Genomic DNA, 110879 nt, shown 5'->3' on the forward strand with positions numbered 1-110879 from the left:
ACAAAACTGATCCCAACCTAAAAAAGGAATCAGCATAAACACTGTATTTCACAAACATGATAGATTTAAATATTATCTGAATATATATTTAAATACAAATATAAAGTCAGAGAAATTCATGTTTGAAAAAAAAGCATGTGCCCAGTCAAATCATTCAACTTTTCCAAAAAATGTTTACTCAATCAATTTTGACAATTTTTAAAAGAATGTTCAATGTGATTCTATAAAAAGATTTAGAGTAAGTAAGAAAATTATACACTAACCTGATGCTTCTTAAATGACACGTTAGTCACTTAGACTCGCAGGATCTATCGGCAAGACGGGACTAACCTTTCTTGCATTCAGAACTACAGTACATGGTATTATAGTTACTGTCCAAAGGGTTTGATTAATTCATAGTCAGTAATAATAATTAGTAAATAGAATGCTTTAGGATAAATAATAAAGGTTTAAGACTAATGCAAAAAAAAAAAGAAATTATTTTGTTATTATTAGTTGTAGTAGTAGTAGAAGTTGTTGCAGTAATAGTGTTATTGATACTTTTTATTATTGTTGTTGTATTACATGCGTTTATTATTGTATTAACAAACATTTATATTTAGGCTATAGATCCAGGTTTATGGTAGTGGTAATGGTAGCTGTAGAACAAGTAGTAACAATGCTATTATTATTATTATTATTATTATTATATTGTTCTTAAAGGTTATAAAAAAATAGCTGAAATATTTAATCTAGTACCCCCCAATGCCACTAGTTATTGTACAGACAGTGTGTGTATGGATTACAGCATGGTTTCTGCCTGAAGGTTTTAATGCTTGCTCAGCACAAGTCTCCTGAATCCTTCACCATCTTACTGCTTAATCAAATACTCCGACCGGCCTGCAGAATGACGTAATGCCCTGAGGCATAGCAGGGATTATTATTATTTTTTTTGTAATGGACAAATAGAAATGACACCAGTGCTTTGAAATACAATTGATAAAGCACCCTAAGTGTTATTTGGGAACAGAATGCGTTCCGGTTCCTCCGTTCGTTCAGGACGTGTGCAGTGCAGCAGAGGCGCTTGAGCTCCATGGGACATGAAACTAACGATAACGGGGTACGAAAACCGTGCGCCGGTCTCTCGTCGGACCACACTTCAGTACTGTCAGATGCCCACAGGAACCTGAAGTCCTCTTCCTCTCACTCACACACACACACACACACAGGCGTGCGCGCAGCCCTAAACGCGAACTCCGGTGCTGCACAGCAAGTGTTTTACAGACGGAGTCGAGACGCGCACCAAGCCAGAGAGAAAGAGAAAAAGCGCTCAGGAGAACTTCTAAACCTGATCACACACACACAAAAGCTCAGAAACCTGTTACACATTGTTGACTTCTACATACAGATCCAACAGGCACCGTTTACTCAAAACCCGCCGCTCTGTAGGTGAACAGAAAGCACGATGCAGCGCTGCAACGCGTTCCGTTACACCAGAAACTTCAGCCGCGTTGTCCAGCACCGCACAGCGACTTGTCACTTCAGCCCACACGGGAGAACAGCCATTGTAACCGGGGCCCGAGTTCTCCCCCCTCTCCCGCCTGCAAGCCCCGAGCTCTCCGTGCCTGTAACCAAAAAGCTCTCCAAACTACTTACCGCAGAAGTGTAGAGAAGATGCAGCGCCCTTTCTGAAGGAACCACGTTGGACTGAGCAAAGATTACAATACGATCTATTTAGAGCAGCATTACGTCACCCTCCGGTGACGTCGCGTGGGATTCCTGAACTTCTAAATCACTGCGGTTCGCTTGGAGGCGGGGCGGCGCGGGCTGGGGGCGGGGCTAACTGGGATATAAACCCCAAACCGCACACTACCCTACTGAAGAGTGTCTCAGTACTGTTTTCCACTACATCCAGGGTTCACTGCAGAATCTTTAATTTACTGTTATAGTAAAAAAAATCTGTTCTGGATTTGGCTTGCTTCAAAGTGTGCGTGATGATGATCCAAGATGTCTGGTGCGCTCTTATGTGGGATGACAAACATGTTCAAATCTCTTTTAAACAATGCTGTACAGTAGATCTTGATGAGAGAATATTTTAGGGGTAGCTTGTGTCTGTTTTTGCTTCGTTACAGTTTCAATAAAGTATAGTTGATAAACAAACAAATTACACACACATGTGCACACCAGAATACCTGGTCCCAATCACTAAACTAAAATTAATCCCAATATGGGTTGATGTTGTCACAACATGTGAGAAATATTATTACACAATGATTACACTGATTACCGGCTGACATCAAATTTAATTTTAAACCATATTTCTGTTCGTGTAGTTTTTATTTGAAATATATTTCTTTTATACCGCTTTATGTAATAAATATATTGTTAAAATATATGAACTCCATGTTTTATATATATATATATATATATATATATATATATATATATATATATATATATATATATATATATATATATATATATATATATATATATATATATATATATATATATATATATATATATATATATATATATATATATATATATAGTGTACATTTTGAAATTTTGATGACCTAACTTCATTGCTAGTCGAATATGTGAAGGTGAGAAGATGGAAGTGATGTTATTAGTTCTAAAATGTTAAGGAAACCCAAAATTTGTTTGATTAATGTTAACTCTAAGAACTCATACTAATGTAAGAGGGTATTTTATTTGTTATACTATTCTTAGAAAAAAATTTATTTGTTATTATAGCGAGCCAACTTCATCTTAAATATCATTATATATACTATTTATACATATATATATATATATAGATATTTTACACTTGCAACTGAGATCATTTGGTTTATTTCTAGTAACGGCTCTCTAAATGTATCAAGGAGAATCTTTAAAAAAAAATGTGCGTGTTGTCGTTCAGGTCCAATATGCTGACTTCCCCTTTATCAACCCAATTTGGGTTATGGCTACTTAATTACTTGATCCAACAAACTAAACCCAGCAAATGAATAGTAAAGATTGCACCTTTTATGGTTATTCAATGGCCAGTTTGATTTACAGTCAGCTGGCTACAGCACAGTAAAGTTTCTATCTAATGTTAAAACAATGCTTTTATTTAATGAACACAGACTAATTTCCCAAAAGCATCGTAAAGTTAAGATTTAGGAGTGAGTGTTCAATCTGATGCTTGTGCTATCATTCAACAATGATCTTGTGCTGTGGTGCTTTTGTAATAAAGGCAAGCACACACACACACACACACACACACACACACACACATATACACACACACAATTACAATCTGAACACTTGTTGGATTTATCCCTAATCAGCGGGCCGGTAATACTAATTGTATCAGGCTCACCAGTGTCTCAGCATGTACTAAATAATGGAAGTAGCAGGGGTAAATAAATTATTGGCAGGATTATATCTGTCTGCCAGTGATGTATTCAGAAGATGGTGTTACAGAATCAAAGCTCTGACTCCTTTATCCGGAGATAATTGCTCAGTAAACGTAATGTGATGCAGGTAAAGCCTTAACACCACACAAATCTTTATTGTTAGAATGTTGCTTTAAGCAGAACCTTTTTTTTGCTTTATTTCATGTGTGTCTTGTTGTGTGTTGCAATAACTGACTGTGAAAGAATCTCTAAAGAAAATGCATTATGTGCTTAACGAATTCTCCAAGAAAAGACATAATGTGTCTAATAACTCTTATCCTAATACAGAACCTATAAGCTAGGATAATAGACATAGATAATGAGTATAGCTCGGATTTAGAAACGAATGAAGTGTCAGGTTTAAGTGATAGATATTGATAAATGCAATGGAATTCATGTATTATTTATATTTCACAACGATCTAAATACCAACAGTGTAGCGAGGTAAAGTAATATCACAGCCGGTTTTGATACTGATCTGGAAGGTCATGGAAATACTGATACTCTTGTAACTTGATAATTTTAAAAACAGTCTGTGGCACTTTTCACTGGCATAAGTACCCATGGTTTTGCACAAGGTTAAAGAGTGAGGACGGGAGTGGAGTCATTGTTGAATGGCTGAGAAATGTGCAGCAATCTTCAGCATTCAAAGTCATAACAATGAATTAATGGTGCCACTAAAGCTGTTTAAGAACCTGTTAATCTTACATGTTCTTCTTTCGTTTGAGCAGAATCTCTACAATGTGCCATAGCAGAGACAATGGTGATATGGCTCATCATAACCATTAAATTGACACATTAGCCATTTATAGGCTGAGAATGAAAAAAGTGGCCCACCCAGCAAGCAGCAGACAGAGTCATGGCCCTTAGTGCTTTAGTGACTCTGCTGGTGGCAGTGCAGTGATTTCTGAGGCTGGAGGCTAATAAGAGGAGTCTGAGATGGCTGCACAATTAATGACTGTCTGATCCTCAGAGAAGGGGCTGTTTACGATGAGCAATCCGTGCTAAGAGCCTCGTCACTGGAACAGTAACACTGGCCCCATCCACAGCTATAACTCAGCCTCTCCCTCTGCCTCTGTCTTTTAACCCGAGGCTTAATCAAAGCTTTATGACAGTCTTTTGTGCCTTTATGGACTATATATTTCCCCCACCAATCCAAATATCATCCCATGGGAGAGCTGCACAGTAAGTGGCATAAGTGCACAACCAGGGGTGGGTCGCTGACCCCAAGCTTTAGAGAATTTTGCCTCTAATGCACCAAACAGTGTGTGCAGCTCACAGGTTTGAATGAAATAAAGATCACGGACCATCTTCATGAGGCTGGAGCTAAAGACAAGTAATCCTTATTTATATAGAAAAATGAAAGACACCACATATCAGCCAAAATGCTGTACAATAACAATCTATTTATTTTAAACAGCAATTGAAAAAAACTGATCACTAAAAGGATTAAACAATAATAAACAATTAAAGACAAAACCACGGTAAGACAGTACAAACATTTCACACACTGTAGCACATTTTTCCCCTTCCAAACCACTTAAGCAGTAATTACAGCATTATATACTCTTCATTAAGACTGCTTAGAAGTCAAATAGCTTTAGTTTTGCAATATTGAATGTTTCCATTAGAGGGTGTGATCCATACAGAGCTGCTGACTGCCTGTCTGTGTTTGATCTTGTTAACGGAATGTTCCACTCTCACTCCGTCAATTTATTTCAATGGCTTGAAATGCCTGAGGAAATGGAAATATTATAGCATAAGCCTTCGAATAATGTTACATGACTTTTTTTTTTGGAGATGTCTAAATCATCAAAAGTCTGTTTAGACATGATAGTGGTTTAATAACACGATTTTTTAGCATGCACCAAATTAAATTCATGGTGAACACACAAGAAGTAGAATGTTTGTTTTGTTTTGTTTTGTTTTGTTTTGTTTTGTTTTGTTTTACGGAAAATTCTCAACCTCTACTACATAAAGTGTCATATAACAGTCAAATGTTCTTCTACACGCTTTGTCATATGTATTCACTTTAAGTAACCACCAACTGTATCTGAATAAGCTCTAATTCTATGCAGCTTCAGATTTCATAAGTAAACCCAAATTAGCCAAAACAAAACCCACATGCTATTTTCTTTTCCAAGGTAAACATGATCTTAAATTTATATTATATGGTGGCTCATTAAAAGGCTTATGTCCCTCTAAACTTCCACATTGTTACCTTGTGAAAGGTTATGAAGTGTTGAACAATTATTACACAGACTCACTTGAAACAGACTTAAAAAAAAAGTGATGCTTGGCCAGAGAGTTCAAGAAACGCGTTTACCATTGTGGCGCATGAAGCATTCGGGCTGCCAGTGTTCATAATGGCTGTATGCAGGGATATTATGGTGTCGTTTAAGTCCTTAATGGGGTCTGAAAGTTTGCATTTGGCCATGTTGAGGGATTAAAGTGAGCCTGTGGACCTTTTTAACGTGTCCGGGATTTAAACCCAACATCTTTCTGCTATTACTCATCCTGTGCAGATCGGCTAAAAAGAATTCAGAGATTAGGGTTAGGGTTAGGGTTAGGGTTAGGGTAACTGTTATTACTCAGGCGTTTTATTAGGCTACTAAAAGTGACACTTCTATTCAACTTCATTTGTATACCTTGTGGAACAGGAGAAAAAATATAAATACAGGTCTGCAATTTGTGGCGTAAAATAATCTGGTTTGTGCTAAAGCATATTGTGAATTGTAAAGAGATTTTCACTGCAGATGTAAAATCAATGGAACATTTTGCACAAAACAGAGCATTTTACTGCGTTGTATGAATTATTATTTTTTTAATCCAAATCATGTGCTATATTCACAAACATGGTCAATGTGCTGTGAATTTCTGCAGCATTGAAAATATGTTTATTTGGAATATTTTGGTAAAACCTAAGTGCCAAAATTACTTTAAAAAACCATGTGGCTCTATAAAAAAATAACTACAATGCAGTTTTGTACAAAAGCACACACGCACAAGTAAACAACATTACATAGTCTGTGGCCTTATCTTCGTTTTTCTAGTTGTAAAGGAACTGAAGGAGAACTTTAGTGTGATCAGAGGCAGCATTTTGCTTTACTCAGATCAGTAAGGCTGAAATGGAACTGGAGGCTGCCACACAGCTCTGGAGCTCCTCAAAGCCATGAGTGAGTCAGTGAGGTAATGCTTTCATAGGCACGTCCCGTAACATGCTCTGGTGCTGCTGGAAAAAGCAGGTCGATCAGAGGGAAGGCCGGTCGCACAACACCGCTCTGAGCTGAGGCTGAATGAGGCCCAACCCAGCACAGTCCACATTACATACCCGGGGCACAAAACCAGTACTGACAACCTTGGCCAACAAACATGAAAAGGAATTCATGGAAAAACAGAGACGTTTGGGGGTGACAGTAAAGAGTAAACATTGAATTGTATGAATGTTAAATAAAATAAAATTAGGTTTCCTGGGATTGATATTGCAACTACACTGTCAAATGCTCTTTTGACACTGTAGCTGCTGTCTGACCAGGGGTGTGTGTGTGTGTAGTTATAGGACTATAAGCTCTTCTTTCAACAGGGAACATTTTATATACATTTAATCAATTATGAAAAAATTGTTTTATGTTTTTTTCATTGTTTCTTTCTTTTGTAAGTGAATCTGCAAATGGCCTACATGTTATTATTATCACAAATCTTACCTGTAAAACTCTACACACTTTTGAACTCTTAACACTTTGTGTGATTTGGTATTTCAGAACACAAGAGCAATTGTATTAGAGATGCAAATAATATGAGAACACTTTCTTTTCCGATATGAACACTGAAACATTGATTCACTTTTACTACTATTAAGCTTTAATTTATTTTAACTGAAGCACATCATTGGTTACATTCTTGTACTCACAAAAACTTTGCAAATAATAAATATAGTAATGTATAAAATGCTAACAAAAGAAAATAAAAAATTATTTTGTATGTAAACAATTCCAGTTTTAAAAAGAAATGTACTTTTCAATTCAAATTATTTTTGAGTCATTTACAGGATCAACATCACAAATGTTTATTTCAGTATCCAACATAACAAACAACATCAGCCCAAGCTGTATTGAAGATGAAGCATTATTGCATAAAATACTTGATTGGCACTGGAATAGAATCTGAATGCATATAAGATGAACTTATGATTGTTACATTTATAATACCCAACAACACCATGATTATCTATATTTATTTAAATAACAGAAAGACTACACTACACTACCATGTGGACACATATTTTTGGACACCTGACATGTGCCTTTTGAACATCTTATTTCAGTTTTACTCCCACCTTTGCTGTTATAATAACCTCGAAAAATCGTTGATCGTTATTACAGATTTTGGTGTATGGCTGTGGGATTTGTGCTCATTTAGCTACAAGGGCATTAGTGAGATCAGACAATGATGTCAGGTGAGGAAGCCTGGGCACAGTGCACGTTCCAGTTCATCCTGAAAGTGTTCATTGTTGAGGTCAGGGCTCTGTGCAGGCCACTAGAGCTCTGCCATACTAATTTAATCAAACCATGTCTCATGCTGGAACATGTTTGGACCCCTTAGTCCCAGTGACAGGAGATTACAATGCATACAAAAGACATTCCAGGCAATTGCAATTTGTAGCAACAGTTGTTGCTGGTTGTGACAATCACATGTCCACAAAGGTTTGTCAATATAGTGTATCTTCAGGATCTATTAGTTTGGTCTTTGTCAAGGGTACTTGCTAGTACTGTTTTTTGAGGCTTCCGAGCTAAACACTGATAGAGAGACTTGGTGTCGCCCAAGAGCCCTGATTTAAAGTCACATACTGCCTCCTGGTGGATAAAAAGCAAAACTGCATCTTAACCTCTTCTGCGTCTCAGAAGAAATAAGCAGTAAGTCTATTCTGAAGAATAAAAGCCTAACTAATAGAATGCACAACACTTTACCACCTGCTAATGTCTGTTTGTAGGATTATCAATGAATCACATTCTACCTTCGTATTTATATAACAGACATGTGCATGTCTCTGTCTAATGCCTACAGAACATTTCCTTTGCTGAAAAGAGTTTTGGGATGCTAGGACTACGACTATAATTACTTTCCCCTGATATCCTGCAGGCAGTTTATTAGATCCAGCCTGTGGAAGAGAGTCGGAAACTGTCGAAAATGAATATTCATACATTTAGTAATATCGACGGTGGGAAAATAAGTATCCAATCATTTGGTGGTATTTTCAGCATCCCAGCCTGAGATTGGATGCTGGTGTATGATCGATCTAAACCTGAACCAAAGCTTCTAAATCACATTCTTCAATCAAGCACCAAAAAACAACCAGCCACCACCACCCCATTCCGATAGTGTTACAGTTGACTTGGTTGTGTGAAATCAAGTAAGTGTGAACAACATTAAGTGCGCACAAACTCCGATCGTCAACAGGTCCGGTAGTAGTGACGTCACGACGGGGCGCGATGATGGCCCATCCCCCCTCATCCTCGTGCAGCTGCTCCAGCTGTGTGCGCGTGTACGTGTGAGTGTGTGTGCCGCCGGTGTGCGTGCCTACGTGCCGCTTCCTTTCCGCTCGCCCTTGCGCTCGATGCTGCAACCACCATGACAGGCATCGCCGCTGCCTCCTTCTTCTCCAACGCGTGCCATTTCGGAGGCTGCGGGCTGCACTTCGACTCCCTGGCGGAGCTGATCGTCCACATCGAGGACAACCACATCGGTGAGCTCCGATCCACAAACACACACACACACACACACACACACACACACTACACACTGCACACACACGCATACAGCGAGGGAGCCGGGGAGCGCCAATCCGCAATGGCCGGACTCGGCGAGCTACTTCCTGCGTCCGCGGGCTGCTGTTGCTAGGTGTGGTAGCGATGAACCTGGGGGTTTCTGATCGCCTCACTCTGCATCTCTACAGCCTCATTGCCACACTAGAAATGTTAAGCAGGTCGTTTTGCTGAAAAAAATGATGTTCACCGGAAACGACGTTCAATCTGTAACTTTTTTTTCCGCCCGGTCGATGCAATCCGCCCAGCGCCTGCTGTAGCTGTAGCTGTGCTTAGGCCTCCGCTTCACACGCCGCAGCCTCACCTCACCTCATATCACTTCACATACACACACACACAGCCAGCCAGCGCTTCGCAGGCTACGTGCATAGAAATATATACAAATATAGTTATACATTTATATACTCGACATGACTAACGATATTGAAGCGCTTCCCTTATAAGAAATGAGCTCCAGGGTAGCGCCCGTTAGCTCTGTGGCTAAGAGGTAACGGATTCTTCCGCGTCGCTGCTTCGGTAACAGTCGCGCGCTCGTTACATTACATTACATTAGCTGGGTGGATATGACCACAAAACCCAAAGCTGAGAAATGATATTTATGTCTATAAGGAGCTACCTGGTACTATATTAAACCAGTTTGTTTGTTTGGGCCAGTTTACCATTTTGGCACCACTATTTGATTCACACATGCATGACATCATACATTGTAAAATCCGATACAGACACTGTGAAGAGACTCAGTCAGATGTTACTTTCTTTAAATTGTCACAACATGTCATTTTGATAAGCCCTCAGCCCTCCCAATTATCCCAGTCATCCCAGTCCTGCTCCTGCACAAGTTAGTGTTTACTCTGGATGTGTTACAACATGGAAACCTGTAAAAAAACAGAATGTAGTACATGGGGTACATCACTACCATGGTTGAAAATGTGTGTTCTTTCCCCTTACAGTTGTGTTTACTCCTGTGTCCTTTCCTGTTTCCAATCTGCACTTGTTGTTGTTGTTTGGCTCGAATGCAGATGGTTAAGCAGCTGCACTGTTTTCCTGTTTGTTCTGCAGCTGTGTTTGAGTTAATCAGGGTCAGTCAGTCTCTCTGTCTCACTCTTTTGAGGAATATGTTGCCTAATGCGGGTTGTGAGTCCTGCAAACAGTATCTGATTTTTAGAAAGCAATGCCTAGAGTAACTCCTGCACACAAACTAGAACCTGTTAATGTGTTTGCATTGTGTCACGCAAACAGCAAAACCTTTCTTTTCATTTGTTTGCTTTTGTTCTACTGGGGAAGTTGTGAGTGTGTAAAGCCAACAGTGTTGTGTGTGTTTGTTTTTTTGCAAATTGTTGCATAACGAGCCAATTTGTTTCAGCTAGTATTAACAATAACTGAGATGCTTTTTACCTTTACATTACATAAAGAGCTAAACACTCGTCCAATGCGAAGCCTATCTAATGCTCCAGTCCTTTAGGAATTCTCTTGTGAAGACAGATCATTCTTTCACTGTAATCACTCTTTCATTATGTCAATTACCGGCACCGAAACCGCTGTGCTGGTTTGATACGTGAGCTGAAGTGTCTGTCTAATCTCTGCTCTCGTAACATGACTCCTGTCTGCTGGAGAATTTGCCTGGTGGCTGAGTGTGAAAGGATCTGTAAAGAGAAACCCACCTGCAGGGGGGAATCTACCCTTTTTTGCCTGGTTGGCATGTCTCTCAGCCAATCAGAAAAGACCCAGTGCGGCGCAGTCTTTTAGTCGTCTTCTACTGTTCTTCGTCACGCTCATCCAGCTCAGCTTGAGGCAGGTAGTGTGGCACACAAGAAATTCTGGTCTACAGTAGAGTCACGTCCTGTGTTATTTTTTTATTTAGAACTTGGACACGTATGATTTCTGGATTTTTATATGCAGTTGTTTTATGTGTTTCTTAATTTAGTACTTCAGAAGTATTGACCTTTTTCATAACAATGTTTGATCTGTGTGTGAGGAACTCAGCACTAATGGTTTCAGCGATGCATTTTAAGACCATGAGTCGTATGCTGATGTAGAGTTTTTCGAAGATGTTGTCCATCTGTTGCATCTGAAAGCCTGTGCTATAATGTAAGTAATAAATAATGTAACGACGTACTGAAGAATCACTTATTTTAACAGGCCTTGTTTGTGTCCCTGATGTTTACCAACATTCTAATCGATGTTGTCTAGACTTGCACTGTTACTCATCACTACCTCATCTATTAACAAACAATAGCCATAACGTTGACGTGTGTGTGTGTGTGTGTGTGTGTGTGTGTGTGTGTGTGTGTGTGTGTGTGTGTGTGTGTGTGTGTGTGTGTGTGTGTGTGTGAGCGATGGCAGGGTTAGTGTTGTTGCACTGACAAGCTTTTGACCAACAGAGGGGGATGTCTGTTAAAGTATACGCCTCCAATGCTTCCATGTATGCACAAATTAAAGTCAAAAGAAATGGCGTTATAATTTTTACAATTAAAAGAGAGCTGTTGAAAAATACAAGTTGAATACGGGTCATAAATGGTGGCAATAACACCTCAGGTCTTGGGTTAAAATCTTTTTTGTCAGTATAATTTTAATACTTTTTGTTTAATTGAGCACATTTTAATTACTATGCTTATTGTACTAACTTCTAGTATGATTTTGGATTGATGAAACTGAACTATTTGTACTACAGTGAGAACATGGAGATTACAAAGCATTTCAGTAAGTTACACAGGATAGGTGAGAGTGTAATATATTCTAAATGTTATTTATTAGCCAATAATCATGAAACTGGTCAGTTTATGGAAACAATAAATTGGTGAATATTGGGAATTATTTGTGTCAGTGAGTTGACTGTTGATTCCGGTTTTCATCATGTGTTTTACCCGCCTTTTATACACACACACACCCTGTAGATGTCTTATCAGTCTTTTGAAGAGATCATAAAAGGAAATGCAGAGTGGGTGAATTTACAGATAAACAAGTAAAACATGCACAATGTCTTTATTTAACAACAATGATCACAAAAATCATCCATCACATTTAACTCAAGATCTAATTAAGTTCGATTGGTAAACTTTGAAGTAGCCATTCAGCCCATGTTAATGACAAAAGGCTTTACTGTGGGTAAATGTAAACAATTAAAATGAAAATTGATTTAATTGCAAATGTTCCATTATTGGTGCAATATATATATATATATATATATATATATATATATATATATATATATATATATATATATATATATATACTGTAGAATTGTTTCCTTTTTCTGGAAGTCTGTATGCTGTGAATGTATACATTTTTAATATGCAGTTTTTTAGTTGAAAACAAAAGGTGCATTCTCTTTCAGGCTTACATTAATTTTGGACACAAATGAAAAGCTTATTTGTTTAAGTTACTCTGGTGCAACTCTCCATGCAGCTTAAGTGTATTGTAAAAAAGAATGTTAACCTTAGAGCGATCAGTTGTCTTGTTTTGTCCAGTGATTTTCGTGTTTCTGCTTCGCTTTATTCTACTACTTACTCGTCTGATTAGCCGACCGTGGCTCTAGTTCAAACTAGGCCAAATGAACATTATTTGCATTTTGTAGTACAAAAGGGATATTATTGTACTAGTTAAGTATATAAGAAACTTCTGAGCCTAGTATCAGATGAACTTGATCCTACACCAGTCTAATTATACAGGGTTTGCTTCAGGTTCTTTAGTGCAGCCAGTTTTTTTAAATAATACATTTCTAGTCTCTTTCCTAGATGCTGTCATAATAATGAATGGACTTTCCTCGTTTGGGTTCTGTGTTACCACTTACCACACACTGCCACACACTTTCACTGTTAAAAAAACCCGAAGTGCAGGTCATTTAGTAATGGCTTTAGAGCAAAGGTCAGTTTTCAGTATTTGACAGACATTAGTGAGCTCTAGAAAGAAATTTCTGCATCTCTCTCTGCTGGCACCCATTAGCTTCTTCGAGTAATTTCAGATGGATTTAGCTCACCTGTGCATTTTATTGCACACTCCCATATTTGTTATAACAGCACATTGTACTGTGTTTCTGTTTGATGTGCTGAAAGCCACTTAGGCCTCTCCTATTCTTATTCTCAAGGTTCTTAGTTAGTTATTAGTTGCTTTGTATGGATGATGTGAGCCGTATGGATTGTAGGTGTGAGTTGAAAGTGTGATCGGTCTTATTGGTCAGTAATGAGGTAATTAGTGGTCTCTGGAGTTAAAAAAAAAAAAAATCTCTGAACCATTCCTTCCTCCCGCCTCGCTCTCAGCAAAGTGCAAAATCTGGCACTCTCAGCAAAGGGGCGAGGAAGCCTAATTACAGGGTGCGCTGGCAGATTCTGGCCTCTCTTCCTCCTCATCTGGGGACCTGCTGCTCAAACACATTCTCTGCTTTAATTAGTACCAGGCTAAATGAAGGGCCACGTCCATGTACAGATGTTGAGGTGAAGCTTCATCACTAGGTGGCGCTGGCACACTCTGTGTTTTGAGTGTTTGTTAGAAGGCTATGGCACTGCTGCTTTATTTCTTTTCCTCGGTTTAAGTAAAGCAATAGTGTGAAGAGGTGCAAGGGGCTGAAAAACAAACATCATAATGTTTCTGTATGCCAGTATATAAACTTTGTTCTATTGGTGAAAACAGTTCATCTATGTGATTATGGTTAAAATCTTACATATACTGTTTTTTTGTGTGTTACACTCCAGCGGGTGATGTAGCAGGTTTCTTTATGAGTGTTACACTTCAACGGGTGGCCAATACAACATTTCTGCTGGTAAAAGTGGAAGTACAGCATTTTTTTAGTAATTACGAAAGAAAAAATGTCTGGGCTCCTATCTTTACATTGTGATTTTTTGTTTCACTTGACAGAAGCCATGTATGGAAAAAATGCAACTAATCATATTATTTTTGTCTCTGAAAGTCAGTAATACGGAGTAGAAAAATGTTTAAATCTAAAAATACAGGGCTTCATTCCGCTCAATTAGCTGAGTGGTGATTTTCTTTTAAAAAAATATATATACTTTTGCACTTCTTTAGTCTTTGGATAATAAAGAGTTGCTTGATTTCAGTTCTGCATAATAATAGAAATTCTCTGCTGCTCTTTGTAAGATTTTAAAGAGCCAACATTTGTGTAACATTTGTGACATTTTCACAATTTGTATCAGAGCAAATGTGAGCCTTCACAAAAGGAAATTGTTACATCTCTCTGACAGCCAGTAGCTCCTCGTGCCATTTCATGTCGACTTTTTCACCTATATGTTTTACTGCATTTGCCCAAATTTGTTATATAAGAGCACATGGTACTGTGTTTGTATTGAACGTGTTAAAATCCTCTTAGGCCTCTCCCTTTTGTTTTTCTGAAGGTCCTCAGTTGTTTATTACTTGCTTTCCATGACTGTTGCGCAAGAGGCACGGCTTTCACTGATAATCTTAAATAGATAGTCTGATAAGGTTACGGATGAAGCGTATCCTGTGACACAATTGCTCCTTTGTTTATATTGTCTGTTTTATGACTGGTTGAATCTTTGTAATTCATATTACAGTATTTTAAAACCAAGAGGAGATTTCTATCACATTGTTGATTTTTGGTGAGAGACACTACACTTGTATTGTTGTTTATATTTTTTTATTTTTTTTATTTAGAGAGTAAACTGGAGGTAGAATTATAGGAATGGGAACCAAGTTGAACTCCAGAGCACTACAGCTATATATATATATATATATATATATATATATACACACACATTGGTTCCTTTTTAAGAAATGTGAAGCATACAAACTGCTGCTCATGCCACACTTTGTGGCCAAAAGTATGTGGACACCGAAAGCTCATACTCGTTTTTGTGAATTTTTCCAGAATTTTCTAGAATGTTTTTGCATGTTTAGCACCAATAGTTGTTTTTTTTTTTACTGGAATTAAAGGCCCCAAACATGTTCCAGCTTGTTCTCATGTGCACAAAGTTGTAGTTTGCTGAGATTGATGTATAAGAACTGGAGTGGCCAGTGCAGCAGACCTATCCACCCAACACCAACACCAAACGGCTGAATGCTCACAGCCATGCTTCAAAGTCTAGTGGAGAGCCTTCCCAGAAGAATGGAGGCTGCTCTGTTGGATTTCAACTTTTATCCCGATTTTATAGGGTTTGTTTTTGGTGGCACCATTTGAGAATCATGAATAATTCTTTCTATTTTCTATATATATCTCACATCATCTTCAGCACTGACCAGATAACATTTGAGATTAATAACATCTTGCCCTGTCACAGTTGCATCTTCAGTCATCTGGAACAGTGAGACTTTTCTGGCCTCTCTGAACCAGTGGCTCATTTAGGGCACCTGGAATGCATCCCCAAAAGCTCAGCGGAAATAATAAATTTGAGGAGCAGTTAGTGGTCCTTCCATAGCTGCACCTGGCTGAGCTAATTACCTCTACCCCACAGCAGCCCCTCCAGTTCCATTGGGCTCCAGCAGGAGTGAAGGCATCTAAGAATAAGCTCAGCCCCAGTACTGCCTCTTACTAATCAGGGCTAACGATAGGATTTTATCAAAGTGCCATGAGGGAGCTTGCTGCTGATGTGATGCGTTGCAGAAATGTCGTCTTGCCTGATGAATAAATATAGTGGCCACGGACGTAGTCGATGCGAGACGTCGTTGGTTTGCCATTTCTGGCTGCAAGCCTGTGCTCCCACACATAGGGGCCTTTGCCGTAAACATGTCACCGTGACGAGGGCCACATGAAGGCATCCCACAGTGCACTGGGAGAACAGAGGAGGGAGGATGCTGGGAGACAGTCATGTCTGAACAGTTAAGACTGTTTATGCTGGCTGAAAAGGTAGAGTGAGAAAAACAGGATGAGGTACATAAAGAGCCAATGAGGCGAACATGCCTGCGTTTATGGCTTCGTTCTAATGAATGCATTCGGTGTGCTGCTTCAGCTTCTTCCACACGCTCGCATGTTCACACCGTGATACCTAGCCTTCGTTTCCATAGCAGGATTGGTTCTGGTTTTATGATGAGGTGTAGGAGGAGGAAAGAAGGAATTCTGTCTCACTCATTCCTTCCTGTGTCTGTGATTGGCTACGGTTCTTCTCTCCGGCTGTCCTTTTCACTCATCAGGTCCTGCTTTCCTAACCATAATAAGCATTTTACTTGAACTTTGGCTTTGTCTCAGTGGACAAAGTGTGTGTGTGTGTGTGTGTGTGTGTGTGCACGTGTGTGAGATAAAAAGGAGAAGGGACCACCACGGTGGACCACCTGCCTGTGTGCTGGACCACCTCTCTCCCTTTCCCGAGCTGGGATCGGTTAGGCTACTGCACCAGGTCCCTGATTGGCCTCCGGATGCCAGCATGTGATTTACAGAGTGTGTTGGGGGATTGATCTATGGCTAATTGTGTGGCTGCTTAAGGTGTGTGTGTGTGTGTGTGTGTGTGTGTGTGTGTGTGTGTGTGTGTGTGTGTGTGTGTGTTTCCCACCCTCTGTCCAAGCTCACAAGAATAATGTTGAACTTAATGTGTCTTTGTGTGTGTGCAGGACTGCAAAGTGTCAAATCTCTTACACAGTGCTTCCAGACTAATGAAACACTTCAGTTAGAGTGCCGCGTGTCAGCGTTGCGGTTCCAGTGAGTCACAACACACACCACTACCTGGACCAGCGATCCAGTCGAGTACAGAGTCCTTAAAGCTGCTGTCTAAAGAGCACTCTGCCCCTTTGGCGCTGTGGCTCGGGCGAATACCAGGTGGTACCGTCTGCATGCCTGTGTAATTATGAGGTGCTGGTGAGTGTGTGATGCCACGCTGGCCGGAATTGCTCTGCAGATTCACACGCACACACACTCTTTGGCTTGCTCTTTCTCTTCAGGGAAGTAGTGTGGTTTCTGAAGAACGGAGACAAATATGGTTCGGTTTAAACAGAGAGAAAATGTGTTTACTCACAGCAGAAGGATAAAGAGAGGCATTAAGATGCATTGTAGTGTGTATTTTGTGTGCGTGTGTGTCTGGGTTTAGGCCATGATTAGCTAAAGTTCTTTTTGTCTTAATGGTGTTAGAGAATGCCTGCAGAGGTGGGCATCTGAAAACAATTACCCTGGCAGGGCAGTGAAACTGTGGGCAAAGTTAAACACAGAGTGGACATGAAGCTCTGGGACCTGTGGATTCTCTTGTAATAAAAGCTTCCCAAAAATGCAGGGCTGCATTGCTTTTTAGGTTTGAAAGCAGACCGTTTTAAGGGTGTTTTACATCTTTTTCACACTAGGGGGCAGCAGAACTTTAACATTTAGCCTTCTCGGGTCAGGCTGAAGAGCACCAAGGACAAAAGCTTCCTTGGGGTAACTGATTCAGGAGCAGTGTTTTGTTCTCGCAGTGTGAGGTTTGGCCAGGTCCGACTGATTTTCTGAAGGTTCGTGTTCCTTGCCGTATCTTGCAGACTAGGCCAGAGTGCTGGATAGCTGGATAGGCTTCTGAACACAGAGCGTGCTGATGTCGGCCAGCAGACCAGATGTCTGGAACATGCTGTATGAAGTTGCACAAATGTGTCTAATGTGGTCTAACATGTACCCAACTGTGAGTGTGTGCATGTGTATTCGTGTGTGTGAGAGAGAGATTTCAGTGAAGTTAATATGAAACCAGAATGCCTGGAAAGACCAACTCCACTTTCCGCATATTTAGTTAGGACCTCTGACTAATTCTGCTGCTCATTTACATTTAATGGCAGAAAGTTTATTAATGAAGTTAACTGGCATCTGGGAGTGATTGGAAGGTTGGTGAGTGGCAGTAATCTTAGAGAACCACTGGGTAAGACAATGAAATGAGTAATGGATATATTTTATATACGCTTTGGGGATAGTCCACGCTCGAAATGAGTGCCTTCATGGAAAAAGTTGTTACCACGTAATTAGCTCCTCACACTCTCACGCAACGTTTGCGCTGTGCTCTGCTAGTTATTTCCCATTTACAATTGAGTTCATTTTTCCTCAGGAAACCTGCAACTATATGCTGTCCTACTGACAGGTGTTTAAAAAAAAAAAAAAAAGTTAGTGGTTGTTCAGGACACCTCGTTCTCACAGTGTTCTTTGAAGGGTTTCATGCCAGTCCATGAAAACTTCTCTTTCTCTTGACTCCCTTTTTCTCTTTTTTTGTGTCTCAGATACGGACCCTCGCGTGCTTGAGAAACAGGAGTTGCAGCAGCCCACATACGTCGCTCTCAGCTACATAAACAGGTGACACACATCACTACACATGGCGTTGCCAATAGTATGTGGTGTATAAACACATTTCATCATCCTATTAAGGGTCTGTCTTTCTAATTCTTTATCCATAACAATACATTTGGCAGTAAGAATTTATTTATAATTTAATTTTTTTTTTTTTTACATTGAGCATTTCAAGAGTCTTGATATTCGTATAATTTATATCGAATGTATTTGTTTGAAATTTCAAACCGTGTAAAATGTGCGTACACTCAACTATTATCAGCTGCCTTTTTTATCTTTATAGTTCTCTAGGCTTCATCGTCGCTGTGCATGGCAGTGTTTTCGATTTCCGTGAATGGCTCCAGTCCCTTTATGGCTCTATTAGAGACTTCAAACCGACATCTGAGCCTCCATATGCTCCTCATACCGAAGACACTTGTGTTCTGACATTCTTTGTATAGCGTGGTTTTTCAGAATGAATCCTCCATGCTGCGAGAGCGCGCTGGCTTCTTGAATGCCGTTTCACTGCTGCTAGAAAGACGAGTCTCCACTTGATGTGGTCTCCAACTGTAGTCTGTTAATTCCACACCAGCTTTAACAATGTTTGTGCGAACGTTTTATTCTTGCTGCACGCATTTTATAAAAGCGTTTACGGCGTAACAAAACAACTCGGGCCCAATCGTTTGATAATGAAAGAATCCGCAGCAGATCAACCGACTCAGGAGTGATCACATCTGTCTCTCTTTGATGGGGATTTCTGAGTCTGATGGTCATATTTCTTCATTTGTCTCCGTAGGTTCATGACCGATGCGGCGAGGAGAGAGCATGAGACCCTGAAGAAGAAAGTGCAGCCAAAGCTGTCCCTCTCTCTGACAGGAAGCCTGTCACGGAACAGTGTGTCCACTCCGCCCAGACACACCAGCGGCAACCTCACCCCACCTGTGACACCGCCAATTACTCCCTCATCATCGTTCAGGAGCAGCACTCCTACAGGTACTAAACACACACACACACACACTGGTTCCTGAAGTGTTTCAGTCCTGTGTTGGAGCATAGTAGAGCTGCGTGTTTCCAACTAACCTATAATGCTAACCTTTACACTATCGCAAGTTATAGTAAAGATCTTATACTGCTCTTATTGTGAACGATGTTCTTTGGTCCAGTTTTTTTTTTTTTGTCCAGTAACGAACAAACTACACATACATTCTAACAGAAACTTAACAATGCTTGAGAACAGTGGTGTTACTGTGGGGACTGGAACAGTTGAAACATAAACATGTATTTTAGTGTCATTTTAAAGGATTGTTTATCAGGAGGCCTCCAGGCAAACAGCCAGTTTAATTAATATGCAAGAAAAAATGGCGAAAAAGAGGCCTTGCGATTGGACACTTTCAAAATGATTTGAAAAGTGGGTGGAGATTAGAAAGAGAGCACAGGCCTGCATTAGTTGTTTAGCGCACTGCCACTGTGGACAACTGAATTACCATGGGCTCTTGTTTTCTCAGACTGATGCATTATAGCATGCGTATAATAATCCATAATGAGGTGATGTGGCCTGCTGCAAATAACTGCACATTATATTCCTTGTATATTTGTGTTTGTTTTCCTCTTATACCACAGCAATGACTTTTTTTTATGTATTCAAGAATAAAAATACATTTCAGTAGTTACATTTATGGTTATGACACTGACAAAATTCCTGACAGGAAAAGACAGGAAAAAGACTTGATGGTCAGGAATGTGCAAAGTCCTCCTGAAGATTTCAGTGCTGTGCAAATCTATACAGAAGACTTCATCATCATCATCATCAAGTATTGAGATTTTTCAAATGTATTTCTTTTAATATTTTGTATTATTAGAAGTAATGGTAGTTGTAGTAGTATTATAATACTAATTTCAATGTCAGGCTCAAATTCCATGGAACAGCCACCATACAATTCCCTTTCTAATGAAACGAGAACTAAATAAAAGCAAGTGATGATGGTTCATGCTGTTATACGGGAATAATCGTTGAGAGGGAGGCGTGAGGCGACGCAACCTGCTATAAAGCTACAAAAATGTATTGGAACGGTTATCACTTCCGTGCTGGTAATGACGACTAATCAGCACATTCGGACTGATCAGAATTGAGTATACGGATGGTCCCTGAGTTACGATGGTTCGACTTTTTCGATCTTACGAATGACGAATGCGCTAAGACAAAATTGTAAAAATATTGAACATTTTGCACAACAGGCAGCAGCGTACGATGTACGATACACGATACGTCGGACGTGCATCTGGGAAGAGCGTAACTCTCGCCCTGTGAGATGCTCCACTCTCACTAGCGGTCGACGGAGTGAAGTTGTCTGTGTTAGTGTACTTTTTCTGTTTCAAACAGCAATTTTAGTGATAAAAGCTCGTCTTCTAAGCGCCCAAGAAAGCCATCAGTTAAGAGCAGGAAATTATAAATCAGCATGAAGCAGGAAAGGCTGTCGCAGTCATAGTACCATCTTCAGCTTACGATATATTACGATGGGGTCGTCGTTACATATCTCCATCGTAAGTAGAGGACTACCTGTATACCAGTGCTGGAGTGTAAACACTTCTGTAGAAAATGCAGTGAAAATGGACGTTCACTGCAACCATAGCTTTATTATTTCCCACGATCCTTATTAGTGGGTCATTTCTTCTCTTTCCACCACAATTAGAATCCAGGGCAATTTATTTGTGAGGGTTTGTGGGGAAATGCTGGTTCCTGGCACGATCCTTTTCCTGTGCATTGACCCATAACCCTTTGACAACATGTTTACATTCTTTTCCATAAAAGTACAATGGCAGCGTGTCAGCACTTTCGTAATGGCATGAATGTCCATGAGAAATTCATGCGGATGTAAAAAAAAAATCTCCATAGTTACAGGAGCCATGGGAAACAGTTGTTTTGCTTTTTGTATTTTGCAGGTAGTGAGTATGACGAGGAGGAAGCAGACTATGAGGAGTCCGACAGCGACGAGTCTTGGACCACCGAAAGTGCCATTAGCTCCGAGTCTATCCTTAGCTCCATGTGCATGAACGGAGGAGACGAGAAACCGTTCGCCTGCCCTGTGCCTGGCTGTAAAAAGAGATACAAGGTAAGAAAGATTGGCTTTCTCCATTATTTCGAAGTTGGATCTAAGGCGTTTCGAGGTGCCGAATGATCAGCCGTTCATACAATGGACAACAGAGCGAAGCTGTCCGTGTCTTAGTACTCCTTAAATACAATAGTGCTTTAGACTGTGAGACACAGCTATTGACGGAACACACTGAAGAGCGATGAAAGCTCTCAGAACATGGAGCATGGAGAGCAGACTTCTACAGTCCACTTCAAGGCTTCCACTGGTTTTATGGCATTTTCCGCTGGCATCTGGCACATGCTCCCGTGATGAATTATGTACAGCTTGAGAGAGCCTTGTTCATTAAGAGGCACAGGAAGCGGCTGGTGACAGGCACAAAGGAGATTTTCCATGTTCTTGCCATTTCTTTTTTTCCATGGCGTTAGATGTGGATTAGATTTGGACTGAAATGTGGGTCTCTGTGTACCTGCATTTGACATCAGATGAGTTTTATGTACTTTGCTGTGCAACAATTCTCCTTGTTTGAATTGTCATTATGTGACTTATATCAAAAAAATCATCCGTTTCGGTTTAACTTTCCGTTAAAGTTTTTAACAAGTGTACGACTTCAGATCAGAGTTAAAATCCCAGCACAACCAAGCTGCCACTCCTGGGCCCTTGAGCAAGTCCTTTAACCCTCAACTGCATAGTTATAGAACTGAAATAATTGTAAGTTGCTCTGGATAAGGCTTTCTACCTATTTTCATGAATGTAAATGTATGTATAAAGCCAGAGACTGTAGCACAGAGCAGAGAAAGGGGAACTGAGGAACCGATCCTCTTCGCCTGTTAATGACAGCGGATAGTAAATCATTAGTGTAGAGGACAGAGTAAAGACAAACAGTACTGAGTTTCCTGAAAGTTTATTCAGCATCAAAATATTGTAAATAAGTGTCCTTGTATGAGTACATTCTCTTTTTTTTTTTTTTCCTTCTTTTTTCTTTCCTAATACAACCGAAATGAACTGAAGTGACTTCATGTTTCATGGGTGTGTCAAGTAAGCTGGATTTAACTGCTAAATTCATTTAGATTAAGCTTCATAGTGTATAACTGAAGACTTGTGCTGTTTTTCTTGCAACAGAAATCCGCATGCACACTGCAGAACTCTACATTACACTTGTTTACAGAATACCTGGTTGTCTCCAAATCCCGAACGTTTCTCAATTGTGTTTTGCAGAACGTGAACGGCATCAAGTATCACGCCAAGAACGGACACCGCACTCAAATCCGCGTGCGCAAGCCGTTTAAATGCCGCTGTGGGAAAAGCTACAAGAGCTCACAGGGCCTGCGCCACCACACCATCAACTTCCACCCGCCCGTCTCGGCCGACATCATCCGCAAGATGCAGCAGTAGAGCAGGCCTCCGTGCCAACCAGATCCATCACACACACACCTAGTCATTCGAAGCTGTTGCTGCATTTGATACCTTTCCCGCTTTGTTACTCTTTATTCCTCCTTGTCCTCCACGAGGAAGACTCTGTCCCCTCATTTCACCTCTCCAGGAGGAACCTTGTTACCCCTTCATTTTAATCTTCCATAAGGAAGAATCTTTCTATCTTGCAATCATTTTCATACCTCATTTAGGAGGTTCTATCCCACCCCCTCTCTTTTTTTTTCATTCCATGTCTTTGTGAAGCATAAACTTCAAAATTCAAGGAGCTCCTATGTTCCCTTTACACTACGCTTTGAAATGCATGCCTATTTTTTTGTATCCTGTTCTCTGTTCTGTGTCTATTCGAGATGGTGTATCATAGTAGAGTTTGCAGTTTTGTACTTTTGCACATTCAAATATTATTCTTTTTATTTTTCTTCTGTCTTGTATTACTATTGAAATAAGGTGCTTATTGTATTTTTGGGATTTGTCTAGACAAGATAAGGCTTGGTATCGCCGTGGGATGAGTTTCCAACAGTTGTTGTCACCACTCGGGGCACTGTGTGATGCGTGTCGAAGCCACAACATCAGAATTCAACCAGCATGACTTTTCATTTTTGTTTGGCTTCTGACAAGAGAAAAGGGCAAAAAAGAAAAAAGAAAGGCAGAACGTTTTCTGACAGTTTGTACTACCCAATGAGAATAGAACCAATGTTTTTAGTTAATTAGATTATAATAAATGCATATAGACTTTCATAATCAAGATATAAAAAATATATCCTTTTATTCCCACATTTTATTTTGCATTTAAAAAATGATTATTATTCCAGGCTAAAGATTAAGTTTGGGAGTTTACTTTGGGTAAATTGTAATCCCATATTGTTTTTTTTTCCATCCTTGGACAAATCGTGTTTTACACCTATTAACAGTCTCAGGTGACAGATTGCCAGCATTTCAGACACATTATCTTGCCCATGTGGTTCTAATGGTATTTTTATACAGCTGTTACAGGGGTCCCAGGCCAGCTGTGGCCGGCGTGTTCTAGAACCTCTGGAGCATTCTAGAACTCCACTGCTGAATCCAATGCCTGCTAAAGGACCTAAAGCACTTTGTAGCACCTAGTTGCCAACCTAGTTAGGAAGTTTCCATTGCCAACACGTCAGGGACAGCAGTCATACCTGTGAGTCACTGAGTCAAATCTACACACTGACACACTGCTTTGGGGTTAGAGTACATGTACTCTTTTTTTTCTTTTTTTTTTCTTTTTTTTAAACTCTAGCTGATTTTTTTTTTTTTTTAAAGCAGAGCCCCAAAGTGTGTTAGTTTAAGATTATTTTAACTAATTGCCTTTAAACAGTGTAGACCATAGCATTCCATAGCTTTGGTGTAACAAATTCGATACGGCTTGTGTGTTTATGCTTTGACACTGGCTGAGCTCTTCCATTATGAGCCGCCTTTCAGATGGACGGATGACGGTTATTGTACTTTCCAATATTTAAGCTACAACAGAGCAGGTGCCCATCGCCTGTCTTTGGTGGCCTTCTGCACCAACAGTGTTGTTTTGCTAATGTGGCAGTAGGATAACTCAGGGATGTCCTGTCCTAGAGTTAGAGCTTAATTTTTTTGCCTTTTCTGCTTGAGTGGTGGTCAGACAGGAGCATATGTCTGAGTACCAGCAGTAATCTTGCGTCAGATTTCCATTTAAACGAATAGAATAATTATATAGAAAGAGCTGTTCTATTCCAAAATCGATGACCCTACTCTGGGAGAAATCAGAGAAGAAAAAAAAAAAAGTTGGCAGAGAAAAGGCCTACTTAAAAGTCAAAGCTGCCAATCACCTGCAAACATGACATTCTAACTGTGTGGACGTCAATGTTGTAATGGAATTATCTGTTTAAATAAACATTGTGACAGTATTATACTGCCAGTTTAGAGGGAAGTATTGGACATGTTGTGCATAGTTTTATGTATTATGTATCTGTGTAAGTGCATTAAATTATATTTTCATACATTTTTTGGGGGGTAAAAAATAATTCCTACATGTAACGCCATTGACACCAGGGGTTGTTTTTACACCGGTGTCTTTCTTCAACAAAAATGAAAAAAAAGGAAAAACTGACAAAAAAGCTGCTTCATAAATGTAAACCTGGTTACAAGTTCAATATTAAATGGCCTCTGATGTGTTTCGTTAACTTTGTGTGTGAAATGTTTCATTCTTTTTATAACCATGTCGGGACATGTGGTTTTCACTTCCAAGAGTGGTTTTTTTAAGCTTAAACCAAGTAGTACTTATCTAACCACACCGGCAATTCAGCAGAACCAGCTATTGTTCCAAACAAAACTTTATTGGTGAATATCAGAGTAAGAAGACACACAAGAGGAAAAAAATGGTAACTAGAAGACATTATTAACTTAAATCAAAGTAAACATAGTAGTTTGGTTAACTGAGACAGAGTCTAGCGCTGGCTGATGTTCAGTAGTGCAGTGCTGTGTACAGGTTTGAGTAATAAATGCAGTATCTTTCTGTGCTGGATGATTATTAAAGGTCTCTCTCGCTTCATTTTTCGGACATCAAACTGTTTTGAACATTACCTTGAACTAAAACATTTATATATGAGCTTCCTTCAAAAATGTATTTTAGTCTGAAACCAGGCTTGTCAAAACAAAAAAACAGATCAAGAGGTTTTGAATTCAGTGCACAGTGAGAGGACAAGCATGCAACTAAAATATAATGGCTAAAGAATCAGTTGAATTAAATAGAGAAAAAGAAATATCTTGCTCCTTATAGCCTGTACTTGTAATGAGATATTTAAAAGCATTTTCTAAAATAGATTTTATGACTATATGATCAGCTTGTTGTGTATAAACTAGTATTTTGCCCTGACAGTACAGAACTGTGCTAGATCAGCACAGAGGGAAATTATTTCATACCTGACATATTTAGTTCAGAGAAGTGTGGCGAGTGCTTGCACTTACGTGTGTTGTTAAGATGTTACGCTGGCTACTCGATAATGCGTTTGACAACGTGACGGTGAAGTTAGTCTGTAAAGCCTTCTTCGAACAAACCCATACTAATAAATAGCACCCCGGAAAAAAAAATCCTGTACTGTCAATTCTGCAGTAGCTTTAATCGATTGTGTTCTAGTGACCCCACCCACCTTATGATCTTGCGATCTTAAAAACAATTCCTTAGCAAAGAGAAAGTCGATGAGCTTATTAACCGATTGCTTCGAAGTAAATGCTCACAGCGTAACATGCGGCTACGAGTTAATGGCTGAAGTTATGAAGTGATCTAAATGAATTAATATAAATGCGGTAAAGATTTTCTCTCCGGCTGGTCTAATCGAAGTTGAGTATGTTGCCATCGAAATGGGTGAGCACGTGCTTCTCGAACAGCTGCTGATCGCAGTCTAGAGGGAACTGCTCACTGCACATGGGACACACCTTCCAGTGGCTCTCCACATGCTCCTCGAACTTGGACTGGTCGTAATTCGGTGGGAAGATGACCTCACAGAGCGGACAGCGCTTCTGTAACTCCTCGCTGCGGGAGAGCAGGAGAATGTTGATGCATGGGAAAATGGTAAATACAAACGAGTGAGAGGGAGGGGTGTAGGGGAAAACAACTGAAGCTATCCAAGGCGAATAAAAGACAGTGCATGTGAGCGATTGTGTGTAATAAGCTGTTTTGATGATGCGGGAGAAGCAAGGGAGCGAGGCAGTAAAACAGCATCTGTGTGCTGGGCGATGTGGGTGGGCCGTACAGCTAATTCAGCCACAAACACAACTCCTGCCGAGCTCAACAACAGGACACATGACAGCACTTTCTGTGTGGTACTTTCTCAGGGTGTCTGTGCGTTTTTACCTGGTTTCAAAGCAGAATGGCATTTGTCCATCGTTGAGGAAGTGGGTGGGCGGCTCACTGACAGCGGCCTGGTCGTTAGTTTGCTGTAGAGAGAGCACACAGGTCAGAGAGTGCTCGTTAATGTTACTACCTTTGTCAGCATTAGCGTTAACATCTACCCTCTGATGTGTACCACAATTCCTCTCTGAGCTGAATTACTTAATTAGCTGCAGTGTTTGGAGGCAAGCTGCAGAGGTCTTTAATGAGCTTCCATAAGTTCTGGCAAGCTCAGCTAATCCCCGATCAGCATAGCAGAAAGGGCACAACGCAAACCCTAAGTAGCTTTTCCCACCAGATAGCGTAGCTCGGCACAGATACCAGTGCAAATCTAAAACGATCTGTTTTTAATCGTGTTACTGTGTGTGCGTGTCTAAAAGAAACACGGGCGCCCCTGTGAATTTGGTAAATCTGGAAATGCCGATCAGTTCATATCCTGAGCTCAAGCGCTCTCTTGTTTTTGCTTCTCCAAATAGCGATGTGGGTTTGCATACAGTTTTCCATTGCATTTGATAAGAAAAAAGTCCAACACTACTATTGAAAAAAACGTGCGAAATGCAGACTGGTAGAAAGGCAATTCTAGCTAGTAGTGTTTCTTAAGGCTAGTAACTGACAAATATATAGACAATTTTGTTTACTGTCCAATCAATGGTCTATCTGCTCTATCCCTAGCTCCACCCATTAATTCCTGCACAGTTCGCTTGGCTCCGTGGCAAGAAGGCTAACCGAATAAAGCACAGGTTACTTGACAATGGAAAAATAAATCTTTCCTTTATGCGCACTTTATTGGGGGAAATATACATTTATTGATATGGCCTACATTTTAAAAATTTGATCTTTCGGGCATAATTTTAATTAGCATCTTCCCTGGTTTTCCCTCGTTATAGTAGAGCCGAGTGAATAAAAACACTTTTTTAAAGATTTTCAGCACTGTATCTGTTTGAATTATTTAGTAATTACTGTCATGAATACGATCCATTAGTAACTTAGGAATGTGAAAAACTGAGCACATGAGTAAACAATGTGGATGTTCTTGATGTGTGGAAGCGTGATCTACTCACGGTGTTTGCCTGCTCCTCTGGTTCCTCCAGACCATCGGGACGGCTCAGGTTGCGGGCAGGCTGGCTGCACACCACGTTACTGTCCCAAGATGGAGGTCCTACAGGAGGAAGCCTAGGCATCTGATCATCTGAGAACTCTCCATCTGCACTGTCTAAACCAAGAGACACAAAAGAGCATAGACTCTACATCCTTATCTTAAATTGTAACCAAAGCTATTTAAATGTAACTTATCTATAGTTGTTTCATTGTGTGTTGCAAGTGGAAAACTGACCCCTGCTTTCAGAGGTGTATGGGTTTCCAAACATCAGCTCTGTAGGACGCTGGGCCACCAGTAAAGGAGAGGGGACATCTGGCTGATATGGCAGGGGATACTGCAGAAACACTGGTGGCACATCCAAACTAGGATCCCCCTCTTCCTCCTCTTCCTCATGGCTAGCACTTCTCTGCAGCTCCTGCTGTCAAAGAAGTCTTTGTTAAAGTTCAGCTAGTGAATGACTGGAAACAAAAGTAATACTAGGTAACTCTAAATGGCAACTTCATGATTTAAATGCCCTAGATGGAAGCTGCATTTAAATTTTACTGTTACTATATGTAGCTGTGCTGCCAAACAGAGGCAAAAAAAAAGTCCTTGAAGCAGCAAACAATTTATTGACGGCTATTCAGATTTCCATCAGTTTTCCTTTTCCTCCAACTTTAACTCCAGACAATACATCATCCACCACAGTATTTTAGCTGCAGCACTGTGGACGCACTAGCCACCCTCGTGCACAAACAGTTTAATTAGCTCCTTAATTAAAAACTCCTCTGCCTGTTCAAAGGGATTCAGAGCTTCGCATTTTACTGAAGTTTTCTGCAGGCGCCAATTTAATTTACAGTCTCAGCCTCAAATTGGGCCATTTTGCTAGATGTAGCATCAGGCTCTGTGCTCTAGCTACCTCTCTCAGCAGTGCTTTCTGTTTTTTGGATATTTTTTTGGGGGGGTGCTGCTGTGCATCCCTTTCTGTGGTCCAGAGTAATTGAATGGAAAATGAGGCCTTGCTGGCTCTACTGCCCCAATTAGAGAGATACGTTAAACCTAAACCAGATCCTGGAAGAGGGAGGAAAAAAAAAAAAAAAAAAAAGGAAAGAAAAAAAAAAAAGCACTCTGCGGGCATTTTTAGATTGGCACAAATCTTTGAAGAAAAAAAAAATAATTCAAAACCGCACCCCTTCAAGTTTCTCCTTCTCTTTGGATAAAGCAGCGAAGCTGTCCTTCAGCTCCTTCAGTTCACGACCCTTGGCTGCTACCTGGCTCTGTGCAATGAAGAGAACAGTAGAACAACATTTGTTAAGAGCATACGGTGTGTATAACAATGTAGACTGAGGGTATAAATATCCAGAGGGAAACGATGAAAATTCTTCAGTCTGGATGTTTAGCAAATTAGTAAGAATGAGATACGACAAATCTTTTCCTTAACAATAACTTGCAGCCACTTCCCTCACTGCTGAGAAGGACCGAGTCGCTCTACCATCCTTTAACAGTGTCATTTGCTGTGCTTAAATGAAAACACAGCGAGTGAACCGTCACATTCAGCTGCCTTGCATCGAATATCTCTGCCTATCCTGCTCCGGTCTCGTGTCTCGTGTATACAGCACTAAAATACTGTCTCCACTCGGTGCTCTTATAAACCTGCCCTGTCTGTGCAAACATACTAACAAATTATATTTGCCAGAAAAAAAAACGAGTCAACGCATGACTCACAGACAGAAGAGAAACATTGTAAAGGAAAGTGATCAAGAGCTCAAACTGTCTTTACTTACAAAGCAGCTCACAGCAGCAGGTATGAGCTCTAGTCAGGTTAGCACGAATAAGTTACAATAGCACAAGAGAGACTTTTAATGAATTGTGAGACTAAAGCTAATCTGATTTCGTTCTAAAAGAAGCAGAGTAATGTAATATATATATAGTTTCTAGCACAGCACCTATTGATTGTTTACTATAAAGTTTTTTATAGTGAAGTGAATGTTTGCTTTCAAAAAAATCTAATTAAATAAATAAATATTGAAACAATAACTGACATTCATGTTAGATATTGATATGTTCCACCATAACCCTTACAGCAACATCAATTGAATATGCATAACATGCATTGTGTGTGTGTGTGTGTGTGTGTGTGTGTGTGTGTGTGGGCCACCAGAAAGTGGAAGAAAACATTACTAGCACTAGAACTACTCAGTAGGTAAAAATATGCTTAATTGAGTTACAGTAAGGTGACTGAAAATGTTATTAAAAAATCTTTAGATTTGTGTTGTGTTTTATATATATATATATATATATATATATATATATATATATATATATATATATATATATATCTGTACAATGAAGCACGGTCATATTGTACTAGAATAATGCGCTAAATTGGAGTAGAATGTATACGTCTGTGTATATCGGAATTCATCCTGCTACTTCTAGCAGCAGTCTCATCGTCAAAAAACACCAATGACCCAGTTCCATTGGCAGCTATTTATGAAAACACCATCTCCATGCCAGATAGATGATGTAGTATGTGGTATTCTTCGAATCACTCTAGCTCTTTCATACTCTTCTCAAGGCAATCTTTTGGCTAAAAGTACTTTGTTCCAGGACTTTGCTTAAAAGAAAATTACCAACAAAAATTTTGCAAAGTCTAATCTTGCTTTTCTGTCCTTGAAGTACTGCCGGTGTTTTGCATCATGAGTTAAACCCTCTGTATTTACATTCATGAAGGCATCTCCTGTAGACTTTGACAATGATATGACTACTTCCTCCAGAGTGTCAACTTGACTTGATGTTATGAAAAGGTTTTTCTTCACGAAGTGAGGAATTCTGCATCATGCACTCCAGTTGACTTTTGTGGTCTTCCAGGCCTACTGGTATTGTTGAGCTTTGCCAGTGCATTCCTACTTTTTAAGAATATACCAAACTATTGATTTGGCCACTCTGAAAGTTTCTGCTATTTCTATAAAGTCTGGGTTTTTTTTCCCCAGCCAAATGATAGCTTCCTTCACTTGCACTGACATCTCTTTGGACTGCACATAGAGAATTCAAATGAAAATCAACCAAATGCAAAATCAACACTTTTGAATCAACTCCAAGCTTTTTATCTCTTTAATTGTTTTTTTAATTACAAAGAAAACAGCCCACACCTGGCCAATAGACTGGTTTAAAAATAATATTTTTGGAGCCTAAAAATTATCTTTAAATCCAGATTGCATTTTATTTACTTCCCTTTAAAACCGTTATGCTGGTATGCAGACAGAAAAATTTTAAATTGTGTCCCAATACGTTTTGTCCCAGCTGTATGTAATTCATAGTAATAATATGAGCAGTTATTTTGTGCAGTGTAATGCAGTCTAAACAAATATACAGAAATATATATTCTATAAGCAAACTTATAAAATCTCCACAGTGAAAACGAGAATGCCTTCAAAAGGAGAAAGAACTGACTTCACAGGTAATACATTGGAACAGTAGGGGGCGCTGACCTTGTAGCGGTCCTCCTCAGCGGCCAGCTGCAGCTTTAGGCTGTCGTTGATTTTCACCTGCTCTTTCCACTTCAGCTCAAGTTTAGCCAGCTCATCCATGAGCATGCCATTGCGGCCTTTCTCCTCCTACAGTACACGTGACGTTTACAACATGTCTTCGATACTAGAATGATTTAACTGTAGCATGTGGCAGAAAGCTACCACATACACTCACTTAAAAGGCGGCTGTAACTAGATGCACATGTTGATGCACTAGGCGCACATGTCACGTCTGCCGTGAAGATAAAAAAAATAAAAGAAATGATAATTAATACTAAAGAAGCAAAGTGACTTACACACAACATCTGTTTGCACTTCTTGTATTTGTCGCTTTTATCAAACACATCCTTACTGACACCCTTCAGCTTGCCCTGGATAATAGCATCCAGCACATTGTCTGATGAGCCTGGGCTTCCTGTCATAGAAACAAAAGCTTACTGACACCTTTATCAATGAAGCTTTACTGAAAACTGCATTTAACTACAGAATCTGTCTTCTGAAATACAGTCGAAAGGTCGTCTAAATGGTTAGTACACGGATTAAATGCCATTAAGCTCGGGTACAAAAAGACTTACCTGGAACAGATGCCTCAGGGCTGGCAGACAAGGGGCCAGTCGTTGCATCTAAACCAGGACTTCTCTTTGCCTAAAAAAGTAACAATAACTTTTCATTTAGTATCTGCTCTAAGTATAAACTGATGTATGATTATTGAAAACTGGATGGGGGATGGGTGTCTTCTCTCCAGATGGGTTAAGACTGTTGTTTTGGCCAATACTTTGTTTCCTTTTAAAACATTTTGTTAATGCAGAACCCAAGTATTATAATGGTACATTCCAAAAATTGAGCCTCCTGTTAATCCAAAAGTTCACGGTTTCTGCTGAATTCACTAAGACACATTTAAGACTTTTTAAGACCACTAAGAATTAAATTTAAGACCTAGATCACAACATCAAATAAACACAAATACGTTGTTAGCAACTGGCCCTAAATTCATTTTTCTAAACTTTCACTTCCCTGAAAAATAAAATCCGTTTTATGCCTGTGGTACAATCCAAGAGAGATTCCTGCCAATAACAGTAAGCCGATTGGCTGTTGCATGTTGGTTCCATTTGTAGTCGTAATATATTTGGACTAGCAAAAGAAAGAACTACAACACCACCGAAACAAAAAAACATTCTAAAGTGCTGCTGGAGCATTTCAACGAGCAGTAGAGGTACCGTTACATGGACAAAATTAAGACCTGTTTAAAATTATTTTGGTAAATTATTACCTAAAAATATTATTTTTTTTTATTTTAGACTTTTTAAGACCCTGCAAAAACCCTGTGGGGAATGAAAATCTGATATTTAAACAGCAGTATTTAAACAACTGAACTATGAACTGCTGAGAGCTGTGTTCCATACTCTTTTTAGGAAACAGCTTCGAAAATTCACAATAAATGAATCACTTTTCTTTCGATTTAAAGAAGAAGTGAGCACTGTTGATCAGTGTTCGGATTTTTTGGAACAGAAACTTTCACAAGCGTAAGTCAGTCAGCCTTGAATAGACTGAACCTGCTCGCTCACCTCGTATATACTCAGCAGCTGGAATATAATGTCTTATATATTCAGCAGCCGTATCGAGTTCAGGACAATTGCTAATCTCTTTTTGGGATAAAGTGGTGAAGAAAGTCAGGAAGTTGTTAAGCTGGCGACATTGCTAAGGTGTTGAACGGGGCATTAGACTATACGGAGGCGTGTTTACTCACCCTTGCTGCTCAGAGAGTTTGACCACCTGTTTCTGCAGTCTCTGGCATTCCTTGTATTTCTCCTTATAATGTTCGGCAGCCATCTGCAACCTGAGCTTCAAGTCTTCCACTTCCCTCTGCAGCTCTGCCACAGCCAAATCCTCAGACTCTTTACGCTGCTAAGAAACACACATTCACTTTAAACTACTTGATACCTAAAGATGTTTGCTCAAATGTAGAATAGGAATTCTGGGAGTGACACTAAACACTACAACTCACTGCTTCCTGTGTGGCTGAAGTCTTCATTTCCTCCACTTGTTTTTCCAGATGACTGCACTCAGCCCGTGCCTCAGCCTGGCCCTGTCTGAGCGTGTCAGCCTCCAGCTTGACACGATAGAGCTCAGCCATGCTGCGATCTCGTGAGCTGGATGAGTCCGCAGCTCTGCAGAAAGCATATTAGCCTGTTGCTGAGTGGCCTGCAACTGTTCCTCTTTCTGCCTCAGGGCTGGCAGACAAGGGCCAGTCGTTGCATCTAAACCAGGACTTCTCTTTGCCTAAAAAGTAACAATAACTTTTCATTTAGTATCTGCTCTAAGTATAAACTGATGTATGATTATTGAAAACTGGATGGGGGATGGGTGTCTTCTCTCCAGATGGGTTAAGACTGTTGTTTTGGCCAATACTTTGTTTCCTTTTAAAACATTTTGTTAATGCAGAACCCAAGTATTATAATGGTACATTCCAAAAATTGAGCCTCCTGTTAATCCAAAAGTTCACGGTTTCTGCTGAATACACTAAGACACATTTAAGACTTTTTAAGACCACTAAGAATTAAATTTAAGACCTAGATCACAACATCAAATAAACACAAATACGTTGTTAGCAACTGGCCCTAAATTCATTTTTCTAAACTTTCACTTCCCTGAAAAATAAAATCCGTTTTATGCCTGTGGTACAATCCAAGAGAGATTCCTGCCAATAACAGTAAGCCGATTGGCTGTTGCATGTTGGTCCCATTTGTAGTCGTAATATATTTGGACTAGCAAAAGAAAGAACTACAACACCACCGAAACAAAAAAACATTCTAAAGTGCTGCTGGAGCATTTCAACGAGCAGTAGAGGTACCGTTACATGGACAAAATTAAGACCTGTTTAAAATTATTTTGGTAAATTATTACCTAAAAATATTATTTTTTTTTTATTTTAGACTTTTTAAGACCCTGCAAAAACCCTGTGGGGAATGAAAATCTGATATTTAAACAGCAGTATTTAAACAACTGAACTATGAACTGCTGAGAGCTGTGTTCCATACTCTTTTTAGGAAACAGCTTCGAAAATTCACAATAAATGAATCACTTTTCTTTCGATTTAAAGAAGAAGTGAGCACTGTTGATCAGCGTTCGGATTTTTTGGAACAGAAACTTTCACAAGCGTAAGTCAGTCAGCCTTGAATAGACTGAACCTGCTCGCTCACCTCGTATATACTCAGCAGCTGGAATATAATGTCTTATATATTCAGCAGCCGTATCGAGTTCAGGACAATTGCTAATCTCTTTTTGGGATAAAGTGGTGAAGAAAGTCAGGAAGTTGTTAAGCTGGCGACATTGCTAAGGTGTTGAACGGGGCATTAGACTATACGGAGGCGTGTTTACTCACCCCTTGCTGCTCAGAGAGTTTGACCACCTGTTTCTGCAGTCTCTGGCATTCCTTGTATTTCTCCTTATAATGTTCGGCAGCCATCTGCAACCTGAGCTTCAAGTCTTCCACTTCCCTCTGCAGCTCTGCCACAGCCAAATCCTCAGACTCTTTACGCTGCTAAGAAACACACATTCACTTTAAACTACTTGATACCTAAAGATGTTTGCTCAAATGTAGAATAGGAATTCTGGGAGTGACACTAAACACTACAACTCACTGCTTCCTGTGTGGCTGAAGTCTTCATTTCCTCCACTTGTTTTTCCAGATGACTGCACTCAGCCCGTGCCTCAGCCTGGCCCTGTCTGAGCGTGTCAGCCTCCAGCTTGACACGATAGAGCTCAGCCATGCTGCGATCTCGTGAGCTGGATGAGTCCCGCAGCTCTGCAGAAAGCATATTAGCCTGTTGCTGAGTGGCCTGCAACTGTTCCTCTTTCTGCCTCAACTGTTCCCGCAGGGCCTTGCTCTCCCCCTGAGAACATAAACACCAACTTCAATTTACTTGCATGCAAGCACACAAACTTTCAAAATACTCTACTACGTCATCATTTTTGCAGTAATGATTGAGCTTTATATTAGTCAAACTTTCAAACTATTTTACTGTATTTTGCTCAACAATAAGCACATCCTAGATATTTATTTTATGCTGTTCTCTGCATTAAAGACCACAGGGGTCAGGGGACTGGAGTTGACAACTACTATAGCAGAGTATGGAAGTCTAGTGGCTAGTTCATGTCTAGCAGTCAAACTTATTGGATTATGCATTATAAAAAAAAAAAAAGAGAATGTTTTGCCAACTTCATGCTGTTTTTCCCGCTCAATAACTGCAGTTGCCTCTGCTCTGCCCTTCCTCACTTTCTGCTTTGCGTCCCCATCTCTTGTCTTCTCCCTGACCCTGAGCTGTGTTCATGTCACCACCGAATTGAAAACAAGGCAAGGTGATTTCTTGGAACGGATTAAAAAATAAAGTGTGTGTGTTTTTTTTATGGGCCGAAATATACTCAGCTGCTTGTAAATGTATCTGGGCGTAACGCCAAAGTAAAACCTATGTGTGGGAAACACTGAGCTTAAGCCTAATACAACAGGCACCCAGAAACTTTTTAGGTGTCAGTTTCCAAAATCTGCCAAAATCTCCAAACAGCTTTTGATACGCCACAGAATCGACGGATAGCCTGGAATGGAATGGGCTGTGTTGAGTTATATTACCGAGGAAGAACTGTTAGCCAGTAGCTGGCGATGCTGCTTGTCTTTCTCTGCCAGGCAGGCTTTGGCTCGGGCCAGCTCCTCCTTCAGCTGCGCAATGGTGTTCTCCTTATTCACATCCACTGATCTCAGCATCTGCAGCTCAGCACTTAACTTAGTGTTCTCTAGCTCTCGGTTTTTCAGGTGAATCTGGCTCACACACACACACACACACACACACACACACACACACACACACACACACACACACACACACACACACACACACACAAAAAAGAACTTAGCGGCCTCATTTGTCTAAGACTCTGAGACACTGGCTTTTGAGCACAAACGCTCCATAATTATCACCAGGCTGCATTTCCGCTCTGCGCGGAAATGCGCTGCCTAACTCTAATTATAAAAGCAATAAGGAAGCACCGGCAGCACTGGGCTAACCCACACAGCCAGGGGCAACAGCAATGAGGTGTGGGCCTTGCTGTGTTTCCACAGCTACAACTCCAGGTCACACCTAGTTCCTGTGCCCACCACAAAAAAAAGCAGCAGAGATGTGTAGATCTTCCTGTGTGAACAGAACCAGACCTGTTCCCAGAGAGCAGGTAAACTGAAGCAGAGATGGGGGTAGGTGTTGTGCACTATGGGGCACAACCTAATTAAGCTCTGCTTTAGGAATAGCAGCTAGACTAATTGACTCTGGCTAGGGTCGGCCACCAGCGTTCCTTCTCTCCTGACACCTGAATATCGCAGCAAATCGCCTTATCGCACAGTCATTCAAACATCGGTAAAGATGCATGCCATTTCTAGTAGTTCTTTTAGTAGTGCATTAAAACCTGTCCAACAATATATCGTTTGGCGATGATAATTCTGATGGGTTTGGAGGTGTTACCTTATAGAGCTCTTTCTCATCCTTCTCATTCTTCAGCTGAGACTCCAGTGCTTCTTTCTCAAGTGTGAGCTTCTTCACTCTATCCTTCAGGCTGTCAGTTAAAACATTAAGTAATCAATAACCCTCACTTGGAATTCTTACTCAAGCAATAAAAGTACAGTATTACAGGGCTAATCTGATGTAGATGTGTTCAACCAAAACATGTCACTGATAGTACACATAAGTACCATGGTATATATTTGACCTTACAACATCCTACCTGATCCATGTTCACATTTTAAATATAATAATAATAATAATATCATTATAATAATATCATTAAATATTCTGTGTGTGTGTGTGTGTGTGTGTGTGTGTGTGTGTGTGTGTGTGTGTGAGTGTGAGAGAGAGAGAGAGACAGAGACATGAAAATGCAGTTAAGGCACTACTAGACTTAAAACTGCAGGCTTTGTTACATTCAAGCCAGCTTATAACATCAAGAAGGATATGAAACATCTGAAGCAGATTTTGCTAATTACAAAACCGTAGTGAAATCATTGAATAATTCACACAGGCTGCAGTGTATAAGGAATTTGCATAAAAACTAACAAACAGACCACAGGATTTAGAAAATATGTTCAATAAAAATGACACACCAGTCCAATTCTGTCTCCTTCTGCAAGCCTTTCTGGGTGACTCCAATAAGATCATCTTCTAGCTGCAGCAGCCGTGCTGTATTCTCTTCCATCCTCTTCTTCACTTCCTCTCTCTCCTCCTGTAGGCTTTGAGAGGACAGCTGTAGCTCCTAAGATAGACACAAACACTTCTCAGTATAAGTTTAAAAAATAAATAAATAAATAAAAAAATACCACAACAGGAAAATGGGAATATAAAAAAAAATTCAGTGCGTTCTGACACGCACATTGAAATTTTAATTAAAACGGATTTAAACCGCTCCAATTTATCTTGACTAGAGCGGCACGATTTGGAAAAAATGTCAGGGTGCAATTATTATGGTCAATACTAGGAGGTTCATGGATGTGGTGAGGGAAGACATGCAGGTAGTGTGAAAGAGGCAGATGAAGAGGGACAGGGTGGTATGGGGACGGATGATCTGCTGTGGTGACCCCTAATGGAAGCAGCCGAAAGAAGACGACGACGACTGTAATATGCGATGTATTAAATGGTATCGTGAGTCCACTTGATTGGTTATCAAGGAAATTGCACACAGATTAGTGATAATGGTTTATTAAAAACTTTAAAGTTTTTCAAAATGAATATAATAAAATAACATTATGTAATAATAATAATAATCGCACAAGCTTACGCCGCGATTGCGATACAATTAATCGCGCAGCACTAGTACGGAGAAATATTTTTTTTAAGCGATGCACTGTAAAATCTTGTTTTTTTTATTTTGAAAAAAATAGGTGTTTTACATGACTGTAGGGACTGATAGAATATTATGTGAACCGCCAAGAAATATCAGATAAATCATGGAAAAAAAATGTATCCTCCTGAATTCCTCTGTACTGTATCCTTTTAGAAGCAAAATCTTTTTAGAATTATTCTAGCAGCACATAAAACAACATATAAAAGTGCAGTCATAAAATTAGCAGCCACAAATGGGTGGGCAAACTCATCTTAACTCAATTTTCCCTCTGTGCTCATACAAATATACTTCTAAAACTCCACACGAAGTCAACCAAAGTGTCAATGATATTTATAAAAAATGAAAAATAAATTTGTGATTATTAAATTAATGATTATTTGTGTCTGTCTGTGTGTGTGTGTGTGTATGTGTGTGTGTGTATTATATACAGTACAGACCGAAAGTTTGGACACACCTTCTCATTCAAAGAGTTTTCTTTATTTTCATGACTATGAAAATTGTAGAGTCACACTGAAGGCATCAAGGGCTATTTGACTAAGAAGGAGAGTGATGGGGTGCTGCGCAGATGACCTGGCCTCCACAGTCACCGTACCTGAACCCAATCGAGATGGTTTAGGGGTAAGCTGGACCACAGAGTGAAGGCAAAAGGGCCAACAAGTGCCAAGCATCTCTCGGGGAACTCCTTCAAGACTGTTGGAAGACCATTTCAGGTGACTACCTCTTGAAGCTCATCAAGAGAATGCCAAGAGTGTGCAAAGCAGTAATCAAAGCAAAAGGTGGCTACTTTGAAGAACCTAGAATATGACATTTTTCAGTTGTTTCACACTTTTTTGTTATGTATATAATTCCATATATAATTCCACATGTTAATTCATAGTTTTGATGCCTTCAGTGTGAATCTACAATTTTCATAGTCATAAAAATAAAGAAAACTCTTTGAATGAGAAGGTGTGTCCAAACTTTTGGTCTGTACTGTATATTTATTTATATATTTATTTATATATATATATATATATATATATATATATATATATATATATATATATATATATATATATACATATATATATATATATATATATATATATATATATATATTTATTTATATATATATATATATATATATATATAAAAATGATACACATATACAAATTGAGCACTTTATTAAGAACACCACTGCACCTAAGCATTCATGCACTTCATCATATAGCAGGGAAATGGCAGTCCTTACAGTAAAATCTACCAAACAGGGACCAGCAACTTCAGGTAATGTTCACTTCAACCATCAAAACTGGGAAAAGAATAATGTCATTGTTATTAATCATGTCATAATTGTTGGTGCCAAATGGACTGGTTTGACTATTTCGATAACTAATGACCTCCTGAGATTTTCACACACAATCTCTACAGTTTACTCAGGGTGATGCAATAAAGGAAACGCATCTGGTGTGTGGTGGTTCCACAAAGAGATGCGCCTTGTTGTTGCAAGAGGTCAATAGAGAATGGTCAGATTGGGTGCGATTGGGTTACTCAGATAACCACTCTGTACACTCTGTTGTGGTGAGGAGAAAACCATCTGAAAATGCAGGCAAAACTGGGCTACAACAGCAGAAGACTGCGTCGGATTTCTCTTCCACTTCAACAAGAATCCATAGACTCAAATGCTTTGTGTAAACTGTCCAAACTGGTGGAGGTGGTGTAATGGTGTAAGGAAGGTTTTCTTGGCACACATTAACACAAATCAAATCACAATTTGAATACTATAGCCTATTTAGGCATTGTTGCTACCTTTCAAACTAAATTTGTCGAGTTCAATGAGCTTGAGTTGCCTTTGCAGTCACCGGCTCTAAATCCAATAAAAAAATCTTTGGAATGTGGTAGAACGGGAGATTCACAGTATGAAAGTGCAACTGCATAATCTGCATTAATTGCAGGATACAATCATGCAAACATCGATCTTAAAATAGATATTTTCAGCGTCCTGTGGAATCCATGCCATAGACAATTGAGTTGTTTTGAAACCAAAAGTAGGCCCTACCCAGCATTACGATTGTGTTCACAATAAAGTGCTCAGTAATAGTACATTAAAATGAAATTCCTTTCTTCATAGAGCATATAATCAGCCATAATACAGTATCCCTGGAGCAGTTGAGGCTTAAGGGCCTTGGTTTAGGGCCCATCAGTGACAATAGCAGGTGCTACTACTTGCGTACCCAACCTTGTAATCAGCATTATGGGAACACACCCTCATAAAAAAGACCACTGGCATATGGAAATGGATTTACACAAAAAAAAAAAAAAAAAAAATGGAGCATGCTTATTTGACTTGCACAGTGACTCCAGCAGAAAATGCAGATGAAGAACACAAGTGTCACACCCTCAAATTGAAAAAAGCAAATTCTGAAAATGACTTAAATTCAACATTTTGACACTTTAATGAGAATTAAAATGTATGGCTTTTTTTTAATTACTTAATTTGGCATAGCTTAATGTTAAGGAGAGTGATAAAGTATTGGTGTTTAAAACAAGGTATTTTATATATATATATATATATATATATATATATATATATATATATATATATATATATATATATATATATATATATATATATATCATGCATGGCTCTGTCTGTAGAATAACAGGATCATGCTGCGGGGGATGCGTTCAACTAGTAATTAAAACAAGGCCGCCGAACATGCGTGGCCAGAATGGTCAGGGTTTACGAGTTATGATTCACACAGCAAAGAATTCACATTTGTTTGCAGCTCTGTTTCTAATCATTTTGTATTGTTGTGGATTGTCAAGCTGCTAACAAGGTGGATCAGATTTGATCTGCTTTAGTACGCCGAGTTATATAGACACTAATGTGCCCATGAATGTGAGCTAGCCCTTCTCTTATCTGTGCCTTGTTGTTTTATGTACCGGTAATAGTTGTTTTACGTGCTTCTTACTAGGGCTGCTGCTATTGATTATTTTGGTAATCGAGTATTCTAACGATTATTCCATCAATTAATTCAGTAATCATATAAGAAGTAGTTTTTCTTTATTAAAGAGCAATACTAAAAAGTAAGAAAATAAGATGCGTCTCTTAAAATGAAGTAATTTTTTTCTTTTTAAAGAATTTTTTTTTGCTGATATTGCATAAAAGTTTAATTTGATTTGATGCAAGAATATCGGTGAAAACTAAACTTTCTTACTACAAATGATTTACAAACAATAAAGCTAAATCTTTGTTATGCATGCCCTGTACAAAGTGGCAAAGAATACATTACAATCCTGTGCCCACTGCTTTTCTCAGTTTGATAATGCAGCCGAAATCTAGCCACTTTTTCTTATTAGCTTGTCGTGTTGCTAGCTACTTCACAAACAGGTAGGTTGGCAATGGTTTAGCTATTTTAAATCTTGAGTAGCTTGTGGCACATGTGTGATTTTACTAGAAGGAGAAAAGATGGCCAACTCTGACCTGGACTTCCTTCCTGAGCAGGGCAGTGTTCTCTTTCTCCTGCTCATACTCTTTCTGAAGTCTGTCTTTCTCTTCCAGCAGCTCATCTCTCTCTTTCTGCAGGAGCTCCATGCTCTTCAGCAAATCCTCTTTTTCCATGCGCACCTCCTCCATCTTTTGCTGAAAAACAATTGATGTGGCAAATGCAACATTCATCAGCAGACACATGAAAATGCGGCACCTGATTTGTGATTCATCGAAGCTTCTGATCGGTGAATCGGACAGAAAGTTTACATAGGCTACTTAACATATGGTTTTTAATTAGACAAATGTACAGCAGTTCATCTGCACAGAAAAAACAGGAGTAATAATCAGGCTCCAGAGAGGGTTTTTACACACGTTGTGTGTGTGTGTGTGTGTGTGTGTGTGTGTGTTATATATATCTTAGATAGATGATAGATAGATAGATAGATAGATAGATAGATAGATAGATAGATAGATAGATAGATAGATAGATAGATAGATAGATAGATAGATAGATAGATAGATAGAGATATGTGTATAAAATACACACACATACACTTAACAAAACTTACAGGTCTCTTTACTTACTTACCTCTAGATAGCTGGCCTTGGTGGTGACAACCAGGATGTCTGATCCACCCTCATCCTCCACAGTGAGCAGCTCCTCCTCAGTGGGGCTGTTAGCACGAAACTGGAAAGGAGTACTGGCCCCACGAATCTCTCCTTTATGAGTAACATAACAGAACTGGTAGAATTCCCCATCATCGTTGGGCACGTAGTAACCTGTAAAAAAAATTGTAAAACACAAATCTATTTGGTATCATCAATGAAGGAATATTGAGATGGATGATTTCACCAAAGGCTCATAGAAAGCCCTCTGTAGAATGATTAAAAAAAAAAAAAAAAAAAAAAAGAAACAAAGAAACAAAATAATAAATAAAACCTGTAGCCACCATTTAACACAATGTTTTACAATTCACATGTGCAAACTAAAAGTGTTCTAGCTCATAAACTGTTTTACTATATCTTTCTGCTATCTCTGGTGTACCTTTAGCTTACATTTTACAAAGTTTTCCGTGTTTGACCTAACCGACTGCTAGAAAACAGGCGCATCGACACTTGGTTGTGCTAATGGGGGGGTTGAATTGTCCATATTTTACTGCATCTGTCATTTGGATATTAAAAGATCTTAATATACCTCAGAAGGAGCCCGAGACATACAATTGCCTTTAGCTGAGCAAAAAAAAAAAAAAAAAGTCCAGAAATGGTGCAATTTAATATTCAATATTATCTTAGGGTAATTTTACCTTGAAAGATCACTGATCTGTTGATTGCAGTCCCTTCTGTGTACACCTCTGGCAGAGGAGACCACAGGAAGGTGTAGTAGTCACGAGCTGTGCTCCATCCAACCTATGAAAGAATGGATTTTAAATGTTAAACTGGATAAATATAAAAAAAAGGGGGTCGGGGTTTAAAACATGGGCTTTTTTGCAGTAATTTAGAGAAATACAGCCTGAAACTATTTATCAACTTACCCGTCAGACTAAAAAGAAAACAAGAATGGACAGCCTTTTTCAATAAAAGGAGGTCTATTTAGTCTGCCACACATGCACTCTAATTCAAAGACACTAGACGCAGTGTTCAGATGGTCACGGCATTACCCATAGCCTGACTCACTTGTATACATCATGCCCTTTCAGAGCCAAAGCCTGAGACACACACTCAGCGAGTTCTAGCATAATGACTGATACGTGGTTCTTCCCGGCTGCCATTTGCGCAAAGACCTTGCTGAACAAGTTTAGTTGAGGGAGCATGGCTACAACTTAACAGGAAGAGGAAAATAGGTGAAAATTTTACACATACTTCAAAATGAAAAGCAAAATGTAATTATATGTATTTTATGTGTTGTTAACTGATGGCTGATGAGGGGGTGCACAGAAAATATATCCATAAGTTCACCCGTCTGCCATAAAAGTGTCAAGCAAAATCAGACTCACGTTGTACTGGCTGTGGGTCCCAACACGTGCACAACCCCACACACACACACACACACACACACACACACACACACACACACACACACACACACACACACACACACACACACACACACACACAAAAAAACAAGCTTGATGCCTCATAACTAGAAAAATCTAAAGCAAGTGATTTAACATGCATATGTACAAATCCTCAAATGCACTGGCAAAACAGTGATATTTAAGAGCTTCTCTCACTGTGAAGTTCACAATTAAAGTTGCTGTAATCCCCTGACTGTACAAGGGAGAGTAGCCTGGGGTGCTGAAGCTGTAAAGAACAGGAAACCATTAAAAGCAGTGTCATTACTGCACGCTGGACACTGCTCACTCATTAAGCCTGTTTAGTGGGAGTGGGGGAGAAACTAAACCCCTGTGTGCTTCTCATTTAAGCCCAGATAGAAAGCCAGGAAAAGCTCAAGTGGATGATCAACACACAGAATGGGAATCTATGACATTCAAATAAGGTTTAAATTAAGACTTGATGTAAACGTCCATTTCTTAAATAATGACTTGGTGAAGCCCTAATTCTGAACATACATGGCAATTGTTACAAGCACTGTCCCCTTTCCACGTCCCTAATTTCACATTTGATCAACCTTAAAGACAGCAGACGACCTCCAAAAGCATGTGTGAAATGCAAGTAAACCGGGCATGCAAACAGCCCCCTTGCTGCCTTAAAGCCCCAGACCAGAAGCCATTTTTCCTGCTGTCACCCCCCCCGTGTGCAAACACCATCTGTGACCAGACGTAATGGTGGAGGGGGTTGCAGCAGAAAGACACTCTATGCAATTTAGTTGAAGGTGGATTGTCAATTTCAAATTCTACTTGATGTTAAGGTTAATTAATAAGAACTGATCGGGATGTTATAAATTCATGTGTACAACACAACAGACATATTAGCTGGTAAGGCACCGAGGTCCTGCAAACAAATGATCACCAGTACCATTTTAATAAACTCTCATTTAACACCTGAAAGTAAACTTATTTTATCAATCTACTCATTTTCTTTAAAGAGTTGTATGCAAACGTAATTAATGTCTATATTCATAGGACATCCAAAACGTAATTTGCACAATGTTCTCTCATAATGAAAAAAATATGAAGCATTCCAGTGTTCCAGTGCATGAATGACATCCGAACTAGTGTAAAATAAAGAAACGAGTCAAGCTTATCCTAAACAAAACAAAACCAGATTGCGGCTCCATTTTGCTATTTTCCTTGTTTGTTAATTAAATGTTTATTGTTAGATGTTTCGGGGAGTTTTGCTCAAAGCTGAATGCCAAAGTATGCTTAAAACCATATTTGCAAGTAAAAAAAAAAAAAAAACTGCCAACGAGTTTTAGAATTTAGAAACCACAGGAAGAAGTTATGTATTAAGAAACAAATCGGACACAAAAAACTCCCTTTTAATAGTATTTATTTTAAGAAGCATTGGTGTTTTTTTTTTTTAGCTTGTGTCTGAAATATCTCTTTGAACGCCTAACTTCAAGCAGTAACATGCAAGTCAACATTCAACCAGTCCAACAAAGTGTGTGTAGACAGACAGACAGACAGACAGACAGACAGATAGATATGTACACAAATTGTTTCGCCTTGCACACTCAAATGCTGTTTGATGCAGGAGTGCTTCAGCATTGCTTTAGCGGTTGCAGAAGCAGAACTCCACTTGTCAGTGCTCAGACCATACCCCACACACTGCAACAAGTTGGTTTACATGGCCGTCATTCCAGAAGGAAACCCCTGCTAGTTCATAAAAAACCCTGCAAACAGTTTGTTGAAGACGACCTGTCTAAGGGCATGAATTACTGGAACCATGTCATGGTATCCAATAAGACTAAGATAACACACAGCCAGGAGGATTATATATATATATATATATATATATATATATATATATATATATATATATATATATATATATATATATATATCGAGTATTCTGCCAATTACTTTAACAATTAATCAAGTAAATGGACAAGGAGTACTTTTCTTTATTAAAGAGCAATACAACAGAAAATAAGAAGATTTTAGGTCCTATAAAATGAACAGGTAATTAGCTTTATTATTGCCAGAATTGCATACAAGAATATCTCTGATAACTAAATCCATTTAGTGAAATGTAAATACAAATATATAAATAAAAAGGGTAAATAAAAAAAAATTATAAATAAACTTCAGATTACTATATATTAAAAAAAAAAAAAAAAAAAGTAAACACACTAAGGTGTTTTCTTTATTTCTTTAGTTTGAAATGATCCCAAATTTTTGGAAACTTTCTGTTTTCTTTAGCCTGAGTCCTATGGAAGCCTGTTTCTGCCACAAAACAAAATAAAACAAAAAGGTGTGCCTAATCCTGACTTTTTTCCCCTCACAATTCAGAGTTTATTTCCCTTATTTCTGACTTTTTTCTCGCAATTGCAACTTAATTTCTTGTAAACATCCAACATTTTTGGTCCTTGTTGTCGGCCTGAAGTTTGAAGATGTTGGTGTATGAACAAGGCCACCTCTGCTTAAAAAAAAAAAAAAAGTCAGAATTGCGTGAAAGAAATTCAGAATTTCGATAACAAAAGTCGGAATTTGGCAAACATTTATTTTGATGTGGCAGAAATGGACTTCCATATGAAGCTTCTCACCCCTTGCTGTTTTCTACCCATTCCTCTATTTTTTCATTATGCAGCATCTTTGTTTACCTCTCCAAAGTACTCTAGAGTTTAGTGGGCAATGCAACAGTATAATGGTATAATATATCACACACACACATTATGTGCATGTAAGATTTTTTGAATGTTGATTAGCTTGCCATTTTTACTAATGATTTTTTTTTTTTAGTAAAATGTGTAAAATTGATCTCAAGTGTCAGGTACAAAGAATACTACAGAATACATTGGCTGAACAGAGTTAACATTATTAATATGAGCACTATCAGTAGATTAAATTTGAAATATTACAATTATGATTAGAGTTTTTATTGCTGAAATAAAAAAAACTAGAATTACATCTTAGGTTGTATATTGCACATAAGTAACAAGTCATTTTGTAAAATACATTTAATTACTGTTGGAGTCGACACAATAACAGAATACAAATGTGGGTCCTGAGGCTAAATCAGTTGACAACAAATGCTTCAGTGTTTTTGTAAAACAAACATCAATTCAAGTCAGACTTGAATCTACCTGCAGCAGTAACAAGAACATATATCAGGATGCAATGCTGACTTCTGTTCCTTCTCTGACAGGATAATTACAAAGCAGCATTCGCCAGCTCCACCCTGGTGGCATGTTCTGACGCTCCAAACATGACGTTCACAAATTGCAAATCAGGCCTTTGTTACAGCTCCAATTTCAAAGAACACCAGGCTGGTGCTCTTTGGAATTGCCTATTTGTTTAGATCATAGACAGAAGAGACAAGCCAGAGCTCCGTTTAACATACAGGTTATTGCTAAAGATTTCAATGGCAGAGGACGTAAACAAGAATCTTGAAATCCAATCACGATTTCAAAGACAGCCAAGTACATCCATAGGATGGGTTCAGGCAGCACAAGGCAGACAAAAAGACCAACAAGTTACTACTCGGGCTCTATTTCATTAGTCACAACTCAGGTAGTGTGAAGTCTTCCCCTGAACACCAGGTGGCAACAACATCCTACTGGCAGCTGTGAGCCCAAGTCACAGCTCTAGGCCAATGACTCATGAATCAGGTATCCATTTTGGCATTGTTTCATGTTTGGCACAGCACCCACCCATCTTTCAGCAAAGCAATGGCCGTGTGAAGGATTTACAACCCATAGGCTCTTCCTCCCCAGGGTTTACTCCTGCATCAGGAGGTCTGTGTGCACTTCAGAGGTACAAATGTACTCGTATCTACCTCCAGGGCAATGCCGTGTTTTGTATACCACAAACCACAAGCTTGGAGAACAGGCTTCAAGCTCCAATCAGGATCCCACAAAAGGTGGCAATGGCAACAAAAAATATATAAAGGGAGCAGCTGTAAGTGACAAAGGCACTATACATCTATTGTGCAAGAAAGTAAACCAATGATGTCAGAATCTCATCTTTGCTCTTATGCTCTTTTCCATAATTAACCTAGGTCTTATATATATAAAATATATATAAATAACAGGAAGCCATTCTTTGAAGCCATTTAACTTAAGTCCTAAAATCTGGATCTTAGACTGGTTTTCAGCAGAGGTTAATCCCATGGCTCTTAATGAAGAACACTGCCTGCAATGCAACACAGCTGCAGAGGAGGAGAAGCCCCTTCTGAACAACGTGTTGTAAAAAGTCTCATCAAACTCTTTCTACACATAGAAACTCATACACACAACCAAGGAGGCTCTATAATCCCTCTTTGATCTCATCAGACCAAAACCCAGTTACTGAATCTTGTCAGTTACCAGTCTTCCTTCCATCTTCAAAACCATTAACAGTTAAATCAGTGTTTCTTTCTGTAGCCATACTTCCCTTAACATTGCCAGGCAGTGGTGTGCCTTTTTTATTTATTTATTTATTTTTAAACAAGCAGCAGCTGGGAAAAACTGCAGCATGCAAACACTAAGCTTACCCTGCCAGCAACTATAATTCATACCTAAAAGCTCCCACAGCCATTGAGCTACAGTAGTTCTCTCACCTGCATTCACAGATAGTAGGTGAATTTTCACCTACATTCCAAGCAATTTACACTCGAACATGAAGCAACTCATACTGTCAGTCTCAAGCCCATGTATAACAAAGTTTTATCATTGCCAATGTGCTAGAGCCAATATTTTTTATTTATGAAGCAAACTGAATTTTTAGAAATGCATATATATATATATATATATATATATATATATATATATATATATATATAAACTTTTATTATTATTATCTATTATTTTTTATTCACTCTCACACACACCAATATATATATATATATATATATATAAATAAAACAGTGGGGGTTGTGGTGGGTGTTCACTATTTTGTAAAATAAATTATTGTTGACCCAAAACACCTGATTCGCCAAATGATCTCTGAAGGAGTGCTGTGGTTTCTGGCACCAAAATGTTAACAGCAGATCCTTTAAGTCTAGAAAATTGCGAGGTGGAGCCTTCATGGATCAGACTTGTTTGTCTAGCACATCCCACAGATAATTGATCAAACGATGATCTGGGGAAAATCAGATGGTCACTGCCTTTAAGGAATACAGTATTGACAGTAAGTAGTGTATTTGGTCTGCAAGAATGTTTAGGTAGATGGTAAACATCAAAGTAACATCCACATGAATGCCAGGCCCAAAGTTCATCAGTTCATCAGCAGAACATTGCCCAGGGCATCACACTGCCTCTGCTGCCTTGCCATCTTCTCATAGTATATCCTGAAGCCATCTCTTTCCTAAGTAATCAGACAAACCCATCCTCATCATGCCAGGCCACCTTCTTCATTTGCTCCATGGACCATTTCTGATGCTTACATGCCCACTGTACACAGGGGTCAGAACACACAGTGCATCACAGCCTGCTGTGCATAGGACTGTGTTGCTGCACACAATGAAACATAGCTAGCATGAATGTCTACAGCTCCTTTGTAGGATCAAATAAAAAAACTGGCCTTTAATCCCCACCAGCATCAAGGTGCCTTGGGAACGGTATACCGTTTGTCTGTGCTTGGACTACTTTTGGTAGGTACTAACTAATGCATAGCAGAAACATCTCAAATCCTGCCTTTTGGGAGATGCTTTGACCTAGTCATCTAACCCCAAACATAAAAAAGGTATTTTTAACAATAAGGTTGTAAAAATAAAGGAGTCTAAATACAGACTGCATAGGGAAGGTTTGCATTTCTTTTAAAGAAACATCCTCAATTCTTCATGGCATGAATTACAAAATTTTTTGAATAATTCCTTTGAGATTTTGGTCGATAATGACAAAGTTGTATCACACAATCCTGCAGATTTTATGTTTTTATTTTTGGTCAATATGCTGAAAATAGCCATTAGAAGATGCTAAATTGTGGCCACATAAAGGGATGATCAGCAACAAGACACAAATAGACTGTGGCATTCAAGCAATGTCTGATTGATATTAACAGGTCCAAATATTGCCAAAAAATTCACTCCCCTTACCATTACCAAACCTCCAACGACTGGACTGATGACAAGGCGGGTTGAGTTCATGGATTCATGCGTTTGGTGCCATATTCTGACCCCACAATCTGTGTGCCTCACAAAGGCCCACTAGATTGCAATATCTAGTGCCGGTGAGTCTATATAAACTGCAGCCTTTAAACTTTCTGTTCTTGGCTGACAGAAGTGGAACCAAACACCAAAGCAGCCCATCTGGTACCAAAAACCGTGCCTATTTGAACCGATTATGATGTATACTGAACAAAATTATAAAAAGGTAACACTTGTTTTTGCCCCCATTTTTCATAAACTGAAGTAAAAAATCTAACACTTTACTTATGTACACAAAAGGCCTATTTCTCTCAGATATTGTTCACAAATCTGTCTAAATCTGTGTTAGTGAGCACTTCTCCTTTGCCCAGATAATCCATCCACCTCACAGGTGTAGCAGATCAGGATGCTGATTAGACAGCATGATTATTGCACAGATGTGCTTTAGGCTGGTCACGATAAAAGGCCACTCTAAAATGTGCAATCACACAGCACAATGCGACAGATGTTGCAAGTTTCGAGGGAGCGTGCAATTGGCATGCTGACTGCAGGAATGTCCACCAGAGCTGCTGCCCGTGAATTGAATGTTCATTTCTCTACAATAAGCCATTTCCAAAGGTGTTGCAAAGAATTTGGCAGTACATCCAACCGGCCTCACAACCCCAGACCACGTGTAACCACACCAGCCCAGGACCTCCACATCCAGCATCTTCACCTCCAAGATTGTCTGAGACCAGCCACCCGGACAACTGCTGCAACAATCGGTTGGCATAACGAAAGAATTTCTTCTCAAACGGTCAGAACCGTCTCAGGAAAGGTCATCTGCATGCTCTTCCTGTTCCAGTTCCTCAAATATCCAACAACTTCGCACAGCCATTGAAGAGGAGTGGACCAACATTCCACAGGCCACAATCAACAACCCGTTAAACTCTATGCCAAGGAGGTGTGTTGCACTACGTGAAGCAAATGGTGGTCACACCAGATAATGACTAGTCCCCCAATACAGTAAAACTGCACATTTTAGAGCGGCCTTTTATTGTGGCCAGCCTAAAGCACACCTGTGCAATAATCATACTGTCTAATCAGCATCTTGATCTGCTACACCTGTGAGGTGGATATATTATCTCAGCAAAAGAGAAGTGCTCACTAACACAGATTTATGGACAATTTGTGTGTTCATAGAAAAAGTCTTAGATCATTGAGTTCAGCTCATGAAAAATGGGGGCAAAAACAAGTATTGCCTTTATAATTTTGTCCGGTGTATGATGTAAACCAAACATTACCTAAAGATCTTGCTGTGAATCTTGTGTAAATAGTTATTCTTCTGTTTGTTTAGCTGATTGGTGGACAACAAGTGAGTAAATGTTACTAACAAAGTGGTCAGTGTGTGTATTTCTCATATTCAAGAATTGATATCGTTCTCCCAAGAAACACTTTAGAGAGAGATTTTCCTCTTAAACCAAATTCAATCGCTCATTCATTCTGGTGATATAAAAAAAAAAGTGCTTGAGTTTTGGATTTGCTGAAGTAATCAATTTGCCTATAAAAGTAATGGATTTTTTCTTTTCTTAAAATCTATTAAAATGTACTAGTGCTAAAATAAAATACACACACTGCTAACTGCCCATTAAAACCTTTTTTAATATAAATTAACTAGAAACTGTGGAGCTTTACCTTGAATATTCCAACCCAGTCCTTGGGATGGGGCTTGATGAACTGTGTGAGTGTGTAGTGGCATTCCAGGGCAGCATGGGGGAGATAGCTCTTCCCCATGTTCTGGAAGATGACATGAGCAAAATTTGACGTTTCCATGCTAGCAGGTGCTGACAATCCCTCCTGTAAAACTCTATGCATCTATCAGCAGCTGGCCCTGTATTAAAAACATGAGAAATGCATAGATGAGTTACTGTCTGTTATGACACATCCGGTACTTCCCCAATAACATAACAGGCCGAAAAGTCACACATTCGGACTTTCCAAATCTTCAACAGTCACCATGGCAATAAAGAGCATAATCAATCCCATAAATCATTTGTTTTGGCATGACAAAATCTCACATGACTCGATGACTACTGATGTCGCACTTATTGAAAATAAGATGAAAGATAATATATTATGGAACGTAGACATAAACGTGTTGGAGGAAATCACTCGTTGTTTTGGCACTGTGACGGCGTTTAAATTCCAAATGAATGTGTTATGTATACTGTATGCTGTGTACATGCGTATAATCCTATGGATAACTTGCTAACACAGCCAACTATACTTTATACTAGTTAAACGTGCTAGAATTCGTATATTGGATACGCAAGCCACTTAAGAACACGACGTTACTGTTATTATCGTTATTATTATTATTCATTATAATTATCAACTATAACGATCCAGGCTAACTAAGCACATCATGTAAGGCAAAGTTCGTTGCTAGTAGCATATGCTACAGAGCTAAACAATAACAAATGACGTTCCCAGTCATTTCCTAGCCTTTTTTAGCCTAGCCAGATTCAAAAATCCTAATTCGGATTCACACAATTCGGGTTTTGTTGTCATTCTAACGTTGAGAAGATCGAGTTGCTTATCGTGTAAACCTATATATATATAGATATGTATGTAGGAGTAGGCACGAAGCGGATCTCTAAACGCTTAGCATGCTACTTCTGAAAGCGGATTATCTAACTAGCGTTAACTAATAAGCTTCTATTGACCTCAGACATCCCTGACATCGAAAAATACCATTTTCACCAAAAACAACTATCACAATTATATATAAATGGAGTTTAATATCAGTGTACAACTATATAAATCGTGGCCTACCCCATGTTTTCCAACCAGCAGAAACCCTCGGTCGTGTTGTTGACGCACTTTCCAGACTCAGCTGTACATTCCCCACTTCGCTTCCTGGAACATGACCACGTGACCGTCTGACGCATGCGCTTAAAACGTCGCTCTTCGAACCTGAAGTGAAAGTTTACACCGACGCTACAGCACACCTCTGCTGATATGAGATCAGACCTCGTCGACCACTTTTGCCCGTGTGCAGTATCAAACCATTAACAGTTCAGCCCTGCAGGAGGGTCTTTCTCATATCTGATATTTCTTAGGGCACGTTATAATAACAATTTATGAATGTCTATAGTAGTGTGAAAATGTCTTATGCACGTGTGTTTAAAAGCATTAGAGAAAAGAGTAATTTTTGAATAAAATCAAAAATGTTTTCTACATGAACTCAAAAAGCAGTAAATGGTATTAAATTAAACAGTCAGTATATGGTTCCTTTAGAAATGCGTGGATGTTTAAAAAGGTGTTTCTTTTTTTTTTCTTTTTTTTTTTTTTGGTAGATGCACCAGTAGATGCAAATTTCCACTGTTAATTATAAAGTAAATAAAAGTGCTAATTGGTTTTAGGTCTTCTAGGGATTTAGGCTATTGAACTTGCAGGTAAAACCTGACAACTAGCATTGTGTTTTGTCTAAAAAGTGGTGCATTGTCTAATGTTACTCTATTACTGAAATACAAACATTTTCCTTTAACATACTGACCCAATGATGTGTCCTATTTTTTTTTTCCAGTTTTGTAATATAAAAATTAGCTAAAAAATGTTTGTTAAGGCTGCCCAAATGTCACCTTACAATCAAAACAGCATTAACTGGAAAATTACATGTACCGATATATTTAAATTTGTAATATTCTAGATATAAAATGGTGCTGCACTAAGTGTACAAGGACTGTCCAATACACACTGATTAGGTATAACATTAAAACCATTGTAATGTAAATGTAGTGGCACCTGTCAAGGCGAGATGTGATAGTCTCTTTAACAGTCCATTCTCAGAGATGATATGTTGGAAGCCTAAAATGACAGTTTAGCTCCAGACTGGTCACGGTGCATCAGAATAAGGTGGCCTGGTCTGAGGAATCACATTTTCATTTGCATCACATGGGCACCTGGGTGCATGACTGTTGTTAACCTCAGAAAGAAATGGCAACAATATGATAATGAGGAAAGCCAGCTGAGGTACTGTTCTGCTGCAAAACCAAATACACCTCTTAATGGCAAAGGTTTTCCCTGAAGGTAATGGCCTTTTTTAGCACAATCTCTGTCCGACTGAGCGTCTGTGGAATGTGCTGGACAAACATGTCCAATCCATGGAGGCCCCACCTCACAGCCTACAGGACTTAAAGGATGTGCTTCTAACTTCTTGGTGCCAGACACCACAGCACACCATTGAGGTCTTGTGGAGTTCATGCTTTAATGGGTCAGAGCTGTTTTTATGACATGTGAGATCTATACAATATCGAACAGTTTGGTTTTAATGTTGTAAACTATAATGATAAACTATGTGGTTAACTATAATTTAAATTATTATTATTATAAACATTTATTTGCTGGAATAGACAGGGCAAATAATCAAGATCTTTGAGAATCCAGCTTGCAATCTCCCATTGTTGGGATAAATGCTTCTTTTATACATATCATTGAGTAGCCCTCACATGCAGCATAAGTTATTATTCTGTAAGGTGTCACACACCTGGGTCATGGCAAAGCTTATTTCTCAAATATTTTCTTGTTTATTTTGCCAAACGTTGTCCTTTTTAGATTATATATTTTGTTTTTAGATAGATTGAATATCTATTTTATGATATATAAAATAGAACTTCACTATATTGCTAAAGGTTTGCGATAACCTGGTCATAAGTATGATTTGAGCTTCGCATTCAAGTTTGGTCCCAATTTGCTCTTAGAATTCCCTCCACTGGGAAGAGGTTCCAATAGATTTTGGAATGGACTTGTGGACATTTGTGTTTATCAGGGGTGTAAGGTCGAGTGTTAATAAAGTAAGGTTTTATTAAAGTCAGGTACTGATGTATGGTGAGGAGGCCTGGGGAGCAGTCAGTGTTCCAATTCATAACTCTATAGCAGGCCACTAAAAGTCTTCCTCTCCAAACCATATAAACCATATCTTAATAGAGGTTACTTTGTACACAGGGGTATCGCAATGCTGGAACAGGTTTGGGTTTCCAAGTTTACATGAATGCAAACATTTTATATACCACATCCAAAGGCAATCGTTTGCCTTCAGCTTTGCAATAAGTTTTTGGGGGAAAAAAAAACATATGGCTGGGAAAAGGTCAGGTGTCCCAATACATTTGTCTACATAATGTACATTTATATGCCAAGAAAAATGTATATAAGTATGCTGGCTCAGTGGGCAGTGTTGCCTCATCACAGCTCTAGAGGCTGCTCCTGACTTTTATTTACTGTCTGGCCTTTCGGAAGTCCTCCTTGTGTACACAATGGGTTCCTCCTGCCTTCTCATAACATGGCAGTAAGTGTCTTGTAAGTCTTTAGCTCTGAAGGCATGGTGCGTCAAATTGGCCAACAAGCCATGGTGTATTCCTGCCTCAACCAGAGTTCCCTGGATTGTCTTCATCTTAACCCTGACCATGATAATGTGGTTACTGAACATAAATGAATTACAAAAATGGAAGTACATATTCCTGGATAACCCCAACCTCTTTTTTTTTCACACAAAAATGTCCTTTCACCAAGAACAAACTAGATGGACAATATTATATTATAAGATAATAAATAATAGTTTTTTTCCCCTAAAAACCAATTACACTTGTGTGTTGTTATGGTATGTAGACAAACACAAAATAACACTATTTTTGGATGCCGATTATGAGAGTTTTCCTGGCACCTGCCTAAAAGGCAATTACAGCAACTTAATTACAAATAATTGGTGATCACCAAATAAATAATCCCTGTAAGTAACCTACAATCAAACAATTTGTGGTATTAAAGGCACTATTGTTTTTCTCAAATGAACTTGGTCTTAGCAAAGACTCGAACTCTTTACCCATTCGCCAAGTCCACATTTCTACTTATAGTGTATCTAACCAATAGAATTGTAGCTCTGAAGGATGCCCCGCCTTTTCTAGATTTTCATTGGGGAAAAAGCTGAGCAAACCCAAATCTGTATGGATAGAAGTTGCATCATTCATTTACCGTCCAATGTAGACGCTTGTGAGTCGGAGGGCAGCAGTAAAGCAGCATGGCGGCTCTGTTAAGGGGCACTCGCAGTCTTTTAGGAAAATGGCACAACCATGTCGCCTCGTTGCAGGGTATGCTTGGTCATTTTTCTTGCTAACGCAATTTTCTGTTATTGTGTACACAGCGTTGCGGATTATTGTACTGTGATAAAAACTAAATGCTTTGTTAAATGGAGCCATTTCATAATGTTGAAATTGTCACACTGCCAACTTTAGTGTGCGTGTAGTTACATTTGGTTACATTAATTCTAGTGCTCATGAACAATGTTTATTGACATGAGTGTGTCATTGACCTGTTATGGGATTTTTTGTCCACATCTAGTATTTGTGGGTTTTTAAAAAAAAAAAAATTTATTTTAAGATCAAGCTTCAGGTTTAAACCAAATTATAATCGAGCTCCCCTTTTCCAGTGTTTTACCAATATCAGATTGTGCTGCAGGGTTTTCAGTCATTTACAATCCTGTCCTTAAAATCATGTTCCCAGGAAATCTCAGATAGATAAGTTACTGATTGTTCACCTAAAGATTAGCTGAAGGACATCACTTATGACCAAGGACATTATGATATTTTAATTTCAGTCTCCAGATCCATGGCCTCCAAAACACAGGTGGGCTTTATTGGCCTGGGGAATATGGGAACCCCAATGGCCAAGAATCTGATCAAACATGGCTATCCTGTGATTGCTACAGATGTCTTCCCTGAGTCTTGCAAAGCGCTGCAGGAGCTGGGTGCACAAGTAAGAATACATAAAACATGACTCTGTTTTAAGAATCTTATTTTGGTGTTTATTTTTTATATTATTATTATTATTATTATTTTATTATTATTAATGAGCTACGGTGGTAAAACAAGCTCTCATGTGTCTGCAGGTCAATCCTGATCAATCCTAATGTCTTTAATCTTCTGTGTTTTGTAAGAGCAGTATCTGTCTGGTTTTTCCAGTTTTTCTGCAACCTCCCATATACATGCTTGTATGTAAATTGGCTATGCTAAATGGTGAGTGTGTGTGTACGTGCATGCACGCACACACACATGGGGCCCCTGCATTGTGCTTTGGTGTATTCTTTCCTCGTGTCCAGGATCGACTCCAGAGCCACTGTGAATCTGACCAGGATAAAGCCTTGACTAAAGATTAATGAATTACTGAATTAAACCTACTGGTATTCACTATTTGACATTAACGTTATAATGTCATTGATTTACTTTGATATTTATTTTTGTGCACATTTGGACATCATTTAAAAAACCTTTGGTCTTTCTTTTCAAAAAGTGATATACTGAAAACAAGATATTATTGCAACTTAGTACAGCATCGAGTCATTTCGTTTATTTAGATTTGACTTTATTTTCTTGGATTTGTATTAGATTTTGGACACGCCTGCAGATGTGGCAGACAAGGCAGACCGCATTATTACAATGCTACCGTCCAGTCCTAATGTTACTGACGTGTACACAGGCCCCAACGGCATTCTGAAGTAAGCTGTGTTTACTGGTTTCGATTTGTAACGTCAAACATTATATAACATTAAAAGTTGCAGAAAAATGATTTGCCCACATGTATAAGCCTATAAGGATTATTGTTTATACTCACATTTGTTGTGTCCTTTTGGTTTTTCAAGGTGTACCATTTATAGAACCTAGGCATCTGCATGCACATGGTCAGATTAAAATTGGATGCGAATGGGGTTATACAACACACACTCAAATTACAATATAATTTTTTTTATTATTATTTAGCAGTGATATATTTTTCTGCAGTTACATTTTCTGGTGGACAACATGGATGGTATAACATGCATAACATGTGGTGTTGTATGTTGTGTGTGTGTATATATAAAGTGTATATATAATCTTCTGTGCTTCAAACAGCAAGGCAAAATGTTTGAGTGCTGTAAAAATATATATTTTTTTAATTCTGTGTTAAATAATTTATTTAACAATAGGCGAAAATCTTAAAAGCTGAGCATTGTTAGTCTATTTATTTTATTTGATTTACATTTCCATATTTTGAATTTAGTCTTAAATCAAATGATTAAACTTGTACAGCTTCATGCAAACGAGAATTCACTTAAACATGTTATTATAGTAGCTATAGTGGAATTGTATGTGAGTGGAGACCCTGTATATCCACCTTAGTAATATTAACTCTTCCCACTTTCTATGCGCTCATATATATACATCGTTTGGCTATACAGGAAGGTGAAGAAAGGCTCTTTACTCATCGACTCCAGTACCATTGATCCAGCAGTATCCAAGGAAATGGCTGTTGCTGCTGAGAAAATGGGTGCTGTTTTTATGGATGCACCAGTATCTGGAGGTAAAAGCATGTCCCCACCACAGTGATTAATGTGACCAAAACCAGACACGACTGTTTTATTGGAGTACAATGTCTAATTGTTTTCACACACATGTCCCTAATTGGGGTGATTCATTCTGAAGTGATTTCTTTTCCACCTAAGGTCGGTAGGGGAAAAACATGACTCGGCTTTGATTCATTCTTTACCATAAGCAGCGGTGGAGGGAGCATTAAAATATTTTACTCAAGTAAAAGTACTAGCGATATGATGAAATTTTACTTTAGGTACAAATAAAATAGCTGGTTGAAAAATCTACTAAATAAAAGTAGATGTAGTCATTTACAATTTTGAGTAAATGACAAAATATTGTTTTAGATTTACATTGCCTCTTTTAACTAATGTGTATATCAGTATTATCAGCATCTTCCAGCGTAAACATCATTTGGCTCTCAAGCTAGTTTTTAAATAAAAGGAACACCTTTACAAATCATGCTGTAGACCATCTTTATAGAAAACAGTGGAAGGATGTGTTGAAGTGAGATTGTGAGGTAATTACAGTTAGGACTATATTTATTTGGATATGGGCACAATTATAATTATCTTTATTTTGTGCTGTTATTTTTGTGCTGGTTCAAGTTACTGTTGTATAATGAATATGGTCTTGAGGTGCATACACTCAGCCTTAATTTGTGGGGATCCACATTGTGGGTTTGGGACCTACAGCTCAATCTGCAGCCCTCCCTTTTTTTTCCTGGGGGCCAAAATTAATTGACTCAAAAGCTTTTTAATGAGGAGGTGTGGGTAAAAGTTCTGGTGTTGATTCTAAGTATGTCATTTGCATTTGGAAGCTGTTGCTCTAGATCTACCTCATGTGGTCAAAGGATTTCTCCATGCAAGTGAAACATGCTATCGTTAGGGCTTAAGGAGAGAGGAACATTAGGAGTGGCCACTCAACAGTTTGGTACAATGTGGAAAAAAATGAATAGACTGGTAAGCTTATCAACATAAAAAGACCTGGGCATCAATAAAAGACAACATTGGTTAATGATTACAACATCCTCTAGAAAATTTATGGAGAAGGCTTGGAACAGCTCATGAAAAAGCATACATCATCTGTAAAACCCTGAGGCATGGGCATGCATGGCTTCCAGTAACACTGGGTCACTTTTTTTTTATTAATTTTTTTTTATTTTTTTATTAATGATATGACAAAAGACAGATGCAGCTAGATGAATTCTGAAGTGTATAGGTATATACTGTTTGAGTAAATGCAGCAGCGTTGATTGGATGGTGCTTAACAGTACAGATAGTAACACAAAACATACTGCAAAAGCAGCCCATGAGTTTTTAAATGTAAAGAGTCAATCTGCAATGGTTAAGTAATTAGCCGCAAATGTATTTGAAATTACTAATGGCTTATTAATGGCTAAGTAAATGCTGCAAATGTAAGTAATTAGCATTGCACCTGTTCTCAACTCCATCGTGCATGGATTTTACTTGCTGAAGATGAATAAAAAGGCAGAAAGACCCACGAAATAACAACTGTGGGCAGCTGCAATAAAGGCCTGGAGAAGAATCACAAAGTAGGAAACCACTCAGTCTTTGGTGATGTCCATGGGTTTTAGACTTAAATTGCCTACTAAGGATTTTTGACAAAATATGAAAAATTAACCTTTCATGTTTAAAACTTAAGGAAACTTTATATATGATTTGTTAATTTGCTTAATTACATTTCAGTCCCTGAAAAAGGGGGGACTATATAAAAGATTTATTGCATTATTAAAAGCATTTGGCATATCTCAGTTCAACCCCTATAAATTAAGCTGAAAGTCTGCAATTTCATCTCAATTGTTTCATTTTAATCTGTTCTATTGGCATACAGAACAAGAAATATTCCTTGCCTTTTTTTAAGTTACATTTTCCTTTACTCAGTAACGGATGTGATTTAAAATGTTGCAAAATACAAAGCTTTAAAGAAAATACTTCAATCGAATTACAGTAAAGTAATTTGTTGCTTTCCACCTCTGACCATAATTAAATTTATATCTTTATTTTACAAGAAAAATTCCTTGTCATTATGTTTACCATATTCTAGTAATTTCATTTGTTTTCTAGAGGCATCACGACTTGTAAAAATGCATTATTAAAGATTAGTCCTTCCATTCAATATTAGCTTTCTTGTAATTATGTAGGTAGGAAATATATCTACATATTTTGCAGGTTATTTCTGTAAGTTTAAGAAAATTGACTTTGACTGTCTTCAATTTACATTTCATACTTACTTATTAGTTTATTTACTTGAAAAATACATCGCTGTCTCCCTAAAAAAGGGTATTCGTTAAGGCAGAACCAAATAATTAATTGAGGAGGAAAGCATTTTGCTCATTAATAGACCCGATCGATGAGCTCCTTATTTACTGTCAGAAGCACAGGTAATTCATACATGCAGTCATGTTGCATGGTGTCTTGAGAGAAAGGTCACAGCGATGAAGAGGTGAGAAAGCAGTTAAAGATCCGTGAAAATGAAAATGTTTTGTATAATTTTATTTATTTGCTGCAGAAATATTCGATGGGTTGGAAATAGGGCTGGCAATTTGATATATATTGTCTTGCATTAGCTCATAAGTTTTCCATTTAATTGATATTGTGGTAAATCTATTGATTTAAGAATTTGTCAAAGATGAATGACTCAATAGGTCAGAATGTCAACATTACCTGTGTTTATTGTTAAAAAGTATACACTAACATAAAGATAAGAGAGCTGTCTATGAAAGAAAAGCAACCTATTTTTTAATTTAAAAAAATATATATATATTTTTTTTTTGCATTGTATAATTAATCAAAGCCATTACACATGAATACAAAATAAATTCTTGAATATCCTGAAAACAAAAGAAACCACCAGTGTACTGACAAGCAGATATCGAACAGGTGAGATGATTATCACTTAAAACCTCTGCAGGGCAAGTGTGAAGAGATCGTGATCCACAATTATATCAAAAACATGAGAGCAAAAATATAGAGTCCAGGCCATAAGGTGCAAAACAGAATTAGGTTGGAATTATTGTATTAGAATTGAATCTGGAACCAAGATTAAATGTGTGGAGAAAGAAATGATGCGTTTATCCTCCAAAGCTTAAGCACAATATATGTAGAAAAATTGCTTATGATTATAGTTCTTTATTTTACATTTTTTGGAAATCGCTCACTGATCTTTAATGTTCATGTACCTCATAAAAGTAAAAATGAAATTAATTCAGTATTCTACATAAACATTCTGATGGCAGTTTAGAGAGAAATACATCCAATCTTATTGGAACGAACTTTATCATGCAGCAAGAGAATGAATCAAATCTTGCAGTGAACACATGAGTTGGGGAAAATTGGAAGGTTTTAGACTGGCGACTCACTAGACCTTAACGTTTTGAAGAGGAGACTGTACAGAGGGCCCCTCATCTTTTGATGTCAAACCCAGATGTCTTCAGTGTGCAGCCAAAAAAAAAAGAGAGAGAGAGAGGGAATTGCTCAGCCTTTGTTTTTTGGGGGTTTTTTTGTTTGGAGGGGACTGTGTCATGTGTTATAGCATTTCTTTAGAGAATTCTTTCAACTAGATCTTTTTTTGTCAAATTGCTTACAAAAGATGTTTCACATAGTGAAGTCTACTATTATGAACAGTGATGCAGTTTGGGAGCTTGTGTTACATTTGTGTTAAATCAGAAGTGTAATAAGGGATGTGAGTGTTCAAGTTTGCAACTGAAAAAAAGACTCACTGAGCACTATATCAGGAACACCTGTAAAAGGACAAAAGTATTTGCCTTCTTGCCATGTGCATAAGTATCCAAAGTACTACGATTTATTATGGCTATATTGTCCTATTGTCATTTTAAATCACAAGCGTCTTGCTTATCTGAAAAGATTCTAATGTTATCCTTAGCACACCGTTCTATTAGTTAAACACTGATTATCTATTCAAACCATCATGAGCCCAAAACCTTGACGCTAAACAATTTCCATTAGAACCAAATGAAATAACAGGATTTGAGACAGTGTCGGTTTAAGGATTATTTGTATTATTACTCTTAAAATGTTATGCTTGCTGTTAAACTGATGCTAAACTAAGTAGATACCAAGCAGCAATCAAAACAAGTTTAAAACGGAGCGCGCTCTACACTGATTGGTGGTTTGCTGCGTGTTTGACCAGTTAAGTTTTTATCAACTCATAAATAAAAACGAAACAAATGATTTCGCAAAATGTAGTTGAGTAATAATTATGTGAATGTGAACTTTAACTGAAGCTTTTGACTAGTGTATGCATAATTGTACACATTGTGCTGCTTTTACATGAATGAATGCATAAATGATTGACCGATGAATGAATAAATAAAATATAAGCAAAATAAACCGGATTATCATTGCATAGATAAGCATTCAGCATTCTTTTGTCTAAGGTTAGCTAGGTGGCTGGAAGTAAATTTCTGCTCAAAATTTTGCTTCAAGATAGAAAGTAATGTACACGTGAGAGAGGCCTGTCCAGTCACCACTGCACTCCCTTTTGCTATTAGTGTGCTGGGGATGCAGTGGGACTGGGCAGAAAGTGACTCATGCTATTAAAATTCATTTCCCACCCACAGACTGACTACTGGGGTCTGAACAAACACACACACAGAGAAGACATGCACATGTTCTTTATACATGCTTTCTGTTTGTTCTTCACCTTTCAGCTAAATACGTCCCATATTTTTCAAGCTCCTCACTTTTTACGATGCAGCCCCTGCAGATTAATGAAGATTTACGTTTTCAGTCCCTTCCCTACTGCACTTAGATAAAAATCTTTTCAGATGTCTATGTTTAAAACAGACCGTTCTGCATTGTATTTAGAAACACCATGCTGCAATCTCTGTGTTAACTTCTAATCTACAACACTGCCTGTGCAGACCTTCTGATATAAGTTGCAATATCTCCAGACCTACAAGAGAATGAGTTCAAGGCTGCTTACTTAAGAGTTTTAAACCTTTCAGCTCCACTTTGAGGGAGATTACTGATTAAAGGAAAGAATAAATCACAATGTGGATTGTTAACGATATGCGCCTCTGTTATGTTTTCATCTTTGGCTACAAATGTTACACCTGCAATGACCGGCCTTGGCCACAAGAGCACTTCTAAGTCACTGTTGGTATGTAAAGGCGTCAAGTCCATACACAATTTATTTGTGTGCAATAATCCTGGCAGTTTCTGTAACACATCCTTCCTTTCCTATAGTCTTGGCAGAGGTGCAATGGCTACCTCATGTTCTAAGACAGCCGCTACTTGTACTGAGCCAGCACCCACTCTGTGCTTTATGGCCCTTTTAATCAGGAAGTTGTTGCCTCTGGCTTTTCGGCACGTAAACAACAGCACGCTACTAGTTTTCTTTCCTTAAATTGTTGCCTCTCCCGACAAGACTGCGTCAGCATGGTTTGGCATGGGCGCCGCTGAAACGGCTTTTGGGTGCGAAACAGTCATAAGAATTCCACAAACCTGCTCAGTCTCTGTACTTAGCCCCTCCAGTAGACATTATTCTCAGCTCTACCCTTGTGCCTGTGAACCGGCGTAATGAAAAGTGAGCCACAACAAAACTGAGCATGACGTCACTTTCGTCCGTGTGTGAAAGTCGATGGAACTGCTCTGCTGTAATTATAGAACTTTTTCCTGCCTGTGTAATTAAGGCCCTGAGAAAGTAAAGAGCCACACAGGCACTCGGATTCTTTCTTCTTATTGATTTATTGCTACATCATGTAACTTTATTGTTTATTGGACTTGCAGTGGCATATATACAGATTGAAATTTCCAGTATGGTGAAAAGCAAATATCACTCACTAAGTTTTATAATGTTCATGCTGCCATTTTTTTGCTATATTTTAGAGCAGTATACTGCTTGATAACATTTACTTTTTTTTTTTTTTTAAGAAAATAAATTGTAGGGCTGTAATGACTCCAAGTAAATCGATTACAAACATTTTAATTAATTTGCTTCGATTAATCCTTTTAAATACACACAGAGCACCATATTCCCCACGAACCATTATTACTGACGTACCACCAGCAAAACTCTGGACATTTAAACACACACTGCAGAATGAAAAAAATTGGAACCGGGAATAAATTGTGAGGGACGAGGAAAAGATTTAGGCCAAAAATAAAAATAAAAAGCCAGAATGTTTCCAAAGTTTGGGATAATTTCAAGCTAAAACATAAAAATTTTAAAGTAATTTGGAATTGTTTATAATTTTAATTTACAACAGTGTGTTCAAAAAGTCCCCCCGCAGTGGCCGAATAGAGCAGGTAGTAGAGCACATTTGGAGCACTGGCTGTAAATACACTGATTTTAGTGCATGGAAAATTTCAAGCAGCTTTTCCAGAGACAAGTAAACCACATTACGATACTGTGTGAGATTTAATAAATAATTACAAGTGAGAATAGTTTCCAATAACTTGCTCTACGTGATCACTGAAAAAGAACATTTTGAATGCAACTGTATTTGTACTTTCTTGTAATATGGCTATTAAAGGCATTATAGAGGTTTAGATTTCCCCGATATTCTTGTATGCAATTTCAGCAAAAAAGTTTCTTCGAAAATGAAACAAATTTTTTATTCATTTTAAGAGACCTGTCTTATTTTCTCACTCTTATTTAGTATTGCTTTTTAATAAAGAAAAAATGCTTTCTATCCGATTGATCGGCGGAATAATAGTTAGAATACTCGATTACTAAAATAATCGATAGCAGCAGCCTTAGTTAATTGCTTGATTTAAGTAAGCGCTGGTTATATTAATAATGGAATTAAACATGAGGACTATAATATTTTTATTTTGCTCAAAATGCAATTAGAATGTCGTTTACAAGCTCAGCTAGGTATGATCTAATTGGGTACCAAATTCAGAAAACAGTTTTCTGATTGGCGCAGGTGTTGGAGCTGCCACTTCTGGTAAGCTGACCTTCATGGTGGGAGGAGTGGAGGAGGAATTCACAGCAGCCAAGGAGTTATTAAGCTGCATGGGAGCCAATGTAGTGTACTGCGGTCAGGTTGGCACAGGACAGGTACGCCTCTGGTTCTGCATTTGATTTTGCAATTATGTAATGCTGTTATGTTTTCATTGTGTATTGCTGTGTTTCTCACATTCTGTTCATAGGCTGCAAAGATCTGTAACAACATGCTGCTGGCAATAGGAATGATTGGCACGGCTGAAACAATGAACTTAGGCATCAGGTATAGTTGGCCAATCTTACTTTTCCTTAAAGGTGAGTGGATATTTAAGAGGAAATGCTATAAATTCTGCATCACTCTTACTCTGCGTGTGTCTTTGGTCTGATTTTGCCAAGTTATTATATGATGCCATTTCTTATATTTGCATATTTGTAGGCACTGTTGATCAGTCACATTTTGTGATGTAACCAAGCTTTGTTTTGGTCTCTTCCGACAGGCTGGGGCTTGATCCCAAGCTACTGGCAAAAATACTTAACATGAGCTCAGGCCGCTGCTGGTCCAGTGATACCTATAATCCTGTTCCAGGAGTGATGGAGGGCGTGCCCTCAGCCAACAACTATCAAGGGGGCTTTGGAACAACATTAATGGCAAAGGTAGGGTTTGTCTGTTTTGTTTCCCTGTTCTCTGTTCTCATTTATACTCTTCCAGCAACACTAATTACATCTTCCAAAACCATCGCTTTTCTTTTTTATTAAAACAAGAACATCTGTTATCATTTTGCTTAAATGGGGTTTTAATCAACAACAATGTAAAATAATTGCTTAAAATACAATCTTTTACCGCAGGATCTAGGACTTGCACAGAACACAGCAACAAACACCAAGACGCCGGTTCCACTGGGTTCATTGGCTCATCAGATCTATCGTATGATGTGTGCACGTGGGTATGCCAACAAGGACTTCTCCTCGATCTTCCAGTTCCTGCGTGAGGAGGAGGGCCAGTAGAGAGTGGCACTCCCAATTGTGGCCTAATCGAACAATCATTCATCACCAAGATCTGGCGAAAATAACATTTGCACAAAGTGCAACATTTACCAGTGTGATCCGCAAGACTTCAAGTCAAATGAGTGAATGAGTAGAACAGAGGAAGTAAATGTATAAAGTAAATTTCAGTCCTTGTTTCTGGAATCATGTTACCTGTTTGGGCCTGCCCTGTACAAACCTTTCTTTTCCCATGTTTAACTCTTGACACTGTGAAGCTGAGGCAGTTTGCTTTTATTTGTTTGTCACATTTTGTGGTGGTGTGTCCTGTAGACTGATTTTCAATTATATGTGTGGTCATGTTAAAATTGCTCTTATGGTTTCAGCCGAAGGAACTGGCAGCAACGGCAATGAGGAAGTCACACGTTTAGACTTTACTAAATATAAACACTCCCTTGCTACAGTTAGCAGAGCCATGGCACACCTTATGTTGCTATAGCACTTGCTACTTTTTTCTGTTTTTTATTGGTAATATTTTTTATTTTTTTTTGCTAGTTTTATTTGCTGCTGTGGTGTCTAGCAGGTTTGCAGTGGTGTCTACATGTCATAAATCTTATGTCTCTACTCTGAAATTAAAGCAGGGGGAAAAATCTGTTCTGACAGTGAAAGCTGGTTTCCTCTGTGTGACTCTTAAATTCCTGGCTAACACGCTCACTAATGAACTCCAAATGATTTTTTTTTTCTGGTCAGTGTCCTCTTCGGCAGTGCGATGCTGGAAAAATAGAGACGTGTGTCATGGCGCTTTAACTATCCAAAATCCAAATCTACTGTGCTTTACTTTGGGTACAGTTTGTTTATGTAAGTGAGAACACAATAACATTGCAGACGAAAAAACACAATGCTCCAAGGGCGATTTAGAAAGTAATTGTAATGGCGAAGTTCAGTCATAATGAGAACGTGATTCGACTGAATCACACAACTGAAGGAAATGAACTAAAGCTTATGCTTAATGGGTTGTGGGGGAAAAACAGCTGTGCTTGTGTGTAGGAAATTTAGACCAAGTAACCAAAATTTAAAAAATTCTATGTGAAAATTCATTAGAATTTTTTTTTCTTTTCCAGCTGGTTTGTCTAAGTGCAGTGTAAACCCAAAACACACATCGATTTCGTTTGAGTCTGATTAGGCAAATCATAAGTGAAACCGTTCTCATTATAAATAATGTTAAAGCACCAGCACCAAATAGGGAAATTAAAGCATGATATTGTCGCAGGAAATAAGCAAATGCTTACAGTTGCTTACACACTTGTTATTCTACATTTCTTCTTTATAGTCCTTATGAGCTTGGAAATAAAATTAAGTAAACCTAATATTAAAGCTTCTTTACTGAGACTTGTAAAACAGGCCTACATCTTTAGCACTTGTCATTGGATGCTGTTATTATAATGACAAAATTAAAGGTGTGCCGACACGATGATTATAGCTGGTGTGCGTTTTTTTTTTTTTTATGTCTACAAATGTAAAGTAAATATAGCATGCCACTGATTATCGTGTACTGTTACCCAAATTAACCATTATTGTAGAACCGAATAATTCAATGCTGTTTACTTTTTATCTCGACTAAAGTACATGGTTTGTGTTTGTTATATAAATATTTCACCCTGCGAGCGAAAACTCTTTTATAAAGAGAATATTTGTTAGATTAGGATACCATTTAAGAGCAAATACTTCCATGTTTTGTATATAAATATTGTGAATCAAAGTTAATAATTACCTGTGTTTGATTTCTTATATACAACAAAACTTACTAATATAAGAAAACTGAAACAAATACATATAAACTGTCATTTTATTCAACAATTCTGAATTTTTCAACTCACCTTTTGGGTTTACTTTGGGGGGGGATGCGCGAGATCCAGAAACGAATTGACCTGCAACTTCAGGAAATGTAAGTTTTGTTCGCATCAAATGGATTTGCATTTTTATTAATCCATATGAATTAAATTTTAATGACATGATGACGATGCTGTTGTTTGTTCGCCGTCAGGTTAGCCAATTAAATAATTTAATTGCAAGTGCAATAGTGTATAATTTTTATGTAGTCTAAAAGCTAGATTATATTCTTACACAATTAAAAAAAAGTTTTCAAGTAGTATTTGAGTTTTACTTTTAGCTAGTTCTTTGTAGCATTATGTTGAATTCGAATTATTTGATATTTGATATTTACGCATGATTCCAGTGCGTACCCATGGGCATGATAAAGAGTGATGGTGTTTGTTTCGGCTGAAGCTATTTGAACGCCAGGTGTTTTTGTAAAGAAAAGGAGTTGTCTGGTGTTTCTTTTGTGTTGATATTAAAGGGTTGGGGTGCTGGTGGTTCGCATTTGAATCTGCTCACGCGACGCGCACATGGTAGGATTTAGTTGGATTAGTCCATCAGTGCAAATATACATTCAACTATGCAATACAAATGTCACTATGGTGAGCCTATATAAACAAGCAGCATATACAAGTGGATACCCTACAAAACAATCTCACATCTTTTATAAAAATAAAAAAAATCATTGGTTGCAAATCAAACTAATGTAAATAGAAGCGACAAAGACGCACGTGTGGAGGCTCCACTGCACTAAGACTGGCATTTCCATCATATTTTCTAAATGACGTGATCGTGTCTTTCCACTGGAAGTTTTAAAGATACAAAAAGAAAAATCCAGCTGTGCGGAAAAAAAGGGTGGATTTGTACTTAAAAATGGTAGATTTGTGCTTGACTGTGCTCTAAATAACAAGTGCACCGTCAAGATATAGGACTGACAAACCCAAACAGGCTTAACGGGAACTCCCACTCTCCTTTCATTTTCTCACCTTTGCACTCCTTGCATACCACCAAAGTTACACACAGACAGACAGACAGAGGAGGGAGGATGGGAGGAGGGAAAGAGTGAGAGACAGACAGAGACTGAGATTTGTTTAGATGCATGCAGCAACAATGAAGACTGACAGTATTAATCGAGTGAGTATACTTGTACAAGAATCAAAACATTTTGTTGTACAACAACGTGAAACTGAGATCGGTGAATACTTTCATTGTACTTTATTTCGTTTGTTTTCTTTTACGTTTCCTTTTTACATTCATTTTTTAAAAATACACTTATTGAAAAGTGATACGGACTTTACAATTAAATAACCTCAAGATTAATTCATTCAAAATGACACATGCACACTTTTATACATTTTTTATAGTTTAGGTAGTGCTTTTTTATATATATATTTTTAGCATTTGATTTTCCTCTTGTTTCTTATTTTATTTTCGTGTTATAACATAATACTTGCATATGTGAACACTCGCATGTGAAATGTGATTTTCCGTAAAAGTACGCATAAACACGAGTATTTATTATTATTATTATTATTATTATTATTATTATTATTATTATTAATCATTTTCGTCGTCATTTGATCATTTTCTTTTTATTGCTTCGTTTACAATTTTGAAGGTTTCTCTTCACTTTTTCCCTCCAAAATGTTGGTCATGCTCTCATACCTCTACCGCACTGTAGTAAAGCTGGAGGTTTTTTGAAAGGTGGGCCTTTCTATCGGTTACTGCTGTTGTTCCTTTCCCAGCACAGCAACCACGAAATAACAAGTTCATTGGTCCGACTGGTGATACAAACAAGACAAACAAAACTGCAGGGAAGTTTACATCATGCAGTACAAGTATAGCTTTTTACTTTTTTGCAAGACTTTTCAAATAAATCACTGACTGGAGCTCTCAATGAATAAAAGTGTTTTTTTTCCCCATCCTAACTGATGACAATAGTGGTTGTTAAATGCAGCCGTAATGCAGTTAGTGTATTCTTTTTTACAAATTATAATAATACAAAAAAAACCTGGTGAATTAGTTTATAGGCGCATAGACCCAATAGTTATCACATATCTCCTTCATAAACACTGCACCTAGTTGGCTACCTGGACTCAGCTAGAGATTTACTCTAATAAAGCACAACTAGCTCAGGTCCCACCTATCTCTGCTCGAAGAGTGTTGGGGGGGATGGTCTGGTTCATGCGCAACAATTTGTCGAAAGTTTTCAGTGTGATTTCTTTCATAATGTCAATCTTCTATCTATCTATCTATCTATCTATCTATCTATCTATCTATCTATCTATCTATCTATCTATCTATCTATCTATCTCTCTCTCTCTCTCTCTCTCTCTCTCTCACACACACACACACACACACACACACACACACACACACACACACACAGACAGGAAAAAGAGCAGGGACATAAGTATCAGTGTGCTTAAGATCTAAGCCTGTAGAGAACCACACGGAGGTTCTAATGCCAGATGTCACATGATCACAAGGCAAACCCATAAAAAGTCCATTAAGCTAGGAGGCCTAAGTGCTGTCTTATCTAGCTGACAGTTCTTCCAAACAGAGCTTTGTGCTGGAGTTCGCTTCCACTCAGCGTGCTTAACACTGTTCATTTAAACTGCTTTATTCAATTCTTTATTCTTAGCTTGTTTATATATGACCTTCATGCTGTTTAGCATCGCTTATTGTAGTTTAAAGTCTGAATTGAACTGGAAAGAACAATACGGACATAATAGAAATGTCTATGGCGTTGCCTAGGCTGTATCTATAGGGCTCGATTATGTCTGTCACTAAAAAAACGCTTATTTTGTTGAAAGTTTGGTTATTTTGTTGGGAAATGTGTTAAAATCTAATTTCTGAAATGATTTTTACTGTTAGGTCACGAGCTGACAATGAGACATTTTTATCCTGTCATAATACGCTAAAATAAAATAAATATATCAATACTTTTAGTCTAACCACAGTAACAGAACAACTTAATTATTTTATAAATTATTCGAGAAATACATTTTGAGACGAAATATCACTGCATTTTAAAGGTTGGGTAGAGTTTTTAAATTCGGCTAAAATGTGGGTCTCGTTTTTGTAATTGTTATTAAATATTCCAGCTTCATTATTAAGAATCTCCACTTTTATTTCAGAATGGAGAAAGTTTTATTTTTTAACAGTAGTGAAAAAATCCAACGCATTCGTAATCACACTGTGATCTTACTTTTTTTTCTAATGTGATGTCTCATATTCTGGAAACTCAATCGAGTCTTAAACAGTGTTTAAATGCGTTTAATTTTGGGTCTTAAACATATTTTATTAAAACGGATTGACGACTGATTATTGCTAAAACAGCTCTTAAACGGTGTGTATTTGTAGTCAGAGCTCATGTGTGCTACAAATAATGTGAATTGTGGAGTTCAGCTCTCTGGGATTCACTGTTTTGATAGGGAAATTCCACATCATGTAAAATACGTATTCAGAGCAATCTTTAAGTAAGTGGTTGGCTTATTTTAGCAATTTTTAAACAAATATTTTATCCACAAGAATACCAGTTAATCCGTCGATGTGGTAGAATACAGCATACACGTTATTATCACGTTATTTTAAAACTCTTATAAGTAAACAATCATTTCATATTACGTATACATACAAATAATTTTCCATTGTTTATGAAACGATTTATTTGGCCAAATTTTATTTAAATATTAATACTTATTAATATCAGTGATAAATATTAATGAAGGGGTTTTTTTGCCTTAAAATGCTTTACATGCATTTTGTCAGACAAAAAGAAAATGACTTAAATGACAAATATTGAACGAGCAAATTCAAACAAGCTGCAATGTTACAACTAACAATGGGCTTATTTATCATAATAACCTATTTTTAGATAACAATAAGAACAACAACGATGATGATGATAATAATAATAATAATAATAATAATAATGTATACATTCTGCTTCTTTTTCTTCTTCTTCATATTAATATTACATCTACTACTACTATTACTACTATTACTAGTACGACTAGTAGTAAGCTATTTATCTTTAAATAGACAATATTACTTAGTAGTTTACATTCTACTAAGTTGAAGCATTAAATGCTATTTAAGGCGCAGTATAAAAAGACACAACGAAAATAGACCTATTCACAAAAAATATATATTTCTTTATATATAAATAACTAAACAAACAAACAAAAAGCTAAACAAAAAAGCAAATCAATAAATCATAAATAAAATCATTACGAAAAAATATGTTTGATAATATAATGATTAAGGAATAAAAGCTGTATAGTTTGCATTAGAGAGAAAATAATTGCTCTTGGGTTTTTTTTTGTTGTTGTTTTTTGTCTTTTTTTTTAATCATTTAAAAAAAACAACCAGTTATTTTTCCTCCATATAATGGGTTACATGCTTTTTTATTCGTGTGCTGATATTTCCTAAAGTGTCTGTTCACAAACAGATAAATCATCGTTCCATCCTAATCGTTTAATGATGAGTGTCTGATTATGACTACAGAACATTGATCATAACTCATCTAACCCAAATCTATTGCAAATCTCCCGCTTCATTTCTATTTTTACCTTAAAAGTTATATCGATGTTTGATAATATCAAGGTTCCTATAACTTACTTATAACTTACTTTAAACATCAAACCAGAAGGAAAAGTAAAATAGCTGCTGCAAGACACATGAAAGGTTCAGTCCAAATTTAGATTTCGCCACGTTGAGACCCAAATGTTTTGAGCGGCACATGTGAGTTTACTTATTTGTAATACAGCGAATTAAAATTTCTCACTCTCACTATATTATATAGGAAAGACAGTGGAACATAAAAAAGGACAAAAACCATATGACGTCTGTGTTCCAGATCGGGGTGGTCAGGAAATTGTAGGCTTTTCCAACAAAACGACTGGTATCTTATTTAAAAAAAAAAAAAAAAAAGAAAGAAAAAAAAAAAAAAAAGAACAAAGTTTGATTTTTTACATAGTAAAAACATTTATGGTCGGAACAATGTTAGACCAATTTTGCAGTACATTTAGGAGACAAAAGAAACCAGTTTATATTCTGGCTTAATATGTAAAATTGTGGATTCTTATGATTCTTTTGATTATTATTATTAGAGGGAGTAGTATTTATAGTAGCAGTATTATTAGTAGCAACAGCAGTACAGTTCATGTTTTAACCACAACAACAACAACAATAATAATAATAATAATAATAATAATAATAATAGTCGTAATAGTAGCAGCAGTAATAGTAGAATTCGTATCTGTTAATTAACAGGCCTAACATAGGCTATACTAAATTGGAAATTGATTTGAATCGTGATCTTAACACGGCAATTCGTATTCGTATTTCGTATTCAATCACAAACAAGAAGAAAACAAATTACAAAAATACAGCGAAACTTTAAAAAGAAAAAATAAAGAAAAAGTGTTACAGGATAACTTACTGTCATTCTTTCCTCTTCGGTTTCCCTGCAATGTTCTAATACGAACAATCATCGTGATCTTGACGTGTATTTCTAATTTGTCCTTGGAACCCCAATAGACTGCTACATTTACATGTTAAAGGCGTAACAATAGTTGTTTTTTTTCCTAATGGCGACTCTAATTAAAAATCTGACCCAGACTAGATTTTATCTTCTCCTATGTCTGGCTGAAATTGCTATAGTGCTTCCGACACCTCAACAAAGTTGGATTATTGGTCAGAATAAAAAAAAATCCTGTAGAAAACCAAACACATCAGAACCTGTTTTCATCTCCTTGTTTTTTTTTTGTTGTTGTTTTTTTTTACAATGCTGTGAGAGATGTGTGGTCGTTTCCTGTCAGACGGTCAAAGGCTTCAGTGACACGGAAAGCGCCTCGGCTAGACTGCAACTTTCAACTTGACCTTGGCCTCCAGCCGTGCCAAAACTCTTATGAAGTCTGGCTCTGCCAAATTATGGGCAGAATACCGCAAATTCTCAAAATGCACAGTTCACTAGGTGAGTGGGATTTGCTGTAGCATAAGTGACAATTTTATGCAGGGCTTTGTCACTTTCTTTCATTCGCTGTCACTGGTCATATATTTTCTCCCACGAACTTCGATTCTTCATAGTGGTATTAATTGGAAAGCGGGTTAGCTGGCCATTTCTTTTTCTTAATGGGGGATCAGGTTTCATTCGCGCTTTTTAGAGGAAATGATACATTGGACTTCCTAAGATGGTTAGAAGAAGCTATATGCAGAAGGCACAAAAAATAAATAAAGTGAATATTGTGTGTACATTTTCATCTACCCGAATGAACAGCAGTAAGTCATCAACATTTTAGTTTAGTCATTAAAATTGTGTTAGCATTTAATCACTGTGTTGTAGAAACAACGAAAACACAGCATGAATCTCAAAGGTTGGTTATTTGTGCATGTTCACATGGCAGGGTCGTGACAGATAATATTTTGGACAAATATAAAATAATTAAATGTAATACATTTATTAAAAAATGTAAAATATTTTCTTAAAATTGGTTTCTTGAACTAGAAAATATTTTTTATTTTTTTAATTTTAACAGAACGTTTTTTGGTTTAAATGAAACGATAAATTCAAGCTTGGTTTCTATTCTTTATCCAAGTTCAGTGAGGAAAAAAAAAATCATTCCCGTGCTTTGCATTATCTTCTGCCTAGCACGCTTATCGTCCTATTTTGCATATCACGTGCTCCGTCTCGTCCAATAACCCTTCGCGTTTAGTTTACACGGGGCGCGTGAGTGTCGCTTTACTCTCTCGAGTTCACCGTCGCATTTTTTCAGTCGTGGGGATTTGCTGAAAGAGCTGGAAAAAGGCTCAATGTTGGTCGTGCTATGACAGCGTCTCTGCTCCTCCATTCCCGCTGGATTGAACCGGTGATGTTTCTCTGTGACAGCGGCTGCTCAGACGACGTGAGCAAGAACATGGAGGGTTTCGCAGGAGGCAATTTCTCCGCCAACCAGTGCCGGAATCTCGTGGCCCACCCGACTTCACTTGCTCCTGGTGCGCCCTTTGGATCGAGTGAAGTACCCGTGTCTGGCGTGACGGAACCTGTCAAGCAGTGCAGCCCGTGTTCGGCAGCGCAGAACTCCCCCGGTGCTGCTTCTTTGCCCTATGGATATTTCGGTAGTGGCTATTATCCGTGCCGAGTGTCACATCACGGCGCAGTGAAGTCTTGCGCGCAGCCTGCCGCTTACGCAGACAAGTACATGGAGACGTCTGTATCCGGAGAGGAGTTCTCGTCTCGAGCTAAGGAGTTCACTTTCTATCAAGGCTACTCGTCTGGACCTTACCAACCCGTGCCCAGTTATCTGGACGTGCCAGTCGTCCCAGCTTTAAGCTCAGGTCCGGAACCGAGACACGAGTCAATTTTGCCCGTGGAAACTTATCACCAGCCATGGGCTATCACGAACAGCTGGAACAGCCCTGTGTACTGCCCGAAGGAGCAGACCCAGTCCAGCCACCTCTGGAAATCTTCTCTTCAAGGTATTAGGCCTACGTAGCTAGTGCAATTTATTTAACCCAGTGAATATAAATAAATAAATAAATAAATATGTAAATAAATATATTAAGATATATGTATATATATCTTATATAATATATAATGTAATATATATTATCAGATAGATAGATAGATAGATAGATCGATAGATCGATAGATTTCAGCATTTCAGTTTATTTATTATAAACATTCTGAAAATGTGGTGAAAAAAATATTTCAAATCATTCTGGGCAAATTATGTTATAATGTAACATTGGACAATCGATTTTGTATTAAGCATTTATCACTCATATCAACTTATGCATGCATATATCAGTTCTACTTGACCTTGACGTCTATCCTCATTGCCCAGATTATATGTTGCTGTTTTCTTTAAACGTGTTAAAGAATGTTGCCAGATAGGTGGTTATAATAAACGAACCCATTCGTATGTATTACATTAAGAGTTGAACCATAATTCTTCTTTTTTCTTTTATTTCGTCACATGGCCCCTAGACAATGTGTCAGGAAGTGATGGCGCTTCCATTCGCCGCGGGAGGAAGAAGCGCGTCCCCTATACCAAAGTCCAGCTCAAGGAATTGGAGCGCGAATATGCGGCAAATAAGTTCATCACGAAGGATAAACGGAGGCGGATATCTGCTCACACAAACCTGACAGAGCGCCAGGTCACCATCTGGTTTCAAAACAGAAGGGTAAAGGAGAAGAAGGTGGTCAACAAATTCAAGAGCATCACTTAAAGGGCTACAGAATGGGAGATGGACACAGACAGAAGGAACCACTTCGTTATTTATTGTGTTTCTCTGGGAGCGACTATGCTGAGATGTGTAGCCTATTGCTTCCATGCAAGAAACATACCAACAAAAACACTTAATTGCTTAATTTTGAAGGCCATATATGTTACAGGGTGATCGTGATAAGGGGCAGATAAACTGTCAAAAATGTCTACGCCTAAAAACAATTGCTTCGTTTTCGTGGCAGTGCTACCCCCCAACAGAAACCCTGTTTCGTACCGAAAAACGAAACCATTGTGTTTATTGTAATTGCGCGGGAGATACATTCTCTGTCTAGGTTTAGTAACAGGAAGCCACAGTTAACTTCGTGTTGCATTAACACGATGTTAAGGCTCTAGACAAGAAATCATCTACTCCAGTTCAGGAGATCCGGTTTCCAACTCAATCTGGTGATCTTCAGGCTCAAAGACACCTGATTCGGCCAGCATCCACTACTGGAAACGATGACCCCAAACAACAGACCGCCATTACATTACTAGATTATGTAAATAAATAAGCATCCTTTTAGATATGACTACATGGTATGTTAAAGATTTTAGGTAGAAAATATAATTATTCACAGTTTGTTTAATGTGTGTGCCCCACTAGGTTTCTACTCCAGGTGGTTTATGTGGCAAGATCCAATTTGTTACTGCAAACAATATTCCAATAAAACTCCCAATTGTAATTTTCCATCCGAGAAAGAATCGCTGTGCTTAGTTTGTTTGAGCATAGTAAAATCGTGTAAAATTATTCTCGCTATATACTTATATTAGAATAAATAAAAAATAAAATAAAAAATAAAAAACAACATTTATCTTACATGACAATTCTACAGGCAGAAATAAAATAAAACTTGAATGAACACCACAATGTTGCCATCTAGTGGTAGACTTGAGTCGCTTCATCTGTGGAAGCAGTAGGGGGCTTCTAGAATTATGGTGAAACCAAAAAAATAAAAGACAACCCGGGGACTTTGTACACTGGACAAGGTGTATGTGTATTAAAAAGTAGTACGATGATTGTAATATTAGAGTATCGTATGGCAAACCATTTTATGTACAACGATATACAATACAATATGACAAAATAACAGCTACTGCAGGCAGGCCTATTACACAACAAAATAAGGCTCAGGACGAATGAGACAAACGGGTAACCACACAAGTTTCGATTATCGTAGATTATTATATAATATATCGTAGAATAATATTTGATATTATGAATAATATAAAAAATGGACATTTACCAACAGATGTTGTGCTTGTATGTTGGGACAAGAGAAGAATGAATGAATCAACAACAAACTGATATTAGGCGTCCCTGAGATTAGGAAAAGCAAAATATAAATGCGGAACATTTTCACTCCAGTTCTGGGGTTATTTATTCTGTCCTACTGCAAATATTATATTAAAGTCAGTTAGTTATCCTAGAAGAAATACTTAAAATGCGTTGATGGCCCTATACCAACATACGTATTTTTAGAAATAAATATACCAAATTAAATTAATTGACGAAAAACACGATAAGGAAAACATTGTAATAATTTAGTCGTTCACTTTTCCACGAAACATAATTTTTATTTTGACATTTTGAACAAACGCTTTTGTAGTGAACGTTTCTGTATTTTCTCTAGCACAAACTATATAGTCGATTGCTGTTGCTGTAGAATTTCTAAACAGATGCGTATGATAAAAGGCAGTCCGAAATTTTTAAAATAATTTTAAATTGTATAATTTTTAAAAGCATTTTTAAAATCTAATTTTAAACTTTTTTTAATTACAAATAAAATCATTTATTTTCAGTATTGTCACCAAAGGTAGCAGACATTTTAAAGTCTGTCAAACATATGTACATGTGTATTTTTGTTTTGTTAGAAAATTCCTCTGATCACCTATTTACTAAGTTAATTAATAAATACATTTTTGGAAAAAAAGTCTTGCACCTTGGTCTTAACATATATCAGATTTGAACATAAACTATGTAAAATGGTACTTAGTTATATGATTTTAGGATCACTTTATTAAATCTATAACGCTTTGACTGGATATAAGGTTGATACAAATGGAAAAAAATATTTTCGTAAACATATAGCAAAGATTTCTATAAAAATTTTATCAGTGATATGTAAACATATTGACCTTTACTAAAGTCCCAATTCCAGTTTCTCGGAATGTAGGCAATAACTATCTATGTAAACAGCCAATAATTATGGAACAGTAGGGTGAATATGAATTTTGAAAGGATCTGAATATTAAACCTTGTTTAGACGGATGCAGTGTTATGGCAAAAAGATATTTAGATAATCTAGTCTTATTAGTCGAAAGTGGATGTGGTTAAGCAAAAAAAAAAAAAAAAAAGAAAAGAAAAAAGAAATTGGCATGCACAGTGAAGACCATATTAAAGTTATATGTATTATTTTATCCGTATATTACATGTTTTAATAACAAAAACTGTCCAAAGTATATCTTTTAAACACATAAATGCAGAAATGTTCATAGTATTTTAAATAAATGTGGCCAGCTTTTGAAGTGGTGAATGAAAAGCGACTCAATAGGCAAAACACTGCACAAAATTCCCCACTCTTTTCTAATCAAATATATTTCTGCCAAATGGGCCTATTTATATTCGACAACCGAATTCTTATTTCTTACAGTGGGTTAAACAGTGTTTGTGTGTGTGTGTGTGTGTGTGTGTGTGTGTGTGTGTGTGTGTGTGTGTGTGTGTGGGAGAAAATGTGTAACTAAAACTGATGATATCTCACATATATGCATACAGTGTGTGTGTGTGTGTGTGTGTGTGTGTGTGTGTGTGTGTGTGTGTGTGTGTGTGTATATATATATATATATATATATATATATATATATATATATATATATATATATATATATATATATATATATATATATATATATATATATATATATCCATGTATACTCATGTATACTGTATGCTATATAATCATAACTACACATCATAAATAAGCTCTACTAAAGTATTAGATTTTTTTTAAAACGTACAAGCAAGCAGCAAATATTTGCTAAAGGAAAATATGTTTATTATAAGTGAATAAGTTATTTAAAAAATATTATTCTTGTTATTCTTACGAATGTTATTATTCTTATTATTATAGTCCTAGACATATATGTCGTTAAGTCACTTCTCCAAACTGTTTGTCACAAATCTACCGTTGTGTTAATCTAAAATGTCCAAACTAAATCAAACTAAACTGGTAACAATAAAGATGATCCTCATTGATCAGATGTTGCATGTGAGGTCTCGGTGGAAACACGCGGAGGTTCGCCTCCATGGCCTCTGCACTGCAGCAGAAACATGTAAAAAAAAATTAGCCAATAAGCAGTGCTGCAGTAAGTACCCGGATAAAAAGAAACATGGCGTTTGCTGCCACCCACAGGCGGAATTTAAAACAACATTACATAAAAAAAAGGAATCGTGAAACTTTCATTGACTGGCCTTTGTAGATTTTTAGCTGGATTATAAATGGAACGGACAAACACATCCAGCATTAAATAGGTATAGATCTACAAACGTGTTTAATTATTTGAGCTACTCAAAGTCTACCCATTATTTTTATTCATTGTACGTCGTTTATCCGAACAGTTTTACAGTACGGCTAATTAATTATCTGCTTCTTCTACTTTAACACATCAACGTCTTCTTTCATAAGACTGCTCCTATAAAATCGCTACCAATCACTATTATTAGTCTATTGCCTTTCAGACTTCATTGTCCTTTAAAAAATATACAGCCATGTCAAACAAGTAGACTTTATTGCCCACCTTATTCTAAAATGTTACTCATTATTAAAGAATCAAATATTATATTGCTAATTTTTAAAGGCAATGTTCATCAACCAAGGATTTGTTACAACACTATTTTAACACCTGATAGAATCTTTTCTTAAACTCTTTTATACACAATGTAAATAAAACAAATTAACAATTGAAAACCTAAAGTCAACGTATTTTGTTTTATAAAACAGCATTAGTTTAAACTACGTTTACCGGCAATCAGACGAATCAAAAATAAAAATCCCCACCAAAAAAAGAGCAGCAAAAAATCCCAATAAAAATCAAACAATAATCACAATTATTCACAATTAAGAAAAAATCTTTAGTTTTTTATTATTATATACTAATAAATAAGTTTGCTTTTTAGTAGTGGTTGATTGTGTTTATTATACGTGTTTTATACACACACACACACACACACACACACACACACACACACACACACACACACACACACACACACACACATATATATATATATATATATATATATATATATATATATATATATATATATATATATATATATATATATATATATATATATATATGTATTCATCGCACCTGTTGTAAAATGTGTTTGAAATGTAGCAAGTACAATGACCATTTGATGCTTTTATAATGTGACATTATCCAAAGTAATAACTTTCTCAGTCAGTAATATAAAAAGGACTAATTCCTACACCGTTAGTATTTTTTAAATTACAAAAATTCAGCTCCTGCCACATTGCACCTGAGCAGACAAAAAAAACTAATGTCTAAAGTTTATTCAGGATACAGGTCGAATGATTTAAGGCATTCTTAAACGGAGCAAAGATGAGCATTGCACAGGAATTAGTGGAGACATTCAGCTAATTCAAACGATGTGCTAAAAGTGGTACGAATGCATAATAGCCCTATATTATGAATATTAATAATTGTGTTCACCATTATCTTCGGACTGAGGGTTTTAAATAAACTTTAGTCTGCAATATTTGTGCATATTTTGGGACGACTTCAATATCGTCGTAAAAGCGTTTTTCAGTTCATATCCTACAATGTGTTATTTTCAGTTGTAAGTGAACGCGTGTCCAATCACATGTATTATAATAACATTAATTGTTTCTATTGTGACACAATCTGATCTTCGCACCTGACGACGTGGTCACCTGCAAAGAAAAATAACAAAAGAGATATATATTTGTGACGGTATCAACTTCATAATAATAATAATAATAATAATAATAATAATAATAATAATAATAATAATAATGAATATTAGAGGTGTCGCCCGCAAACTGGAAAACAAGTGAAAGACAAAGGCTGGGTTTTAGGTTCAGGCAGTGTCCATAGCCCCCAAACACATCAGCAAAAAAAAAAAAAATTAAAAAAAAAAATTAACTCCATTGCAGACACTTAGGGAGCCATCTACATTTAGTTTGATAAAAGACTTGGAACCTTCGTTTAATCACACAAGTTATTATCCTTTTATTATTTGTTATTTGAAAACTATATGTCGACGTTTTCCCCTATGTGTTTCTGCCATAACAAAATGATAACAAAAATGAAAGACAGAAGGAAAAACAAACAAACAAACAAAAAAACTAAATAAATAAACAGGCAAACATTACCGACCGATCAGAATTCACAGAAATATAATCAAACGAAAACGGAGACGCGTCTGAGCTTTGCCTAAAAGTAGTACCAGATAACAATATTACCATACTTCCACATATATCTCTTATTTAATTATTACTATTTACACTTTTAATTTGTTAATATTTTAATATAATAACTGTTTAAAATTGTAACAATTTGTGCAAAAAAACAATTTTCAAATAATGCATAATTTGTTAGAGAAGAATAAATAAAAAATAAAAAATAAAGTAATACCAAAGAAATAACCGTTTGTTATCTAAATTCTTCGGAAATACAAGCATAATTATGAATTATTAAATTTCAATCACTTTTGACGCACTCTGGCTTCTGTTATTCAGTTTTTGTCAATGGCTGTAAAATATGTTTAAATGTCTATCCCTTCTTAATCGTAGACTTGCTTATAGGTAAAGTATTTTTTGCGAGTGTTCAAGCGTTAATTATTTTACCACACAATACAGGACACGCAAACAGTATAGTACAAGATAGGCTATTTATTTATTTACTGTATTATAAAAGCAATAAAGCATCGACTTGAAATACTCAATTGAAGAAATACGTAGGCGTTTTCGAGCGCCCCTTGTGTATGTCTATGGTGATGTAATCCACACTGATAAAGTATTTCTTCCATCTTCATTTCCTTGAACCGATGACAAATTAGTCTGTACTATAGGCGAGACCAATTAGCATATATCATTCAGAATATACAGTTACGTTTGACTTGGACAAAACTGCGTACAGTTTTTTTCAGTAGTAAGAAATAAAATTAGTGAGATTTTTTTAAAAGTCTGAGCAGAATCGTTGTTTATAGTGCAAACATGCACTTTATCCCGCGCACAGGACATTTCTAGGCTCCGTCGACTTGAATTTCAACAGCAGAACATGAGTTACATCAACGTGAACGTGAGCTCTCTTATACAAACAGTGCTGGCTCGTGTGGTAGAGCCGTTCCATAAAATACTTTTGAGAATTAGCTTTAAAAAATAGGTATAAAAACATTAAAATATCTAACCGGTTTATTGTATAACATTTATAGATATTTGCTCACCATTGTTTTGCATCTGATTATTAAACCCAAACGTTAAAAACGCGCGTGCATCCTACCAGATATGTTAGACGAAGCTGAAGACTGTTTAATCCCCATTTACCCGTGACTTCAGGTCTAATTGAAGTTCACGAAGCCCATGTAGGTGGTGTCTCCTAGTCTCACTCGGCTTGTCTGTGCAGACAATAAGCTACTGGAGCTAAAACCCGCCATAAAACCAGCCTATATCTCCGGCTGCCTTTAGTGTTGGTTTCCACCCTGCCCTCATTTAAGCTTTAAAAGTCGCAATAACAACAACAACAACAACAAAAATGTTGTCCTGGATCCCTGGAGAAAAAAGTCTAACCAGCCAATATTTAAATGAATGCATGCAAACTATTGAACAGTACAGATTAAAATTTTCGACTAATTTTTCGGGGTATAGTGTTTAAAGCATACCCACATTTGTCCCCATAGGCCTGAACGCCTACATAAGGATACCATCAGCCGTCCTTCTCTATGGAGGCCAATGTAATTTTAACAGGGCTGCAGTCCAAGTTAAAACTTTATGGCCCTAAACCGTGTTTAGACCACTAGGTTTCTCCACTACTGCTTGAGGTCAGACACGACAAGACAGCTCTTTCGACAGTCCGTACCGGAAAATTCATAGTACAAAACATATCATTTTAATTTTTAAATAAACGTGCTCATTTGAGCAAGCTGTGCTTGGTGCATGATGGAAGCTGGTAGCCTGAAGAATGGCAACATTATGCTCCTGAATTTAGCTGCATTTACACCTCCGCCTTATGCGCGCCATGCATTTGCACGGATAAGGGTAGTGAATTAACTTCTGTAGCCTATGACTAATTGACCGTGTTACCCAAGCGGTACAAGTGCAAAAAAACTGCATACGGCCGCATATAAGTAAACCAGGATTTACAAACAATTTGGATGGAACAATTAAAAAAAACCGCAATTAGTGTAGGCAACCTCTATTAACATTTTTCCATTCATCTTTAAAAATAGACAAATGTCTAATCATGCAATGATTTGTTCTTTAATAAATTGAACAAAATAAATAATTTCCCCTAACGTACTCATCAACTAATAAGAGGGGCACAAATTGTGAATGTATTTAATGACACAATTTCCCTTTGAGCAAATAATAACCTATTGCAGAGAAGCTCTCAAACACAAAATTCGCAATAATTCTTTAGGATAAAAAAAAAAAAAGATACATTTATAAAATACTATCAGTTGAAATGCTCGTGGAAGGGGCTTCTTAAAAACAAAAAACCCAAAGAGCATGATATGTCCAAATGCATTCGATTATTTGGATTGATAAACAAAACAAAATTCTAAGGCGGTAAATATAAATCGACCATATGAAGTTTGCTTGGCTATCAATAAAACGTTTCTTCTTACAGCACATTTACAAATGCTGGCACAATATAGCCTTCACTTAGTAGTAGTTGTCAAATTCTTCTCATGGTCACATGACTTTCTGCTCTCTGCTATGGATGGAGATGGATCTCCACGTCACCTCTCTGCTCAAAATTTCTACTCGGCGATTGCGCTCCAAACCCACTAGAGCTCTACTCGGCACAACGATGTGAAGCAGGACCAGCGCTTTGGTACGGGCCATTAGATAATGGATTATGATGAGCGTGTGCCCGTTGGGTCTAATATGTATTTGCCTAACTGCACTTACTACGTGTCCGGAACGGACTTTTCCAGCCTTCCACCGTTTTTGCCCCAAACCCCGTCTACTTGCCCCATGACATACTCTTACTCATCGTCTAGTTTGCCCCAGGTTCAGTCCGTTCGGGAAGTAGCATTTAGAGACTATGCCATTGACTCTGCCAGCAAGTGGCACCACCGGGCCAATTTGCCACACTGCTACGCGCCAGAAGACATGGTGCACCGAGACTGCCTTCCCAACCCGGGGACTTTAGGGGACATGTTCTCGAAAAACAGTTCGGCTGTTTACCACTCGGGATCCGGTCATGCTTCCGGCGTGTATGGCAGCGTCGGAAGGAACGGTGTTTTGCCCCAGGCTTTTGATCAGTTTTTCGAAACGGCTTACGGCAACGTGGAGAATCAAAACAGCGAACAGGCGAGCCGATCTAACAGCAGTAAAGCCCCTCCGGCAGTTGCGGCAGCCTTGAGCTCGAGGACAGAGCCAAGCAGGGACCTCGAGGATGCAGAACGCCGCGAGGAGACCAGCAGTCCCGAATCATCTTCCGGCAATAACGAAGAAAAATACGCGAGCACAAGTACGTAAGAACGCTCGAGTCGGTTATGGGAGAAGTTTGTAATCTCGCGCACTCCTGTTAAACATTTTATGTGCTGTTTTATAAGCATATAAGGTTTATGGAGGGCCTGTAGATTTACTCTAACAAAACTTTTTTATAAACGCAAGATCACGTGCTGTAAGCTTGAAATTGGCCGTGAATGATAGGATATTTCCTTTTGAAATTCTTTCGATTATGCTTTATAAATGTCATTTTTTAAAACCAACCAGTCGCAAACAATGCTAATATTGCATGTAAATGTAGTGAGCAGCTGTAATTAGCGGTTAAATTTCAGTCAAGATGCATGATTTCAATGTATATTACATTTACGCACACCACAGCGCAATCCGCGTAAAAAACATTTATTACGTAAAATGTGAGCGGCTCCGTCTGCAAAGTTAATTTTTGCATGTTTTATTTTTTACTGTGGCCTTTTGTAATTTGTTTAAATCTAAAAGAGCAAATTACACCCTTCAATAGTGTAGGCGACAGACAACACAACTTTGCTTTTTACACGGTTATTTACCTGATTCATCATCGTAAAATGAATGTATGTTTTCTCTGTTTTTCCCTCTCAGATGGACAAAAAACGCGCAAGAAGCGATGCCCCTACTCCAAGTATCAAATAAGAGAACTGGAACGAGAATTTTTCTTTAGTGTTTACATAAACAAAGAGAAGAGGCTGCAATTATCCAGGATGCTTAACCTCACCGACCGTCAAGTAAAAATCTGGTTTCAAAACAGGAGAATGAAGGAAAAAAAACTGAACAGAGACCGTTTACAGTACTACTCAGCAAACCCTTTGCTGTAGAGCTTGTGTGCGTATGTGTGTGAGTGTGTGTGAGAGATAGTGTGAACTTCAAGGTCGCGGCGCCTGAACATTCCAGGAGCGGATCTGAAGGTCCAGAAACCTCATTTCACCATATTTAGTCTATGCAATATAGAAGAAATTATTATTATTATTATTATTATTATTATTATTATTATTATTATTATTATTATTATTATAAGTGCATTTCCATTCAGTCAGCAGTGTCAAATACATTTTACAGGGTTTTTTTTTATCATCTATTGTTTTATGGCTTTATTTTTTGACGATCGTGTGTACATTATATTTATAAATGTGATATGTATACCTGTTCAAAACATTGTACAGTAAAGGAAGTCATTCTAGAGAAAGGAAAGGTTCAGGAAAGGTTCATTAATTTGATTGTCTTTATACTAACAATCCTTCCTTTCAATTTTTTTGTTTAAATTTTTTTTTTTTAACAAAGCAGGTTAATTGGTTTGTACGGATTGAATGTGAGCTGAATTTTGTCCCTTTTTTTGCCAGACTTTCATCTATAGGCCAAATGGACGGATTTAATGAATACACAAAAAAAGTGTACAAACTCAAATTTTGTATGAAGAACAACCTTAAAAGCAATAGTGAAGTCGAAAAGGACACCGCTTAACATTTTACCATTTCAAATGTTAGGCTAATATCTTCGAATTGTCATACTGTAATTTTTCCAACTTGTGATACATTATGGACTATGCATTCAGAACTCGTTATATAAATCAGTTCGTGAAAAGAAACAGTCTGATTTTTCTTTCTGTTCTTTTTCCTTCTTTATGTAGGCTCAAATGTTTGATTGATATTTTTTTATTGCCGAGGAAGTTGAGATTGATTCGGGGATCAAATAGCTACCATTATTAATGCCTCGTATCCATTACGGAACCCCCCAAACATCGCAGCGCACGTCTCGGTGAATCAAATCGGCTTTAAAACCCCTCGATCCAGTGTCGACCTCCCAGACGGCTGAGTGTATGCTGACAAAGCTTTGATACAATACATAGCTTACAGTTAACTTTAAATAATCAAGAAAGCAATACAGTTGAATCGCATCCATCAAAAAGTTGCGTCGCCAATACCTAGCTTGTAAGCTATATTTTACAGTTTCAAAGTGCCCTATCAAAATATAATATAGAAGATAGTCACAAACCCAGTAACGGTTTCATGCCACTCTCAAGTATAATAAATAAAGACGAGCGTGAAGTAATAGCGTAGTTCTTCGCGCATCCTTTGAGGCTCTGTGGAATTTGGACGTCCCTCCCCCACCGGCGTTGCTGTAGCAACTTAGCCATAAAACCCATCTTAGTCTGGAGCATTTGTACAATTGGGGTGCGGTGCAATAAACTGTCTGAGAACCAAGGTTATTAACTGTGACTAAGAGCGCGAAAAACAGCGACTGCAATCACTGAAAGCTTGCGTTCGCCGACTCTTCCGGCATTTGTCTCAGATTTGTGGCCGGAGTCCTCAGCGATTTGCTTTTCTGAACACCGGCGTTATCTCCACAAGGAGGCGCCATTCAGCTCAATGTCATTGTCGCGGATTTAAAATATACGGCCGAAAAACAATTTACGGCAGGTTCTAAAGACCGTGGACCATGTCCTCGTGATATAACAAGGTGTTTCAGGTAGGCAAAATATCAAGTTATTGTTTATCTAAATGTTCGGTGTTAAGGAACTATAGAATATTTGCCTGTCTCCACGACAGCTAGCTATGATATAGCTGAGACAGCGTTGGATTATGTCTCTGACTGAGTAGTTTTCTTCGTTTATCACTTATAATGCTTACTAATATTCCGATTGTAATTTTACTGAACCTGACAATGGGGTGGTCGGGGCAAAATAAAGCAAAAATTTGTGATTATGCATAACCAGTAGACCAGGCTTAATGTCCTAATGTCAAAGTTAAATTATTATTATATTATTATTGAATTATATTAATTCTTTATTTTGCTAAAAATGTTTAGAAGCAGGATTCGGCAAGTAATTTGAGAATAAGAATAATCTGCCGTCGGGAGAGAAAGAGCAAACAAGGTGTAAGTTCCGTCTGTGATGAAAAAGAAAATATTCCATGTCTATCAAAAACACACGTAATTACTGAAGTGAATACGCCTTCTTGTTAAGATAAGCAGGCCTTTGTGCATGCGTGTGTGTGTGTGTGTGTGTGTGTGTGTGTGTGTGTGTGTGTGTGTGTGTTCCCAACAAACATAAAAAAACATTGTATATTTATAGTAATAAAATTAAATGACTAATAAGTTGTTCTAAGAAAAAACTGAAAGTCGTAAATTGTAGTCACGTAATTGACTAGATAAGTGTTAATAAACAAGTTAAGTGTTAATAAATTCACTGAAAGTATAGGTTCGCATTATGCAGTTTTAGCTATTATTAAGAACTATAATTTAGTTTACATAACAAACTGCAATTTCTTTTGTTTTAAAATGTACTTTTACGGTATAATGGCATCTTAGGTTGCATTGTATGTCTAATTATTGGCGGCTTTAAATCTATGATAAAGGATTATTAAAAAATTGATAGTCACTTTGCGACACTGTAATTTCCTTAAAATGTATATATATATATATATATATATATATATATATATATATATATATATATACAGAGAGAGAGAGAGAGAGAGAGAAAGAGAGAGAGAAAGAGAGATGATAGAAAGCCATATGTAAGTATATATATATATATATATATATATATATATATATATATATATGTGTGTGTGTGTGTGTGTGTGTGTGTGTGTGTGTGTGTGTGTGTGTGTGTGTGTGTGTGTGTGTGTGTGTGTGTGTATATGTACATACGTGTGTATATGTACATACACACACACACACACACACACACACACACACACACACACACACACACACACACACACACACACGACATTTATTTCTGAAAGAAAATGGTAAATGGTAATGGCAAAAGATAGATAGATAGATAGATAGATAGATAGATAGATAGATAGATAGATAGATAGATAGATAGATAGATAGATAGATAGATAGAATAAACCTAAATAAAATAAAAAATAAAATAATCTATCGATAGATTGCATATAAATGAAAATAAGTAAATTAGGTTTATTATATTTTTTGCATTCAGATTGTTTTTGAACACCTGAAAAAAATACGAAAATAAAAACGTATTTCTGAACTTGAATGCTGTTCAAAAGGTTTAATATTCAAATCTCAGAAGATCAATTAAAATTCTCTTTATTTTATTACTGTGCATGATGAGTTAGTTTGTATTACTAGGGTTTATCATTTTAACCCAAGCTGTTTTATAGTCACAGTGTTTTATTGTGCTTTAAAATAATCTGGGGTGCTTTGGCCGACATACCAGCGATAATGACTGATGATCGTGTTAAATTCTCTTCACATCTTCCCATACAATAAGAGAAAACACAAATGCAAAAAAGACCTATTTCATTTCATGTTTAAAAATGGTAGCCCAAAGTGAAAGCTGTACAGAACAGTTAGACTACGTGTTCACGGTGGGAGGAGCGTTTGACTCTGATGCGTTTTAATTGGTTGTTAGCTCGCACCGAGTTGTACGGTTATCAGTAATTATATTCAGCATGTTTTACCCAAGTAATGACATCCAGAAAGGGTTATCTTCCTCGACCGTCAAATTATACAACGAAGATGGCATGCTCCGACAGCCCATCTGCAAATTCGTTTTTGGTAGACTCTTTGATAAGCGGTAGAACCGAAGGAAGTACTCATTACTACCAAAACGGTGGCGTGTACTTGCCACCCAGCTCCGAGTATTCCTATGGACTGTCTAATTGTGGCTATTTTCCCGGACCCAAAAGGACTGAGAACCAAAATATTGTCCCTACAACCAGCCCATACATGCAAGGAATGGAATCATGGTTGGAGACTTCGAGATCGTGTCGCACTGAACAGCTCAACAGCCAGAGTGTCTCCCGGTCGTTCTCTCCTGCCATAAAAGAAGAAAACTCGTATTGCTTCTACGAGTCAGGGAAGTGTCTAAAAAGATCGGAAGACATTTCTTATTCCCGGGTGACGACGAGCGTATGTCCAGTAGGAAGTAACAACAGCGTTCCTGTACCTGGTTACTTTCGCCTATCACAAACGTGTTCTTCGTCCAAAGGTTACTATCCAAACGACCTTTCCGATTCTGGCCATTTTGCCCGTTTTGAAGAATCGCCTCCAGCCCTTTCTACAGAAACAAATGGGACTGAAATCGAAGAACCGGCCCCTCTAACAGACGAGGAGAGCCGGAGATCACCGAGCGGCCCTTCTTCTTCTCCACAACCCCCAGAAAATGAAGCAGAAATCAAGCAAAACGCGAATGAAGGTTTGTTTTCTTACTTTAAAATTGGTGCGTTGCGCACTATCCTGCAGCCCACCTTCAGAACCAAGTGCAGTCATACAGCTTCTTTAAACGTAAAATCATTTGTTGGATAATATGACTTGAATTTGTGAAGCTCCCACGCCCAGCGTGTTGTCATATGGTCAACTTAAGAACTTCTATTGTACAATCCTGAACATTTTTTTTATGTGACATGGCTCAGGTATGCTCAGTCTCCTTTATCTATTCACTACAGGATGTCTAAAAGTCATCCCGTAAACCTTTACACCAGCAAGCAGACTGCCGTCTGTTATAACTTGTCATAATCAAGTAGAAAGATGCAGTTGTATATTGACATATGTTAATAGCATGTAAATGTCACAGTTGTTAGCAGGCCTACAGGCCAGTACAGCTAATCCAGTGTAATGTAGATTGTGCTATCTAGAAAGATTTAATAGTGTGATTAAAATAATATTTCGCTTTAAACCCCAAGTTCTGTTTACCCACCAAATGCATGATGTTCCAAGTAGGCTATTATACACGTCTGAACACGTAGTTCCACCGAATGAACTGAGCTTTTAATCCTTTTTTAAGTAGTGTATATAAATGTTTTTGAGATATTGATATAGAAATGTAAGAAGCACCTTAACAAAAGTTCTGCTAAAGCAATGACAAAAAAAGTAAACCAGAAAAGAATTGAACTTTTCGACATAAACAGTAAACATTAGATTCCGTATTCCATGTGACACATTGTGTGTTTTTCTACACTCCAGGAGAATGTAAAAGTGACGGTACGGCCAACTGGTTGACGGCGAAGAGCGGGAGAAAGAAGCGCTGTCCATACACCAAGCACCAGACTTTGGAGCTGGAGAAAGAATTCCTCTTCAACATGTACCTGACCCGAGAAAGACGCCTGGAGATCAGTCGCAGTGTTCACCTAACGGACAGACAAGTAAAGATCTGGTTTCAAAACCGCCGTATGAAGTTAAAGAAAATGACTCGAGAAAACCGCATTCGTGAGTTGTCGACAAACTTCAGCTTCGCCTGAGGAAGGAGATCTGGCGCCCTCAACCAGCTAAAGCGCTTTGCTCAGATTACTCTCTAAGCGCGCACTTCTGACCTGTACATAATATCAGTGTTAACTTATTGTGTCGTATATACTACTGTCTAAATCTTTTTTATATGTCCGTTAATCCGTTTTATTTCCAACATACCACATCATCATTATTTATGAACTCTAACAAATGCGCTGGATGTACTGTACAAATTGAATAAAACAATTTTTTAAAAATTGTTTAATTGACAATTATATATAAACGGACAGTAGTATATATTAACTGTATATAATATGGCAATATTTGCATGATGTAATATTAATTGCAATTACAATCATCGTTTACATTTATTGAATGTTATACCCCTATACGAATACGCTGTGACTGTTTTTAATAAGTGTTCATGTGACAGAATTAAATTCCCATTTTCACGAATAAAGTAGCTGAAGTTTACTTCTTGGAAAGTTATGGTGATTTAAAATTTCTAATTCCAATTCGTAAATAAGTGAAATAAGAGTCAGTAATTGTTCACAGAGAATTTAATCTATGGCGTGCTATGGTTACGGTACAATATGCATCTGGTTTTGGCGGCCAGGAAGATTTTTTTTTTCGTGTAGATATCACACAGTATATAAGTTAGCGAGGTGCAATATGATATTTTTTTCAACAAATGAACGGTTGTTTGATACCAATTTATAATTTGCTGCCAAAGAATTGTGTGTACAATAGCTAATCCATTTTTCCAATCTCGTGGCATTCTGTGAATTCTTATGAATCTATTGAATATTTCAAAACACCCCTAAAGTTTATCCTTTAAAATTTATAAGACTTTATTTCAGATGCCTGTGTGTCTGAATAAAAAAAATAACTAAACAAATGTAATGCTTGATGTTTTTATTATTATTATTATTATTATTATTATTATTATTATTATTATTATTATTATCATTATTGTTATTGTTATTGTTATTGTTGTTGGACATTATTGAATGTTATTGTTTTATTATTATTGTTGTTGTTGATGTTGTTGCTGAATTTACTTTGCTCCGACGGAAACGAGAGGACTGCTGAGTGATTTAGGTAGTTTTATGTTGTTGGGCTCCATTTCGTCCCCCCACAACACGAAACTGTCTTAATTGCCTTGCAGGGAATTTCGCCTCAGTATTTACCTCATCTCTTTTAATGCCATTTTATAAACTAAACATTATACGCCACTGTATGCTAAAGTGTTTCCAGATAGACCACGTGTATGCTGAACACAATTGTGCGTAGATTTGTGAAGAATCACGGGACTAACGAGAATTTATTTTTGTTGCCATGTGCTAAATGAAAACTTCATATTAGTAAAAGTGTGCAAACATTAGTTTCACCCTTAATATCGACAAAAGGAGTGCCCTGTAACTGAATTTATTTTCCGTGGAGTGCAGTAAAGCCACCGCAAGGCCGAGGTTACGATCAATGCACTTTGTGTGTGTGTGTGTGTGTGTGTGTGTGTAGTACTACAGGACTGTATGCCACGCCCACACCGCTGGATGCTTCCGCCGCACTGTAGAAGCAGCACAAAAGCTTTATTGGTGATATTCAGGCTAGACAGCCAAATAACCTGCAGGAAAACAGCGTAATAGCCCTATTATAAACACAGTCTGTTCTAGTACCCAGCAATCCACACTCTCAGTGGGACAATGTTAGTAAGGAAAAAGTATGGTGTGACCAAATAGAGAAATATCGACTATACTGAGGACCCTTTTCCAGTTGTTGTGTTATTTTTTCCAATTCCATCTCTATATGTAAGGTTCACATTAAATATATATTTTTTTGCAATAACTTCACATTTAAATATGCATTATGCTTTTTGATAGTGACAAATGATAGTTTGATCAACATTGCTTGTTTTGCATCTTACTTTGTAATATTAGTGTATATTCATATAATGTGAACTAGAAATGCAAGCAAGACTTATTCCAGCAGTGTAAAGTAGTAGTAGGAAAATGCTATGATAATCCTAGAAAGTAAAGTAGATGCTGCAATTTCAGAATCAGAACCAGCTTTATTGGCCTATATACAAACCCTATGCAGTGCTGGAATAAATACAAATCTAGATTCATACAAACATGAGACCACCTAACACATCTTTGCTGTCAAAACGTGGATTGTCATACTACATATAAGCAACATTTAATTATATTTAACAGATATATTTATAATATGTACACTAACCAATAAATAATTTGTATCTGTGTAACTGTCAATAACCTAGTTGGATCTCTTTGTAAAGCATGTCTACCAACTCATGAAAATGACATTTAATTTTCTAATAAATCTCACCATATTTTAAACACGACAAATTAAACAGCTAATTAAATTTATTTGAAATGCCGTAGAAGTGCACACACTTTCTTAACCCGCAACGTTGTTGAAAGACTGCGGTCACTGGCTATAGATCATATCTCAACTATTCCATGGCACTTATTGCCGTATAAAACTTACATATGGCTCACGTAATGATCGTCTTTATTTCTTAAACATATCTGTAATATTTTATGTCACCTTGTGCTACTATAAACATTACGTCTTGCCCACATGCAGTGTTGGAAGCCTGGAAGATATTGGATCTTGTGGAATTAACAAACTGGTGTTGTTTTGGCTTGGAGGTAATTCTTTTTACGATAACGCATTTTTTTTTCAATAATAAAAATAAACTTTAAATCCTTTTTTTTCCAAAACAATGTTTATACATAAATAATGGTGGTGATTCGTAACCAAATAGCATGCGACTATTATTATAAAGACGAATGAACCCAATTGGGCAAATAAAACAAATTTCGCTCTCACAGAAGCATACAGTAGTACTTTTAACAATTTTACTGCAAAATGGAGGCTATGTGAAGCTCTGGTTTAGGCGACCCCTTTATTGTCCTCTCCCATGGTCACGTGTCCGTGTCATCCAATCCTGTCTCGTCCGCCGTTCAACTTATCAAAGGTCTGTAGTTCACAGTGAAGTCGACCGTTCCTAGATTTGCAGATTCCGCGCCTGTGTCTATTCCGTGGTGAGGATTGTACGCACGGTTGCGCCTTTGTGCGTTTCTTTTTTTTTGTGTTATGTCGACCCTGGGCACTCTGGGTTATTACACCGACTCGCACATTCCTCACGAGGACGATGATCATTTGGCGCCGCGGTTCTCAACTGCACCGGCGGTACAGAGCCAGACTCGAGAGCCATCTCTCTCTGAATATGGTGAACCCGATTCGTACCCTTTCCAAAGCAAGTCGGCTATTTTTGGCGCGTCGTGGAGCCCCGTACCGGTACAGCCGCCGGGCGGTACATCTATCGCATACCACTCTTACATACATCAGCCGTGTCCGACAGCTGAGGCGGATGGAGCGTCTGCGCGCGCCTGGGCGCTCGAATCGCTTTCTGCGTCTGTGCCTTTCGCCGGATTATCGACAGATGTGCATCACGATATCAAACTCGAGCCACTGGTCGGAAACGGTGAGTGCACCACACTGGATGCACGGACTCTAATGGCTCCTGGTGCTCAAAACAACGCAAACCCTGCGGTGAAGGAGGCGGATCTGACTCATGCGGATGTGACAGACCCAAGCGACGAGAAAACGTTAACGGAAAATAAACCGGATCTGGACCCGAGTAAGTGCAGCTCTATTTTATCTGGCGTTTACAATCTGTGAATATGTACCGATAATGTCTGCACAATTTTACTCCATGGGTAACTTCAACGCAGCATACCGTAAATTATAAATCAGTGGTGTGTCTGCAGTCACCCGCGTGATCCCCCGGCCATTGGTAGCATCTGTTCCCTAAAGTATATATAATTGTAACTTAAACCTATCGGATAAATTCATTTTTTATGTCAGGTTGTTTTCACAAACATATGCAATTTATTGCCTGCATATCTCAATTTGGTTGCCCATAGTGCTTGGTGTATTAATTTAATTTAAAATATGGTAATAGTTTTGCATTATCTTACAATATGTTATATGCACATTATACAAAGAAAAAAAATCGTGATCTGGGTACTACAATTTTTCCACAGTAACGCAATGATTGCATTCAAATGCACATTGTTTTCGTATAACGGGTTTCAACAATATCTCATTTATTCGGACAAAAACTTGAATTACTTGGCATTTAATTACGATTGACAGTGGATGGCATACATATTTCGAAGGCTATATTTCTCGCATATGTTTGACAATAAATAAATAGGAATGCATAATGCCCTTTTTTTATATTTAACTGAGCTAAAACACTTTCGTATTGTAACGTTTATTCCAAAAATAAAAATAGAACAAGACTAAATGGATGTATTTCCATTTTACAAAATTAAAATTTTACACTAAAAATTTAATTGTATCGCAGTTATAAAATTCAAAAGAAAAATGCTGAAAACACCGAGTAGTCTGCATTTATTAGGCTGGATTAGGCTAATCGCGCACTGACCAGCCACAGGTCATAAAATGGCCGCAGTCTTTTGATGAGGGCAATATCACTACCTCTGCTTTTGCTTTTTTCGACCCTTCTTTCAGATAACCCTGCATCCAACTGGCTACACGCGAAGTCCACGAGAAAAAAACGCTGCCCATATACTAAGCATCAGACTCTCGAGTTGGAGAAGGAGTTTCTCTTTAATATGTACCTGTCTCGTGATCGTAGATATGAAGTGGCAAGACTGCTAAATCTCACCGAGAGACAAGTTAAAATATGGTTCCAAAATCGTAGGATGAAGATGAAGAAATGCAACAAAAATCGCCCAAAAGACATCTGAAGTTAAGGAATACTGATGAGTGCACACTGCAGTGGTTTTGGACAACTTTCTTTTCTGCGCACACGTGTTTTGTGTTATGCCTCTGCAACAACAACGACAGCAACAAAATTACGTTTGCACCAACTTTCGGTGTGAGAATGTGTCCTGTAATGATTGCGTTTTTTTGTTATAAGGCTGTTTGTTAGTCCTCTTGTGTCGTGTTTGCTTGTTGTAGGTCCAAGTATTTCTAATTGTGTACAATTTTTGAGCCTCTTTCAGATTTGAGAAACTTTCCATGTAGGCTACTGATTTCAGGGACATATATGAAATGCTCGATTATATTTAATATTGTTGATTTGCATGAGTGTCATTTGCTTTTTAAAAACGCCAGAATGACTTCTGTCCAGATATTTAATGTTTAATGTAATGTTTAATGTAACTACCTAGATGTATTTGAACTACCTATTTGCAATTATGAAAATAAGTGTTTTGTCATTGAGACATCGTTGAATTTTGTATCATAAACATGCTTGAATTCTTTTTTTTTTCGTGACTGGAAAAGTCTGTACACGTAAATACCTCAATTCATCAGTTAGCTTAGCCATTTTCAACTCAAAGTTCATCTGTGTAGATGACAATAAAGTTCAGAAAATTTGATACTCTGTTCTATTGTTAATGTTTCACTCTAGATAGATAGATAGATAGATAGATAGATAGATAGATAGATAGATAGATAGATAGATAGATAGATAGATAGATAGTATTCATAAGAATCCATTATATAGGAAAGTAGGATAAAAATTATTCTGATAATATTTATATCATATATATATATATATATATATATATATATATATATATATATATATATATATATATATATAGTCTGAAACCTTGCACTGCACAGTTAATGGAAAAGAAAAGTTCCTACTTAAAACTGTACAGTCACATATCTAACTTTATATATCATAACAAATTCCCCTATTTCGTGTCTCGTTTGTGTCACATAAATCAGGTTTAGTTTGTTGTCCGAGGACAGGCTTGAGTGTGTTATGTGTACGTGAGTTCGCAAATGATATTGGTGACCATACCGACAATAAACCACAATCACAGCCTTAACAGTTTATGGGGTGCAAAGTGATTGAAAGCGACCTGTAGGAATTTTTTAAACGCCACTTCCTTATCGTCATCAATATAACAACACGTACGGGGTATCCTGTGTGATAAACATGGGGTGGGCGCAATTACAGAAGCAGCGGTCTACCGCATATAGGCTGCGTCATAAACATTTTAACACACAAAACGTGTTTGAACACAAAGTTTCGCGCGCACATAGAAACACGCCTGAGCATTTTCGTGAAATGATCACGGTGAGGTGAGGTACAGGAAGAAAATGTTATCGTTTAATATGTCTCTAAAAGCTGTTAGGGAACAATAATTTGGGGACATTCTCTTGATTGTTGAACTGCAGTCTTTGCCTTCAAAGCTGCATGCACAGACAGCACCATAAAACGCGCGGCTTTCCGCACTGTCTGGCTTTTTCTCTGCTAATTACTTTATTACAGCAACAATGACGACGCTCTTGCTCGGCTCGTCCATTTGGTAGAACCGAACACAAAGGAATAGAGAGAATAAAACAGACATTTTAACCCAGCGATCCTTTGAGACTTGTATTTATGTATTTGTATATAGCTTATTTCCACTCATGATGAGTTTTGCTAATTGTAAATAAAAAAAATTACAAATTCTTTAATTTAAATGTAAAATCAAATAGATAAAAGGATAGAATATCAAACACAGTGTAAAAAAAAAGAGGTGGAATTATATTTATGCACTTTGAAGAACTTAAACATTATAACGAGCTAGAACAGGGCTTTTACTCTCTATTTGATCCACTAGTTCAAAAAGTATAGTTAAAAAAGTATACATAATTAACAACATTGGATTATAGTCATGTAATAATACCTGAATTACTACTTACTTAAATATGCATTGGTTGAGGCATGTACTAATCACGAATAGTTAATCTTAAGGCTCATAAATTCATGTGTGAGTGTGAATATTTGAACTGAACTATAATGGTAATATACCCAGGTCCGAATTTGGATGCTGTCGCGCTAAATATGTATATAATTATGTGAACTCGTTGACAACAGGTGACGGCATGGGCCAGCAACTCTAAAACAGTTGAAAACAAATTGCATCGTCACACTGGAAGCCATTGTTGTTACCCATAATAACCACCAGGTGGAGGCAACGTCCAGGCAAAAAAAAATTGAGCGGCGTTTAAATTTGCCATTGAGCAGGTCTCGATTAAAATGAAGGACGACTGACTGACCCAAAGGATGCATCTTGCAACATTGAAAATTTTGTTTTTTTCGTGTGTTTTCTTCCGTTGTCTTGTCTATACAGGCGATAAAGAAAACTACTTCGACGTTATTTAGGAGCTGACCTACAACTTAGCTAAACGGAGAAACTTTTACTCACACGGTGTAATTTTACAAAAATTGCAAAGCTGATAAGAACAATTATTATAATGCGTCAGATAGACCTACATAAACTTGAATTAGATAAATTGCTGATGACCATGAAGTGCCAAGATCGCTGACTACACGTCAGCGCCAGCAATCACGTGACATAAGGATTGACAGTCACATGACTAAAATGACGGAAATGACGGAAATCAAATGAATGATGATAATTAAATTTTCAGGAATAACTAAATCGATTATAGGCTTATATCACTACACACATTTACATTATCTGCATATACTCTACATTCTACAATTACTCTAAATTATGTGAATGTTTTATTCTCTTTCAAAAGATCTCAAATGATCTTATAGTCTTTATTACCTTATGATAGTAATATGGTTATTTTACCATGTCGTCTTGATTTATACTGAATGAGAAACAAATAGACCTGAAAAATGCAGGTGATGAATGATTTTAATGTAATGAATCATTTTAAAGCTCTAATTTGTTTTTATTTTTAAGCTCTGTTATGTCTTTGAAGGCCGTTAAAATGTTTACAAATATAGGCATATATATGCTATGTTTATATATGTTATACTTTTGACTTTATAATAGAAAAACAATGGGAAAAAATTGAGAGGTCGAATAGCTCATTATCTACCGCTAGAGGCAGTCTTGAGCTTTTCATCTCAGATTCATAGCCCTCTGTTGGTCTCAGCGTTCGCAAACCTTCTGTTCCTTTATGCAAACGGATTTCTATGGAAGCCAATCAGTACTGCATTAAAACACAATAATAGTGGACATATTTGCAATATCCTGCATTGTGATAAGGAATGTAATTTTTGTTATATAGTCTGTATAGTCTGCACGCTATTTAGGGTTTGGTGAGATTTTCTGTTATCCTATGATTAATATAGGAGTTTGTTGTATTATTCTCCTTCAAGATTAAATATCGCGCCTCAAATATGCAACTCACATGTTTTCAAGTCAAACCTCACAAAGGAGCTTACATTTAAAAGCCTTCCAGCATCCATGAGACTTCCGTGAGGGCTAGTTTTTAGTGCTCTTTCTTGACCCTACGACCCGCAATACATCAAACTCGAGGTCAGTTCCAGACAAGCAGGGTCTTTTCGCTGAGCTCTGGTGCAAGATGTTCTAGTGTTAGCTGTACAGATCAGCACCTGGTTTCAGGGGTTCAGTGACATGGCAACAAAATCACATTCTTCAGAGCCATGGCCATGTTTTGCTCACGTTAAGAGAACGATTGAAGAACAGATGAAAAGAGTATGGGCATTATTTAAAAACCTTATTCATATTTATAACGAGTAACATTGGCTATTGCTAAATGTATCATTTATCATTAGCAGCACAATTTCTGTCCACTATTATTTTCATTGTGCATTGTGGGACAGTCTGTCGTAAATAATATAAGGAATATTTAGTAAAAAATAATATGTTTAATGATAGTAAGCATTAGCCAGATATGGAATTAGTATAGCATATTGTAATACATAACCATAGAAAAGATAAGCCTAAGCACAGACAATACTTTATCCAATATAATATTTTGTCCATTTCTGGCAGCCCAACTGATTAACATTGTGTTGTTATGAAAAAACATTCTTAAATAACAGGAGCGTCACTATCAGCAGAGATGCAAGCTTGTGAACAAATTAAAAAGGACCAGGGATAAAATAAATTGGCTCATTTAAAAATAAACCCATTTCACGTAATGTTTTTCGTTCATATAATTATGAACACTATTAACCTTTGGTTGGGAGTTTTTTATTTTCAAAAAGCCTCAAGAATTGTGCTACTGTATTTCACTTCCGGATGTCAGCGTTTTATTCTAAGGTTCTAAGGAACTAAAACTAACACGCAACATCTTATATTTAAATATATACATTTAGTATATACAATATAGTAATGTAGAGTACACATTCTAACGATGAGAATGCGAAGAGTTTACCTACTGGATTATCCATTGTATTACTGAGATCTGAAAAAAACATACAAACGAAAACATTACACTGTGCAATGTGTACACTTCGAACAGCCTCAGTCAGTTGTACTGGAAAAATACTGATGATAATTGCAGTAACATGACACAACAAGGAAATTGTGTTAAAAAATAATGTAGGACAATATTTAATCAAGTAATACCGATGACAATTTGATGCAGCTCTGCGTTATGCAGTAGAAAAATGACAACGTCATAATCTGTAAAAACTTATTATGGTCTTTACTGCCGGAAATGACAGACACCCCCAAAAGAACAATGGTGGTATGGATCTCATTTACAGCCTAGTGTGTGTGTGTGTGTGTGTGTGTGTGTGTGTGTGTGTGTGTGTGTGTGTGTGTGTGGGTGTGTGTATTCGAGTCGGCTGAGGGTCATCCATCATGCCCTACTGTCGAGAACTGCCTTTGCACACACTATAAACAGCCCATATACGCCTCAGTCGGACCCGTTTACAGCATCCACGCTGTGGAAGAAATGAATTAACAATAAGAATACCAAACTTAAACAAAACAAGGAGAAATTAGTACTATCTATCTATCTATCTATCTATCTATCTATCTATCTATCTATCTATCTATCTATCTATCTATCTATCTATCTATCTCTCTCTCTCTCTCTCTCTCTCTCTCTCTCTCTCTCTCTATATATATATATATATATATATATATATATATATATATATATATATATATATTTCCTTATAGAATATGTACAAAACACCGCTACATTAATTTTATTTCCGGCCTTACCTTGATGAAGATTTTCCAGCTTGGAAATGGTTTTTGGATAGACATCAACCGTGTGATGTCAAATAAGACATATTCCTCAGTATTACTTATTAAGAATTATTTTTGTACCTTTGGTTACCTTTTTTGCCGTATTTGTGGCTATTTAAAATATAATAGCAATATTATACAAGAAGAACAACAACCGAAGCAGCAATAATATAATATAATATAATATAATATAATATAATATAATATAATATAATATAATATAATAAATTATAATATAAAATAACATAAAAAATAAACTGTGCTGTATTTAATGGTAAGAGACTATTTGCCGAGAAAAAAAAAAGATTTTAAATATCTTTATAAAATAATTATGATCCGTTTCTTAGATTTGGATAGATTTTGCAAATGTCCATCGTCAACAAAGACTGTATAACAGACGGCGAGCGAGCCTATAATCATCGTGCCAAACACTCACAAAGAGATTGCTTAGAAAAACCTTTAATTAAAAAGGCGGATTAATTTATAATTAAGAATAAACATTGAGCTGCTCAATAAAAGATAATTTCCTGTTTTGATAAATCAATGTATGAACAGATACAGATACACAAAATATGAGAGAATCTCTTCTAATAGGTGATCAATTCTTATAAAGTCTCTGAGTCATTTTAAAGAAGAGCTTAAATGTAAGTTTGGTCCTTTTATATCGGTTTATATTTTATTGCCTCAATAAAAATAAAATAATAATAATAATAATAATAATAATAATAATAATAATAATAATAATAATAAAAGACAAAGAGAAAAAAGAAAAAGAACAATATTGCTAACTGTATGCTAACACATAATTTCGATTTTGATCACAGTGAAATTCATTGATTGCTACACACATAAAACACAACCTAAGACTTTAAACATCTGTGTATAGAGTACATATAGTAACGTGAACGAAGATTTCTATTAAATACATCATTTAGGCTATACAACCAAAATGCATTAGATATGACAATTAAGAACAAATACAGATCAGAAGAATAAACAGTTAATGTGTAGTGAAAATAAAGTTTGTATTGCACATATCGTGAGAAAGCACACCAGCATTGTCACTTGCTAGAAAATGTGTAGGAAGGAGTGGGAATTTTTTTGAAGAATGCCAACACCCACTTCTTTCCCATACAATACATGCAGTGTAATTGCAAAAGAAATATATATATATATCCTTTTTCTCCTCACAGTCTTTGGTAAAAATCTATCCATTATTAAATCCTTTTTCCCATTCTCTTATTTTCCAACACCAAAATGAAGCACGGCAAACGAATATTTAGTCCACAAACAAGCAAATGTCGTTCTTGGGTATATCCGATTTGAAATGATCATTGAAATGAAATCCATTTTTAGGTCAAATATTTAATATACGAACGTACAAAAGAGAGACTTGAGATCAAGATCCCTATGCTGTTTCCTTCTTCCTGAGCACATATCATCTAAGAGAGGGCTAGATGGTTTAAATGTGTTTCTTAGGGCACGAAGCTGTCAGACCTTTTGGCGAGCAAGATTGATAGCGCGCAGGCTTCCAGGGCTCTTTGTTTGGAATATAAGCAATAAAGAGCTCGTGGCCCACTGCCACTTACAGACGAAGACAACATAGGTAGTAAGGCGCATTCTGAGCATGAGTTCACATATTTTAAAATGTGACCCTAATCGAGTATCTTATTTATCGAGTCTTATTAAAATCCTCAATGTCATCGTGAGGCCAAAAATATAGCTTTGTAATTGCATAAAGATGCATATATTTACGTGTCACACACACACTGCTAAGGATGTAGAACAATATTCTTATTGTGTTTAAATGCGATGTAAGTGAAATATTGAATCTAACGAAAATAATCTTATTGAGATATTAACAAATTCAGACTATTCTGGCACCACGAGCGCCAGGAAAAAAAATTCAAAGATTTATTGCACATATAATAATATTAATACATGAATGTTATGAATTTATTATAATCAAGCTGGCACAATACACATGCAAATGCAAGACTAACACCTTCATGCACGCGCTCGCACGCCCCTGTGCGCGTGAACTGCAGACTGAAAGTGTATTCACGCTTGTGAACGCGCACACGAGGATGCGCGTGCAAGGGTTCTTACGCATGCGTGTTTTTTTTTGTGAACGCGCGTAGTCTGACAAAAGTTGGTCGTAAAACTCGGTCGCAAGATTAATGGGGTTCTTTTGAGCATGACGGTTGCTGGATCTTATGTGGTGAGTTTTTTTTTTATGTGGTGTGGCTTACAATCCAATATTATCTGAAAAAATAAAATACGTCGAATAAACGAGGCAGCGAGCTTTTTTTAAATTTTTATTTCAAATTTTTTTTTTTAGTGATATCTACACTTTTAAGCTAGAATTCTTGTGGACAAACTGTTCACAAAATGCGCAAATAAACTAGCCCGTCCCTAAGAATGAGGCGTTCCTCTTCGACTTTTCTCGATCAATCACGCGGACAGTGGCTCCTTTTGATTAAACCCCAAATTGTCATTGGACAGAGGTAATCATGTGACAAGCAATACGGTCCAATTTCAACCTTGTCTCCATGAAAGCAGTTTAATGGTATCACGGTCCCCATACGGCCGTAATCAGCAAAATAGTGATTTTTTTTTTTTACACCGGGCACAATATTTCATTATTTCTTCTTAGGTCCCAAATCTGTGCGCTGGGAATTCCTTTAAGACTCGGAGGAGATGAATTACGAATTCGAGCGAGAGACGGGCTTTATCAATAGTCAGCCGTCGCTCGCTGAGTGCCTGACATCTTTTCCCCCTGTCGCTGATGCATTTCAAAGTTCATCAATCAAGAGCTCGACGCTTTCACGCTCGACACTGATTCCTCCTCCTTTCGAGCAGACCATACCAAGGCTGAACCCGGGCAGCCACCCTCGCCACAGCCGCCCCAAGCAGAACCCAAACGGCGTGTGCCCGCTGCCCGCAGCCTCCTTACCCCCGGAGTACCCGTGGATGAAGGAGAAAAAAGCTTCAAAGAAAAACCAGACCTCAACTGCAGCCACAACCGAGCCTGCACCACTCTACTTCTCTCCTGAAGGTAAACAACAAAAAAAATTGGAAATCTTATTTTTCACAATTTACGTTGTAGTTTTACATCATGGGAAAGACAATATCATTAGGGAATTTATTACGGCTCTCTCACAAGTGCATTTGAACCTCGATGGTGTATGCAATTTTTTTTTACATGTGAAAGCATGAAAAATTATTTACTAGGGAGGGTGTTTTTGCACAACTCCTAAACTCAGTGTGCGCTACTTGTAGCGCAGGGCGTGAATTTTAATATTTGACAGTAATGAAGAGTGATAGATTGGTATTACTCAAGTCGGCAGCTGGCGTGTTCATTAATCTTCTCGCGGGCTCGTCCACACTCACACCGCACACATCACACATCACACACACACACACACACACACACACACACACACACACACACTGCTTTCTGGCACCAGGGCCGAGGACACAAATTATTCTCGTGCCGTGGCTTCATTCCCACCGACGATTTATGCCCCTTGCGAACCGCAATATATTGGACAAGTTTTGTGAGGTCAGCTGTACAGCCCTAGAGCGCGTTGTTAACAAAGGACGTGTGGTAATTAGTGGCATATTGATCATATATAATGTTGCAATGTGCTTGCAGGTTCGCCGGAGGTTTCTGACGGTGGCGGAGGTGGCGGTGGTACACGCAGATTGAGAACGGCCTACACCAACACACAGCTTCTGGAGCTCGAGAAGGAGTTCCACTTCAACAAGTACCTGTGCAGACCACGGAGGGTGGAGATCGCCGCGCTGCTGGACCTCACGGAGAGGCAAGTCAAAGTGTGGTTTCAGAACCGGCGCATGAAACATAAGCGCCAGACGCAGTGCAAGGAAAATCAGAACGGCGAGACGAGAACTGTGAGTCTGGAGGAGAATACCAATCATGGCAAGGTTTTTTACGAACAATCGGGAACCAACACCGTTTCCGGGGCTCTCTTGGAGAACGAGAGTTACGCGTTCCAGCAGAACACTCCGCAGAATGGACACAATGGCGAGTCGCCGAGCTCTACTGTTTCACCACTAAACAGTAATGACAAAAATCTGAAACATTTTCCCAACCCGTCACCCACTGTTCCCGTGTGCGCCACTACAATGGCTGGGGACGGCGCAGCTGCTCGGGACAATAGCACTCCTCCAGGCCTGGACAGCCCCATGCACGACTTTCACGTTTTCACCACAGATTCCTGCCTGCATCTCTCAGATGCCATCTCTCCGAGTGTTTCAGAGACAGTGGACAGCCCCATGGGTTTAAACACAGACACATTTGATTTCTTCTCGGAGACGCTCACGACGATCGACTTACAACACTTGAACTACTAACAGTTTTTTGAGCACAAGGAAGCCCCGTTATCTTTCTCTACGTTGACGGATGGTCAGTCTGTTTTACTTATAACGTTTAAAAAATTAGGCATAGACCATTAGCCTGGGAAGGGTTCAATTTAACACGAGTGATTGAATGATTATTTGTGTTTACAGCGCAAAAAAAAACAAACAAAAAAGATATTTTTTTGTTTTTATTTTTGTATAATCTTTGCGGCAGTGTGCCATATTTTCTTAAAATAAATTGTTTTTACATACGAAGATAAAGCAAGGCCGCTGTGTTTTGCATACATTTGCACAAATTTGCACTTATTTGTAATACATTACTCCGCGCCAAAAGTGAAATTCACTAAATGAAACAAAAAAAAAAATCAAATCATATTATGAATTAAATCATATGTAATTATATGGTGTGGAATTACATGCAACTTTTTAGTTTCATTAGACTCAAACATTTGTAAAGTTTTATAAACATTGTTGTTGCAACATAAAAACTTTAGAGCGCCGTAAATTTAAACAAAAGCAAGCCTGTTGAAAATAACCGGGACATGCTACGTACTTTAATATAAGCAAAATCTGATCAAACATTTATTGAACAAATATATATAAATATTAATATATAATAATATTAATATCTTAATATTAGCCATTGGCCATAGATATGCCTAGATATAAAAATAATAATAAAAATAAAAAATACTACATGAAAACGTTCCCTGTTGGGGCATGGCCGGGAAAACAAACTCTGAGTGTATCGGAAACACGGATAGCTCCCTGCCCAAGAGCTGTAGCTTTCAAGAGTTTAGCAATTAAATTTTATAGCCTATTAAACCTTCAACAGCGGGGTTAGTGTCGAAGCTGCAGTACGAGTAATTCAATATAGAGCTAGAGACGGTCAGTGAACTCCACTCACCATTAGTCACTAGAAAGAAATGTAACTGATTGTAGATTCAGTTCGGAAACAATATGTATGTATTTATTCATTCATTTAATTATTAATTACTTGAGCATCAAATAGGCCCAACCACAAAATAAAAAAAAATAATAATAATGAAAAAAAAATAATAATACAAATAAATGCTACATATTATGATCGTGGTGTAAAGAATACATTTAAGGTACTATTATACATATTATATTACGTATTTTATATATATATATATATATATATATATACTTTTTTTTTTTTTTTACTGAGCTCAGTTTTTTAGTACAACTTAAACATCGATATTTATCTCAACAATCTACAGAAACCTCAAATATTATTAAAAAGTAACTGAGTTACAATGAATACTTTTATTTACGCTTCTAATCACTGATGTTTCTACGTGATAATGACTGATGTGATTTACGATCCTGCATTAAAAGGCGATGTAACGCCACGCTTGACTACATGTAGACTCTATAGCTGATTATGTCGTTTTATAAAATGTGAGAAATTTCAACTAAAAGCAGCCACGTGGGATTTTTACAAACTATTAATTGCCCGTGCATCACTTCAACAATGAATTTAGTTGCATGTCGTAACTATCAGTACGTCCTCGAGCTACCTTTCCAACCAGCTGAAGCACTGCATTCCCGAAGTGAGCATTAAAATGGAAATGAGTTCCCTCTTCTCTCTGGGGTCTGGACACTGGTTTTATCTATAGGCAATGGCGCTAGTCAAGACTGTTGCCTGCATGTGAACTTTTCACAAGAAACTTTTTCTGTGCTACAGGTTATATATAATTTTAAAACATTTATCTAACAGTGCTTTCTCACAAAATTAAATGTAAGTTACATTTAATTCACAATTAATTCACATGTCACTTTATACAAACATTTATATTTAATCATACCGTAACAAACTAGGTGTCATTAAATACTGATCAGAAATAAATTCGATAATTTACTGACATTAACTTTAAAACAAGCTTTAATTCAGCAAATGTTTATAATATGGGCAATAGAAGTCTACACTTCTGTTAATTCAAACTTACACATTTAGAGAACTTTTCAATAGTTTTCAGGAAGTGACACAAAGCTTATTCAACTATACAGAAATAAATACACTGCACAATGCATTTTAAGGTGCATTTTAAATGTTGTAACAAAGTGTGCTGTGATAAAATGAACAAAACATAAGCAATACAATCTAACATCCACTGGGCCTGGAGCCACAATAAAACAGAACAACTTGATTGATGTATTTAGACAGCAGAAGACACAAGATCGACCTGCTGTAGTTAGGGTACAGAACAGTGTTTCCCTGTGTAGGAACTCAGCAAAAGAGTTCATTTGTAACAAGTTTATTTACACATGAGCATTATCCAGGAAAGTCTTCAGCTGACAGTCTATAAAGCAGACTTGTGGTTTTATCATAATTAGTTGAATAATATAGTTAATAATTAGTTGAATTTTAGAGAACAGCCACCATACACACACACACACACACACACACACACACACACACACACACACACACACACACACACACACACACACACACACACACATATATATATATATATATATATATATATATATATATATATATATATATATATATACATACACACACTTGATGACTGTATTGGCAAATAAAAAACTTGTAGAATAACATTCCTTATTCTTGGTCTGTTTTCCCAATCAAACATTTGTATAGCATTTGTAGTAACATAATACAGTAACACAAGAAGAAAATACTTAAACAAATTTCACAGCCACTTCTTCACTGTTTAATGCCCTTCTCATGCCTATTAGCTGACCATAAACTTTAATGGTCAGATCTCATGCTGCATATTCCTTGAATGAACAAATATCTCTGTGATGCGGTGCAGGATAGCAACTCTGTGAACATTTTTTATCTTAAAACATTTGAGCAGTCAATATGACATAAAACCCTGTGCCTTTTGACTTGCTGTACATTTTGGTCTGACCTTATGATCTGTTTTTGAAAGAGTATCTTAATGCCCATGTAACCATGCCTTATTTGCAGCTGTAAGAGACTTTGATCTTAGTAAAGCCTCTATTAAAAAATACCTTTTTCTATTTGCAAAATATATAAAGACAGAAAAGTACATAGTTCCTCCTTTCACAGCACACTGATGACAGAAAGGAAAACCCCATAGCATTAACGTTTATGCCTATGAAGACATTTAAAGCCATGGTGTTAGACATTCGGTGGTTTCCATGGAAACACAGCGTTCGTTTTATTTTTTGCAGCCCATGCAACATCCCCATGCAGGGCTATGCTTCTCAAAGGCATAAAAAACCTTCATTAAATGGTAGAGGGAGTCTCATTTTGCACTTTCGATCTATGATAGGGACTGTCATGCTGTAAGGACTCTGGATAGCACAGCTTTGCTGTGTCTTTTTCTTTATCTCAGGTCAATTTGATAAAAGACATGGAAAATAAATAGTAAAAAAGTACATATATATGTATACACCTTATATATTGCAATTATTTACCATACACTGTGGTCACCATACAAGGTTAAGATATTGTATGGTGACCACAGTGTATGGTAAATAATTGCAATATATAAGGTGTATACATATATATGTACTTTTTTACTATTTATTTTGCAGTGGATATGGTCACAGTTCCAGGGTCCCTGGTTTGATCCTTGAATTAATTTGTGCACAGTGTATTGCATGCTCTCCCTATGTTTGCATTGTCCCAGGATCTCCAGTTTCCTCTCATTGTCCAAAAACTGGCAGGTGAGCAGAGTGACTATACTAAGTTGCATCTAGATGCGAATGATGTTTGAAGGTGTGTGTGTATGTGTTTATCTGAGGTAAATTCTCCTGCCTTGCACACAATGTTACTGGAATAGGCTCAGGATCCACCGCAACCCTGACCAGGATAACTCGCTTACTGAAGACGAATAAATGTTTAGGCCTCATTAGCTAAGTCATACATCAGGAAAAAAACAGCCACAGGACATTCAAAAACAAACCACATTTTTTGTATTTACAATACACATCAGCAATGAGTGAATTGTTGCATTCTTTGGGTTAACAGTACTATTGTGGACAAACAACATGTTATGACATGTTATTGTTTTGACTCGATAGCTTATGTTACCCTATACATCACATGAAATCTCTGGGACTACAGAGTGCAACAGCTGGATGGAAGTTACTCACAGCTGTGTACCCTGCAGGTCTTAGCCAAGTTCATGAGCACTTTCTGAAGAGGTGTTGTAAGCAAGACCAGGCAGTGAGGGGGTGTAAAGCTCAAAGTAACCACATGCACATTTTTCTTACTACAGGAGCAAACAAAAAGGATTCCTAAGCTTCAATGCATTAATAATAAATATATTGTCAATCAAAAACGGTAAGCTTGTCTTTTTTATCTGGCAATTCACAGTTTTTCTTTCAAGGTGTTGGCATCAAAAGAAAGAGTTGAGGTTTCCATGTAAGCTAATTCTAAGCTATTTAAAAACAACACCTGAGCAGCTTAATCCTTTGAATGCCAACGGCTAAAAGTGCCTTCCCATCCACCACAGAGCTTTCACTTCACAGGCTTCACTGTATCCTCCAGGCTGGCTGAATTACAGTGGTAAGTGCAGGTTGTCATGTGTTTGCCTACAGGCTTCAAACTGCTTAGATGTTCTGATAGTAAAATGTAATCTGCCACATAATGCAACTCATCTTAGTGATCTCATGCTTCTATCCCAGGAGCTTGAAGCTTGCAGTTACCTTTATGCTGTCATGATGTTTCAATTACATCACTGTAAATATTCAAAATTACTTTTTTAAATATTCAAAACACAACTTAGATGCCCAGTTTAAATGCCAAATCTGTGCTCCTCTTACTATTTCTGTGTTAATGTTAATGTACCATTCCTGGATGCTTCAGGTTTATATAATCTGGTATGTAGCAGAATTCTTGGTACATCCAATTGTCTCAAGAGCTTATGGACCACAAGCCACAAATCAGCTTCTACACATCAATGATCCAGCACCATATTTAATCTGTTTGGAACTTTTTCTTGTCCCAAATATTCATATGTCTAATTCCTGACAAACATCTATTAATATTATAATATTTTGGCCCAGATCAGTCCTAATGATATTTTAACTGCATGTTTATGATTTTTT

General features: G+C 37.4%; 8 protein-coding genes across 13 annotated transcripts; 7 read left to right on the forward strand and 1 right to left on the reverse strand.

Annotated features, from left to right (window-relative positions):
* Nucleotides 1-7721: 7721 nt before the first annotated feature.
* On the forward strand, nucleotides 7722-25107 carry jazf1b (JAZF zinc finger 1b). The gene is made up of 5 exons (XM_046847791.1): nucleotides 7722-9165; nucleotides 18368-18440; nucleotides 19210-19406; nucleotides 21354-21523; nucleotides 22721-25107. Exons 1-5 carry the CDS (start codon nucleotides 9051-9053, stop codon nucleotides 22895-22897), a joined length of 732 nt encoding a protein of 243 aa, XP_046703747.1. The 5' UTR covers nucleotides 7722-9050; the 3' UTR covers nucleotides 22898-25107.
* Nucleotides 25108-25239: 132 nt separating this feature from the next.
* On the reverse strand, nucleotides 25240-52919 carry tax1bp1b (Tax1 (human T-cell leukemia virus type I) binding protein 1b). Of its 4 annotated transcripts, none has more exons than XM_046847786.1 (18): nucleotides 52774-52919; nucleotides 51634-51829; nucleotides 43077-43179; nucleotides 42362-42552; nucleotides 41767-41925; nucleotides 37564-37712; nucleotides 36929-37019; nucleotides 36049-36234; nucleotides 35063-35314; nucleotides 34804-34962; nucleotides 31997-32066; nucleotides 31718-31836; nucleotides 31383-31508; nucleotides 29082-29168; nucleotides 28147-28327; nucleotides 27875-28026; nucleotides 26778-26860; nucleotides 25240-26456 (listed from the first exon to the last, which is right to left on the reverse strand). In XM_046847786.1, exons 2-18 carry the CDS (start codon nucleotides 51811-51813, stop codon nucleotides 26255-26257), a joined length of 2490 nt encoding a protein of 829 aa, XP_046703742.1. In that variant the 5' UTR covers nucleotides 51814-51829; nucleotides 52774-52919; the 3' UTR covers nucleotides 25240-26254. The 4 variants fall into 4 exon arrangements, with proteins under 4 accessions (XP_046703742.1, XP_046703741.1, XP_046703744.1 ...); XM_046847785.1 differs by having other exon boundaries at nucleotides 28147-28330; XM_046847788.1 differs by lacking the exon at nucleotides 31383-31508.
* Nucleotides 52920-55942: 3023 nt separating this feature from the next.
* Nucleotides 55943-66922, forward strand: hibadhb (3-hydroxyisobutyrate dehydrogenase b). The gene is made up of 8 exons (XM_046847789.1): nucleotides 55943-56084; nucleotides 56591-56748; nucleotides 57378-57487; nucleotides 58208-58329; nucleotides 65254-65387; nucleotides 65480-65556; nucleotides 65771-65927; nucleotides 66120-66922. The coding sequence occupies exons 1-8, from the start codon at nucleotides 56015-56017 to the stop codon at nucleotides 66276-66278; spliced, it is 987 nt and encodes a 328-aa protein (XP_046703745.1). The 5' UTR covers nucleotides 55943-56014; the 3' UTR covers nucleotides 66279-66922.
* A 6995-nt stretch (nucleotides 66923-73917) lies between these two features.
* On the forward strand, nucleotides 73918-77206 carry hoxa13b (homeobox A13b). Of its 2 annotated transcripts, XM_046846960.1 has the most exons (3): nucleotides 73918-74112; nucleotides 75025-75614; nucleotides 76126-77206. In XM_046846960.1, exons 2-3 carry the CDS (start codon nucleotides 75053-75055, stop codon nucleotides 76365-76367), a joined length of 804 nt encoding a protein of 267 aa, XP_046702916.1. In that variant the 5' UTR covers nucleotides 73918-74112; nucleotides 75025-75052; the 3' UTR covers nucleotides 76368-77206. The 2 variants fall into 2 exon arrangements, with proteins under 2 accessions (XP_046702916.1, XP_046702915.1); XM_046846959.1 differs by lacking the exon at nucleotides 73918-74112 and having other exon boundaries at nucleotides 74844-75614.
* Nucleotides 77207-82170: 4964 nt separating this feature from the next.
* Nucleotides 82171-86737, forward strand: hoxa11b (homeobox A11b). The gene is made up of 2 exons (XM_046846962.1): nucleotides 82171-85147; nucleotides 85744-86737. Exons 1-2 carry the CDS (start codon nucleotides 84523-84525, stop codon nucleotides 85974-85976), a joined length of 858 nt encoding a protein of 285 aa, XP_046702918.1. The 5' UTR covers nucleotides 82171-84522; the 3' UTR covers nucleotides 85977-86737.
* Nucleotides 86738-89237: 2500 nt separating this feature from the next.
* Nucleotides 89238-92257, forward strand: hoxa10b (homeobox A10b). The gene is made up of 2 exons (XM_046846958.1): nucleotides 89238-90331; nucleotides 91099-92257. The coding sequence occupies exons 1-2, from the start codon at nucleotides 89602-89604 to the stop codon at nucleotides 91371-91373; spliced, it is 1005 nt and encodes a 334-aa protein (XP_046702914.1). The 5' UTR covers nucleotides 89238-89601; the 3' UTR covers nucleotides 91374-92257.
* Nucleotides 92258-92532: 275 nt separating this feature from the next.
* hoxa9b (homeobox A9b) lies at nucleotides 92533-96800 on the forward strand. The gene is made up of 2 exons (XM_046846963.1): nucleotides 92533-95026; nucleotides 95926-96800. Exons 1-2 carry the CDS (start codon nucleotides 94480-94482, stop codon nucleotides 96162-96164), a joined length of 786 nt encoding a protein of 261 aa, XP_046702919.1. The 5' UTR covers nucleotides 92533-94479; the 3' UTR covers nucleotides 96165-96800.
* A 6678-nt stretch (nucleotides 96801-103478) lies between these two features.
* Nucleotides 103479-106801, forward strand: hoxa2b (homeobox A2b). Of its 2 annotated transcripts, none has more exons than XM_046846957.1 (3): nucleotides 103479-103635; nucleotides 104277-104472; nucleotides 105073-106801. In XM_046846957.1, the coding sequence occupies exons 1-3, from the start codon at nucleotides 103612-103614 to the stop codon at nucleotides 105789-105791; spliced, it is 939 nt and encodes a 312-aa protein (XP_046702913.1). In that variant the 5' UTR covers nucleotides 103479-103611; the 3' UTR covers nucleotides 105792-106801. The 2 variants fall into 2 exon arrangements, with proteins under 2 accessions (XP_046702913.1, XP_046702912.1); XM_046846956.1 differs by having other exon boundaries at nucleotides 103496-103635; nucleotides 104071-104472.
* The last annotated feature ends 4078 nt before the right edge of the window (nucleotides 106802-110879 follow it).

This window comes from Silurus meridionalis, chromosome 4 (assembly GCF_014805685.1).
Source record: "Silurus meridionalis isolate SWU-2019-XX chromosome 4, ASM1480568v1, whole genome shotgun sequence".
NCBI classification, from domain to species: domain Eukaryota; kingdom Metazoa; phylum Chordata; class Actinopteri; order Siluriformes; family Siluridae; genus Silurus; species Silurus meridionalis.

Coding starts and splice junctions, on each gene's coding strand:
- jazf1b (XM_046847791.1), top strand. CDS start 9,051: ATGACAGGCATCGCCGCTGCCTCCTTCTTCTCCAACGCGTGCCATTTC. Junction 9,166..18,367: donor CATCGAGGACAACCACATCG/GTGAGCTCCGAT, acceptor TTTGTGTCTCAG/ATACGGACCCTCGCGTGCTT. Junction 18,441..19,209: donor GCTCTCAGCTACATAAACAG/GTGACACACATC, acceptor TTGTCTCCGTAG/GTTCATGACCGATGCGGCGA.
- tax1bp1b (XM_046847785.1), bottom strand. CDS start 51,813: ATGCATAGAGTTTTACAGGAGGGATTGTCAGCACCTGCTAGCATGGAA. Junction 41,926..42,361: donor CCAAGGCCAGCTATCTAGAG/GTAAGTAAGTAA, acceptor ATTGTTTTTCAG/CAAAAGATGGAGGAGGTGCG. Junction 31,837..31,996: donor CCCTGAGGCATCTGTTCCAG/GTAAGTCTTTTT, acceptor TTTCTATGACAG/GAAGCCCAGGCTCATCAGAC.
- hibadhb (XM_046847789.1), top strand. CDS start 56,015: ATGGCGGCTCTGTTAAGGGGCACTCGCAGTCTTTTAGGAAAATGGCAC. Junction 65,388..65,479: donor GTCAGGTTGGCACAGGACAG/GTACGCCTCTGG, acceptor TTCTGTTCATAG/GCTGCAAAGATCTGTAACAA. Junction 65,928..66,119: donor GAACAACATTAATGGCAAAG/GTAGGGTTTGTC, acceptor CTTTTACCGCAG/GATCTAGGACTTGCACAGAA.
- hoxa13b (XM_046846959.1), top strand. CDS start 74,963: ATGACAGCGTCTCTGCTCCTCCATTCCCGCTGGATTGAACCGGTGATG. Junction 75,615..76,125: donor CTGGAAATCTTCTCTTCAAG/GTATTAGGCCTA, acceptor CATGGCCCCTAG/ACAATGTGTCAGGAAGTGAT.
- hoxa11b (XM_046846962.1), top strand. CDS start 84,523: ATGGATTATGATGAGCGTGTGCCCGTTGGGTCTAATATGTATTTGCCT. Junction 85,148..85,743: donor AGAAAAATACGCGAGCACAA/GTACGTAAGAAC, acceptor TTTCCCTCTCAG/ATGGACAAAAAACGCGCAAG.
- hoxa10b (XM_046846958.1), top strand. CDS start 89,602: ATGACATCCAGAAAGGGTTATCTTCCTCGACCGTCAAATTATACAACG. Junction 90,332..91,098: donor CAAGCAAAACGCGAATGAAG/GTTTGTTTTCTT, acceptor TCTACACTCCAG/GAGAATGTAAAAGTGACGGT.
- hoxa9b (XM_046846963.1), top strand. CDS start 94,480: ATGTCGACCCTGGGCACTCTGGGTTATTACACCGACTCGCACATTCCT. Junction 95,027..95,925: donor TAAACCGGATCTGGACCCGA/GTAAGTGCAGCT, acceptor CCCTTCTTTCAG/ATAACCCTGCATCCAACTGG.
- hoxa2b (XM_046846956.1), top strand. CDS start 104,115: ATGAATTACGAATTCGAGCGAGAGACGGGCTTTATCAATAGTCAGCCG. Junction 104,473..105,072: donor ACTCTACTTCTCTCCTGAAG/GTAAACAACAAA, acceptor ATGTGCTTGCAG/GTTCGCCGGAGGTTTCTGAC.